At 42.0% G+C, this 142,740-nt stretch overlaps 6 protein-coding genes and 1 long non-coding RNA gene across 18 annotated transcripts; 4 read left to right on the forward strand and 3 right to left on the reverse strand.

The window, feature by feature from the left end:
- The first annotated feature begins 1,583 nt into the window (after positions 1–1,583).
- On the forward strand, positions 1,584–34,631 carry stk32a (serine/threonine kinase 32A). Of its 5 annotated transcripts, none has more exons than XM_029847965.1 (14): positions 2,003–2,483; positions 3,110–3,532; positions 7,481–7,536; positions 8,518–8,669; positions 15,347–15,520; positions 21,998–22,035; positions 25,237–25,326; positions 25,839–25,942; positions 26,446–26,562; positions 27,680–27,805; positions 28,641–28,769; positions 30,634–30,716; positions 31,740–31,804; positions 31,959–34,631. In XM_029847965.1, exons 2-14 carry the CDS (start codon positions 3,481–3,483, stop codon positions 31,973–31,975), a joined length of 1,203 nt encoding a protein of 400 aa, XP_029703825.1. In that variant the 5' UTR covers positions 2,003–2,483; positions 3,110–3,480; the 3' UTR covers positions 31,976–34,631. The 5 variants fall into 5 exon arrangements, with proteins under 5 accessions (XP_029703823.1, XP_029703825.1, XP_029703822.1 ...); XM_029847962.1 differs by lacking the exon at positions 30,634–30,716 and having other exon boundaries at positions 2,009–2,235; positions 2,400–2,483; XM_029847963.1 differs by lacking the exons at positions 2,003–2,483; positions 30,634–30,716 and adding an exon at positions 1,584–1,921.
- A 1,146-nt stretch (positions 34,632–35,777) lies between these two features.
- Positions 35,778–37,891, forward strand: LOC115252588 (uncharacterized). The gene is made up of 2 exons (XR_003890922.1): positions 35,778–35,995; positions 36,172–37,891. It is a non-coding gene; the product is annotated as an uncharacterized lncRNA (long non-coding RNA).
- dpysl3 (dihydropyrimidinase like 3) lies at positions 37,020–57,708 on the reverse strand. 2 transcript variants are annotated; one of them, XM_003970927.3, is made up of 14 exons: positions 57,502–57,708; positions 51,737–51,825; positions 50,568–50,752; positions 48,316–48,480; positions 48,126–48,187; positions 47,233–47,313; positions 45,893–45,961; positions 45,027–45,147; positions 44,304–44,460; positions 43,875–44,016; positions 43,185–43,355; positions 41,085–41,264; positions 40,167–40,320; positions 37,020–38,522 (listed from the first exon to the last, which is right to left on the reverse strand). In XM_003970927.3, exons 1-14 carry the CDS (start codon positions 57,538–57,540, stop codon positions 38,428–38,430), a joined length of 1,710 nt encoding a protein of 569 aa, XP_003970976.2. In that variant the 5' UTR covers positions 57,541–57,708; the 3' UTR covers positions 37,020–38,427. The 2 variants fall into 2 exon arrangements, with proteins under 2 accessions (XP_003970976.2, XP_011609576.2); XM_011611274.2 differs by having other exon boundaries at positions 40,149–40,320; positions 57,502–57,707.
- A 5,216-nt stretch (positions 57,709–62,924) lies between these two features.
- On the reverse strand, positions 62,925–81,340 carry jakmip2 (janus kinase and microtubule interacting protein 2). Of its 2 annotated transcripts, XM_003970925.3 has the most exons (24): positions 81,182–81,338; positions 75,547–75,796; positions 74,455–74,709; positions 73,688–73,930; positions 73,331–73,540; positions 72,948–73,046; positions 72,713–72,859; positions 72,479–72,619; positions 72,094–72,150; positions 71,693–71,815; positions 71,480–71,608; positions 71,040–71,123; positions 70,659–70,721; positions 70,324–70,422; positions 69,851–69,952; positions 68,942–68,995; positions 68,790–68,855; positions 68,571–68,639; positions 67,268–67,345; positions 67,086–67,136; positions 66,807–66,959; positions 66,651–66,716; positions 66,313–66,389; positions 65,309–65,445 (listed from the first exon to the last, which is right to left on the reverse strand). In XM_003970925.3, the coding sequence occupies exons 2-23, from the start codon at positions 75,673–75,675 to the stop codon at positions 66,339–66,341; spliced, it is 2,469 nt and encodes an 822-aa protein (XP_003970974.1). In that variant the 5' UTR covers positions 75,676–75,796; positions 81,182–81,338; the 3' UTR covers positions 65,309–65,445; positions 66,313–66,338. The 2 variants fall into 2 exon arrangements, with proteins under 2 accessions (XP_011609575.2, XP_003970974.1); XM_011611273.2 differs by lacking the exon at positions 66,313–66,389 and having other exon boundaries at positions 62,925–65,445; positions 81,182–81,340.
- Positions 81,341–83,773: 2,433 nt separating this feature from the next.
- LOC101079838 (sodium- and chloride-dependent GABA transporter 2-like) lies at positions 83,774–90,036 on the forward strand. Of its 2 annotated transcripts, XM_029848357.1 has the most exons (15): positions 83,774–84,196; positions 84,268–84,402; positions 84,587–84,727; positions 85,005–85,089; positions 85,307–85,439; positions 86,465–86,599; positions 86,710–86,813; positions 86,903–87,027; positions 87,476–87,588; positions 87,671–87,808; positions 87,884–87,986; positions 88,061–88,161; positions 88,241–88,305; positions 88,485–88,513; positions 89,308–90,036. In XM_029848357.1, the coding sequence occupies exons 1-15, from the start codon at positions 83,992–83,994 to the stop codon at positions 89,337–89,339; spliced, it is 1,644 nt and encodes a 547-aa protein (XP_029704217.1). In that variant the 5' UTR covers positions 83,774–83,991; the 3' UTR covers positions 89,340–90,036. The 2 variants fall into 2 exon arrangements, with proteins under 2 accessions (XP_029704217.1, XP_011609618.2); XM_011611316.2 differs by lacking the exon at positions 88,241–88,305 and having other exon boundaries at positions 88,343–88,513.
- Positions 90,037–90,208: 172 nt separating this feature from the next.
- On the reverse strand, positions 90,209–102,533 carry LOC101075755 (procollagen-proline, 2-oxoglutarate 4-dioxygenase (proline 4-hydroxylase), alpha polypeptide 2). Of its 5 annotated transcripts, XM_011611271.2 has the most exons (17): positions 102,384–102,533; positions 101,331–101,396; positions 98,502–98,607; positions 97,625–97,721; positions 97,361–97,512; positions 96,479–96,616; positions 96,129–96,368; positions 95,552–95,748; positions 95,188–95,364; positions 95,049–95,119; positions 94,825–94,924; positions 94,625–94,678; positions 93,650–93,709; positions 93,516–93,581; positions 91,602–91,670; positions 90,979–91,075; positions 90,209–90,867 (listed from the first exon to the last, which is right to left on the reverse strand). In XM_011611271.2, the coding sequence occupies exons 3-17, from the start codon at positions 98,587–98,589 to the stop codon at positions 90,797–90,799; spliced, it is 1,677 nt and encodes a 558-aa protein (XP_011609573.2). In that variant the 5' UTR covers positions 98,590–98,607; positions 101,331–101,396; positions 102,384–102,533; the 3' UTR covers positions 90,209–90,796. The 5 variants fall into 5 exon arrangements, 4 of the variants coding, with proteins under 4 accessions (XP_011609573.2, XP_003970973.2, XP_011609574.2 ...); XM_003970924.3 differs by lacking the exon at positions 93,650–93,709; XM_011611272.2 differs by lacking the exon at positions 93,516–93,581.
- An 11,516-nt stretch (positions 102,534–114,049) lies between these two features.
- Positions 114,050–142,067, forward strand: pdlim4 (PDZ and LIM domain 4). The gene is made up of 7 exons (XM_003970942.3): positions 114,050–114,282; positions 120,787–120,938; positions 127,960–128,041; positions 135,269–135,528; positions 136,149–136,306; positions 138,824–138,962; positions 140,091–142,067. The coding sequence occupies exons 1-7, from the start codon at positions 114,181–114,183 to the stop codon at positions 140,293–140,295; spliced, it is 1,098 nt and encodes a 365-aa protein (XP_003970991.2). The 5' UTR covers positions 114,050–114,180; the 3' UTR covers positions 140,296–142,067.
- Positions 142,068–142,740: the final 673 nt, after the last annotated feature.

The following is a 142,740-nucleotide window of genomic DNA, read 5'->3' on the forward strand; positions in this document are numbered from 1 at the left end:
TTGGACTTTAAAAAAAGGTATATTAACACATATACATTCAAAATATGTATTGCTGTTAAACAGAGCACCAGTCTGATCATCAGGCACAGGTAAAGTCATTTGGCTGATAGTCATCCTGACATGATGCCATCAGACATCAGGTGAGCATGGCTGAACGGTTTGAAATATTCTGTATAGCCCATAGCTGGAAAAATTCAACCCCATTTATGCAACTAAATATTTATCTAAGAAACATTGCAGTTTTTTGTTGGTAAGGATAAAACACATTTGTGACATTTGGAGATCTAATTTCAAAACACATTTTGGATTTTCCTTTTTTGTGGAATGCTTGGATTTAGCAGAAAAAAAGTGTAGTAAATTTTGAAGAAAACATTAGCTTCCACTCGATACAGGAACTGCGTGTTACTTGTACCCCAGCTTTTTAAAATGAATTATATCCCTTCGCAGGCCTTTCCTTTAAACGTAATATTCTGATTTCCCCACTAGATGGCAGTATTTTCATTTTAACCAATGTATATGACCAGCATTTTTTAAGCGCAGCATCTTGAAGAATTACAAGGGTCCCCATGATATTCACTTCCTTTCAAGTTAAACATGACGTCATACGACAAACCATATAAAATGTTACACTTTTCATGCACTGAAGTAGCAAAAATTGCCTCAAAGAGATTGATGCTTCTCCTTAAAGTCAACACTGATAAATGAAATATCGACTTCCTGCATCAGTTCAATACATTGAAAAACAAAATAGCAAATTAGGAAGCACTACAGGGTGCTGTCCTCCTTTTAAATGCTGTTTGTGGCCTCTTTGTGTGCGCGTGATAGTCTGTCTTCCGCCCCGTGTATTAAGATGGATGGCCCACATCAAGTGTCTTGTCACTGAGGAGGGGCCAAAAAAAAAAAGCTGGGGAATATTTGCAATGTGTGCCGTAAGCATATGTGGTCCCAGGGTTCTGAGGCTGGTTTGACCTTGACCTGGCAGGGGACCCGCCTGACGGATGACCACCGACATTAATGCATGAATGGATGAGACTGCAGGAATCTGACCCAAAAGCACCAGTGCGGCAAACACACGTCATTTATTCTTGATTAATTTGTCAATATGGTGGGACGTCACATGTCCATTTGAGGGAGATCTCACTGCATTTTCGGATGAGATTTTCACTGTTGACATTTTAATGTCACCCACTTTAAGTGAACATACTTTTCATTTAAATAGAGGACACATCATGACCGTCAACACTTCGCCTTCAGGCGCATTTAACCACCCTCAAAAAGTCCAAAAGGACCGTAGGAGGCGCTGTAACCATGTAACTAACCAAGCAAGCCTGACATTGTAGAGGCAAAATGTCATATGACATTTTTAAACCAGAATTTAAAGCGGAAACTGCTGGGGGGAAAGAGCAAAGGTGTTCGAACATTCCGTAAAAATGTTAGTCCTGAAGGACCGTTCTATATATGAAGCTATTCTCCGTGTGATGCCCCTAAATCCCAGCCGCCAATCTATGGAATAGCCCAATGAATTCAACCAGCAGCAGCAGCAGCTCAATGTGCCCAGACTGTGAAACGTGCCTCTCCAGACGCGCACGCCTGTTCCCAGTCTCATTTACACACGGGCGGTGATGTGGAGGTCAACTGCTCAGCGCAGAACACCTTCTCTACTCCCTCGACCCATTTTTACTTCACTTTTCTTCCTTTTCCCCTCCTCTCCTCTAAAAATGAAGGTTATCGTCTTGCGCTCCTCCGGCGCACCGGTCACGTTCCGCTGAGAGGGTCTTTTTTTCCCCCTCCGGGTGGCGGCGGGTGTCCCGGTGCCGCGTCGTCTGCGCGCCGCGCACCTTGAGGTGCACTGTTGCTCAGGCGTTATTTCACACGTCTCTACAAGAGAATAAACTGGAATTACGACCAAGCGGAGGGGCAGGTAGGTGCCTGCAGCAGCTGTGCGCGGATACTGTGGAGTGTTAGGGTGCGTGCCTTGAGGGTACTGGGGAGGGGGGCGTGGGTAGTGGGCAGTGGGTACTTTCTATTCATTATGTTTCTGCTGTTCGATCTGATCTGCACTCCGAGCACAACGTCCTCTGCGGGGGGATCGGCACTGCGGCTTCCCGCACTAGTTTTGGTTTATTTTATCTATATAGAGGGGGTATTTAGGTGGTGCGGCGACCTAAAGACAAAGGCTGGTTGGATTCAAGAGAGGCTTTCCCTCCTGAATGAATGTTGGCAGCCTCAAGTCAGGTCAGTTTCGTTCTCCTCTAAACGGGACAGGCTGTCATTGAGCATAAAATGCTGCCATGGCAACCGGATCACGGATGCGGTTATGGTCAAAACCCGAAATAAACTGAACTTTGATAGAGTTAATCTTAAAGACTGAGATCACTAGTGCAGGATCTGCTTGGCAGGACTCTGCTTCCGTAAACAGGATGCAATTTTATTTTCAAGCGGAACAAAATCAAGATGTGTTACTAACACATACACGGAACACGGTAGGTCATATGGAACATAAATAATACAATTGAGTTAAATTAGATTTAAAGTTTGGAAGGCATGTACAGTGGATAGATATTGTAAACAATGTTGTAAAAGCCACAACTGTGTGGAATAACAGGAAATAAGCTGGACGTAGGTCACGAACACTCTGCACTAGTCGATATCTAATTAATGGTGATAATATCTCATGTCCTTAAGAGGGCAGACTGAGGACTTCCATTAACGGCAAAATAGAGAAATCTACAAATCAAAACCCCTCAGAGATGGTTCTCTGACTTGGGGGGGGGGGGGGGGGGGGGGGGGGGGGGGGGGGGGGGGGATAATAGCCTCATTTTGCATGGTTTATGCACTTATTTTCCAAAGAAACTCGGTGATTTGAGACAGATGAAGGGAGGGCTGAGTGAACTGAGGGAAGGCTACAGTAATGAACATCATTTCCCTAACTAATACATTCTTACTCTTGTCACACACTCTCCTGTCGGATTTAATTTCCAGTCTTCCTTTCAATATTTCATATAATATATTTCATTCTTGTGCTTTCCTTTCCATCCTTCTTCCATCCCTCCCCCTGTCCCTCCCACACTCTGCTGGTGGTGTCGTGTTTTCCTGCCTCCCCACAAAGGTTGGAGTCTCAGCCCAAGGAGGGTCACATCCACACGTGCATCGCTCACCCTCCGTCCGTCTGCCCATCCCCGGCTAAACAGCCGTCAGGACGAATAGGAAGCTTTATTGGTGGACCCTGTTAAGTGTTAAGTGCTCCCTCAAGCCCTCCACTCTGTGTGTGCACTGATGTGTGGTTGTGTTAAGGCAGGGAACTAGGGAGGGTGGGGGCACCGAGTCGTCCGACACGTGAGACTAAGTGTATGGGTGTGTGTGAGAGTGTGTGGGTCAGGGAGGGGGGGGGTTAATGTCATTCAGGATACGAGTGTGCCTCAGATGCTGAGCTGAGCCAAGGAGGAGAGCAAACCAAGAGGACCTGCAAGAGGAGCAGCCATGGGGCTCGGACAGTCCAGCAAGGCGCCGGCCGCTGATGACACGGGTGAGGGTGAGTTGAGAAGCAGCTTCCTCTTCACGCACCATAAGGTAAAGCAGGGGTGGTGGGTTAAATGGAGGGTGGAAAAAAGTTGGGGAGCCTTGATTTTGTCATCACTGGTTAATTATTAGCTGCAGCAAAAGCGCGCCGCCAACCTGAGACTGATTTAATGCTGATTAGGTCTGTTTCCGGTCCCCTCAGCAACAGAGGAGATCCCTTCGCTGCAGCCACCTCTCAGTCTCCTGATAGTCACCTTCCAGTCGAAAGGAAAACGCGACAATACTCTCTTAAATCACTCTGGACCGAGTGCCATCAAAGTCTGAAGTTATTATGTTGATTGGCGAAGCTCATGTTCTGCATTTCTCCCTGTTTTCTTCCTGACGGGGTAGACAATACAGTGCAAACCCTATTGATCCTCGCCAGCCTCTGAAATTAATTTTACCTTGGCTGCACCCCAAAAACTTTACACGAGTCAGTGATTCACTCGCAGCTGCATTCCCCCCCCCCCGCCTTGCAGTGCAAACTTTATAACACCAAACCCAACTAACAGGCCAAATTCTATTTATTTTTATGAGTATCACGGTTGATTTGTGCGTCTACGGAGGGAATTTCATTATCATTGTTCAAGTGAAAACTATTTTTCACAGGCTGTGACAAATCAGTACATCACAGCCTAATGAATCTCATATCTACGGCTCTTTCTCCCTCACTCGCGGCAAACTCTATCAAAGAGGACATCATTATTCATGGTTAACCTTGCTGCAGAGTCATTTGAATGCCGATCTGGGAATGCCACTCATCACAAAGCTTCTCTGAACTCTGACTTAATGCAACAGCGCACCTTTTCCCGACTTCGGCGTGTCACAGGAGCAGTGTTTGATTTCACCTGAGGCGGAAGAATAATAAAGGCCCTGTAGTGCCAAATGGCAAAAGCCCCGATGGCTGGAAACAAAGTAATCCCCTTGCTGATGGAAGTTGCGTCACCGCCACAGTGGGTAGGATTCTTCATTTCTCAAGGATTGGTTTACTGCGCGTTGAGGGGGCATCACACACCTGAGCAGCAATAAAGATGCAAATGAAGCTTTGACCTTCTACTTCAGGAATAGTAAAGGCCAGAATTTGTTTAATACTAACCAACAGAAACGCTTGACATTTGAAATCTGATTATTGACCCTCAGAAGTTCCTGTGCAGCCAAAAAAAAAAGGAGAAATATGTTTTTAAAAATTGCTAAGTTGTCTAAAGATCACTTTTTTGGCTCACAAGTTTTCAAATGTTCATGCTCGAATAATTCAACACTAAAAGGCAGAAGGAAAGGAAGTATGGTAGAATCTACAATGACTCACCACTGAAATGGTTAGACTACGGTATATTTTGCATTTTCATACCAGGTGATATACAGAGGTGTGTGTGTGCGTGTGTGTGTGTGTGTGTGTGTGTGTGCGTACGAACCCTGTCAAGACATGTTTCGCCCCTCTGAGAATGACGTGTGCCTCACATGTGCTCCTCATGTGCCACATACGCGTTTCCTCTTGCAGCCTCAGGTTATTGGACAAGCCCTGTTTACTACAGACCGAGCTTCATTCGCATGACAGTTGCACGTGGACCCTTGGGTTCTGTTACAGTTGTCAGAGTAACAGAGAGAGCGCTGATGCTCCCTTGCTGACGTCTCCATAAGTGATTTACAGGCTGTCAGAATAAAAAAGACACGTCAAAATGTCATTCTGTCTTCAACATGGAGGAATCCTATAAGACAGAACTTGAAATATGAATGAAGGCGTGTTAAGGTTTTCCACTTTTGTGCCTTTAGAAAGAATTTGGTGAAGGGAAAGGGGACTTCTTGCAGCAGCATGGGCTCCACAGGGGAAACACCCCTCTCTCCCTGATTTTGGCTTTGCATAAATAATGTATGTATTCACAGAATCAGGTAACGCTGACAATCTCATCATCAGAAAAAGTCAGTTAGGAAGAGAAAGGAAAGTCAATGCGGGGGTGCCTAAAACCCAAAGGACAGGAAAAAGTGTGATGCTTTTATAAAGAAGTCCAAGCTTTCATAAAAAGATGGATTAGATGTAAGCTTCTGACAAAAAGTCCATACATTCCACTTGAGGGATTTAGTTTCTATCAGCAAGTAATCTTTGTTGAAGGAAGGTAGAAGGTAGAAGAAGGATCTCAGAGGCACAACCGAGATGAAAAGAGGATGGCTATCAAAAATTGTAGAGAGAAGAAAAACATGTGAAATGTACATGATTCTTCCAAAAAAATAGCCTCCACACAATGCTCAGCTGCATCAGGAATCTGCCAGACTTTTAAAATGTGAATGGCATCTATTTGGTTGTATGTCTAAATTGTAAAAGAATGCAATCGTGGCTTAGAATGACCGAAGAGAGGGGCTGTTAGGAAACAATGAGACATTGTTGACCTTCTTTTCTTGATTAACTTTGTTGACAGTGTCCATTATACCTGTACAAAGAAATTGCAACCTCCTTAGCACAGAGGTCCAATCTAACTCCTCTGAGGACTCCTCCTCTTGCAGATATCCATAAAATGCCACACAGGACGAATAAGGACTGTGATTATGATGGCTGCCATCTGGAAATAAGCTCCAGAGTATATGTGAGCTCAATAGAGGTGCAGTCTCAATTTTCACGAACCTCGATCAAATGCGTGTTGACACTTAAGAGGACTTTTTACAGTGGCGGAGACGCTTCAAACAGGACAGTTCATTCGGAGACTCCGTCTGAACAAGCGTGGTCACTTTAAGTCCAAACTGATTAGCGCCTGTCAGTCAAACTCTAATGAAGTTGATTTCCTCATTGACTGTGGAAATGCCGCGGGTGCGTCAATTCCACTCGCGTGCTGATTCGAATCATTCCACGCTCTGTTACTCATGTGTCAATCATTTAATGTGGCGCATTAAACCGTTCAAGGCCCTGCTGGTAAAATATCTCAGTCCATTCCTCCCCCGCTTTCTCCACTTTCTGCCAAAGCCAAAGAAGTATGAAAAGAATGGGGGGTAAAAAAACAACAACAACAATTAGGGCTCTGGAGGAAAATGCAAAGGTCACTCTAGAGTCTGCGTGTGTCTGTGTGTCGCCGGCGAGTCTACAGGCTTGCTAGCGTGGCCCAGATAAGGTTGTATGAACACTCCAACTGAGACATGGTGAGAGGTGCCGGTGATATGTGACTAACGCGGCGTAACATTACCTGTCACATCCAATATATCTGGCAGAATCGGCCGACGGGCTGCTGTGCAGGAAACAGGTGATGTTTTCGGGAGGATGTACTGTAATTCTTAGCAAAGGACAGAAACTAGGTGTGTAGGTCCACACACGTGTACCTGTGTGAGGCAGCTGTTCCAGCCTCAGGGGACACAACAAAGAGGGACAAAAAACAGGTTCTGTCCTGGTTGCCATATAAAGGAACAAACAGGCCCATCCAGTTCATAGCAGGGATAAATGATGGTGGAGAGTGAGACAGGATAGTCTGCTCTGGTTTGTAGATGTGTTTGTGAGGCTGTGGGGAACATTTGAGGTTTAGAGGGGAGAGATTTAGAAATCTGGAGCTGCAATGCTACTGTAAAAATAAGCTAAAATAAAAATAAGCTTCTGTTCCATGGAAAACCATAAAGGATGATCATGAGGGGCCTTTTTATGTTGAAGGTTATTTCAATTCATTGCTATTTAATGCCAGAGACCGACAAAGGCCCCAGAGGTCTCCATTTCAGCATGACTGTATTGTGAATTGATTGAGCTGAAAGGAAAACCTCAGAGTGAACCGACTCTAAACCCACACAGTTTTTTGCCCATTTAGAAAAATTGAATTACCTACTTTTCATTGCAATGTATTTAAATCCAAAATACCTGGGGTTTATCATTAGCTAGCAGTTACAGTTAACTGTTTTCATTGTGTGTGCCATTTCATATCTCTTACTGGGGGGTTTCTGCTCTGCTTTCTCATAGTGACTTTTGACCACTTCCAGATCCTGAGAGCAATAGGAAAAGGAAGCTTTGGAAAAGTAAGTTGGCTTTTACCATTTATTTTCTTTTCAGGCAGGAAAACTGAAGGATACCTGGGGAGTTGACTCATTTGATCCCAAACATGAATAATAATAGCATCTTTTAGAATTACAATATAAACAAATAGAACATTTTCTATACTGTGTTGTCCCTGTCAGTAGTGCCACTACTGGTTTAATTTCCTGGCCAGACAACAGCTCACAGAAATAAATCCGAGGAGGTAGATGTCACGTTGTCATGGCTTTAAGCCATACGGAGCAGAGTAATTCGCTCGAGGCTTATGGTACACATGAGATACAGCTCAAATGTGCTCTTGTGTGTGCACAGGCCCACAAAAGCATCCTCCCTATCTCCAACTGCAGATAAGCAGTCTAATCACAGTAGATGGCAAGCTGTTCAATGTAAGTAGCAATGCGATCAGGGTTTGGCTGATTAACTGTGCCGGCTGGTGGACAGATCACTCTGGCAGATAGCAGTAATCACTAACTTATTGGTGCACGCCACACAGACAAGCATAAGTACAAATAAATTATGGCTATCACTCAGCGGTTTATTGAGGCAGTGTCAAGGAGTCCCTTCCTGTCTGATGCCTAATTGGAATGACACTTACTCAGAAGGCAGCAGGTAGCATTTTCTGTTTCTGGTGGTGTCAAAGGAGACACATTTCATAAGCTCTATCAGTTCAAATGATTGCTTACATGATTCCCAGTGTTAAAATATATTTTATGCCGGTGTAGAAAGTTTAATATATGAAAAGAGGATTAAATAAGTGATCACCAGGATTAAACAATAATCCTGGAGCAAAATGAGCGACAAACAATAAAGCATTAGTCACTGGTGACTGATATTAAAAGGCTCGGTTGCAAAAAGATTTTGTTAATCATGCACTTGGCTGACCAATGACAACAAGCGGGCAGGAAAACGTGAGGAAAGCACAATCGCAGCACTAAGTGTTCATTTGTTTTTTGTTATTTTACCAGGTGTGTATCGTACAGAAGAAGGACACGAAGAAGATGTACGCCATGAAGTACATGAACAAGTTGAAATGCGTGGAGCGGAACGAAGTGAGGAATGTCCTAAAAGAGCTGCAGATCATGCAGAACCTCGAGCACCCCTTCCTCGTCAACTTCTGGTGAGCCTCCTCAGCAATGCTCATTTAGTTTTGTTGACCACGTCAGTTAAGCATGTCACCCTGAACCATCTTCTTCCTCCTTGTTTCACCTGGGATTTCAAACGCTGGACAAGTTGGAGTGTTCTTGGTTGCATTTTAGATTTCACATAGTGCAAAAATATTCTCTGTGGGTGACAAATGCAGAGTGCTGGCAGGCCACTCTGACTAAACAACTGTCTTAAGATGTGCAGGGAAGCACTTTGGCATTGTCTCGCTGAAATGTGGCTTTCCCCGATAAGGGAACATGCCGAAATGTGTTGATGCTTTTACAAACATGCAGGTTAACAAGCCCGTGGTTCCTGACACACACCCGCAGCCTCACAAACCAATTTTAAAAGCCCGGGAAGGTTTTATTTATTTGTTGCAACAAGAACGAGACTCCATCCACGACACCACCTCCTGAGAAGTCGCTGAAATGAAAATACAATTTATTCACTGATCCAAGCTTCACGTTGTACGAAGCCTGCCCGGCAGATTCTCTTTGTCGCCGCACAGTTAAGGGAACCGGGGGGAAGGTTTTCCCTCTGTGCATACAGAATCAGATGCGCGAGGCTCGTTTTCAGCAACTCATTTATCACATTTCAAAGGCCGATTTTGAACACCAGGAGTCAGACTCCTGGCGACTTGCTAAGTTTGTCTGACAGATGACATTAATCCTTGATAAGGACTCCCACTCTGCTGCGTGTGACAGGAAGCCACCCCCGGACTACAGTTGAGCAGAAAGGCAGAGAGGAGGTGTCTTAAAAAAGAATGGCAAAGTGGCGTTTGATTCACAGGTTCATGTCAGATGGAGGATTTCTGGGTCATTTTTCACCATTTACCATTTGGCTGGCTTCCTTTCAATCCTTTTTATTCTGTCTTTAGTCCTAAAACAAAACTCATTTAAATTTGAGATCATTTGGATTGAAAATGAATAGTTGTTGTCTTTTAATCCAGATAAGATTATACCCATTTAGAGTGATGGGAGGTTGGACAGCGAGAAAAAGAATGATCAAGGAGGTAGAGAAGGAAAGCAGCAGATGGAGGGCAGGGTATGGACCTAAGACAAACAGCAGCAGAGCTTGCTTTTTTGCATGCTGTGCTGGACAAAAAAAAATGGTCGTGAGTTAATGGGTTTGGCAGCGTAAACTCCCCCTGGATGAGGAAGATTTCCTCCTGAGATGTGCTTGAATCAGCGCTGTGCTGTCTCTCTGTCTCGCTGTGGTTAGACAGTAGCACGACTGTCCTAAGGTAGACACTCAAGGTCAGTCAGAGAGATTAGCAGGCATATGAAGTGCAACCAGCCAACTCTACAGGAAAAAAAATGCTTAAAGAGGTTTCCTCTGTCATCTAGCCCGTCCTCTCATCTTTCTCCTCTGGCTTCTCTTCAGTCACCTTGGCATCCCTTTGTCTCCTTGTTTTCTTCCTTGTCTCCTATTTCCTCCTCATTACTTCCTTTCTATTTTGGTCACCCAAAAAAAATTATTTTGACCCCCCAAAAAAACCTTTAAACAACTTAATTATTTCTTAATTTCCCCATCAGAACCTCAGAATTTATAGAATCCTAAAGTCTGGCACACAAGCTCCAATTGCCATATTGATGTGCCAGCAGCGGTAAGGCAGCCCGGCGCGTCTGTGCAGTGTAAGGAGAGCTTTCACTGGCAACATCACAGCTTTGATTTAAAGGCCATGGTCACACCATCAAAGATGGGAAGAAAAAGGAGTCAGGCGCCAAACTGTGGCAGCATATTTGTTGTGCTAGCAGAGTTAACTTTTGGATCTACTAACTGGAGCTGGACTAATTAGAGCGTGCGCAGTTACCCAAATCAGACATTATCAGTGAAATATTATTAGATAAATGAAGCTTTGATCATCCTTTATCATTTTTGGATTTTTTTCCCGCAGGTTCCCCTCATTAGGTTGATTTAGACTCTAACTTACTCTTACAGTAGGTGTTGACTGTGGGAGGATTGTGGGAGTTAACAGTGTGAGTGCGTGAGTGTCCGATGATGGACTGTCATCCTGACCTGGGTTTACGCCTGGCTCTTATTCAGTGATTGCTGGGACAGATTCCAGCAACCCCCATGACTCAGTTTTCACAGTTAACACAAACTGGATGGAAGGATGGATGGATGGATGGATGGATGGATGGATGGATGGATGGATGGATGGATGGATGGATGGATGGATGGATGGATGGATTTTTTAGTAGTTCCAGTTTAATATTCATTGTTAATATTGGAAAGCATCTTGGACTTGTTTAACTAATATCTGCATCAATAATTACTGATCATCAACCAAATTAAGAACAGAGAGGCTGATTTCGTAATGTTTGATGAGGAACAAAAACCCAGCAGGCTATTGTTATTACTTATGATGTTCAGAATGTTGTTTACCTATTTTACTGGACACATTTTGAAACCGTAATTTCCAAAATTTCCTTTTAAACAAACAGTAGTTTCTGAAGGAATTGACAATGTTCCGCACTATTCTGCATGGCTTCAGATTCAGTCCATTTGGCTTCAAAACATCTGTTCTGTTCTGTGTGACCCCTGAAACCCAGCTTGATATATAAAGCTTTCATTCTAAAAAGAAAAAAAAAATTGTGTAACTGTCAAGCCGAGAAATGCTCAAAGGATCAAAGTGCCGCTTTCTTTAGCGAGGCCCCTATTTGTTCAGTTATTACCTAACTTTGCTGATGGGTTTAGCTTTTACAAACATTAATGCATCAATGTGCAGTTTCATGCAGATTACAATGCCCCCCCCCCCCCCCCCCCCCCCCCCAGGGTCGAGTATGCCTGATATGTAGCAATACACCAGCACTTCACATTTTAAATGAATGTCCAGCCTTGGAAAAACTACAGTCCCTCTAAGCAATTCTAAGATCCACTTACACTTAGAAGCAACGTCATTGTGTAGCAGAAAAATTGGCTTTTCAAACCTGCGTTTTGTGCGCCTGAAAGCAGCGTGTCAGCATGGGAAGCACTGGGTCTAATGTCAGGGTGACCGGGTGAAATGTTATAATCAAGGGAGGTGAGAATAAGAAAACTCTTCAAGTACGATTAAGTTATTCAAGCGATTAATGGTTAAAGTAAGACCGCACTGAAGAGAAGTCATTTTGTTCACTTTTTGTAAGAAAGGGATGTTCTTATTTCTGCATGAAAGCGCATCGCTGCTTTACAGTATGTGGTCAGGGTCCATTAGACACAGAGTAAACGGAGCTGTCAGTCAAAAGAGTTGTGGGGAGATGAAGTGGAAGGAAGGTCAGAGGGCTGCAGGCATCGATCCAGCATGTCACACTCGGAGCGGCTGGCTGAGAGGGCTTTGCTCACGTCACGTTTCTGCATGCACACTCACGACGGAGAGCTCCTGCATTTGGCCAACCACATCTTGATGCACATGCACATTATTTGCAAGACTCTCTGATATTGATTCCCCCTCCGCCTTTCAGGTGTAATTATTAACCGAGAGTGAGACAGGTTATTTTATTTGCCTCATTAAAAGTGTGAGTTGCGTTTTGCAGGGAGGTCTTGGGGAGTCCAGTTTAAAGTAATTTAATTTCAGGGTAAAACAAATAAACTCCTTTTAAAAGGGAGGACATCTAGGAGAATCGAAATGCAATTCAAAATTTTAAATCTTTTCTTTTGACTAAATTATTATACTATCCCATTAGTCTGACTCCTCAACCAAAGAAGAATTGCAATAAAAGTTTTTAGTTTAGTTTTTATCGGCTTAAGTCCTAGGAGCACCGATAGCAACAACCAAAACACCAAATTCCAACCAGACCCAACCGTTTTTGAAATATGGGTGAGGTGACACTTCATGCTAAATGCAGAAATAAATCCATGTTTTGAAACTGTTTTTGGCCGTTAGCTCTACTTCCTCTGTGGTCGGTTTCCACGAAATGTTGCTGGTTTGCAGGGCATGCAGGGTTATGAGCACTTAAAGGGACCATTATATGTGCAGACTTTTAGATGATGTAATCTGCATATTGGAGCTCTTATAGCCTGTAGCTTTTCCTATAGAGATGTTAGTCTTGTAAATGTTTAACCCAAAAGAAGAGGAACCTCTGAGGCCTCTTAGGTCTTTGTTACTGAATGTATGGGTCGTATTGTGTTGCAAAAGCCAAACAAATGTCCTACAAATGTTACACACAGATGAGAGCAGGGATAAAATCTTCATTTTTGTTCACCGTCTAAGCCCCCTGTAGTTTCTCTATGCTTCCATTATTCAAGCGACCGTGGGCGCCTGCGCCTCTCAAAGCTCCATCCAGGATGCTCTCCCATCGGGCCGCATGCCTGGAGGCCACTGAAGAGGTCACATTGAAATGGATGTGGTGCGGGGCATCGTAGCACGGAAAAGCAGAATTAAATAAGGAGAAGAGGGGCAAAAAAAGCAAGAGAGCAAAGAGAAAAGAAGCAAGAGAGCAAAAAGCCAAATGCTCTGCTTTTAGGTTATTATTTTAAATTGTAACCTGTTAAAACATTAAACATGAGCCAAAGCAATTGTAAAAGGGTGGCCAAAGCTATCAATTTCATGCTCTTTTTAGCACACCGTTATAAAAAAGTTCAAATGAAACCGACTTTGTGATATTTCATTAATCGTGTGTTGTCAGATTAATGCTAATAATTGGGTAATTTTTGTGACCCGCCATATAATGTAACGGTGAAGAACGACTTTATGAGTGCTGTGGTGGCAGCAGGCCACAGGAGACTGCATTTATATTCAAACACTTGTAGCCACGTCAGAGAGCAAAACAGAGAAAAGCCCATTCAGAGGGAGTGTTACAGGGGACCAACTTACACTGTAATAGATCTGGGACGTCGCTAAAATGGCCTAAAATATAATGTTAATTTAGCAAAAGGTGAGACGGTTTATAGAAAGGGTAGTAGTCATAATACCTTGATATACGTCACGCAAGAAATGATTGAAGCATCAATAGATCATCTAGAGGAGTTTAGATTCGGAACTAGATTCTGTGAGTATATGTCTGTCTGCCTGTCTGCCTGCCTGCCTGCCTGCCTGTCTGCCTGCCTGCCTGCCTGCCTGTCTGCCTGCCTGCCTGCCTGCCTGCCTGCCTGCCTGCCTGCCTGCCTGCCTGCCTGCCTGTCTGCCTGCCTGCCTGCCTGTCTGTCCACCTCGGTTAGCTTTAAAGCAGTCCAGGGAGAGATTGCATGGCAGTCTTATTTACTTGTGAGAGGGAACGGCTCCCCAGCGTGATGATGCTCTTTCAGTCCCTACCACCTTTCTGATGGACTTGTGGGATGGAAAACACGGAAATCTCAGTCAAGCGTGAGAGCTATTTTTCCACTTGATTAAACTGGGTTCGTAGGAGGTTTTTGTGTGCAATCGATCCGCCTAATGGATTTGCTGCTCCTCGCTGTGCCAAAGTCCACAATAAATATTTGTTCTATTCATCGCATGTGAAAATTTTACATAGCAGAATCTTAGATTGCACTTTGAAATGTCTTTGAAACAGACGTAAAAAAAGTTGCAGTTCACCCAAAGCTGGAGGACTTCTTTCTTTAAGGCTTTGCGTGTCTTTGTTTCCTGCCTCCACTCAATTCCTTAGCTTCTCCGTCTCCTCGAGCATCTCCCACAGCTTCTTTTGTTGTTGTCGGTGGTAAACTCACTGTGGCTCTTCAGCCTCCCGGTGTTGACAGAGATGAGAAATCTGCTCTATGAAGCCCTCATGTTTGTCTAAGAGCTGCTGCCTTGTACATTCGGCCATGGAACAAGACTTCTCTGTTATAAATGTGCAGCCCCCCCAGACCTTTTCTTGAAATGTCTTCTTTGTCTTCTTTGAGTTGCACTCTCATCAACTTTCCTCTGTCCGAGCTCCTCAGCGAACCTTCCTGCCTCCTTAGAGAACTGCCTAAGAGTTCTTTAATAGTGAGCTGCTGCCTCATGGAGTCTTTGATAGAGAGCTCTTCATTAATCTGTTTAATCATTTCAGAGAGCTCTTTCTGTCAGTGCTACAGATTTTACACACGCAACAGTAGACATTGTCTTTTCATGGCCCCCCACCCTCATTTTTAGCCAAGAGCTCTTTAAATGCCTGCCTTTTTTCAGCTTATAGAGCTTCTTTTCTTTATGCTTCATTGTTCGGCTTATTTTATTCCCTCTTGTACCTCCTTCATCTTATGTGACTGAGTCTTTAAAATCTAACCCTTAAAAATTGTTATCAGGAGAATCTTTATTCCAGAGAAGGGAATGTACTACATAGTAAAAAAAACAAAAACATTAAAATGTAATGAAGCCAATATTATTTTTAACCCTTTAGCTGATTTTACATGTCTTAAAAATAGAATTACATTCATGTCAAAACAAAATATTAAGATAATGTTAAAAATACAGCTGTTATCACTTAATATAAGTTTACACTGAATGTGATGTGAATGTCCTATATTTTGGAAGGTTAAACTTCCTGGTGTAGGATTTTTAAATAAATACAGAGCAATGTTGGATGCAGTAATTTCTAAACATCATTTTTGCGTCTCCTTAGAGACAAAGCAAAGGTCTGCGAAGCCGACTGTCTGAGGTCTATTTAGAGGAGGAAAATAAGGCTGATACGATTTAATGTGCATTAACCCATTTTCCTTTAATCCAAATCTACTCGTCTTCCCTCTGGAACTCTTCACCACTGCCTTCCTCTGCAGGTATTCCTTCCAGGATGAGGAAGACATGTTTATGGTGGTGGACTTGCTCTTAGGAGGAGACCTGCGCTATCACCTCCAACAGAACGTCCACTTTTCAGAGAGCACTGTCAAACTCTACGTCTGTGAACTGGCCCTGGCCCTGGGTTACCTCCGCAGCAAGCACATTATTCACCGGTAAGCTTTCTTTCCACTTATTTTGCTTCCTCTAATCAGGTTTTCACATTAGTTAATTTCCTGTTATATTTAGTAAGCACCGGGTTTAATTACAACCCGCCAACTTGTCCTTTCCTCCTTAGCTGTCTGTGGAATTTTATAACACGGCTGCTCCTACACAGTGCAGAGGTTCGAGCCGTCTTGACACAGGGGTCACACCTGACACAACAGTTTACATTGTGCTGCAGACGCTAGCTGTTGTGAAATGCGGCGTTTTTGCTGCGTTGGTGTCACATTTAATTAATTGAAGTGTTTTTCGGCAGCAAAGACTGCATCAGTGTCAGCAACCACACTTGGCCCCAGTTCATATGGCGTTAGCCCAACATCAAAAGTGTGTTGGAGGCGACTCATGAGCCTAAAGGTATCTTGTCATGGCAAAAATGTATATAATAGAGTGAGTGAAAGCTTTACAATGTTCCCAAATGATGTGCCGAAAGCACATTTCTCTGAAGGTCACCAATGACGGCTAAAAGTCTTGCAGCAATACATGCATTTTAGATGCATACAATTCTGGACGGAGTTACAATAGATGCGATATAGCGCCTGTTGGCTTCAATATATGAGGCTTTGTAGTACCCACAATGACTCCACTACTCACCTTAGACCTTCAATCGGCCGATCGAGCCAAACAGATTATGACTAATTGTGAACACCGCTGCAACAGAGAGCAGCCGTTCGTCAACACCTACACATAATGTGCAGACCACCAGCTTTTCCCCATGGAAAAAAAGCATGGAAGCTCTAATCATGATGGATTATTAGTTTTCTTATTTATTCCATCCTTAAAGGAATATGAATATTTAAATCGTTAATTCTGTCTCAGTGCTCGAGAGGACAGACTTGCATCCTGATGCGCAGGTGTTGGGGACGTTTGTGTTGATGGAATCAAGATCTTTTCAATCTGCATTTATTATCTCCAGAGATGCTAAAAGTAACCGTCGGCTCATCTGTATGGAAATTGAATATATACCTTCCTCCCTCAGATGTGGACTTGATTACTTTTGAACAAGTGACGTGCTGAAGTTTTCCGCATTTGCATACCTCATCGATGCAGCATCTACAAAGTAGTCTATAGTTTAAATCTTGGGACATTAAACCTCTTCACTTTCATACAATTGCCAGCCATTAATGCAGCACATCGGCATCTGGAGAATATCACAATATATATGAATTATTTTACGTGTGTCCTTTTTAGGTATTCATATTTTTGATATTGTCGGTTTTTGTCATCGTGAGTTGAAGCTCAAGGGCATTATTGCTAGTCTGAAGCACTTCAGAGTTAGCCTGTGTTTTTAACCTTATGCTCTCCGAGGTCTTTGAATTATTAACAACAGAATACATTTCAATTAAGTGACATCTCCAGAGACTTAGTTGCCTCTAAACAAGTGGAGAGATGCATGGCAAGTGTGTGACAACACATTACATGTGTGCTGGGTATAGAAAGACACAGAATAAATTTGTGATAGAGAGAGAGACAGAGAGGGAGAGAGAGAGAGAGATAACTTCACCATTTGAGCACAGCAACAGTCTCTGAGGCAAAACCCTCAGGTGGATTTTGGTGACTGGAAAGCGTCAGCAGTTGATCTTAACAAGGTCTCACCTTTCCATTTTGGAAAGATCTACATCATTGTCGAATGTCATTCTTCTAAAATGATTTATTCCATTAGGTTGGCTGTTAAAGATGAGCTGCATCTTCCTGTGAATGTAAAGAAGCTAAATATGTGCAGCGCAGTCCCTGACAGATGCATTATTTACCGTGTGAAATGAGCTCAGTGCTCAGGTGCAACTGCAGCAACAGAGCGCGAGCCTACGCGCATCAAACAGTCTGCCACAGTCGGAAAATACATTAATGAGGCTTAAAACCTTGTTAGTGTTGTTATTTTAAAAAGGACCCATTGTTCATGCCCAGATTCCTCATTAAAAGCTGCGAATTTAGATTCGGCAGGATCCTGTGGCAAGCTATCTTCATTTTCCCCTCATCTTGTCTCCATTTTCCCCATTGTGCTGCCGCCTCAACAGTACGCTCATCAGCGCAGATATCTCCCTTTCTCTTGTGCTTGGTCTGGCTTTTATTCAGATGATTTTACATCAACTCTGGCTTTTAATTCAAACTATTCATTTGATAATGTAGTCTTTGTTTAATCGCAGCGGGGGGGCTCACAAATTGTGATTCTCTCAGATATTTCTGAAAATAAGATGGCAGACGAGGTGGGGGCAGATTCCAGTAATGGCGTGCATTTGCGATGACTTCAAGTAAAGTATTCTTTATTCATGGAGTGTGTTAAAGTTTCATTTCCTAGAAGAAGAGGGGGGATTGAAGAACCAGGAGAGAGGAGAGGGAGGGAATATTCTACCCAGACATTTCATAAATACAGATTAAGGTGGCAGCTGGTGCCCGTTTTCCACTAAAAAAAAAACGTGAATGGAACATTTGAACGGAGGAAAGCCTCACAAATGGAGATTATGATGGCAATGATGGAAGGTTTCCTTGGGTCATGATAGAAGTTTAATAGCCAGCTTACTCCCAAAATGTGATTTGAAGTGCTTTTTTTATATGGCGGCTATAGCAACCAATTGGGCACATTTTTCAACAGCTGTGGAAGAAACGGTTATAGAGACAGGCAGAAGGGTAGCATTTGTTGCAAAAGTGTATTAAATGTTTTGTGCGTTTTCAATTTTTTTTATGATTGCCACTTGTTAAGATAGAATTGCTCGCTCACTGGCTGCATAACATTCCCAATCGCTTTAAAAATCATCTAAAGTTAAATTGGGAAGTCAGGCCCAACTTTCATTAACCAGACACACTCACTCTGCTGGTAAATAAGGAATGAGCATCTCTCTGGAGTCGTCACCCACATGCACGTGCGCACGTGTGAGCTGATGCAAACTGTACCCTCCTCTTTTTCCCTAAATAAGACATGGATTACTTTGCCAATGAGAGATGCAGCTGGTGACTTAGCTGGGGCCTTTTTGGGGGACCCTGTTTCAGTTCATATTCAAAGGCATTGCTCTTCTGCGGCTACTGTTGGGGGGTGGAGTGGTGGTGGTGGTGGGGTGTTTCTGCGTATCTGCGTGTTTTCTACTGTGACGTTCTTACTTCTTGTTTGGGGCCTGTGATGTATCTGAGCTGTGGGCTTTCTGGGGCTTCCACAGCTTCTCCCCTTTCCTTTCTGAACCAGAGTGGGAGGCAAAATCTCAAACAGCTCCCAGCTTCTTCTTTTTTCCCTTTTCTTTTTCAAACCGAGGAGGAACTTGAGACATGAAAGAGACTGATTAAAGTGGCTGCAAGCAAAGGCCCAGAAAACTAGGAATGACAATTTCACCAAGGCAGCTGCCTGCAGAGGAAATCCATTAAACTAAAAATGTTTTCGCTATCAATCATCGAAACCTGCACTGGGTCAAACCTGCTCCAAAAAAGGTGTATCACTTTAAAATTATGGATCTACTCAAAATCTGATTGAATGCATCTGCAGACATAGCACAGGTGGCACAAAACAAGAAAATACCATCCCCGACTGGCTCATTTCATTAGGTAGAGACAGGAATAGAGTGTATCCATTTGTAAACTAATCAAGATTTTATTGAAAATACGGTTGATATCATTGGGGAAAACAATATCCAAAAATGTAATGCCAGCCTTTGAACATGGATGTATTCTTATGGTTTCCTATAATGGTTGGCTTCGTGGTCACCGGACTTGCGTGGGTTTTTTGTTGCTTCTGTTCTCAGATGTGTTGTCTGCTCCAGTATCACTGCAGTATCACATGGCCAGGTACAGGGTTCATTTATCCACCTAGCCCTGATAGCAGGCTGTAATGAGGCCATTAGATCCTGGTAATAGCTTGTAGGGTCAGTCAACTGAGAGAAAAAGCTGAGAGATCAGCTTACAGTGAGCTCAGGCCTTTCATCAAGCAACCACCATTTACAGAGATGCCCGAAGTACCTTATTTGTTAGTCTTTTGTTCAAATTAAGTTGCATCTCCCTGTTTTTCCAAGTAGTTTTCCACATAATGCACTTTAAAATACATTTTACACAATCCAAAATTTATAAAAGGAACATTCTGAAAACATAGTGACAATCATTAGCATCCTCCTCTTGCCAGAAGCCAAATCCACCCATAAAGAAGTCTTGTTACCTTGTTTTAGCTTTCAAAAACCTGTCAAAAACCTTCATTGTCCTGCAGTGTCACATAGACAGCATGGCCTTTAGATGTTGCTGTCATCCTTTGTTGCTTTTTTTTTTTGAAGAAGCAACATGTCGCCATTCTTTCTTTGAGGAAAATGTCACCTAATTAGGGGTTACATTACTGACCTTTCACCACCTGACCATGAGCACCATAGTCCTAAAACGTGCCCACAGGCTAATGCGCTACAGGGTAAAAGTGCATGTAAGAAATTTAGAAATACAGTCCACCGTGGCCTTTGATATGCTAAATGAAACTGAGGTGCTACAGGGCAGTAGATCCAATTAATAGAAGCATGTGCTCTCTAAAGCTGAAGCTGTACAGTCAGTTGGGTACTGGCAGATATTTTATTTATAAAATAAATATCTAAATAAATGTCTTTTAGGATAGAAAAAACTGTGTTTTTTCTCCATTTGGTCAAAGTAAATGCCATAAGCTGTATTAAAATCAGACCACCATCTCATCTAATAAACACATATTCATGCTGTCATGTCAATTTCATACTGACTGCTGCATGCTTTAGTGATTAAAGATGGGCTGGGTTTTTGTCTCTGAAGTTTCCAGTATATTTAGAGCTGTGGTGCTCTCATGTGCAAGAGCACGATGAACTCTCCCACTCATCCTCTCCAGATAAAAATATGCAGAAAGAAGTGCACTAAAGGTTTGTCATGCAAATACAAAAGGGAAAACATTTGTAATCTAAAATGATATGGTTCAGTCATGGAAAGGCTGGCTATGGCTATTTGCCATGAAAGACCCAAAAAGACGTATAAATGAGAAGAAAAAGTGGAAAGTTTAGGACCTCATTGATACTGTTGCTGTTGACCTCATCTTAATGTGCAAGTGCTGTCGAATAAACACATTCTCACAAATTATGAGAATATTTGGATTATAGACACAGTTCAACAGAGTACGAAGTCACTGTATGAAGAGGTGATGTACAGATCTGAAATCTCAAAAGTTCATCATGATTTTATTTATTATGCTGCGCTACCTCATATCACCACTTGGCGCAGGTCTGAGGACTTCCTAAATTATAGTTATATCTACATTCATGTTATTTGATTGGCCAACCCTTCTAGACGGTCTCTATTTAGAGACAGAGAAACTGGGCTGGAAGGCAGACACTGAACAAATTGCAGTTGTATGTAAAGTTAACAATTAAACATTAGCTGCAAGTAAATAACACCCTTTGACTATAATTGGTCCACATTAAAATAAATTCCATTGACATGAAACAAGACTTTTATCAAAACAGACCACAAATCAGTGCAATCTCTAATAGAAATTGCAATGCACCAGTCTGATTCATACATTTTAACTGATAAGGTACCACATATACTGAATAAAGTGTGTTAATAAAACATTAAATAAATAAAGTAGGTGCCAACTGCAGTCGTCATCCGTGTGAACACCTGAATGATGAGACACCGGCAGAAACCGCGCTCCTGTGGGTAAAAGCCTCCACCTGCACCTGTTCCACATCTCAGGTGTCACAGTTTTATTCCCACAGCTTAACCGGCTGTCCCCACCCCCCCATCACCACTCAATGGCATTAGTTATTCACTTGTTCACTCACACACCGATAACAGAGTGGTGCCCCATTGTGCCATTTCAGAAGGTTTTAATCTAATTTAAGTATAACACGTCCTTTATCATTATCCACTACAGAGGAATGATTCAACAAAACCGTGAGTCAGTCCACTTTGTATTCCACTCCTGGAAAATGCAGGTTTGATGTAACAGAACCTTATGTCATTTGTAATATGATTATTAATAGACGGCATCATTAGGGTGAGTCACTTGAGGTGTGATTGGTCAAACCTATTGTTTTGAGTTTGCTATTATTTATTGGTGTTTTAAATTCCCCCCCTTTTCCTGGCTAATGAAATGACGTTTTATGAATGATAATGAAGTTTTATTACTATGCATGATTTATTGTATGTTGTCACTAGGCAGGCTGTGAAAGGTATGAAGGACAAGGCCAAGGTCAAATGTTTGTTTGGAGCTCATTTAAAAACACACAGAAAGAACATATGATATATCTAAAACTACAGAATGTGGAACAAAGTTATGCTGCAGAATTTAACAATAATTATGTCAAAAGACATCGCAAATTTAACTTTCAAAATATGGACACACACGCTATATTGAAAGTCTGATTTTTTTGTCCCCATTTGTACAAGGTGAGGCGAGTTTTAGGATTTAAGCATAACTGACAGCCTTCCAACTGATGTGTGTGTTCTTTTTCCAGGGACATCAAACCTGACAACATTCTCCTGGATGAGCATGGTAAGATCCAGTCTCTAGCAAGGGAGCGATCCATTTTATAGGAATAATAGTTTTAATTGAACAGCTTAATCCAAATGTCATTTTATTTTTTTGGAAAAAAAATTGTCTGTCCATATCCTGTCTTCATTTGAGTCTCTTCTGCTCCTGTTTTCCTTCATATGTGAAGAGTGGAAGGAAAATATGACACTCGAAGGGGTCAGATGGTGAATTTTCACAGTGGAGTGGGTCAATAAATCAATTTAAAGGGTCGACAGCAGTCAAATCAACCAGATTTGTGGAATTGTTAACTGCAACTTCACTTAAATTCAAATGTTAACATTTTTTTCCCCTCTGTAGTCATGTAGGAAAAAGTGTGTTAGGGATATTCAAATCCTTTCTTCATCCCATTGAGCAAAAAAAAAAAATCCCTTTTGGATAATAGATCAACTCACGTCAGAGATGTTGAAATAATCTTTTCACAAATACAAATCTGCCTGCCAGGGTGCACAGTGTGACATTTTGAGGGAGAAAAGAGTGCGGACACTTATGGACAAACAAGCCCAAGCCTTATCATACTGCAGGGATTCAGTGACGTTCTTCCAAAGAGGCAAATGGAACAGGTGTGAGTCCTGACTGAGGCTCAGCGTTCCAGAGTTGAAGTCAAGGCTGAAGTCAGGGCTGTGCGGCCGGCACCGCTTCTCAAACTAAGAGGCATTTTTGAAAGATTTGACAAAAAAGGAGCAATGTGAAAGACGTGAACACCATTTTGGTTTCTAAAGTGCTTTCAAATGTGCTATTTTATTTTAAAAAAAATCTTCCTTGAGCTTCCTGAAAGCTGGCTAAGAAAAATTGACAAAGAGTGATATGTCCTAGAATGCTATGACCAAATGCAAGAAAGACAGAGATGTCAACATACAAGAAAAAAAGGGGGGGTGGGGGGTGGAAGAGAGTAAACAGCTCTTTTTGATTGATTTCCAGGGCATGTGTTTTTCTTTTTCGGGTTTCTGTTTGTCCCTCCACTCCCAATAAACGTTTATCTTCAGTCTGATCCATTGCTACGCGGACCCGTCTGAAATCCCATTAACCTGTTCCCCGTCTGGTCCCCTGGGACCTGCTTCAAATACAGAAAAACAATTTATTCATGCACGTGTAATGCCGCTTTGATGACAACTCTAGCCCCAGGCTGCAAAGAAAAGCTCCACGAGGAATATTGTCAATGATATCCAGGTCTTAAATGCAGGATCAGAAAACGTCACATGTGTCAAATACAGGAAATGTTCCAACATAATTATATCCTACATTATAGGCGATACTTTAATGCCTCATGTATAGGATCACAACCGTACAGCAACAGAGAGGCAGAAGCTGCAGAAAACAATGACAAATTAAAAATAGAAAAGTGATGCAGCTACGTGACATAACCCCGGGATCAGACCTCGACAGTTGTGGAGGTAATCCCAGTAAAACACATTAGATAACTAAGCCAGCAGAAAAACTTACTGAACAACAGTTCAGCCACATTCAGAGCCAGGAGAAACACTCTGAATGCACAGAAACATTTGGATATTGTTTTAAAAGGGATTTAAACAAAAAAAAATCCCTTTTAATGTGTGCAAATCTGAAGAGATTAATTTAGAGTAGAAGTCTGAAAGGCAGAACACAAGTGATGTGCAAATACTAAAAACTTCAAAAATAATAGTTCAAAGCATCAGGAAGCCCATGGTAAACTATAACTGGATATTAATTATCCTTCTTCAGTGATTTGTAATTCACTACATCCAAACGCTGATTGCTTGATTTGATTTCTTCAACAATTAGACCTCTGCTGGCCGGAAATGATACTTTCTAACAATGATGAGCTTTTTTAAAAAAATAAAAAAATGATTAATTCTTATGATTGACTCTTTTCCTACAGATTTTTAAGATTTTCATGTGTTATTTTCTTTCTATTTTATTAACAACTGACAGATAACAGACAAAGACTAACGTAATATTTATAACTTAAAGTACTGAGAATAAAAACCATGACACTGGCCTGACCTTGACCCTGATATCACAGCTTCCAATGGGAAAATATTGAGTATCTAATTCATTTAAAGTACAATGAAAGGAAATTTTAAGTTGAAATACAATATTTTGAGGTTGAATAAAACCAAGTGGCACATCCTAAATATTTCCTCTGCAAATCTGAGACCTATGAAGGGGGGGGGGGGGGAGTATAGGACAGACATGAGACACTATTAAATATGACAACAACAGGGAAGGCCACTCTGGAGGAAGCTCCAGCTGCAGCACTTTATCCACCTGACCTCTCTTCAACTCATCACTTCATCACATTTACTATGCCTTTAAAAAAAAGCATGGGGGCAACACAAAAGGATTTATGGGGGGGGGGATGAAGAGAGCAGAGGAGGCCATATGAGGCAACAACAGCAGAGAGAGAGTGGATGAGATGTGAGGTGGAGACACACAGAAGAGGTGTGATAATGCAGGGTGATAAAAGCATGAGGGAGAATGTGGGCAGTGTGTGTGTGTGTGTGTATGTGTGTGTGTGTGTGTGTGTGTGTGTGTGTGTGTGTGTGTGTGTGTGTGTGCGGTTTTGTTATCTGAGGCCATCTTTGTTGCAAACACCGAACTAGAACTCCTGCCTGCTTATTACTCCCAGACAATTATCAATGTGTGCTTCTGCGCAGGCGTGATAAAATATTCTGCTTTATAGAAACCAGCATAGCGGTGCAGCTCATGTATACTGCAGGACGTCTGTTCATCTGAACAATCGCTCTGCAGCAAAAAAAAAACCTGGCTCCATCTTTCTCAATCACTATGTGCGCGTGCAAAGGCGCAGCTTATTAGCGAGCGCTCGGTGTGCGTGACAAAAGACTGGGCCGTCTTGCAGCACAGGGAGACACAGGTCAGTAATTTGACTTTGGGAGCCACTGAAGTTGCCACCATTTTATGCTTCATAAAAACAGCTGCAGTTCATTTGCATAAGATGCATCTGATTAATATTAATATTAAAGCGCCGTGGTCACAAATTTGTATCAAGGGCAAACAAAAGTCAGCAGGGTTGAGGAATTCAACACAGGATCACATCTATTTGTATGGTGTAATGAATTTAATCCTAATAAGGAGATCACCAATCTTAGCTCTGAGCTTAACATTTAGAGCATATTATAAAAAAAAATTATATATGGATATATTAATGTAAACTCTCTCCAACAGGACATGTCCATCTAACAGACTTCAACATTGCAGCAATAGTGAAAGAAGACTTAAAAGCAACATCCATCGCTGGGACCAAGCCATATATGGGTAAGGACAGTCAAATTGGACCGGAAAAAATCTACAGTTTGATAAAAATTACAGGTTTTGTTTGGGGTTTTTTTCTGTTGAACTTTAATGTCCCGAACAAACATGCGTCTCCACTGCGGCTGTCCTCTACATGACTCTTTAAGTCTGGACATACTGGGGTTGATTCAGCTGCTGGGACATCAGATGGTTGCTAACAGGATGAGAGGGTTATGACGAGGACACGCAGCCTCCTTTGGCTCCAGGGGGAGGTGGTAGGGCAACGGTGCTAGCGCATGAAGGATTGATTTAATTGGGAGTGGGAGAATCTGAGGGCTCATAGCAAAGCCTTACACTCTTGTTTGTAGTCTGAGAAGAGGACATCACTGTGCTGGAAGGGGGGGAGTGGCGTTGTCATGGGAATAACTGACAGGAATGTAAGACTGAAGATGATTCACTCCACTTGTCAGTGGATTTAAAGTTATATTTCATGCATAATGTAGCCCAGACATTGCCACATGTTTTGTGTCCACCAGCTCCAGAGCTTTTTCAGACCTTTGAGGGCTCCCACCCTGGCTACTCCTTTTCTGTTGACTGGTGGTCACTGGGTATCACAGCCTATGAACTTCTGAGAGGACAGGTGAGATCATGCATACACACTCCACATGCCAATTTACAGTGAGTCGTGACAGACTCTACAGGCAGAACGCCAAGACAATTAAAGATCATTTCATTTGATCTTATAATTTGATTTTTATTTCATTTGGAGCTCATTGGATTTGAAGTATCTACGAATTGACTGATATGTGAGTTATAAGTGCCAGTAATAACAAGAGGGCATCCAAACCTGTTGCAACGAGTTATTCGGTCTACACAGAGTGAAAGTGATTGATTGAAAAAACATGTCAACAGAGTGTTTTCTAACTCACATCAATCTGTCACCACAAGCGTTGAAGTTGATTTATTAGAAAACGGCACTTTGCATCATTACTGGTCCCGATCAGTGCAGGAAATGGGTTCACAGAAAGTGAACAAGGGGAGAGGAGAGTGAAAGAGTGAATGTCGCAACAGAAAATCAAAGAAACTCCTCTGGCAGTCATAGAGGCTATACCCCCCCCCCCCCCCCCCCCCCCTTCTCTTCAGAGGCCATATGTGATGAGATCCAGTACTCCAGCAAATGAGATCGTTCAGATCTTCCACAAGGTCCATCCGAGCTACCCAGCAGCCTGGTCTTTAGAGATGAAATCACTACTGAGAAAGGTAAGGCTGTGCACGCATAACTCACACCATAACCGGAGTCTTATCCAACCTTTTCCATCCTTTCAAAACCTTTTATCACCACGATATAAAGCCTCTGCAATTGCAAGGTTCAATGACTGTTCTTTGAAATATGTGCAAACACAACAACAGCAGTAAATCATTTCTCCAGCTGTCAATACACTTGGACAGAGCTGAGCTTTTTTTTTTTTTTTTTTCTAATTTAAATGCTGTATCATGCCACATTTTGCAGACAAAACCACACAAAAGACACACAAATTATGTTGTAGCTGTATTTGGGGGTCTTTTGCTGGTCTTTTGCAGCTTGTATTTCTATCTGTTCATTAGCACATATTGTGCCTTCCAATGTCCAGTGCAGGACCAGAATTCTAATCAAGCAGATGCAGCATTCAGAAAACGTCAGTGGCACGTCTCTAGACTGAGTCTTAAAGTTAAGCAAATGTTCCCTCTCAAACTGTGCAAACGGAGGAGCGTTCGATAGGAAAAAATGAATATTCATCAACCGTGCTTTGTAATAGTAAAAATGTACATTATATATCGTTTAATATATACATACTGAATAGGATTACAGTGTGAAAAATCTGCTCACGAGACTATTACAAATCTGCTCTGTTTTCTGTAATTAAGATGATGATAATACCGGCAACACGTAAACTGTTGGCATTTGGGGCTCTTCTTGGCAGAGATCCACTGCAGTCAAACTGTTGCACTGCTGCGTGCTCAGACTCCTCGGGCCTCATTGGCATTCCAGTTGCATAAATGTGTGTATGAGGGAGTGAAAAGGGGAGCGCGACCGCAAGGGGTGTGTATGACTGATGGAGACAGGGCATGAGAGGAAAGGAAGAAATGCCAAAAGTGAGAACGTGATGCAAACACAGACAATACACAAATCTCCTAATGACCATTTACTGTATCTCATTTAGATTTCCTCTGTCACTTATCATCCCCTAATCCCCTAATCCTTTCTGGTCCCCTAATACCTTCCACTCCCCTCCCCTCTGAGCGTGAATCCTCATTTTTAGACAGATATGTTCTTCGAGGACTTTTTCCCCTTGGCCAAGTGCTCCTAATCTCACTCTAATTTTTCTCTCTCCTTCAGTTGCTGTGCATAGACGTCCAGAAGAGAATTTCCTGTCTGGCAGAGCTGCAGGAACTGGACTACATGTCAGATGTCAACTGGGACACCGTGCTGAACAAACAGCTGCCTCCAGGCTTTATTCCCAATGCAAGTATATGAAATTGCAGCTCTGCTCCACTAATCTACAGCACACTAGATTGCTAATATAATCTGGCCAATCTCGGCAAATCAGATGAGTCAAAGCAATCAGTCATTTTTTTTAACCTAAAGGTGACACAACTTCAACTAGTGTATTCTGAAATACCCACTCTTTATCTAACATTTTACTAGAAGAGATGGAGGCGTCACCCCCTGATGGGCTGAGCCGGAACCCTGACTGTGCACAAAGTAGACTGTGCGTTCTTTTAAGGCTTACTGAAAGGCGGGAAAGGAAGCCTCTGCGTGTCTGCCTGCAAATCTATGTAGTTTCATTGTGAGATGCACAGAGACAGAGAGCACGTTCATATGAAAAGATCACAATAACAAACAGCCGCTGGGCTCCCATGCTGAATTGATGCATGCTCCCTTGTTACTGGATGGCCCTAACATCTCTCTTAGCATTTCAAATGTACAGCCAGTGCGGCATTTTACAGGAAGACTTAGAATATCTGAATATGAGTGAGGCACAGCAGTCAGGCTAGCACAGCAGAGGTACCATTTGCAGATCAATTGGGTATTGACAGTGTCAGTCTAATTTAAAGCCAATTACCTGTCCTTTGTTCCTCATGAACGCGCCGAAGGCTCAGTTCTGGTGTTTGATGTTATCTGAAAATTGGGATTACAAAATTAGAAAAATATTACTGGCTACTGTTTAGTAAGAAGACCACAATTTTAATGCGGTCCCCTATAAAATATGCTTTTATCAAGCACGAACACGCTGAATGACTAAATGACAACATAATTGGGTTTAACTGTATGCTGATGTCTGTTCATGTCGGTGCAGAGACGGAGGCTAAACTGTGACCCTACGTTTGAGCTTGAGGAAATGATACTGGAGTCTAAACCACTGCACAAGAAGAAAAAAAGGCTTGCTAGGAAAACAAAAGACCAAGGATCTGATGGCTCCCCGCAGGTTTGGCTTTAAATTGAAAGTAGTTAATGTTGAAGGCACGTTTCAGAGGAAAAAGGGACCAGCAAACCTGCCTCATGCTTGTTTTGCAGGTCTTTCACTCAGATGGTTCAGCTGTTTATTTCTGGTTGACTGTACAACGAAGGGGGGAAAAGAGAGACATTCATGTGATAATTTTATGCAAAATGCACAGTTATGCTGTAATGAGTTAATTATGCACGGTGAATTAGGACCTAATTAGAGCAGTCATTTTTCTGTCAAGGCGTAGCGCATGTAGCTTAAAAGCGTTGCACATATGTTTGCACGCCTGGGTTAATATGCCATTTTACAAGGGCTATAAACAAAACCATTATTTAATATCTGATGTGCAAATATTATACATCTATCTTGACCTGATTTTAATCAAATCTTCCACTTCCAATTCAGAGTTGCAGGATTTTTGTTTGTTATGTCACACAATAATGGATAGAATTGTCATTGTTCCCACTACATATTCAGGACAGAGTTAAGTAGTTGAGAGCAAATCAAACTTTTCAGCCATATTTGTTGCAATACTTTGACATACAGTGCTGTATATGGAGTGTCTCTACTGTAGTGAATGCTTCCCTTCTTTCCTCTTGTGTCTATGCACCATCTATTCAAATCCACCTGTGATGGATGTGTAAGCAGAACAGAGATTGGATGCTTGATATTCATGTCCGTCAGATGCTCTGTCTTGCCTTCAGGCTGCTCTGCGTTCCTCTTATACATTCCTGCTCTATTCATTCCCCTCTTATTTTTGCCACAAGCCTTATTTCTCCCTTATCTCTGGACTGCTTCCACTTTGAACACCCATCCACTCCCATACAGCACCCACCCCTGCGTCATTCCCCCGTTATCCACTTTTATCTCCCCTCCTCCTTTTCTTCTGCATCGTTCATAATGTAGCGTAAAATCAGCTCAATTAAGGCAGTATTAGGAAGTAAATGCGATTTAAGCTTTGAGAATAATACAAATTGTCCACCGATATCATGCAAATAGACTATTATTAATTACTAGCATATAATTTGAGTTTATTATTTCGTATGTGCACTGTAAGAAATAATCACATTTGCAAGTCCCATTCTCTAAAACTGCCACACAGAAATTTGTGAACAGATCAACAATAAGGACAACCCCTATTTTATCATTTCCAGATATCATTGCAGATAAGATAAGCACAAAATTTGGACAGGGGGCCTTCTCAGTGGGCCTGCTCATAGACTCTGAACTCAGAACTGAGTAGTTTTGAAGACAGCGTTCCCCACAGAACCTCCAGTACAGTCCAGGCGCTGCGCTAATCTGTTCCTTGTTTTGCTAGAACATTGCTCCAAGGTTCAAGTTGATACAAGTTGTTGCCACAGAATGTATGAAGTATTGAAGGTGAAAGTCCCGTGGCAGCAACATAGAGACGTACCTCCGTCACCAAACGAGAAGGTGCAAAGCTACAACAATGTCAGGTTCAATGCATATTAAGGACTTTAAGTACTGAAGTAATTAAGGCAAATGTTCCTGCTGATTATGAAGGCATGGAGGGAGCACGGGTTCTTTGGAAGGTTATGCCGAACTTTCCTGGTTCAAACTTGTGAAGGACAGGGGAAAAAATAATCAGGGTGTGTTGACAGATTGTAGTGAATTTCAGAAACGAGATAAAGTATATCGAGGTAATTTTTAAAGTCCTGTACGTCTGAGAATACATCACAGTGACAACAGTGGGCTGATGGAACATCATCTTTTCCAAGCGCCATTCCCCTCCTGCATATCTATCACCAGAGTTTGACAGATCGCGCCATCTGTATAGTGCGCCATTTGTCTCTCACAGCCTGTTTGTTTATTTTGTGCTTTTCAGTTTGCATCATCTCCACAAAGGGTACAGCCTGTTCTCCAAGTCTCTGTGAGGGTTTTCGCATGGGACACACTGATATCTCTTCTGTGCGTATATGAGAAAACAACTTTTAAGTGGGAGATACTAATATGAAAGTATTTATATTGTTTGAACAAAATGCAGTGTGAATTCTAGATCAGTGGTTCATAACTGGTCCAGTTTCATGGCCCCAAACTGGGGAATATTTTCAGGGAACTCAGATTTGGTTTGAGCCTGAAATAGTAGAGATGGACCAAGTGTGCCAAGACAAAAACAAGTAAAATGATAAACCAAAATGACCAGAAGGTGACGAGGCTATAGAGAGAAGTATAACTTTTTACTCTTAACTAGCTGCTGCATTTTAATTTAAATTATAAAAGGTGCAGGATTTTTAAAACAAAACAAAACCATGCTTTTGTTCAGGCAACGCCCTGCGATCATCTGAAAATGGATTCCTGACCCACACATGGTCGGCAAGCCACCAGTTGAGACTCACTGCTCCAGCATACGTATCACCAGACTAAAATTCTGTCCTGCACCAATGACTTGAACTCCTTCCTGCTGTGTGTTTTGCTCCATTAGTCCAGACTTCCTGTTGGCTTGATTGGTTCTTACTGGCATCTTTTATCAAGAAGATTTTATCTATGCACTCGTTTGCACAAGCTTTTCCTACATTTCTGCTGTTTACTGCGGTGACTGGTGCTACAGACAAAATCAGAAAAAAGACAGAATTTGATGACAAATAACCAAGTCCTTCCTACCAATTGTGGAAGAGTAGACTGTAATCATGATAGTGGATACCTGTGATTTATACTCTCACAGCTCCAGAGGAGAGTAAAGAAGAACACATCTGCTTGATCTTTCCACAACAGTGCTTTGAGAGCAGACTGACATGACTGGAGCAGGATGTTCTCACACGATTAAGTGGGCCCAATATGCATGAGTACAAGGGGCAGGGGGACGATGCGTCCTCTAATTTAATGATATCAAGGTCTTGTGGAGTCATAGAAAAAGAAAGAAGCCTCCTTATCAAATTTTCTGCATCGTCATTGTTCTCACCACTGTTAATGCCGCACTTTGCTGCTCTCCAGAATGGTCAGTTACAGCAGAGGTTGGATAATGTCCAAAGAGACTTCATCGTCTTCAACCGAGAAAGGTATGGACCCTCGAGCTTGCCCATTATTACTGCCTCATTATGTATTGGATATGCTACCCCACAAAAGTCTGACTTTTGGTTTCACAAGCCTGACAAAGATGTATCTCGTGAATCAGTTCTTGTGAATTTTGCATTTTGTTCCTTCGCTCAACAGATCGAAAAAAACTGTAACAGACTCTTCTGAGCTGTCCATCAGTGAGAAGAATAAGGCCATAGAGGATGGGCAGAACAACAATGTGGAACCAGCCATCTACGTGTCAGGATAGAGCTCACATCTCTTCTAACCCCTCCAGCACTTGCACCAACCTAGAGCATGTAGATCAGCTTCCTACACCGAGACAACTATGGTACTGGTCTTTCAGCACAGACCCATCCAATTTCTGATGCTTTCACAACTTCATCAGCTGCACAAACACTGAGGAATCCACTTATGAGCCATTTCACCCACCAATAAAGGGACTTGGATCAGTGGACGAAGATTAGTGCCACCATCATGGAGATTTGTTTTCCTTCCCCAACACCAAGAATAATTACTCTAAGCAGAGTGTCACAGTTGCCCTGCTCTCTTTAATCACCCTGGTGCTCTAATGTCTGACCAGCAACATGCTAAGGTGAAAAGGACAATGAGAAGGAATGACACATCTGCTCTGGGAGCTCATCATCCATCTCTGATGTCTTTGATGGGATGCCCAGATTTTTTTTCCTCTTTAATTTTGCATTTCCTGTTACTTAAATATAGCACATGTTCTCTGGAACAGGAGAAGAGAGTTTGGAGTCGAACTGGGCGCCAAATGAACACGAGGCTTCTCCCAATGTGATCAAAATTTTACCATCAGGCCGCTCTCAAGAATTTAATGTGGTTTGATGCTATGTCCTACAAATAAACTCAATTTATCCCAAAGGTGTCGAGATTTTCCACATTTGCTGGAAATTTTCTATGGAATGCTTATCATGAAATTAAGTGTTTCTGTCTAGTAAAGCAGTAGAGGGTGTTTAATAGGTAAAAAACTAGAGAAATTGTAGCAGTAGGTCTCCCAAACCTAAACCAACTCATCCGCAGGGAGGTTTGTTTTGAGCAGTTTAGAAACACTGACTTTTCGCTGATGCCTCTCCTCTATGTTTCTGCTCTCTCTAGCCTGTAAAAATAGCAGTTAAACAGTTGGGGATAAAATGTGTTTATGCTTGTATTGGAGGAGACCAGACCATACCAGAATCCCACCAATCTATATAAAATTAAATGGCACATGGAAAATGTTCATGATATGAGTAGTCCTCCAAGATGAGACTATTCCCTGAGTCTAAATGCTAAAGCCAAAGATGGTGGTAGGGCCACAACATCTGTTGAAATGTCACTGAAACACTCACTTAACCACCTATATTAACTGTAGCAAACACATTAAGAGGAAAGACGCTGATGTCAGTTCTCAGTCACCCAGGTCATAGTGGCTGAAGTGCTTTAATCTAGCAGGAAACTGCCAACTGGAATTCCAATGCCTTGGATTGAAGCACTTTGGCTACACACAGAGGAGCAAAAAAAGGGGGGAAAAAAACAAACTGTGAAGCTGTGGGGAAATATGTATTCCTTTAGGGATGGTTTTATACATTAGGCTGAGTCCTAAAAGATCTGTTCTTCATTAATTGTCTGTATTGTCTCCTTTCTTGTTCAATTATCTTTTAATTTCCTTCCCATTTGTCTCGGGTACAAGAACTTTCATACTGCATGTGCCTCCTGATGAGCGTGTACATTTCTATTGTCATTTAACTGGTTCAATAGAATTGTTTTCAGCAGTAGATGGGTAGGGTGGGGGGGTCTTTTCACCAGCTGTAAAGAATAGACAGTGAGTCACACTTTTCACATTTAGAGTTGCTGCCATTATTACGCAATACAGCAACCTGTTAGGTAAAATCCATCATTTCCATGAAGCATCAATTTAAAACCTTGTCACAATATCACACCTACCCTTTGTCATTTCTAGCTCAGTTATCGTCTTTTAGCATCTTATCCAAATGCACAAAACCCTCTGTGTGCACAGTTATTTTTGATTTTTTTAAATTATATATACTAATTCTCTTTATAATCTCCAATTAATGCACAAAGACTTCTGTGTGTTCCGTTTTATTTTGGATAGGCTTAGGCACAAAACATCATATATATAATAAGTAAGATCAGTTCAGGTAAAACTTGGACACGTGATAGTGAATAGAGGACACTGTTGATGGATCCATTTGGAAATTCTGTTGTTTGCTTTTTGTGCATCCAGATGAGACGTGCAAGCTGTGACCAAACATGGATATGAGCCACAAATGAGAACAGACTGACTATCGACAATACAATTTCAAGCCTCTTATGAGTGGAATCATATATAAAAACAATCTCACCATATTCATTTCCTTGCTGTTTGCACTTTTCAATTGAACACAATGTTTTCACGTCGTGTTGCTGTCATTGATGTAATTTGCAGATCCCAAAATGGTCTCTTCTCCGAGTTGTAATATGTAGTGGGATAGTTAAGCGGATGGTATATTGTCAGTAAATTATGTTTGTAAGTGTTAATTTTAAAAAAATGTTAAATTGTTTCAAGTTGTAGTCATCTAAAGTAGCACATTTCACCCCTCACAAAAGTGGGCACACACAGTAATATACATTGCAATGTTTTTTGAGCCAGGTATTAAGTTTTAAAAAGAAAAATCATCAACTATCCCACACCTGTGAATATCATTCTTCTAAAGATTCTGTCTTTCTGTCACTGTGATTTTGCTGTATTCAAATGTCAGTTGCAAGTTATTAAGGTGTGCCTTAAATAATGACTTTCAGTTTCCAGACCAATCTGACTCCACTTGTGCTTGATTTAGCAGGTGTAATTACTGAAAAATAACAACTCCAAAAAACAGAAAGAAGGGGAAAAAGTGATAATTGTCCTGACTAGACCTACTCTGCCCCCAACTGATAACCTATAGGGATCATAAATACGGTTTAATACTGCCCTCTAGTGTTACTACAGGTCATTTATTTTAAGAAGGCAAAAAATATCTTAAGTCAAGAATGAATAGTTGTAGCTGTGGCGTGTAAGAGTGTTGACAAGCATTTAAATTATTTATTTTTTTCTATACTATAAAAGCTGAAAAATGGCAGGACCAAAAATTCTGGAAAATTATGGCATTACTTTCCTTTTGAATGACTCCTGCTTCCCTATTAACCATACACACACATACACACATTGAGAGCCTACAACCCACCTCTTCCTGTAGGTCATCTAGAGGGTATGGCTCCCTCTGTGGCTGGCTGTGGGCTGAGCTGACATAGCACATTTCCATCTTCATAGCTGAACAGAGGAGAAATCCCAGCAATTAACACGCCCACAATCCATCTTGACTCACCAGGGACAAAAATTATTACATCAAAGTAAATACTGCCTGCTCAGTGCATAACAATAAAAATACAATTTTCTGAAGTTAGAAATAGTTCTGAAAACTTGGTTTGGTAAATTTGACACCAGCTTTCATACACAACTTCTGTCCCATCTGAGAGTAAGTCAATTTAGGAGTAAGAGCAGCCTATATCTTTTACAGTCAAATACAACTAGAAAAGCATCATCTTTGTTAAAGTGTGGGCTTTAAAAAACAAACAAACTCTAATTTAAATATCTTATGCATGACAGATAACCTCAGAACACTGAATTAAAAAATATTTTGTTATTGATACATTTTTTATGATGTTCTCCCTGCAGCATGCATCTTCTTCCCTCCATGAAACATTTAAATTTTTGCAGTCTTGCAAAAGGACGATTAAATATTTACGAACTTACTAAATTTGCTATGGTTGAGCAGCAACAAGGGTTACAAGGGACTGTAACAAATTCAGACTAGATCTTAGAATGGATGCATTTCCATTCCAAACCACAAGAGGCGCTCTAGCTTTTTGCAGAGAGCGCATCTGTCCTCTCCACCAATCAGCTGTCGCGCAGCGCTCGACACTATCCAACATGGCGGCGCCCTGAGGAGGCGTTGTTTTGTTTGTTTTTTAAAAAAAAAAAAAAAAGACTTGACAAAATGACAAAACTAAATACTGAATAATAAATGTTTCTGAAGAATATGTCATGCAACTATCACGTGGAAAACAACGTAGGTTTTAGAAAGAGAATCACAAATATGAGAGAAATATTTCGCCGCACACGAAATAATCACATACAGGTATTTAGATTTTTTTTTGTTGCGGATAACGTGAACACTAAAACATGAGATGAAACACACGTAACGCTATTCTTTTATTTTAGTTTTAAATAGATGTAAATTTAATTTGCTTTACTGTTGGCTGTAAGACATGAGCTGCTTATTTTATAAATCTACTGTATCTTCTTTTGATTTAGCTGTAAGTGGAAATATCAGTAACACTCGTCACAGTGCAGAGCATCAGTGACAACAGAAATTAAACACACCAGGATTTCAGTAAGTAATGAACACATTTTTAGGTGATTAGAAATATTTAGGTTTTACTATAATTTAAGAATATCTAGGTCCGATTTGCAACAGTCTTTTCGACAAACGTCGATTATTGAAAGGACCAAGCCACGCAATGTTCGCTGCCTCATTTAAATAAAACGGCGTTCACGTCAAAGTTTAGATCTTAATCTTTAAAATATGCATGCGACCTTTTCAATTAGACCATTTGCGCCACATGGCAGAAAGTTGACAGCTAACGCCATCCAGAAGACTACAATTGTTTGGTTAAAGCAGGAAACTGGGCTTTATTTGAATCTTTAGAAACATCTGCTCAGTCGACTATTTCGTCGCACCTCCAGCATGCTGGGTTTCAAAAGAATATCGTATAGAATAAACCATTCGCCTTTAAATTAATATTAAAATGTTCCTGAGTTGAGTGAGAGTGAAATTACCGAAAGGACTTTAAGTAAGTGAAGAAGCTCATTTTGCGTGTTAAAACACGACGGATTTCTCATACAAGACAATGCTCGAGGTGATGAGAAGCATTTGACGGAATATAATTTAAATATTTAAAATACCTCACAACCTGGAGAGATCCAGGTTTACTCTGTGTAAATTTGCACAATGCGCCCCCAGTGGTCGCTGGGTAGATCGCATCTTTTTAAAAAAGACTGACGAAATGACACCTTTGAAATAGATATGATGCTGTTGAATTAGGCCACTAAGAAGAAACATTACACTTTTCGTAAGAAATAAATAGATTTCAGACTTTCAGTTGCAACTCACGTTTATTCAGGAAACATACCTCCACAGCAAACCTTTTTTGACCTGTCATCTGGGTTTTGGTACAACAGTACAAAAGAAATTACATAAAATAATAATAAAAATGTTGTCAACATAAATACAGCAAACTCCGCGGCAACATTAGCCTGAGCTTTTCTTAGTGCAGTGTGCCTTGTTAGAAAACCGCATACAAAGGAGTAGTTAAACCCCCCTAATCGGATCCAGAGAACAGATGAACTGAATAAGACACATTTTTAGGCTGATGCTGAATTAGAATTGTGGGAATTGTATTGGACGGATGTGGTTGTTTTGTTAAATGGGAGTCCACTTGGTGAGTAATGAACTCCAGATGTTAAGTTCCAGTTGTCTTCGAGCAGGTTTTAATTTGGCAGATCATCGCATCTGTTTTGGTGTTTTATTTTTGGTCCCAAGGGACAAATTAAATTTATGTTCCTGATGAACATTTCTGCCATTATCTTCTTAAAAAAAACTTTCAGAATGACAGCAGCAGGCAACATACTATAGAAATGTATGCAAAGGACAGTTAATTACACCCTTTTGTCTAGAATTGGATGTAGTGCGGTAGTAATAATAATACTAATAGTAGTAATAATAATAATAATTAACATTTCTATCTTTTCCCTTTTGTAACACTGCCATTACAAAACCATTTCCTGTCTCTGATCTTTTCAAAACACCAATATTTTCAGAATCAAACAATGACTGGGGTGGTATTTCTCCAGCACCTTAGATGAAGGGGTTGTGAAAGGATCACGGATCAAGTCACCTGTACTAATGTGGCCCATGCAGCTCCAGGTCCAACAGCACTCCTTCTCTAAGATGTGAGAAATACCTTTGACTTGGTCTAAACAGGCTGCAACATTATTCACAAAACTACAATACATTACCGTACATACAATGCCACCTAGAGTTATTCAATGGTACTAGTCTGGGATCTACTGTGTCGTGTTATGTTTCGCTGTCTATGGAGAACACAGGCTACAGAAAAGGGGGTGACAATGAATTCAGGATGAACAAACTACAGCATTGGTCTGAGAAATGCATCATCCATTTTCAGGACATCGTCTGGCTCTTTGTGTTGTGTGTTGTCTGACATTTGCTGGCCACCTTGTTGTGGCGTGAGGGTCACATTGTTTGAGTGTATTGTGCTTTGAAAGCAGCACAAAACCTCTTCAGTGGCCACAAAAAGAAGCAGGAAAATGGATGTTGTTCTCATCAGAACATGGTAGCATTGCAACGGGTAAGGCATGATGATTTTCTGTTTGTTTTTTTTTTGTTTTTTTTGTGGATAAAATTCTAATTGCATCACTTCCTCCCTTTCACCTTTAATCCTGCAATCATACTACTGTCCCTTTATGGACCGCTTGTCCTTTTGCTCTTTAACTGAGGGATGTGATGTTGGAACGACCACCAGGGGGCACCACGATACGTCGGCCAGCGGGTCTAATGGGGACGTCCTCTGGAGTGGGGGGGCCTGGATATGGATGAAACAGGAGAAAAATTAGGAAAAGGGATTGGTACACAAAAAATAAATATATTAGGAGAGAAGTAAGAAACAGAGGGAAGTAAATCAATATTACTGTGAGACAATAAACCCTGTCTCCTCCAGCCAATGTTCTGTGGTATAAGGTGATTAAACTTTTTAAACTACTACTACTTTATAAAGTATCACATCTATGCATTACACAGCAGAGGTTGACACCTTGACTCTCCCTCTAGTCTTGAAATTATGTGTATAATATCACATTTAGTTGTCTTGCGTATATTTCTGGGCTTCATTTCTAGGCTGTCAGAGCATGACGAGAGAGAGCAATGTCAGATGACATTCTGTATTTAAGTAAACACTCCAAGAAAACAAGTGAATTAACCCTGCAGATGGTGAAGATAATATTCTGACTCACTCCAAGACGCAGAGGACAGTTTAAAAAAAAACAAAGCCTGCAAAAACAGCATCACAACCTCTGATTTCACACACTCAAATGTGGAAATTCTTTCCAGCCGAGGTCACCTTTCTAGATTTTTTTCATTTGCAAGGTTATCATGCAGCAACCAGGGCAAATCAAATTGCTCAACAATGTGGAAATTTAAGAACACATCATGTAACGTCAAAGGCATGTTACTGTGGCCCCGTCCAGGTTGGAAAGTGCCACTGATTTAGGGCCACACGCGAACCCATTTAGGTTCACATTGGAGCAACATCTGCGGTTTGTGTCCTGCCCAGAACGTAAAGGGATAATCCAGTGTTGATCATTAATATGTCACTCAGCAGTTCTGCAGTATGGAGCAGATGTTGCATATGTCATGATCTTTCGCATTAGATAGGCATCTTAATAGACCGTATCCGGATGCCTGGAATGTCCCGGGCTGTATATCTTGGGCCTCGAGCCAAACCTCATATCCACAAGTGTAACACCAGGGGAACCTAATTTCCGACTGTATCTCGATAATGACAAAGAAGCTGCAGTTTCAGAGGTTACGCAGCGTTCACCAGCGTATTTTCAAGGATTTGATTTGAGAGGTCTGAGACACTGTAAAGTTTCAGTCTGTTCCAAGTTGCATTTTACTTAAAATAAGTGAGTAATTAAAGGAACAGCTCATGCTCCAAAGCCCCAAGCTTAATCATTTCACTCTGTGGATTCAAAAACTTCTAGAACATAGTTTAGTTGAGTTTTCCACAGTCAGAACTGTTATAAAATCTACCTAGAAATGTAGGGAAATATTACATGTAAAGTTAAAAAAAAATGTAAGCATTACTCTTTAAAAAAATCAATAACATAATAAATAATTTGATTCGCCATGGATGAATGGGCATAAATGTAAATACTCAGGTTATGAAAGCACCCACACATTAATGCATTGTGAAACTTTCGTTACCCTTCACAGACATAAAGCTCAACATCACGGGTTGTGAATGCATCATTCCAAAAGCAGCGTGCTAAACATCACATGAATTCGGTCCCACACAGCAGCAAGTACAAGTTTCTGAAGGGAGGGAGGGACGGAGGCGAGATGTGTTGGCTGAGGGGTGATCTTTGAAATGTCTGCACAGCGTAAATCACTTCACAGTAAACAGGACGGCACAGTAAAAAGCTGGGCTCACCGCATGGTGCAGGGTTACCTGCTAGGCTAAATGCAGACTGGTGCAGGTTTCTGACGGGCTGTTTGGTGGGAGAGGTGCGCGCTGAGGCAGAGGGGGTCCCACCACGGGACATGGAGAACTCAGACACCGGGCCATCATACATTCCCCTGGGTACGGCCTTCAGCACAGCCAGCTGTGGTGAGAGTGGAATAATGTTTTTTTTTAAAAAAAAAAACAAGAGGAACACACTGATAAACACAGAGAAAAGGCACCAAAGGACCAAATTTTATATCTCAGCAAATGTGACTGTACTGTACAGTACAGTGTGTCCGTGGTGAGACCCTGTGGAATCGCGGAAAGTCCGAGTTAAAAAGAGACATCTGTGACTGGAGAAAGCATAACAGCGACTGCTACCAAGATAAACAACCCACTGTTTCTATAGCACCGTATTCACACCACCAGCCAGCTGCAAAGTAGGAAATGGTTGAACAATGAGATTTTTTGGCTGCTAAATACAGCAGGTTCATTTAACAACTTGATTCATGACTGCGACTAGCAGCCGTATGCTTTCAGTTTATGAGTGCCTGTTCAAAAGCCACTGAGGGTAAATCACATTTGAGGGTAACAAATGTCCATTAACACTCACAATATATGTGCAAAGGTTCTTTTTGCAATTATTTTTGCAGTTAAGGTGTTAGTGAACATTGAATAAGGCACAAACCAGCCAAGCTACAGTATTTTCCCACCATAACACCATTATAGTTTTCAACAGACCTTCAATCTTTGCTAATTTCTTCATTACATCTGTGAAATCTATTGGGAATCCAAAACCTTTTTAAAGAGATCTATTTCGACCACCTGGACTTTCAAAACACTCTTTTCAGGGAACAGGTTGAAACTAAAGCACTAAGTCGATGCTAGATTTAAAAAAAGAACTTTTCAATAAAATGTATTTACCTGCTTTCTGGCTTTAACACGCTTGTAGGCAAAGTCTGGAAAGGCGGAGCAGGGAATGAAGCGACCCACGCCGGAGGTGACGTGCAGGTTCCCGTCCTCAAGAATGATTTTCCCCTGGCAAATCACAACTAATGGGGCTCCTCGCAGCTCCATGCCCTCAAAAATGTTATACTCCGCAGCCTGAAAGTCAAGAAAAAGGAATACACACACGGAACGTTGAGATTTTCAAACAGCTAACAACAGGGGGCGCTGTTGCAAACTGGATTAGCAGACACGAAGCAAGGTCTTCATCATTCACCACCTCGTTCCTTACACGTCTATCTGGCATGTACAAACAGCTGCCGTAACCCATCTGGAGCTCAACGTGTCATTCCCTCACACTTACTCTGTTATCCCTCCTTTCATTTGCTACATGGTTCATTTCACACTGATCTTTCCATATGTCTGTATCATTTATCCTGTGCTCTGTGTCTGTTATCCATCCCCTCTTTCCCGACTTGCTTGATTTATGCAGTCTGTTCTATTTATTTTCATCTTCTTCCAACTCCTCTAGTGCTAACTTTTTTCCGCTTCCATGTCTGCAATCTGGGATTACCCCCTCCCATCATTCCATTCTTGCTCATTTCCTCCGAAGGGTCCTGTTTTCTGCCGCTGTCCAAAAATCAAGGCAGAACAGCATGCCAAATGTGAAGTCACATCTTAAACCCACAGTTTGTAATTCCATGTGCAACCCAAAGAGAACCAGAGCGGATTTGATTTGACAGAAAACAAGGATTCGTCAAAATGTGCAAAACATGTTGCACCGCTTTTACTTTAGGACGGACAAACGTCAGGAGGGTGACATCATTATGCAACCACCCATGCATCCTCAGTGGATCTATTCCACATTTGGAGAGAGAAAACATGTTATTAATCGAGCTGTCTTTCCATTACTCCATTTGGAGATTAAATGACTTCCTTTCCAAGATTCTAAAACTAACATGGACATTTTCTAATGAGTTCTTATCTCATACAATATTTCTGTACAAGCAGGATTTATGTGTGGCTGATTAAACCCCAACTGCTTACGCAGGCACATCCCGCTTTGAGTGTTCTGTTTTACCTGTTTGGATGCTTGTGACGTGTGTCAGTTGCAATTTATGTATGCGCACGGTCAGATAAAAACGCATTTGAGCGAGTGAGAATCTGTGTGAGTGGGTTTGGTGGTCAGAGAGCCTCTCTGAAACATCTGCAATCAGATAATGCTGCAGTTTCACATGTTTGGAATGTGATGTGTTCCTGTGTTTAACCATAAACACATGAGAACAAATGAGCTACAGTTTCAGAATGTTTGAAAGTGCGATTTAAGAAACTTGCTGAACCACATGATTCTACTTTAGAACCTAAATGAAGGAAATCGGGTAGTAAAACAGTAGTTAGAACCAAGACGACTCTCTAAGCAAGACAAATCCACTTTCATTAATAGACACCATAAAACAAGATAATGTTGGAATGTGTGGAGATCATAGTGTAACATCCTTGTTCTAGATCTTTGGTAGTACCAGGCATGTAATTTACTTTGCTTGTACTTTAAAAAGATATTTTTAAGTAAACCTTGATCTTATTTTTAGTTTAAGCTATAATGACCTGACAAGATGTTTCTTTTTTACTGACTGAGGCTGATTCATTTAGTAGTAACTGAAAGTGTAATGATATTATATCTTTTTTAAAACCTGAGATCCATTTAGAAGCCCTTACATTACGCTCAAAGTAACAAAATACACTAAAACTGCATCCAAGCCACTCAGTTAGGATCTTTTACTCCGGTTAGAGTCCCAGTGAAAGTGCTGGATTACAGCGACAGGCTGAGAAAATTGCGTCCATATACTCAGCTTCAGGGGGCATATTTTGTTTCCCACAAAATGGAATGGCTTGGGGAAAAAAGCAGTTTGAGAAGAGCTGATTTTGACTGTAATCTTTACAGATGTTCTGTATCTGTGAGTATTAGGAAGGCAACCCCAACCCCAATCCCTGCTACTAAAGGTCTAACCAATTGTAACTTAAGTGAATCTGGCTCATGAGTAACAGGTACAAACCCCCACCGGTGCTCAAAGTACGTACCGAATTGTGCGTCTTAGCAGTGATGGTGCGGATGGAATCTGTGTCCCAGATGACCAGATCAGCATCGGAGCCGATGGCGATCCGACCCTTGCGAGGATACAGGTTCAGGATTTTGGCAGCGTTGGTGCTGGTGACGGCCACGAACATGTTTTCGTCCATCTTCCCTGTAGTCTGAAATGCAAACTTGTGTCTCTTTGCTGCAGTTGTAAATGAGCTAAGATTAAATAACATGAGCAAGCTTTTAAGAGAATGTAGAGTTCAAAGTCCTGTGCTAAGAGAGAAGAGCTAGCAGCTTAGCATAAATGCTACACTACATTTGGTCTGTACCAGCACTAAAAAGGCACAAAAGTAATCCACTTAGAGTCATTTTTCAGAAATCTGCACATTTATAGAAATCACAGCACTACAGAACTGTGCAAGTAGAATGCTGATGTAGTAATAATGACAGAGGAGATAGAAAAAGAAGGTAGTTTGTTCAGTTCTGGGGTGAATGAAAGGGCAGACCTAAAAATAGAAAGGCGAAAGATAAAGGCAGTGACAGAAAGACAGCAGCAAAAAAAAGCTGCAGAGGAGTGAGAAAGCGGGATGAATTAATAACGAACGAAGGCAATGTCAGAAAAAGAAAGTTGGATAAAAGAGAAAAAAAGAGAGACTTTCACTGGATTTGGATGGTTTTATTGCCATACTAACCACAGCTTTATCCCAGATGAGGGACATCCTCTCCTCCACTCCGTTCACACCTTCTGGGATCTGAGTGAAGTCATCCTTGCCGATAGCCTTCTGGGACACGCTGAAGGTGCAGTGGGCACTGCCCGCCACGCTCAAGTCTCCACTACAGCGTTGACCAACATGACAGAAAAGATTTTCATATTTGACAGTTGGATCGTTAGCAGGAATTCATTAAAAAAAAAATCCTGGATGCGGATTGCTGAGAGAAAGGCCAACGCTGGAAATGGGACTGACTGCTGTCTCATCCAAATTCTGCATCTGATTGTATTTTCTGAGCATTCAGCCTGTGCTTTGTTAGAATTCTTCTTTTGAATGTAGCACCTCTGAATATTGGACTGGTTGAGGGGAAATACCCATAACGTGCGGAAAGGTTTATGCTTTGATACGTACCTGGCCAACAGAGTGCTCAAATAATCTGGGGTGGTGGGATCAGGGCTGAGAGGAGGGGACGTAACAAAGGAAGCTGCCTTGGCCCAATTCTTGCTCCAATAATGTGTCCCATCAGTCCCCAGACTGGCTGCGATTGGCTCCCCAAACACAACATTCCCTTGGAAACGATTAAAAACAGATTATTTGATACATTTCTGTGTGATTAAAAACAAAAAGTGCACCCATCAGGACTGATTAATTTGTCAGTAGTTCCATCTCGCTAAAAGCTTTGCCGATTTGTCTGAGTGTTTGCAGAAAAGGGGCTACACCTCATCTCTGGCAGTGAAAGGTGTTGCTCTGGCCAGGGTGAAACCTGTTCCTCCGCGCACGACCGCCTCAATCAATAACACGTGTTCGCTCTTCTGTTTCTCTCATGCTTTGCCGTTTGATTTCGTTCCCACTTTAAATGTAAAAACCTTGGCAATGTATTCAAACAAAGAGGTCAAGCATTGAATTCCCTTTGACAGGAATGTTAGGCCAATCCCCCCCCCCCCCGTGCTTGTTTCTTCAGTTTACCAAATATTTCTGTAGCTCAAATCAATCAAAGGGGCTTTCCCTTTCAAAAAGTGTACTTTAAAAAAGTATGTGCACATCAGCAGCTTGAGAAAATGGAGACGAATGAGTGAAATTCAAAAAGCAGACACACTGGACGGTTAGACGAAACACTGAATATGTTGTTTTTACCCCTTTTTCGGGCCTGTGAGATGATGTCAGCAGCGCTCTTGCTCATGACCCGGGTTACGTAGAGCGGGCAGTTGGTTTGGCTGGCGATGGTGATGGCACGGAACACTGCCTCCGCCTCCAGCTGCAGACCGAAGGAACCAGACACTGAGGTTACCATGGAGCTGGTTGTTTCCCATTAGGGTTTACTCAAATAAAGTCAACCGCGACAAATTATGTAGTTCTACTTATAAAACAGTTCACCAAAATGACAAGTGGAAGCGTATAATTTTGAAAAGTCATAATCTTCTCTGTTACTATTAAAGTAAATTTATGAGATGAACACACCAAAAATATCAAATAAGTGGCCCGGTGGGATGGAAAGAGTCATTTACCCATTTTTCCCAAGAAAACAATATTTCATGGCTGATCTTTCAGTGTGATTCCCGAACTTTGTTTAAATATTAGTTAAACTTCTAAAGGAGCCGCCAGCGGGAAAGCTATTGGCGATTTTTCCTCAGGCTGAATCTGGATCGAATAACAAATAAATGAAAACCAAACAGCCACCAGACCTGCTAATCCCACTTGGCTGCGCAGCTCAATGAAACAATTTTACCAAACTGACAATTCTTCAGACTCTTTCTAAATTAATAGCACGCAGTGTGGTGGGACGACTCAGAGTGGAAAATCCCAGTCAAGCTCAAGACACACAAGGCCCCGAGGCGGCCGCGTGGCTTTCATTTGGCTGTTTGCTGAAGAAACACTAGCAGCAAAATGTGAGGAAATTAGAAACTCTTCCCTGGCCTTAAGAAAATAATGAATAAACACATGAGGAGGCCACACAAAGACACAGTGGGTTGTCTGTTCCATGTGCTTTTAAGTGTGTTTACCTCTTCTGGCCTGCTCAGGACATGCCCCTCTGGTCCAGTGATACCCATCTGTAGCATGCGCGCCTGCTCCTGTGAAACAAACACATAGTTCATCAATGTTTGAAGTACATAACACTCAAAAACATGGTCATATAGCAGAATTCTAAAACGATATCTGTACAGTATCAATATTGTAGAAGCATTGTGTAAGGGATGTATTAAAAAAAATAAACTATCTTGGAAAGTTATTTATTATCAAAGATAAATGTAAAAGCTAGTGTTTAACTTTCACATGCACAAAACGTCATGTGCAATATGAAAAAGCCCCTTTTTTAGCCATATATGTTGTTCTGGAGTTTATTTTGTCTGATCAATAGAATGAATGAAAACAATAAACTAATTTGCTCTGCAAGCGTCTCACTAAATAAAGTAATTGAGTCTGTTAGGATTTGACCAAACTGAATTGAGGAAAACATTGTCCTGGATCATTAGAGGGAAAAAATGTCAGTTAAATCTGAGACCACCCAACACCAGACAATGAGTAATGCACGATTCTGGTGGCACTGAGGAGGAAAACTGCTGATTTTTTTGGATAGACTGATGAGAGGATGAGTGAATCCCAGTTTTCCCTGTTCTGGACACCATCTGTACATGTCTCCATCTACTTCAGCTTCTTCCTGGTGGCAGGTGGGAATAGGTGGGAATTTTGTACATACCATCTTTTTACTCATTAAAAAAAGAACGTTCAACAGAATCCTTCATTCATTATTAACTTTCTCCAAAGCAGCAGTTAGCAGCTATAAGCAGAATGTTGGCCCTGATTTCTGTCCTTATCTGAGAAGGGTTTTTTTCCCCCTTACAACAGTAATAACACAAACACAGGTCCAAACCCCCCCATTACCAACAGTGAAATCAGGACGCAACATAATCTGACAGTTTGGATGTTTTTTTGGCTTCACGGTTGATGGAAATCAGACTCCCTCACAGCTCTACTGTAAGAATGAACAGGAAAACTGGGAGTTGTGATGAGTCAGATCAGCAAACCGACGGACACACATGACAGAATCCAGGCACGGTCTGCAGCACTGACTAAAACCCCACTCAATTCAACAACTTTGGCCCCATAGTCACAAAAAACTAGCTACAATACAACACACACCTCAACATACAGGAAACATATTTCCCCTCTTATCAGTGACAGTGTGTTTAGTCTCCTGGTACAGAGCGATCCAGCGATAAAGCTCAACCAGAAGGAGGGAATGAGGAAAATCAAAAATGAATCTGCGCTGGACACAGGGCAAGGGTTTTGTGTAAAATTAGGACAGAAAAAGAGATGCGATCTGTCTGCCTTTGCTTGTTACCTCGGCGATGATCTCGCCGTTCTCAGCGTGGACCTGAGCGATGCCGCCCCTCTCTGCCAGGAAGGTGAAGATCTCGTAGAGCTGCAGGAGGAAGACGGTAAAACTGTAAAAACGACACTGGTTCCAATTTCATGTACATCCCACGAGGCTGAGCATCCCCTCTGAAACGATGGGGTCACCCTCAAAGCCACAGCTTTAGTAGGAGGCCGCAATTTACGTAATGTTCAACACGGCGAGCTGCGATTATTGTGTGTGTGGTCTCCAGAAATGGTTGAACTTATGTGGGATGAGCTGCAGTTGTTGTTTTGGTTGCTGTGCCACGGTTCCATAGTCAGCTGCATGAGATCAGTTCTACAAGCTGGATGACTTCAATTACCTCATGCTAGCCAGTGAATGAGCAAATTAGCCATGGCTGCATGAGAAACACCAAGGGTCCAGACTCACACACTCTGGACAAGAGTGGACTTTCTCAATACTTTCTATATAGTATGAACAGGGCACGCTACAGAAAGGAAATATAAAAGTTGGGAAGTAGCAGTGTTTGTGTAGATACTGTCAGAGCTCAGAGAGGTTTACATTGTTGATGTGTTCATTGTTGTTACACTGTTTACATCGTTAACTGATGCGGTCGGGTTTTCCAAATCTGTCTTAAATGAGGCACAAACTCAGCCAAAGGCTTTTTGATCATCAGAACGATCCACTAATGCCAGCATCGGATATGAAACAGCTTTCAGATGCAGTTTCATTGCGCGGAGTCATTGAAGGATTTTTTTTATGGCACATCTGTGAAGTTCAACATCAGCAAGGACATAAAAACGTGTCGACCGTCCATATGGCATCGCTTCTTTACCGGTCCAAACACTTAAGATTGTCCTAAATTAAAGTTATTTTACCTCACTATTGCTCATCTGGTAGTAATCTTTGTAAGCCATGTACACCTGGAATGAGTTCACACCTGTAACAAAAGAGTGGAAAATTAAAAAAAGAAGAAAATCCTCCATCAATAATCATTCCCCCAGATAATAGATATTATGTTGACATGTCTTAAAGGTGCCAAAGATCCTAAAAGGGCATATATTTTACCTTTCTCCTTGATGAGCGCATCCACCTCCTGCTTGACGCTGTCGTTCCAGTGGGTGACGTCCACGTGGAGCGAGTAGTCGCAGCAAGCCTTCTCGTCAGCCCACTGTCGCCACTGGTCAAAGGACTCCATCAGACTGCTGCCAGGCTCTGAGATCACATGGTCCACTGCAGGACACGGAATGAGGATAAAGTGTATTCAGTGTCATGTCCCCCTGATGAGCAACACAGGGGCTCCCCAAGGAACTGTGCTCTCCCCCTTTCTGTTCACCACCTACACGGCTGACTTCCAGTACCACTCTGAGACATGTCACCTCCAGAAGTACTCAGATGACACGGTCATAGTCGGATGTGTGGAGAATGGACAGGAGGATGAATACAGGGACCTTGTGGAGAGTTTTGTTAGGTGGAGCAGGGAGAACCTTCTGCAGCTCAACATGACCAAGACGAAGGAGATGGTGGTGGATTTCAGTAAAAGCAAGTCCCCTCCCTCCCCAGTCTGCATTAGTGGGAAAGATGTGGAAATAGTCCCATCCTACAGGTTCCTGGGTGTTCAACTGGACAATAAACTGGAGTGGTCCACAAACACCGATGCTGTCTACAAGAAGGCCATGAGCAGACTCTATTTCCTCAGGAGACTCAGGTCCTTCAGTGTTTGCAGCAGGATGCTCCACATGTTCTACCAGTCTGTCATGGCTAGCACCATCTTCTTTGCTGCAGTGTGCTGGGGTGCAGGCATTAAAGCAAAGGATGGCAACAGACTCAACAAACTCATTAAAAAGGCAGGGTCTGTTGTTGGCTGTAGACTGGCAAACTTGGTCGATGTGGTGAGGGACAGGATGGTGTTGAAATTGCGGACAATCATGGACAATCCCTCCCACCCCCTCCATAACACAGTGGACAAACTGAGAAGCAGCTTCAGCAGCAGACTCCTGCAGCCTCGCTGCTCTAAGGAAACGGGACAGGAAGTCATTCCTGCCGTCCACCATTAAACTCTATAATTCATCCAAACCCACTCAACAAAAATAATTGTCTAATGTTTATGTTGTAATTTTATTTCTATTTATTCCATATTTATGTATATATGCTTATAATGCTTATAATATGTATATGTTATATATATATATATATATATATGCTTTATATATGCTTATAACGTTCTAATCTTATTTGTTTATATTTATTCTATTTCTATACTTTGTAAATACAAAACCTAGACTACAGTTATATTAATCCACGTTAGGCTGCTACAATTCAATTTCCCTACGGGGATGAATAAAGTACATCTTGAATCTTGAATGTCAGGATTCCTCTCCCAGCTTTGCTGTTTGCTTCGTCTATTGTTTGTCTTGCGTAATCAGCTGTCTGTCTCCTGCAGTGCTTTGCCAGTGGAGTCGGACCTGTCAGCTTTTGTTTTGATCACTTTTGTCAGGGTGTCCAAATTTAGAGACCATCCCTTTTCTAAATATTTGCAGCTTTTTGGTAGCAACAGTCAGTTGCCTTAAGAAATTTTGGAACAATGTGGCTAAATTTTAGCTCAACCTTTCGTGTAATTATTTAAGTAAATGCTATCATCTTTTAACCGTTCCATGCCAACCAAAAACACATACATATTTTCCTGCAGGACAATAAACCCGCTGCAGGCTCACTACCCAACTGGCTTCTTTATCTAGTTAAGGATGACTAAATCTGCTTATCTACATGTTAATAGGAGATTAAAGGGAAAAGCAGGAAACAGCTGTTTATATTGTTATCCGATGTTCCTGTTTGTGACAGACATAACGTCATCTCTACGATCTGAGATGAACAGAAGCAGAATTAAAGATATTGTTGTCTGTGTTTCCACTTTCTCCCTGACGCTTCACCCACTTGTCTGTAATCCCTGGATGAATGAGGTTGATGGCTGCAGCTTATTACAGGATCAGGCCTACAAACACTTGCAGACACACAGTAGTCAGCTCAACAGTCATTAACAAGGTTGTCTCTACCAGCTGTTTAAGGTAGATGTGAGAAATAGGACACCCTTGTTCTTTTCTGAGGACAGAGTTTCATTTATGAACCCCCCTCCCCCTTCCCCCCAGCTGCTGATGCCGATTGTCTTTTGTCTGGCTCTGTAAAAAAGAAAGTGCCCCCCAAAGCTAAAGAAAAGCCCCCCAAAACTAGCTTAACTCCCATTCCTCTCGCTCTTGTCCTACATCTACCCTTCCCCCCTCCTTAGCTGTAGTGTCTGACTGTGCCTCTCTGGCAGCTCTCACCGATCATGGTTGTCCCCCCGGCCAGAGCAGCCTTGGAACCCTGGGCAAAGTCGTCCACTGTCGTGGTGCCGCGATAGGGCATCTGGAAGTGGGTGTGGATGTCGATACCACCGGGGATGACCATTTTCCCATTGGCCTCGATGATCTTCACCCCACCGGGGACGATCAGGTTGTCTCCGATTTGCCTGTCATAATTGCACGATGCTGTAAGTCCCTCATCAGAAAATAATTTAAAGCCAACTGTCAAGGTAACTTCATAGCATACAGATGACATGACTGCCCTCTGGTGGTGGGCAGCAGTAAAGGAATAAGTCTTTCCTGCAGCATTTTTTTAGGAAAGTTAAAACATTAGGATATTCTGTGTTCTGCCTTTTATCAATTATGCATTGCAGTCTTTTAGTCCAGCTTGACAGCGTCGCCGTGTCAGCACATCTGGCATCCGTCCCTGCTCAGACTTTAGAGAACGAGGACAGACACACAGAGGACAGTGTCTGTGCAACTTTGTAAGCAGGCTCATGGTTCAGCAGGCATCTGGGTGTTTATTATGCAACACCAGGCTTACTGTGGGTGTCTGTCCCTTAGATGCCTCAGCAAGGGACTGGGAGGACAAAAGGCCCATAACTGGTCAATGAAATGGGAGCTGAACAAGGAGCAAAAGAGAATAGCGGAGAGGACAGATTCATTAAGGGAAAGAGAGGGAGGAACTGGACCGGAGAGGTGTTGAAACGCTCACACAATCAAGTGAACTGCAGAATATTTCTGAAGAGGGGCGTAAATGTTCCACTTTATTTAGACCGGGTTTTATCTCCTAAGGCCACTCAATCTGATCCAGAGATGCTAATCCCTTTAAACGCATTATCATTGAGACATCCTCAAACTGCTCGGACTACAGCCAAGGCTTTACGCTTATGACTGTGTGACGCACTGGGACTGAAGTTATTGCACACATTCAGGAGAAGATGGGCATGTCAAAGCCCTAAACTGATTTTTTGGGTTTGATGCATGTGTTCAAGCTGAAATCGATTGGGCAAACTATAACATTAGAAGCCACACGGAAGGCTCCTCTATGGCTTTGTGGGAACTGCAAGCAAAATAGAGAGTTTTAGCGTAAACAACAGCGAATGAAAGTTGGGAGTTAAGAGAAACGGAGGAAGCCAGTGGGGACTTACTTAATGAGGCCATCCTCCATGTAGATATCAGCATGGAAGGATTGGTCATCGTTCACGATCCTCCCGCCTTTGATCAGCAGCCTGTCGCTCTGTTGAGAGAATGCCAAAGTGGGGGTCCGGGGATTAGAAGGGGGAGACATAACACTGTAATTCAATACAAAGCAACAACCCCAGTCTGCAATTCAAAGAGAGCACAAAAAGCAGCACAGTGAGCAAATTAATGGACGCTAATTGCTTTTAACGTAAAAATGTTATGAATGTCCTTTTATTGGGCTGGTTGTGGCCTTATCAGCTTAGATTTGATAGATTAAAGCTGCTGGACTTAATCAGATTTAAACCGAGACCAATGTTGCTCATCATCGTTTCATCTGCCTTTTAGCTGATAACAGCTTCACTGGAAAACACAAATGCAAATTTCAGATGACCTCTCCAGGACCTCGCACCACCAGTTTCACCTGAGAAAGGGTCCCACCGCCTGCAGTCCTGCTTTGAACAAAGCGTTACAGGCAGAGGACAACATTTATGTTGCACTTGTGTTGAACTTCCGAAGCCCAACCGAGAAGGTTTGACTCATCACCTCATGGTCCAAAAAAACTGATCCAGTCCACATTTGTGAGGACAGCAACTAACCCTAACCCTGCTCAAGGCAGAACTGAAGCTCCTTTAATGGACAACACATGGATTAATATTTCAGCCATGTTTATCCAGATTTTGTTACGCAACACCCGCGGATGTTGTTTTTCCAGCTTAATCTATTTATCCAACATACCTAATAACAATTAATGGTCATTTTCAAGATATTTTTAGCCTGCATGACAGATGAATCCTTGCACAGTCTCACTTTAGGGCCCTAGAAGTCTAACTGAACATCTCTTAATATGGTTTGATGCGGTCGTATTTGTTTCGCCAGACACCAAAAGTGGCTGAGAACAGCCTGTGGCCATGATGACAGGTTGACTGCAGGGGCTACAGGAGACCGATGAATGAGTGGAAGTTGTTGGGGAAAATAACTGAAACTGGTGATGAATCTATTGGACAAATGCTGGAGAATTGGTTGAAAATGGTGGATCCCTTGGAGCTATTCATACAAAGTCGTGTTTAAGTTGAATGTTTTGACGGATAGACTGGAACCTCCATTTTTTTTCCCATTAGCCCATATGCACCCACATGTTTCATCATCATAACCAACTGCAGCTGCAAACTAGTGAAAATAAAAAGCTGTTCTTTTACGCGACATGACACATGCTCAGTATGTAGTGAGATCATAACATGCATCTGTGTGTGTGTGTGTGTGTGTCTGTGGGATGGTGAGTGGTGTGAAGCCGATCCTTCTCAAGACACCACACCCTGCAGCAAGAACACAGCCTTCAGTATCTGAAAGTCATGAAGCTGCCCTGAAACTGTCACTCATTACCTCTAATTTGGAGTTTGTGTCGCATGTTTTATTGACATTTGATTGAAGAAGTCAAACACAGACATTGGCACAACATGCAAATTATAATAATCTGCTGGCGATAGCTTTCATTTTTTATTCCAACAGCAATCAGTCTGCTGATTTCAACATGGCTCAGTCAGCCCTGCTGTACATCAAGTAACGCGCTCAGAGTGGAAAGTCCGCTCTGATTACGCACGATGTTAACAAGTTCTCGTCAACTTTTCGCCATTACGAGCATCGTCAGGCAGGGCAAATCTGTCAAATCACGTCCCCGACACGCAGCCTTTCACCTCCGTAGGTGTAACTGTCCGGCCTCTGTCAGACACAGTGTCTGACCAAGGGGTTTTGGTCATTAGCGCTTGATAATCTCACATCATAAATCTACATGCAGACCGAGTGTTTACAGTGGCTTTTTGCTGGAAACTATGACAGCCTGCCACATCTGTTAGCGCTTGTGGCATTCGACCATGAGCGCCGTCATACTTAGATCATTTAATAGAAACAATTGACAATTGCTGCTTCCAAAACCTTGCCGCAGTTACATAGCCTACGTTATTTTGTGCTCATTTTTTCCTATAGGAGGCCTGCTATGCTATTACAATTAAGACGCGCGACATGAGGGAAAACGTATATTTTTCTCCAACCACAGCAAGGAATCAAGCTCGCACATTTTCCCCTCTGAATTCTCCTGTGCGACAGTGACACTGATTAATTGAAACCATCTGTGCTTTCACGCAGTCACGGGAATAATGCAACCCACTTGGTTGAAACATTAAAAACACAGCAAACAAACCAGTACAACAGTTCTACATAGGTGTAAACAATGGAAACGCTCCTGTATATATAGTGAGATATATGACCCGAACAGTAATCGTCATTGTGCACGTGTGAGTGTGACCTGGTCCAAATCTCTGGCTCTGTGGAAATACTAGAGGATTTGGTGTTACTCGCCAACTCTAAGTCCCTGATGACGGGATTTCTTCAGAATGAGGGTTGAATATTTGGGACAGTAGAAGATGGATTAACGCATCAATCAAATCACGGGTGGCAGTGGCTTAGAAAAGATCTGGAGATCTGGTGCATTTAAAAGGCCCTGGAGAGATTGGATCTTCTTTTTCTGCTGTATCTTCCTTCAAATGAAGACCTCTTCTGTTGATTTTACACCGAGGGTGTCAGAAAAGGGAACACTAGGCGACTGAAGTTCTACAAGGGACTAAAAAAAACTAAGGGACTAAAAATACAGCAAAGGAAGCTGTCACTTTCTGTCCACAAGCCAGCAGCAATCAAAAATAGACTCCAGGATGTTGTTCTTACTATACCGATGTGGGCTGACATCCTTTTTCCACTCCCGACAGATTGGAGGGAGTTTATAAGATGGGATGCAAATCACAAGAGTTGGAATGCTTGTCCAGGTCAAAGGAGGCAGAGAGGACATCAGAAGGGACCCTTGTTTGCGTGTGGAAAGCAGTGAGGGAATGGGCAGAGGACCAGTAGTAGAAGAAACTCATCCTGAATGTGCACCCAGGCCTCTGATTCAGCCCTGTTGCCTAGCGATGACAAATATTTACTTGCTACTAAAACTGCTTGGGATTTGTTTTTTTCTTGCTCTCACATTAAAACAATAAGACTTATCAATCTAAATAATTCACAGAGGCCCCTGCCACTAGGAAAAACAAATAAAATCTAAACCCAATAAGGATCTGATTGAGCCAGACAGGTTCTCTCTGTGAAGTAAGCCCGACCACTGACTGTGATTGAGGAGAACACTGCGAGCTGTTTGGGTTTCTCCCACTTTGCGTGCCCGGTGAACGGGTTCCATTTCCCGGGCAGAGCAGACATCTGTCAGCCTTGGTTCATGCCCACAGATGTCTCTATTCCAGCTGGATGGGATTATGGATGACACGCAACAGCCTGGACAACCTCCACACAGGCTGCTGAGTAGGTACGAAGGAAGGAAAAGAGCCACACCTAGAAATCTGACAGCACCACTCTGGTGGTGAGCTGGAATATGCAAACATGGAAATACAGTAGGAAACATCTGGGCTGGAGGAATACAATCAGGGTCATTCTGTCTCTCTGGTCGGGTTTATTCTCGGGATCTCATGGCATCGCTGGAGGGTTGTTTGTGGATTCAGACAGGAAAATGTCAGGATGGCTGCAATTTCAATTGATAAGTGGAAGGGTATTGATTTTTAGAGAGGAGCAGCCACACAGCAGCTGGGGGATAGAGGAAGCTGGACCATTTCTGTGAGCACTTCTGAAAACTGGATTAGCACCAAGATAAACACCAGAGATCAAAATGTTTAGTACAGGAATGCAGGACTGACTGAAGTAATAGTACACTGCCTCAAATGTGTGTTACTACAGTCCTTTAGGGCATTCGCAAATCTTTTAGATTGAGTTTTAATCGTATACATAAGCCAGGGTGAGACTGGTATAGAGAAATTCACCTGCTTTTTCATGGCCTTGCGTGTTTCAGTATTAGTTTATGTGTTCTTAAAGGTCATTAAAGAAATAAAAAAAAAGGGTTCTGAGCTCATACTTACGAAATATTCTCATTAGATGGAGGCTCTGCACAGTTGCTGACTGTTGGAACCAAAGCATGCGCTCCCATGTCAGAGCCAATTTGTTGACCCATCTTTCTACACTGACCTCCTCTCGACCATCGCTCAATAAAAAAAGACATGTGACCTCCTCCTGCAGCTGCCCGATGCTTGCTGGAGGGCTCTATTGCTCGATCCAGAGGACAGTAAGGGAATGTTTTGGAAATAAATGGATTTATTCACCAATTGGGCCTGACATTGGAGATACTGACAAGCAAAAAACAGAATAAAGATTTCTAACAGAGGAACTGAAGGTAACCGCGAGATTACGTGCACAGCAGGCCTCGATGAACTTTTTGAAATGGTTGAATGCTCAACAGGATTCAATCCACACACAAAGAACTACACATGTCCTGCCTCTATGATCACATGACATCCCCTTTTTCACCTGACAATACCCTCAAATGGAGAAATGTAATGGGAGGCAGGTCGGTTTGGTGCTCTGGGTTTGTTTTTTCAGGACTGTAACAAATGAAACAATTACCTTCTATTGCTTTGAAGGCCAGCAAACCCAACATTTTTTTCCAATGTGTGATAAGGCTTGGCAAGTCTGTTGCCATAGCGCCAACAGATTTTTGTTTTCAAATATTGGCACTTCGCCATAAACCTGCGTCTCGTGTCACTAAAAAACTATTCATCCAGACTTGCTATGAGGAGAAATGCTCTCAAGGTGGGTGGTAAAATTAAAAATTCCATCCCTTCAACGTCAAAGAAAAATGGGACTTCAGCACATGAAACAGACCACCGTGCCCACAGTATGGACCAAGACCAGGAAGGCCCCCCCCCCCCCCACACCAAATCTCCCCACTGGTGATGTGACATCAGTTGAGGAGACAAAACAAAGGCTGAGGCCTGAATGCAGCACAGCCCCATCAGCAGGCCGCGCTACAGCGACAAACGCTGAGGCTGGGAGAGGTTGAACTCAGCTGTAACACACTGGTGACCAGCTTGTTGAGACCATGACACCAACCTTGATGCTCTGACAAGAGCTGGAAGCTTCCTCCCTCTCTTGGACCCCAAGTCCCCTTCATTCCCATCAAAAATAGGCGTGTTATCCTCCCCCCCACCCTCCTTGTCCTCCCCTCATTCTCCTCTGCACCATTCACTATAGCCTGTTCTCATTGTAAATGGGGGACGCATCTGGTCAAAAGAAGAACATTAAAAATAGATATTAACTGACCCCCCTCACACAGCAACCTGAAATAATAGGGGGGAATGAACACAAGAAAGGTAAACATGCTTAATCCTTTTCTGAAAATATTTTGTCCAAATCTAAACACAATTTAAGAGGACTTAATATTCTCCCTCCGACATCCATGCAGTAGTATGATCCTATGTGCAGAAACCTTGTTCTAAAACATCTAATCCCATAGTTACGCCCTGCAGACAAGAGCCTTTGTAGAGATTTTTTTTTATGGGCGAGCCGGCTGTACCAGCACGGAGCCCTTCAACAAAGAGGATGCGGGACACCTTTAAGAAAACGCCTCATCTCTCTGCCTGCCTGTCGCTATGGTAGCAGGTCATAGCGCTGCCCCGGCGGCTTCCTGCAGTCAAGTCTGACAATGGAAGGGGGAAAAAATCTCAGCCCTGAGACGCGCTGGCGGCCGCGTAAATATCCGAGGGATCCGTTGCGCAGTGAAAATACTCGTGCACAGATTTGCAACACCAGCCATCAAAGTTCCTACAGCCGCCGAAACATGCATAATCCCTCTTTTTTAAAAACTCACTGTGATCTTAGGGATGTTCTTTTTTCCTTGGTAAGACATGTTCGTTTTTCTGTTTTTCCTTAGAGTCGCGTTGTGTCAAAATCGTGTCCCCTCTGTACGGATGCTGTAGCGGCCCTCGCCTGGATGGAAGCTTCAGGGAATGGTCGCCCCTCTGTCAGTGCGATGTAAAGTGCTTCGCCGAGTGCTAATAGGAGCGGAGCGTCTGTGGTTCAGCCAGGCGGCCCCTCCCTCAATAAGCTCTACTAGAAAGCTGCTGTTCCCCAAACAGTCCATCAGAGGGCGCGGTGGAGAAGCCGGTGACAGCACTGCAGCCAACTGAACGTCACACCTCCTCAGTTCGTTTTAAACCCGTAGAATGGGCCTTATTATGGTCTCAAAATGACTTTAGGTTCAAGGGTTGTCCTGTCATATGGTTCGGAATATTACCATATCTGAAACAAGCACCAGAATGCATTGCTTTTGCATTTGACATTGACTATATTTATTTCAAATTATTATTTTAAGTATTCATTTTATGTTCTTTTAATTATATGAAAACAATAACATTTCATTGACTTTACAGAATGCAGAGTAAATTAAAGAGATATTATATTTTAAATGTTCATCATTTAAAGTAATGAATAATTTCAATCCGTGAGGAAACACGCAACATACAACAATCTTGTACTAAAACAACAAAATGTCTGTGTGTGTGTGTGTGTGTGTGTGTGTGTGTGTGTGTGTGTGTGTGTGTTTGCATGTGCGCGCAAGGCCTGCAAAAAAAAATGTCCAATGTAGTAGATATGTACTCGTTATGACAACCCCCTGTCTCTCTGTCTCTTTTCATGTCCCCACCCATCCATGTGTCTCTTTTGTTTGGGCCTAAAGAGGAACCCCCCCCCCCCCCACCACCACCACCACCACCTCCCATACAGAAAAGTGACGCCCACTTAAAACACACATACACACGCACACACACCACCATCACCAACACAACCACACCTTTTCTGATTTATATTCTGTCATTATATCTGTCAATCTATGTTTATTCAGAAGTGCTTTGTCAGCGTGTGATGAGTCTTTATGTGCCCCTCATTTACGCATAAAAAGCTCAATCACATCCCACAAATGTTAAATGATATACTGATGGGGCCAGGACACAGTGCCTTTATGCTGACATGTCCTCTCATGGCAGGGTGTCAGAAAAGCAATAGGCTACCTCAGCATCTGAAGGCCTCGGAGCCTGAGTCAACAACCAACTTCAAGTCTGGAGGGCGGTTACCTCTGCAGAGCACATTAACCAGCTGACAGTGACGGGCAGACCTGATTCAGACAGATCGGGGATGCAGAAAAGACTGCCAGGTCATCAAAGCTGCATCTCCTTGTGTATCCTTTGCACTTCTGTGGGGGTATTATTATTTTATTTATTTCAATTTCTTATTGCTTTCTAAACCTTGATCACAAGGTTTGTGTTTCAGAAGATATTTTTTCTCCATCTTCCCACACTGCCGACCCTGCTGCCTGCTAACAAAGGGGGGGTCTTCTCTGGACATCTGGCTGACTGACCTCCCTCCCCATTTAACTCCATTAGAGTGGCTGATTGTACTCATTAGTGCACCAGACAGGAGGAAGCTAAAATCTATATATGATTACTAGTATTTCCTGTTACAGCAGCTTCATTTGATTTCACTATGCACAAAATATGACTGACTCTCTTTCTCTTTAAAATGTCTAAGACAGTCAGATTTCTTTTTAACTTACTGTTGTTAAGTGTCAGGATTTATGAAACAGGCCTCTGTGTTCTTTAATATCCTCAGACAGGTTAGAAATGCAACGCTAAAGATGCCCAAACATGATGTCTGAGATGACAGTCATCACTCACAGGCTCACGGACGGAAGCTGTGAAACTGGCACATAAAGTTGATGACAAGCCGAGTTTCATCATATAGTGACTCAGAATCACTAAAGTGTCTATTCTGCACATTTTTTATTAAATATAAATTAATTTAATCACATATCTAAATTTTCCCATGGAAGGATGGATGTTTTCTTTAAATAGCCGTGTCTATTTAAAAAAAAAAAAAAACGATGTCAGTTAGGTAGCGTATATGTTGCTAAACTGCTGTATCTTGGCTGAGTTGTGCAGGTTCACCAGCACAGAAATAATCAAGTCTGTCGCTTGAAGGGATGAAACTTGTGGTTGGTTCACTACATTATAGCGTTCTTTCAATGGCTGGATACTCAAGACAAAGCTTTCAGAACATTCCATATTCAGTTCATTATTCTATGCTCTTTTCGGATATTGTACAAAAATATGCTTAAATATGTTAAAACAAACTATGCATCACTTCTTTACAGGTAAACCTCCTGAACACATCCTGTCATCCGCACATGCAGGGTTAGGGTGCGTTGAACTTCCTCACCTTTTCGTCTGGCGGGCTCCGCATCACTTCTTCTCCGCCTTGAGTTTCCTCTCGGGGTGACCCTCTCTGTCCCTGCGTGTGTGCGGGACCCTCCGCACCGAGGGACCCGCTGCTGCCGCTCCGCGGGCTCGCCGCCGCCGCCGCCTGGCGCGTCTCTCGTTTCGCCGTTCGCGGCGTGCGGGATCCCCTTTGACCGACGCTCAGGGCGTCAAAATCGAGGGTTTTACTCGCAAAAGCGTCCTCGACGCTGCAAAACAAGCCTCCATATTTCTGCCGAGGCACCTGGTCGGCGGTGCCGGGTCGGGCGAGGTAAACCGGCAGGTCATCCTCTGACAGGTCCCGGTTTTCCCCGCGCTCTGCCATCCTGGAGCCCTGCTGCAAGTGACCGAGAAAGACCGATAAAGTAGTGGTAAAGTGTGTGTGCCTTCCCTGTGCGTGCGTGTATGTGTGTGTGCACTAACCCGTCTCTGAAGCATCCTTAAATTACCTGAAGGCTCTTAAATTCGCTCTGAAATTAGGCTGAAATGACACATTTTGCTTGTGATCCAAGTAAATTTCGACCAGTTTTAGATGAACACAAACCCTTTAAACAAAATTCCTTTCACCAAAAGGATCTACATGATCTTTAAATTAATTCCATATATGCCTTTCACCACATGGATTATTTGAATTTGAAGCAATCCAACCTTGGGAAGGTCAAACTTCAGTTTTGAACGGATCTCTGGGTGCCGCCACTGTCCTTTCAGCCCAGTTTGATTCATCCCACAGCTGTGTTCAGGGCTCCCAGTCTAAAGTTATTTCAAGCTGCTGTTTCTCATCAACACCTCAGGGATAACTTCTCCCGGCAGCAGAAATGAGACAGGACCATGTCAGCAGAGGGACACAGGGTTCGGGCACCCTTCTATACAGCATGATTCAGCCGAGGACAACAAAGACAAACTGGGGTCAACGCTGTCAATCAACTCCCGTTGCATAATGACCTTGTGTTAGGATGAGCACAATTGTGAAAGGCGACAAACTAATACTTCCTGGTCCTTTTCAGTCCAAGAAAATCTGTCCTCCTACCTAAGTCAGTGGCGACAGCTGATTTTCATCTTACTTGACCCAGTGATTGGGTCACTGACGTCAAGCCAGCACAAGCCTGCAGAGCAAACTCCCTCACTCTAACCAAAATCATTGGTTATTTCAAGAGGCTGGACAAATGTGCAGCCCTTGAACCTTTGATCGTCTGCTCCTCTGCAGCGGCTCAGATTCAAATCCTCCAAACCATTAAAACAAAAATATTTAGTTTTGTTGTAATACAAAGGTTGGAAAAAAAACCTCTGCTGCTTATGAAAACAGTGACCACAGATTTTAATGAGGCTTTTAAACCAAAGATTCCAACTTCATGTTGCAAAAGGGCGGAAGGCAGGTTGTGGATTGAACATCCCTCCATCAACCATCGCTCGTGGTCGCAACTGGCCTCAACGCGCGTCCAGTCAGGCATGACGGAATAACACCAGACCCACCCCGAGAGCTCGACTGGGGGTTTGGCAATGAAGGCCAAGCAGCAAGAGAGAGATCTCCGAAGAAGTGGGTAAGTGGGCCAGCGCACAACAGGCAAGTCAGTAAGAGTTAATTCAAACTGTAACAGATCTGAGCAAGCGCAAATTTGCACCTTGATTAATCACTTTAACTTTACTTTGAAATATTCTATCCAAGAGAAAGCATGTAGAGTACATTATTTAGATTAGGTTAAAGACTCAGTGTGCAGTAGGAAGATTAAATTGAGTGCAATAGCAAAGGTTTAAAATGAACTGTAAGGAGGAGCTCCATCCATCCACCCATCATTCACTCCTCCATCCATCCATCCACCCATCATTCACTCCTCCATCCATCCATCCACCCATCATTCACTCCTCCATCCATCCATCCATCCATCCATCCATCCATCCATGCCTGAGGAACAGAAGCCATGCCCTACAGCCCAGACCTGGAAACAGAGGAAGCCTGAAACCAGTGCTTGCGTTTTCCTCATCTATCATCTAGTTTTCATTGTTTTTTTGCTAATATTAACGCCCCCAAAACACACCCGCCCCCCCAACTTAAAACTTTACTTGCAGCATGAGTCAACAGTTGAGTTTGGCAGTGTGCACCGAGTGACCAAAGGGGAAAAAACAAGTCATCGCCACGCTGATGTAATCTCTGCTAACCGATTTAGAACACAATAAATCCTCCCCCGAGAACATTTAATACGGAACTGCCATATGGCAAATGTGTGAGATCCTTAAATCATTTGTTGGCATGTTGTGCAAAACCGTTTCAATAGTGAAAAAGTGAATTCAAGCTCTCAGGAAGCCAGCAAGTGTGTGGGCCAGTCTCCATAAAGTCAGCGTTGCTAGGCAGAAAAACAGACCGCATCTGCCTGGGAATGACTGGCTGTTGATCAGCTGCAGAAATAAACACAACAGCCTGAAGATGGTATTGTCAAACATTTTAGAGAAATGTCCTTCATATTGCAGAGTGATAGCAGGCTAATTTAGAGCTCCTGTCACCCAGTATCATCTAGCCGAAAACAGCAGAAAATCTTCGATGACATAAGTGTAACGTACAACCACAAGTGTTTTTATACTACCGCTCCACCTCTGCGGTGTCTGGTTTTGGCTAAATTAATGTAGCATGATGTTAACTGGAAATGGAGAACGTTATCCTGGACTAACTGTCGTAAAAACACACCAAGCGGGGAAAAACCCCAGATTTTACAAGCTTCTGTGACAAGCTGACAGCATCACCGCTCAATTGAAGCTTTTCCACATAAAACAAACTGAGTGAAGCCGTAACAACATGTCGGCAATCTAAGAAAGCTCCAAAACCAGCGGTGGCTGCCATCTTAGTTCCTTTTCTGAAATGAAGGGAAACTCGATTAGTCAGAAAAAACAGTGAAATATTTATGACAGGAGGCCTTGAAATGCTCAGCTGTAAAATAAAATGACTTCCAAGTGTGCAAAGAAATGTTCAAAGATGACAAAGGTTGCTCTACCATAAAAGGTCATGATTTATATTTTATTTTTACAACATTGCATTTTTGTTTTTTTTTACACTTTGATCATTTAGACATAATGTTTATTCTAAGTAGCAGGAGGGTTTTAAATTCTCACTGGAAGACAGACAAAATAAAGATTTTAAAAAAATCTGTGAAATAAAAAAAAATCAAATATTATACATACACTATTAGAGTACAGGTAATAGTTTGGAAATAAAAAGGTGTGTGTGTGTGTGTGGGGGGGGGGGGGGGGTATGCATTTAAGGCAACTGCTTGTGAGCCGAGTTTGCACAAAAATAGTCCGAGACATTCCCCTTGGTGACGTGGGTGAAGTGGGTCCGTCTGTAGGTTAGTCATGGTGGTCATCAGAGGAAGGCAAATGGACTTTTACCAGGTTCTGAGAGACGTTTCACTGCGAGGAAGCTCCTTGTTTCTAAAGTTTGATGAATATCCAAAGAGTAGTTTCCAGTTACTAACCTGAGTGAGGATGCCACATAGGAGAAGGCTCCCAAAAGATGGTGGCATCCTGTCTGCAGGGCCAGAAAGGTCAAAGGGGGTTGAGCCAATTAGGATAGACTTCTCACCCCTCACTTATGAGATATAGGTGTGTACACACCTAAAAGGTCAGAAATAGTTTGTAATTGGGTCAAACTGGATTAAAAACTGACTTTTCCCCAACTCCTTCCATGCAAATAATTACAGGGTGGATCAGCAATTCTTGGGATCAAATCAACGCTCAATCAACAGGTGAAACACTCCATCGGAGCTGAGGAAACTTTCGGGCCAAGACGAAAAACGTCAGGAACTGACAAGAAGTCCGGTTGCCTTTGAGTTCAGCACGTATAATGGAGTGGATCATTGCTACCATCTGTGTAACCAGACGCCCTGATGCCACAGACAGAGGAGGTGCACTACGATAACAGATATTCCAGCTCAGGTAAACCAGGAACACCTGGTCATAAATGTTGCAGGATGGAGACATGTGGAGCAGGTGTAGTGTTGCAGTCACTTTCTTCCTGTTTTATTCTGGAGAAGTTTTAAAGTTCACAATCATTTGAAGAATGGTTGGAATGTCTGAGGTAAGGGAAAATTACAGAAGACAAAAAGGAAGTGAAAGTATATTTTCCATATGAAATAAAACCCATTTGGCTTTCCTCCATTTGCTAGGGAAAATAAATAACCTGGATTTGAATCTTTAAATATGCCAGTTTCTTAAAACGTCATTTGAAAATGAGCTGAAAGTTTTTTAGGTAACATCAGCACCACCTTCTGGTCATCCAGAGGAACTACTTTAGGAGAAACAATGCAGTCGGGGGTGAGGAAATTTATCCACTTTCAAATTCCCTTTTCCGGTATAGTCTTAAGGAAATAAAGTTCCTCTTCGCAGCTGTCACCACAATACAACAGAGCAATTCATATCCGTGGAGTCACTTACAAACTGCCGAGTACATTAACTGTTCGAGCTGCTTTCGAGGACAGACAACGTGAAATAATTTAGACACATGTACATATCGACAAATGCATATATTACAGTAAAGGACGGGCATCTCAGCGGAAACCTAGGGACACAGTATCGGAGTGGTTGAAGCTGTAAAAAAAATGGAAAGTAACCAGAGTAAAGCTCTTCTAATCTGCTGGTTTTAAGACAAATTAAGAAAATGTTCTGACAATCTATTGGCTCTTTTTGTTGGGATCCATGTGAAGTGGGATCACGTTGTCTTTCTCGTCTACAGATCTTCACTCCAGTCTGTGTCCAGTGACGATGTGTCGACCTGAGTGTCCTCGACACGCCACACCGCTCCCCCCCCTTCTCCGGGGTGCAAACTCATCTACGCAAAGTGCTTCTGTCCAGGTGGACCTCCGTCCAAGCGGGATCCCCAAGCAGTCTATGAGAACAGTTCTTGCGGGGGGGGGGGGGGGGGGGGGGGGCAGTACAGTCAGCGGCACGCCACGGCCAACGTTTTTACCCAAAACCCTGAGATGGTTCTCTCTTGTTTGTGAAGAGTGTCCTTCCAGGAGTTAAAAACAAAACAAAACAGTGGGGCATAAAATGAAAAGGTCTGGGGGGGGTTGTTTGTCATATTGTCTGTTTACATCCACACCACTGTAGAAATGACCCTGCATGGCAGAGAAAATCCCCCAGGCTTTGGTCTGAATTTGTCAAAGCTTGTGTGTGTACATGTGTCTGCATGCATGTCTGTAAACTGAATATGCATACTCGTCTGTGTGTGTATCTACTACTCTTCTTGGAGCGGTCTCGAGAGACACTGAACGCTCTGACAAATGTGTATATATACTATATATTATCCTGGGCAACATCCTGAGAATACCCCCACCATGATTTAAAAAAATGAAATAAAAAAATCCCCCAAATAAAAACAGCTGAAGTGTAAAAGTCCATAACCAACACACGACACATCCACCTGTACTGACGGCCACTGCCACGCACGATGGGTCACACTTGTCCAGGAAATAAATAACACTGCAGCCATGAAGAAGATGTCCACGATGACACACCGTCTAAGAGAGACAGGGGAAGAAGACAAAAAAATGACACACTGATCTTCTATATATGAGCTGCAAAGAGTGAATTGTTGGTCTACTTTCAGGATGAAGCAGGGGACAACAAAAAGCTCATCACAATTATCTTTTAAAACCAACACAACACAGTGAAATTAACTTCCTTTAGCTCAAGTACATTAAAAAAATAATTGAAAAAAAAAAAAACCTGGAAAACCAGGTCGACTCTTTGATAAAAACAATGATAGAAAAAACCCCAACGTAGGACAGATGACAGCAGAAGTCCAAGACATGTGGTAATGTTGATGGTATTCTTTGAATTCTGCTGATGTCTGCTACCAAAAGTGTTTCAGTAAGTAAAAATGAAGGAAAAATGCATTATGATGTCGATCGAATGTCAAAAATGATTACGATGACAGCTAATAGAGTAGGAGGAATTAAAGTGATGTGGGATGAAGAACAAGTGGACCAGGCTCAAATAAAGTGTTTATTATGCAGATGTCAACTGTATTATCAAACAACGGCCAATTATAATCTAAGCCAAAAACTGACTGATTTGTCTTTTTTTATGATAAAGTTGGACAGTAAACTTGCGTTGACGTCAGTGTTTAGGTCTCCCCCTAGTGGTGGACTAAAGTAAAGCCACCTCGATCAAAAGCATGAGCAAATACAAAAAAAGGTCGTCAATCATGTTTGATTTAGGTGTAATTGCAAATTAGTCATCATCTGGTGCTATCAAGCACATCTCAACCTGAAGAAGTGGAGACAGCCATCTTTATTCATTTCAGCATTAAAGCAGTTATTTGACTGAGGTCCACAAGAGAGAGACGACAGCAGCTTCTCACGTTTGAAGCCCGCAAGACTCACCTCGGCCACAGGACGTGCCAAATACTTCAAGGCCAAAGGATAAAGGCAAGAGAAAAGAACAAGAACAGAAACAAAAACTGGAGACAAGGAAAAAAAAGGGTAGGAACACAGAAAGTGAGAGAATTAGAGGACCACTCGGGAGATGTTAGTGACAAGCAGAGACAGAAACAGGTTCAGTCTACAGAGACACTGGAAAACACAACACTGTTTATTTATCCATCTAAGCAGACTTCATGCTGACACAAACCTAATATAGCTGCGAGGAAGGTGAGTTTTACACTACGTTCACCCCATTTCACTTTTATTAACGTGCACGTTTGTTATCTTTACACACCAACCTTTTCCTCCAAGTCTTTAATCTGCCTTCTCTGGATCTCTGTCTTGTCTTCAAGGTCACGAATTCTCTGTGAAAACAGAAAAAAATGGAGAAGAGTGTGATCTTTTTCTGTACAAAGAGGCCGAATGAGCCTCCGGATGCATTTTGCAGGGATTACCTGGTGAGCCTGGTGCAGCAGTTCCATCCTCTCCTGGAGGATCTGGCAGTCGTACTCGCGACTCTTCCTCAGCATCTGCCTCCTCAGCTTCTCCACCGCCGTCCGCAGCTCATCCTTCTGCAGCTCATCCAGAGGTTCGCCATATTTTATCACCTGAAGGAAGGCTTTTCCTTAAACCTCAGTTAAGTGATACTGTTTCTACACACATTTCACCGATGGTCTGATAAATGATGATTATTTTAAACAGAAGGAATTGAAACAAGTTAAGGCTGCAATCACCTTGTCCTGCTGCAGCGCATTGTATAAAGTTGCTTCCAATTCCTGGATTTGCTGTCAACGGTAAAAGAGAAGGTTGCAATTACGGCATCATTGCACTTTAAAACATTGTTTTATTGATTTGATGTGTGAGATATCGCAATAGTAAAGGAAACCTGGCCTGTAAACTGCGAACATTCCCTTACCATGTACGCCTGGTCCAGCGCCTGTTTCCTGTAGTCCAGCTCTTCCTCTAGATATCCTTTCTGTTTGCAGAACATCTCCTACAGACATCGAAACAAAAAAAAGGTAAGACAAGAAACAAATGAATTTCTGAATAAACTGGTCATAACTTGTGTTCTAATCTTCACCTAACTCACCTAAACAAACACAGCTTCCCTAGGTTAAGAGCACACCAAAAATGATATGATTTCATGTTTTTATTAAACACAACCTGTAAATCCTCAAGTACAAGGTGGGAAATATATTGAAGTTTTGGATTTCATTAACCGTTTGACTTTGCTTTGGGAGTGCTGATCTCAACCAGATGAGACCTGCTTCACGCTCAGGAGGAATTTTGGACCGCTCCTCTTTACGAAACTGTTTCGGTTCATTCGTTTTCTCAGGAGGACCGCTGTGTTTCACGCTCCTGACGCCAGGCCACAGCATCGAGGTCGGGACTCTGGGCCACTCCAAAAGGCGTATTTTCTTTTGTTGAAGCATTTCTGTTGCTTTACATCTTCGGGTCAGTGTCCTGTTGCAACGTCCATCCTCAGTTGAGCTTCATTTGATGCGTTTATGGTTTTCCTGCAAAATGTCCCGATGAACGTGGGAATGAATTGTTCCGTCAGTGATGGCAGTAATGCTGTGAGACATCCAGGTGCACACAAGCTTCAAACATGCAGCAATGGTTTTTTTTGTGGCTTCCTCTGTGGCGTCCACCTGGAAACTCCATTCTTCTTAAATGTTTTACTGGTAGATTTCTCAAATGAAGTGTGAGCATGTGGCAGTAACTTCTGTGAATCCTCAGCTGATCTTCTGCTCAGTGCTCTTGCAGCCATCTTCACAGGATGACCAAGCCGAGGGGCAGTAGCAACAACGCTGAACTTTCATTGGTAGACGATCTGTCTTACCACGGACATCGGGGCTTTTAAAGCTAGTATTACCGTAACCCTTTCTAGCTTCATGCAAGTCGACAACATGTAGGCCTTCTGAGGGCTCTTTGGCGAGAGGCATGGTTCACATAAGGCTTCTTCAGAACAGCAAACTCAACTGTCTTTTTTTTTTTTAACAGGACAGATCAGCTGTAACCAACACCTCCAATCTCCACACGTTGATTCGACCCCAGAGTGGCTGGCTTCTGGCTCCAATCAGTTCTTGGAGAAGTCCTCTGGTGTTCACATACTTTTTCCACCATGCACTCAAATGTTGGGTTCAATAAACAGGAAAATGGAGAATTTTACAAGGTAGCTTTTTTTCCCTCCGTTTTTAGGGATTTTTGTGTCTCACCATCTCTATCTCAAGGTCCATCATCTTCTGGTGCAGCGCAGCCTCTGTTCCCTCTATCTGCTGGATCCACTAGAGGGTGACAAACAGCAAAACATGGCGCTAACCAAAAACTCCACTGGACACTAATTTACGGGAAATGTTTATCCTAATGCTTATCCCAATGTTGCACAATTCCTTGATGATTAACAGTTTTGAGAGTTTACAAGCTCCTGCATTCACCTTTTCTGCTAAAGACAAAACCGTGCTGGCTTGAATGATGGCCACCTGCTCCTCATTTCGTAAGTTCTGGCCAGAGAGAAAGAACGAAAGAAAGAAATGACTTAATAATATGCCCGTTTCTTGCACGTAGTTTTGAATTTTGCGTGGATTACCCCATTGTCTCCCAGGATATCGAGCAGCTTGATCAGATCTGGTATGCAAACATCCTGCAAAGACAAAAAAAACAAAACACATTTAGGACTTATGCACAACTACGGTACAATGTGACTTTCAAGGACAGAATGATAAATGGACAGTTATCAAAAGTATCCAAGGCATGAAGGTGAAATGGTGGCAAGGAATTTGAAGAAGTCTTTTTTGAATATTACTACAATTGCAGACTAAAATCTTTATAGCAATGCTAGTTAAAAAGGTGGTGATAATCGTTTCCAGGATAATTTGTGCCTCGTTTAGTGTGAATGAAGTTATGATCTTGAGAAAAACATAACATCTGACTGCATTAGTTTGTTTAATGGCCATATACAATACTTCTCATTGCACACTGACACTTCTAAAACCTTGAGGTTATTCTAGGTTGTGAAATGATTTATTGTTGCTTTAGCAAATCATGTTCTTCTCACATTTGACTTTTCAAAGGAATCTCACACATACTCCCCAGGGACTTAATCATCTGTGCCCGATTGCGATGTCACATAACAATCCCTGGAAGGGTCACTCAAATCATGTCACACCCTGTTCCTGCTTTTATCTGCAATATATCAGTGAATGGCCTCGAGCTAAGGCAGCTAAGCACTACTGTGGGAAGAACTTACGCACATCTGTCAAGAAAATTTAAGGGAAGACCTCAGAAAAAGAACAAACAATATAATAAATTTCTGATTTATATGTTTAATCATTCAGGATTTTTGCCTTCATTTTCAAGAAAGTTTGGAATCTTTAAAGCTCTAAGTGAGCTTGAAATAATAAAATTGTCTTTTGAAAGATGAGTAGGTTACAGAAAACAAAACATGACAGTTGAAATGGGAACTCTAAAATTCGAAGCTCTTATCGTTTTGTCTTACCTTGACACCCTCCTTCATACAATAGATCTGCAGGGCACTAACTCCATCAGAGAACGGATGCATCCTCAGATGGTTGAAGGGAGGAGACCTCCTCTCTCGCTCCTGTGTCGACGGAAAATATCAAATAAGCCTTGGTCATGTAAAGAATCTGATGAGAGCTGTTAAGTCTCACAGAGCTCAGCTCTGTCCTCACATGCACTGCTAAATAAGGTGGGATATTTTCCTATGTAACTGGCTTTTGCTTTTACACTTCTTTTCCATCTTTCACCTCAATATATTTTACTTCTGCAACTTTCCAAAGGGACTTTCTGTCTGTATCTTTCCAGTAATAAAAAAAACCTGAAACAATCTGTAGAAAACAAAGGAGCCGGTTCACTGCAGCGGATCAATCAAGGTGTTATTTTTAGAGAATAGCCACAAGAAGGACTCCAAAATATCACTTCTAAATAATAAAGATTTAGAAGGGAACTCACCTCCAGCTCCAATATCCTGAATTCTAATAGTTCATTCTGGTCTCTGGAGTCTTGCAGCTCCTCTTGTAGTTGACTACACTCTGACTCTAACTTTTCCACCTAAAACCCCACAGTGAGTTGTTTTAGTACAGTAATATGATGCAATTTAGGACAGATTCTAACCAAGGAGCATTGCAAATGAACTCTAGGTGAAATGCTTTGACAAAACAGAAGTTGATGCTAATCCTTTTGCAGGACAATGGCTGGGTCTCAAACCCTTGATAGTGAGCTCTGGATAAGCTGAGAACTCCTGCTGCAGTTTTGATAAAAGTCAAATCGATTAGGTTGAGCCAAACCTTCTCTAGAAGAACTTGATTCCTTTGCAAGAACAGCTGCTTCTCCTCCACCCATTTGGAGTCCTGGCAGAGGGTGCAAACAAATGGTGATTTTAGTCGTCATTCCATTCATGCTCACAGTCAGAAGGGTTTCAATAAGTGCACACAGACGGATCAGCTAAAATGAAAACGATCTGACACGTCAAAGACACAATAAGATGCTCATGTGGCAACCCAGACAGTATAGAACATATAGAACAGATATATAACAGACCACATGGTGTGCAAAACAAGAGAAGCCATAAATTTATGAGGCGGAATAAGTTTCCAATTTTCCACGTGAACATTACAAGGCTGGTCAGCTACTGTGCATCCATTCATTTTCACACACCCCCAGCCTACCTGTCCTTTCAGGGTCAGTTCCTTCTGCAAGTCCTCGATTTTGGCTTTATATCTGAAAACATCCGCCTGGAGCTGCTCATGAGCCTGAAATACAAATTCATTTAAAATGTGACTCGCATTCCTGCACAAATGAATCAACTTTCTTGGCGTGAGATATCGAGAGAACCATGGAGATAGCACGATAATGCCAATTAGCTGTGGATGGTATAAAGGGAAACTGTTGATTTGTGTTTACTGGAGATTCAAATAAACCATGCAGTAATTCCTGGAGAAAAAGATCCAAACAAGACCATTGACTAGGTGACTATTTCTGCATCATTAAGAACCCTAATCAGTTATTCTTCAGCGTAAACTAATTTTATTTGCAGCTTGCTGACAAAACTGTCTATTCAAGTCCTTAGATTGCGTTGAAGGAGCTTTAATATGAATTTATTTGGTACCTTTGCCTCCATTTCTGCATCCAGAATGCCGCCCTTCTGCTCCTGCAGCAGGGCGTAGGCCCGCTGTAAGGCCTGATACTCCCTGGTCAGCTGACGGAAGCGCAGCTCCGACTCCTCGTTCGACAGGCCCTTTGTTTGAGGCACAAGTTGAAATCAGCAGTGCTTAAAGCGTACACACGGACATGAATTTTGAGACAGGCTGTGCAGTCTCACCATCTCCAGATCTTCGTCAGGGGTGGCGGGTGTCCGGTCCATACGTAAAGAAGCCACGGAAGAGGTCTCCGAATCCATGGACTCTTCGTCATATCCAAAAAAGGTGTCGACCACGATGTGCCTCTGATGGGTATAAAAAGTGGAATGATCAAGTAGATTAAAAACCACAATGCCCAGGTGGATATCTGTCCTGCGAGACAGTTGGAGTCTGCGTGCCTTTTTTTTAACGCGTTCATAAATGCAACTTTTAAAAACACATCAGTAAGTCATCAGTAAGGTTGAAGAGGAACTCCAGTTCATGCATAAAAACCTTCACAAGTGTCTCAAAAACATGAGATAAAGAGTCCAGTTTACTAGTTTTATGTCACGTCAGCAAGCTAAACCAGAATATCCATTTCCACCTTTATTGGCCTTGAACTTCTTTTATGCCTTTTCTTTCTCAGCAGTTTTTCTCGGTCCTGTAGGAAATAGAAACATAGAACAAACCTCCTGTTAGTGCAATATGTGTTTGTTTTTTTCCCCTTTTACTGGAATTTTGAAATGAAATAAACACGAATTACATCAAGGACTGGAATTGATAGAAAAAAACCTTTGGCTACAACTCTTTGGCCCAGACAGGATGTTTAAAATCACTGCAACCACTAAAGATTGTATTCTCTGATTGATTGTGCATGGTTGAGCCGGTGTGGCAAACTTGTTCTTCACAGTACTCTTAGTGTTTGTGCTGTGACTTCCAGTCAGGATATTCCACGGAGACAAAGCTGACTTTGAGGGAAAGGCATTTACTCTGGCCAGTTCGTCGATGATGCTCTGCTGCTCCAGGACCTGAAGCTTCAGAAAGGCTACTTCCTGTTCGTCGTGCGCCTGATCCAGGTCATTCAAAGACTTCAGTTTCTTGAGCGGCGGATGAGAGCTGATCTTCTCCTTCTGCAACACACCCATAGAGAAAAGTGACCACAACATCAGCCGGTGGTCCAAAAGACAGAAAGACATGTGATGCGCGCGCATCTCCGTGCCGACCATCTCAAGGTTCTCCTTTGCCAGGCCTTTGAGTTTCTCCTCCATCTTCTGGATAGTCTGAGTCAAATCGTCATTCCTTTTATTCAGCATTTTGTTCTTGTCCAGCAGGGGTTTACATTGCTTCTCTGTTTCTCGAATGCGCTTCAGCTGGTGAGGAGGAGGGGAGACGCTCAGTTTAACCTGAAAGCAAAGTATCTAAACATAAACGATGATGAGAGAACTCATTCTGCCACACCAGCTCATTCCTCTCATCCACCAGAAGTGAGTTACGGTCTTCTAATTTGCGTATGGTTGAGTTGAGTTCAGCGATGCGCCGTTGGTTTCTCCTCAGGTCCTGGAACATACAAGGGGACCCAATATTTTAGACTTTCACTTGCACATTCATGATGGAAAAAAAGAGAAAACAGAACTGGTTTCTTTAGACAGAGATGCCTGAAATGACTGATTCTGCAGTCTGACAATAGAACCAGATCATGTGGATGTTCACTGTGATTAAGCCCATTGAAAGACAGCTTTTCTTTTTCTTTTCACTGGTAGTGGTATCTATATTGTTGTTTTATGCAACTTCTGTGCTGCCCCATCATAAAAGCTGACCTAATAGTGGTACTCTCCACTTACGGGACTACCGCAGTGCTCTGCTCCGTCCCCAGCTCTTCCTGGGATCTCTCTTTTGGGGCTGCCCAGACCACAATCGGCCTCCTTGACCAGGTACAACTGTTCATCCAGGGCATCTTTCTGAAGCTGGAGCTTCTGAAGGAAGCCTGTGGTGGACTCCAACTCCTTCTCCAGAGCAAAGATGGTGCGGTCTTTAGATTTGATTTCATCCACCTGTGATGCCAGAGGAAGCAGCATTTAAGAACCTGTTGTCAGGAGTTTATTGACTATGGCCAGCTTGCGTCACCCAGAATTGCTTGAACTTGTTTCATGCTAACTCATGTCGGATATAACATTTTGATGTGAGGGTATATTCCATACCAGTCTGCGGATGTCCCTCTCGCAGTCCCACTTGATCTTGGAGATCTGCTCCTGGTGTTGCTGGTGCTCCACTCGCAGGTCACCAGCCTTCATCTTGTCTGCTTGGATCATATTGCTGAGAGCTTCGTCTGTCTGTTTCTTAGATGTCTTCAGCTCAGCTATCTCCTGCAGGAGCTTCACTCTCTCCTGGTCAAAGAAGCGCCGCGCGTCCTCCTTGGCTTCCAGAGTGAGCGCAGTGCGCACCTACAGGGGTGACAGAGGAGTGTGTGTGTGTGTGTGTGTGTGTGGGGGGCGGGGGTTATAATCAAGACTGACTAAAACTCCTCAGAACTAAGATTATATGGGGAAAGGCTTTGGCAGTCAGGCTTCAGCTTTAAATTAAAACCTTACATCACAGATAAGCTGAAATACTGTACATTACATCATCCAAAGTCCTTGCCTGGGTACAATTCTCATTTGTATACAGTATGAAACATGAATGAGGTGCAGCGTAACAGTAAATGCTAAGTCAAAGGATGCAAATAAAACATTCTATTGTGATAAAGCCATCAATGATGGCAGATATACACCAAAGTCGACCAAAATCTGAAGCATCCATGACATTAACTGCTTTAATTGTTACTATTTGCTGGAATCGCGACCGGCCACTAAACAAATGCACTCTACATCATATGAGGTAAACCCATGGATCTAAAAGTTAATGGTACCAAAATAGGGCTTTTCACCACAAAACAAAAGCTATAGTGCGGCTCAAAAGTTTCAGTCACCTTTTCACCGCTGCCATCTCTCATGGCGCTCAGCGCTGCTTTGAGTCTCTGGTTCTCCTGGTCTTTGATTTTGGCGTGGCGTGCCAGCTCCTGCTCGTGCTGCCGCGTGAGGTTTTCCCTGAGCGCCTGGAGCTCCTTCTGTTTCTCCTCGTGCCACTTTGCCCTCTGCTCGGTCAACATGGCAGTGTGACGGTGCTGCTCCTGCTCTCGCACCCGCTTCACCTCCTGCACCTTGTCGCGCTCCAGCTTGCTTACCTTTGGGGAGCGCGATGCAAGAGAGTGTGAATTTATGCCACACATGTTCCACGTGAGCCTTAAAGGTCAATCTGCCGTCTGCACAAAAACCTAAGACACTATTTCAATTTCAGAACAAACATGATATTGTTCAATGTGAAAAAAAAGTAGTTATTAAATCTGCAGGGTTGCTTTGAGGTAGCCCATTCTTCTAGTTCTGAGACATGCCCTTTGCTGGTGGAATGTTAAGAGAAAGCTATTTTGACTCCACGTGCAGCCAGTATGGAGATTACGAGTCCTGTCGAAACGCCAGCTCACTGGGACAATAACAACGCTCTGACTTGTGCAACGAGGGCACCGCAGGTGATAAAGTTCTGCTGCACGTGGGAAAGTTGAGATGGCTGAGAGTTCCCAGCCAGTAAGAGAAATTAATGCATATTAAGGATGTCACACTGATCTTTCCAGCTGGATGCAAGGGATATTCTCTCTTTTTGAAGTTGCCAACACAAACCCCGGTCACTGGGTGTGATGGAGCGGAGCTGACCATTTTTGGAAAGCTTGTTTTCATATGGGTTTGATCATAGCGGATTTGGACAACCCGCGGCTCCTGCAAATGTGCTGATGTCTGAATGTTTAGAACGAGGCTTAGAGAAACTCAAAGGTGAAAGTCCGGGCATCGGAATAAAAATGTTTCATAAACTGGACCAGTGTCACAGAGCTCTCGTTTGAGTTATGGACCCTCTTTAAATCTGTTTTCCAGGTTAAACTTTGGTTTTCATTCGTACATTCATCAAGATGCTGCATTTGAATAACAATACTTCGAATACTGAAGACAAATGTTTAGATTTCATACAACACCTTGCATTTTTCTTGGTGTAGCTCTATCTGAATGTCAGTCAGCTTGGACCTGAGATCTTCATTGGCTGCCTGCAGGGCAGAGATGAGAGCTTCGGGCTTATCGCCTTTCGTGCGTCCTTTCTTGGCCATTGCGTCAAAAAATTAGTGCTGCTCTTTTAGTGCTCTCATTGAAACAGCACAGAAACTTTCCAAGGCTTCCCTGAGGTTCTCCAGTTCCTCCTCTTCCTCATTCTCTTCTCAGATGGAAAGCCTGTGGGATGAGCAGAGTCGGCACAAATATTTTAGACCACTTAACAAACTTACATAAAAACAAGAAGCTGCACTGACAAACATCATTTCCCTTTTTCTTCTTGCAGAGCTTTTGGACAGAGAGACCTTCTGCTGGGTGCCTCTCAGCTTATAGAATCATCAAGTCGTCGAGGAAATAAAACTTGTTGATGTGTAATCAAATACTTGGTTACAAAAGCTGTCCTACACTGACCTTTTCCTGATGAATACCAGAAAGAAAATGTCACCCCAGGCACCAAGAAGATTCACCAACAAATTCAAATTCTTGACAGACCTTAGCTTTCACACCCTGCTGAGAGTTTCATGAATAGAAGCAATTTTGACTCTTTTTGCTCGGAATGAGGAGTGATAGAATATTGCAGCTCCAAGTCATGCGTGAGCCGAGTTGGCAGTTTGATTGCTGTCATCACGAACTCTTCCAGTCTATGCCAACAAAGATTCAGCAAGTGGCCTGATACGAACCAAAAATATCTGCAATGCTTTGAATAGGGCCAAGCTATGTAATAATCGCACCACATCTGTTTTTCAAAGATGACTAAAAAACAGATGACTTTACAGCGGTCCCACACTCTATCGGTCCTTTAAAGGTTAAAAAACAGTGGGATACGAGTCTGGAATGCTCTCCAAGGGAGCAAACGAGTGAAAGGAACACAGCGGGATTGGAGAGCTCTTTCTGGAAGACTAAATTTCTAACAGCTGCGTGAAAGGCATGAAAACTAACGCATAACGCTTACAGGTTCAGAAGGCGAGCCTGTTACCTGTGAGGATTTGTTTTGTTTCCCAGGATGAGCTGTTTGTTCGACAGTTTCAAACATATTCAACTTTTTCCAAAAACAAGCATGTTTAATTGGAAACCTGATCATAGATCCTAATAAAAATAGACTCCTTGTGTACTTATCGTGGAGGGGGGGGGTGTTTGGGAGATTATTAACTTCACGGCGACCACATTACTTTTGGAGAGTTCAGTTAGTGACGTGCTTGAATGTCTAACAATCTATCATGATCCTGTCAGACCAGTCAGAACATTCCAGCCCCGTCCAGTAACTGAACCCAATCATTCAACACCGATTGGGCACCCGTTACATCCACGTGATTACATAAATCACATAAATAGTAATTGCATGGATTTAAATGTGACTAATGCTTGATGAGCCATTAGTATAATTATGGTCCAGCTAAATAAAACATTACACAAAGACAACTGCTCGTCACCATGACAACTAATTCTGTATTTACCTAAAAACTTGTTGAAGCTTGATGGCACGGAATGGCCCACTATATGAATTCAAACCCAGCTGATTCAATCAGATCGATGCCATATTCAAGTTTAAAAAGGAAATAATCTCCTTGAACATGGCATTCCCAAAGACAAGAGTCATTTTCACACCTTTAACTTTTGACATATTTGTATCAGTCTTTTTAAAAAAAGAAAAAAAACCAACACATTACTGACACTGTTAATGGCTCTACCCTTTGGTCCATTCATGAGCTTTAAGTTTCAAGAATGAAAGGGATTTACGTATGAGGCACATGAACGCACGAGAAAACCTCAACTTCACCTAAATAAAACAAATTTGAAATGACCCCAACAGAAACCAAAACAATATACAGCTTCCAACTCCTGAGCTTTGAAACTTGACCATAAAACTTCACAAAGCCTTTTCAAAAGACGCTTAAGTGTGAATATGATTAATGTTAATGTCCCTTAAAACATAGAGCATCAATCACTCCCCAGACCTCAGCTCGTGTTATGCAAGCCTTGACATCTTGACTATGACAAATTGAGGCGGCAAAAAAAGGAAGTAATATAAGGTGCCTCATACCTTGCAGAAAATTCCTACTGTCAAAAGAGATCCAGCAGATACACGCAAACATGTCCCAGCAGAAATGCCCCACCGACACAAGTGAAGAGCAATTTATACAGATTAAGACAAGAGTGCAAATGATGTGATGTCATGGAGAACTGGACGCTGTCAATTACTCTAAGAACTTGCAAGCAGGTCCACATGCTGTAATCAGGTTGTCTAACAGGGAAACTCCTGTAGGATAACATCCATTCAAAATCCTCTCTTACATGATTCTGGAATATCGGAAAATGGACTGAACTCTGTCCAATAGCATCCAATAATGGATCCAAATTATCCCTGACTGAAAGTGCTGTGTCCAGTTGCAAGACACAGTTTGATCATTTGAGTATGGTAAAAAAGACCCAAAAAGAAGACATAAATCGTGTTTTTTGTTGTTGTTTTTTTTTTTTTTTTTTAAATGAATGGTTCAATCCTTTGGTCCCTTTAATTTGTTTTTAAGTACAATCTAAAAATATGTAGAGGTGAGAAGATTCTAACCATGAATTGAGATAAAATCATGTGTGTCAAAGGTAGGATTAGACTCACACACACTTTTATACATATAATTCTATATACGTTAAGTATTTTGGTGAGAAATGTAACATGATATGCTTTGGTACATTGTTAGATGACTGACCTGCAGCACTGCTTGTTTCTGCCAAAACAGACAAAAGTTAATCACAGGCAGTTCAGAAGTGAAGCAGGTTAAATTAGAATTTTCCAGTCAGCCTTCAGGAAACAGGCACATTCCGTGAGTGACTGGTTTAATAATCCAAGGTAAGATCTCTGATCGACTGGGTTTCTAAGGTTTTCTTGAAGACCTTTTGCCTTCTCTCCACAAGGCTTCAGAACTGAAGAAGCAGAGACCTTACTTTGGATAGTTATGACCTGGATGAATGAGAATCTACACAGACATCTTGGTTTAATAAAGTCAAATAAAGATAATACATGAATGCTTTTGACCTACTTCTACCTATCATATCTGTTTACATTTGCTTATGTCTATTTGGTAACAGTCCGGGTCTCAACAAAAGGAAGCCCAAAAGTGGATGTAATTCTTTGGTGGACTGAAACACTCACATGCAGACTTTATGTAGTTTATGTAGTGACCTCATTCACTCCATGATATCAGTGGTTCAGTAAATGGCAAAAACATATTCAATTTCAGGACACATACAAAGCATCACTCACAACCCACTACACAACACCCTCGGTGACCCAAAACTGCCCCTCTGTCCAGTCCTCTGCCAGTTTCTGCATTTCCCCCGTCACTTTTTTACTGCTTCTCTGATAAAGCCGAACCATATTTCTAATCTAACTGCCTTGGGTAGAAAGAGCTGGGTACAATTAATATAAGGCTCACATCTGGTTTAGGGTTTGGTTGTGATTCTAATTTAATTTTGAAAGCTTTTTTTTTTCCATAATACATTATGCTCATTTACATGGATGAAAAGTAGCAATGCTTGTGGTCATATCTGAAAGGGTAAACATGCAACAAACAATGTGATCACAGAATGTTTTTGACTGAGGATTTTTATGCAACCAAGTCAGCAAACATTTATCTGACTAAAGCCAGCTAAGTCCAATTCCAAACAGGGATCCGGTTGTGACGTAAGAAGGTTTAAAGTATCACCAGTTTGGCCAGAGTCACAGAGAATTCTGCAGTTTGGACGGGACGGATGTTCCTCTTCGAAATTCATTGGGTCAGAAAAACATCCATCCAATGCGCTCAGCAGAGTTTCTTGCATGCAATTTGAATGATCAACAGGCAAACTGATCAGAAACAAATTGATTATTCTTGGAACATGAGCTATGAATTAATATTAATCTGAAAAGTTCTGATTCAAACTGGGTTTTTTGCTTTTTGGGGTTTTTTTGGGCATTCATAAATAATTAAACGGGCTGCTAAATTACACAGTTTTGTTTTGATCCAATGTGTTTTATATTTTTTCAAGTCAATTTGTGAAGGAAAAAAAAAAAATCACGATTATAAAACCAAAACTATTTCCATGGTAACCTAATATTGTGTTCCCATGTTGCAGCCCAGTCCAGTTTAGCACGGCATGTGACACCTTATTCTGGTTTCCATTATCACTAAGTAGTTGGCCACTGGGTTTAAGGAGAAGAGAACATAACACGGGAAATATATTTCAAGGGCGCCACCGTGCCATCACGTGCTGAGTTTTGTAAAAAGCAAATCCATGGCTTGAAGTTAATCTCGGTGTGAAGCTTTCTCAGAATGGTACTGTCAAACCACTGGGGGGCAAAAACTGATCAGTCACTTTGGAAAACTAACCTCATGAACCTTTAACCTTTGAAAGGTTAGATGAACAATGTTATGAGCAACAGGCCTGTCCAGAGGGGGACTTTTCCCTGTGTTTTCGTCTCAGCGCCTAAAACTGCATCTCTTTCTAACTGCTTCATGTAAATACACCAATGAACTAACCAAATCTCACAGTATTTAGTGAAAACATATTCTGTATTAATACTTTCTTGAAGCATAAGTTTATTTTATATAAGCTAAGGCTGTGCGATTGTGTCGAAATCGTTATCACAATAAAGTTGATGATATTAGAATGTTTTTTTTTAAAAAGACATTTGGGATGGAAATTTTGGCCATGTTACACATTAATTTCCTTGGCATCTAAAGAGATCAAATAGAAAATCAACCTCTAAAGCCAGTTAAATAGTCTGATTGTCTTTAAACAAACAAACAAAAAAAGCCAAAATTGAAGTGAAAATCAAACGTCAATGAATCCGGCAGCCCTACAGTAACATATATAATTTCAAGATCATGTGATGAGGCAATGGCTCCTATTTCAGCTATCTTATCTATCAGCTCGTTTAATTATTTGCACCTACATCTGTGCCTGCTAAACAACATGCAAATTCCTGGCATGGATGGTTTTCGTTAAATCGGGCCAGTGTCACACCCGGGGCCAGTTGCAGGCTGCAGTGCCTCAGTCAAGGCCTACTGTGGGATCCTGCAACATGTCTGCTGCATTCTCACCAGACTAGGGTCTGTCGGGCAGAATAAACGCGGCTGTTGCATACTCTTCACTGCGTAATTGTGCACGGAGGTAGTGCGCACAAGGCTTCACATCAACAGCTGTAAGCTCCACTCCACAACAGGTAGAGCCGGAGCTAGCAGCATTAGCAGCAGCGGGGGTGTGCAGCACACGGCCTTGCACGGCGATGCAGAGCACCAGGCGGCTAGTGCTCCATCCCCGGGCTGGAGGCCGAGCTCCCGCGCTTCCACCGACATGCACGCTCAACCTACACGACCCGCGTTTATTCAGACACGCTCTGCTGGCGTCGTGCCCGACGACCGCATGGGTGTGTGTGGTTTTTGTTTGGTTCCCAAGAATGCGTGAGCTGCCATCGCCGCTGTGCCGATAAAGCGAATGACACCAATAGGGCCGCTAACTCCCACTTCCGACCGGATTCACCCTTTCAAAAAGCAGCGGGGGGTTTTTTCAAGGCAGCTTTCAACGCCTTACCTTGTTAGCATCGAGGCATCCTAATGGACGTTTAACCGTTTCCTTGTCATCTTATTTTTTATTAAACCCAGAGAAGATCGGTTTGATCTCAGCATCAGCAGCAGCCCGGTCGATGAGCAGCGATGGCGGGTGGTGATGATGCTGGGAGCCCCGCCCTCCTCCATATGCAGCCACAATGAGCTCACTGGTTTCCAGCTGAGCCCAGTACTCCAATCAGGTCTTAGTCAAATTAATAGTGTAATTTATAAAGAAATAAATACCTAGGACACATCAACTCTTAGAGGTGGGTTAAGTTTGACGAATTCACCAAAGACCCAGAGTCAAACCCTTCTGAGATCACACTAAATGAATACCAATACTGGCTTTTACCAACGATTTCTAAAACGTTTTCTGACCCCACCACAAACGAAATTCCTCTTTATGTGCAAGGAAAGGACTAAGGACAGAACGCACTGAGAAAATACAAAATATAAAAAAAAAAAAAAAGTCTGCCATCTCGCCATGATTCTACAACCAACAACAATTTTCTTTAAAAAAAAGAAAGAAAGAAGAATTATTATTAATTGGTTTTTTAAAATCTTTTTTTTTGTTTATTTAAATATCTGATAGTAAAAGCATTGTTAACCTTGCTTATCGGTATTGACCAAAATGTTGTCATGGGGCATCCTCTATACATCCTGGTACTCTGTTTAAACAACGTCACTGTGTGTGATATCTCAGAGATAACATCTGCTGCTGCGAATTCGATGGGAAAAATCTCTCTTTAGAGGAACAATCACAGGAAAGTGAACAACAGGATTGATTGTGTTTACCAGGGCTCCACCACCACCAAAACATTAAAAAACAGACGGACAATTTGGCCGGCTGATGATGCTAAACAGATGCAGGATGTGAGAATTTCGGCTGACGCTGGCAACCAGTTTTAACAATGCTTCAAAAAACAAATAATTCACATTTGACACATGCTGTATGAAAAACACATGGAAAAAGAGTAATTGTGTAAAAGAAAAGTATTTGTTATTTCCAAAGAAGCTCCTTATACGTCTTTCTTTTAAACAAGTTAAGTATTTCATCAGATAAACTATATGAAAACTAAACTGCATCCTGTTAGTGATGCCAATTTGCTGTGAAAATTATCTGGCACCATTTGTGGTGAAGCAGAAACAACTCGCTGCAAACAAACTGCCGTCTTATCAGCCGATTCACAGTTACTGGCTACAAAGAGAGTTTCCACCAAAGTTCAAGACTGCTGCCGATTCCACATGATCTGACGTACAAGCGTCAGTCTCACAGTTCTAATAGGGTAACCTCCAACAGCTAAATCTATCCCATACTAGTCTAGTCATACTGAATGTTTAGACAGCAATGTTTCAAGGAAACTTTGTGGAGCCTTTCAGGTACTTTTGTCTGACACCTTGAGGTTGCTGTCATCCTGTTTCTCCCCTCTGATCCAACCTAAATGTTTTTTCTCAGCTTGTCTGCCTTTTGACCTTGGCTACTTGGGTGCGTTATGATAGTAACCCTCTCTTTTCATTTTGAGCTTCACCCGACTTCTTGGCCTTCAAAGCACAGATCAAAATTTTGTCCCCACAGGGAAGATGAGCAGGTTTACAGGCAGAGCAGCATTGCTCAATGAGCTTTGGCTATAGCACAATTAGCTTTTTCAAACAATAAAATGTGTCCTTTTAGTAAATCTGGAGAATGTCCTGCGGCCGCTGTCCAGCCCCAACCACTTGCTGCTCATCCTGTGATGTTCCTGTATTCAGAATGAGTACAGAGATTTGTTATTGTCTTCCTGTGAGAAAGTCCATAATCCTAGAACATAGAGAGTAGCAGCCCACAATGTCTAGTCTGTTTACCACCTTGTGGGGGATGATGTTTGTCACAAGGGAGACATCTTTCTGCTTATTAGTTTAATCTGAAATAAAGAACTTCCTAAACTTGAGCTTATCCAGCTTCAAATCCCTCATGGCAAAGGGTGAGTTTGGGCTTCTGTTCAACCTCATCTGGATTTAAATCCAAAGGTTATCACCTGATTACAAGTAATTGGGATCCCTTCTGTGTATGGGATGTATAACCTCTGTTTAGCAACAACTTACAACTTGTTAATTGCTGTAAAAAGCGCCTTGTGTTATGACTGCAGACTGATGCCATGATATTGTATTTGTTAATTGCTTACAGGTGAAGGCAGAGACCCGTGGAGGGGTCGCAGGGTCCTATCTGAGCATTGGGGGGGCTTCAGTGTCTTGCTCAAGGGTACCTCATCAGTGCCATAAAGGTGTCCCGGCACCTCACCTGCTACTGCTCTCCTTCCACCTTTTGTTCCCAGCAGGGCTTGAACATATAGACCCTGCTTCTCAGTCCAGTCCCCTACTGAATGAGTACACATTTTGTGACTGAGTGTTTTGGAGCTGAGTGATGTTTCACCTAATATCGTTGTGTTAATAATTTATTAAAAATAATATTTACGTGTAGATGTCTAAATCCATCGTCAAGCCACGTGCTTGCCGTATTTCCAGGACATGCACTGCTCTTATTTCTCAGCTGTGCAGATGCCACGCCTCTTTGTGATTAAAAGGCAACGTCGGCGCATTCTGGTTCGTGGAACCTGGAAAAAAACTGAGAAATTCCAAGTTTGACCCGAAACTTAAAAACTATAGTTTGTAGATTAAGGTGTAACTTAGACTTGGATTTATTTCGTGCACTCATCAGCCCGCGTACTGAGGGTGAAAGGATTTATATTTGTGTGGTTTTGTGTGCAGTTTGAGGGGTTTCTTTGCGGACTAAATGACAACCGCACTAATGAAGTGATGGAAACTGAAAACATAGAAAGTAATGAAAAGTCTCCAGACAGCTGGACAGTTTCTGCTCCAGGGGGATATTCAGATATGCCTCAACAGTCAGAGCGGGGCTACTGGGGGACCAAAGCTGAATTCATCCTGACCGTCATGGGAGCGATCATCGGACCTGGAAACGTGTGGAGGTTCCCCTACCTCTGCTACAAAAACGGCGGGGGTGAGCGGATGGAACTACTGTTCCCCACGACAAGAAAACAGAAAAACTGAGATAATCTCGTTTTTTTGCAGGTGTTTTCTTCATCCCATACATTTTGTTCATGTTTACGTGCGGAGTTCCCTTGTTCTTCCTTGAGACTTCGGTGGGACAGTATACAAACCAGGGAGGAATCACATGCTGGAGAAAGATATGCCCGCTTTTCCAAGGTTTTATTATCATTTTAAAAAGAGGAATAATGTTATGTCTTTAATATTTAGGCTCCAAATGTTTTCCTGAAATGGTTCATCGTATTTAGCCGAGCGTAATTGACTCTCCGTGCGTAATTACGCACAATCAGAAAAATAACTTAAGGCTTGACGTTCGTTTTCCTCCCCCCAAATTTTCTTTTAGGCGTGGGATATGCTAGCCACTTAATCATCGCCTTCAGTGGGACTTCATATATCATCATAATAGCTTGGGCCTTCTTTTACTTATTCTCATCCTTCAGTGCTGATTTGCCGTGGACCACGTGTGGAAATTACTGGAATACAGGTATGTTGTCCTGTTGTATCAGGAAATCTGGAAAAGTTATGAAAGATTACCCAGTACCCTAATAAAATAATGGTGTATTTATATGAATACATGCTTATGTATTATAATACATAAGCCCTCACAACGCAATCACAATGGTTTAATGAGAATCTGTTAATAAAGGCATGTAATAGATTAATAGCATTAACGAAAATAAATAATGTCTGTATACAATAACAATTTTTTTTGCAAAGTATACGGCAAGAATAAAAATTCTGATCTATATGATTTGTAACAGACGCATGCTTGGACCTCACTAATCCAAATCAGAGCCTTTCCAGGACAACCATCAACACAACTCTTCCTGTTGTGGAATTTTGGCAGTAAGCAGACAGACAACTTGAACATTTTTAACAGAATGCAACTTTTCCTCTCGTAAACCCTTTCCCTCTCCTTTCCGACTTGTGCCTCACTATAATTAGCCCACTTTTAAATTTCTCCTCATCTTGCCATTTTCCTGCTCCTGCTCTTAGTTCCCTTCCTTCCACCTGAAACTCACCTTTCCTCTCCCCATTGCTATTGGTTGCTTCTTCTCTCCAGAAACCGTGTTTTAAAGGTCTCTAAAGGTATAGAAGACATGGGCAGCTTGAGATGGGAGTTGGTTTTGTGTTTAATCCTGACCTGGGTCATCTGCTACTTCTGCGTATGGAAAGGCATCAAGTCAACAGGAAAGGTGCTGCTCAGTTTATTAAACATCTTTTTAAAATGTTTTATGGAAGTACAGATATTTCCCTGAAACGGCTGCTTATGCACATGCTAGCTAGAATGATCAAAGAGGCTGTCATAGTGTTGATCACTCAACTTTTTTTTTGATGACTCAACTCTGTAAGTTAAATGTTGTGTCACTCAGCTTAGGTGGGGGTCGTGAATAAAGTTAATGAAAGAGTTGCTGTCCCTGTAAGCTACTGCAGCAGACTTCTTTATGGCGTTAAGGACAAAATATATATCGGTTGTTTGGGGATTTTTTTACACTAAAAGCGCAGGGATTTCATGTTCTATGAGGGGCAGATTGGGGTTTATAAAGAGGAACATGACATCCTGTACGGTTGCCTTTATAAAAACCTTTCTGCTATTTTACAATTACTTGTAAATGGTGACACGTTAATACATTTTCCCACCAGTTTCCTTTTTCAGTGATAACATTAATTGTCCATTATAAGAAACAACATCCAACCCAAAACCAGAGCCAAGTAACAGAGTCCTCTGGAACAAACAACTGTGATCAAAATAAAATCATAAGAACATTTGTTCTATTCCTGCAGTTTATGAGAGCGTTGCATTCACTCAATAGTTCTCTCAAGAACAGTGCAATAAAATGGATTGGGAATTCAACATGATCAATAAAGCGATTAATCAATAAAGCCAGATGGATTAATTGTGGCCATCTGTCCTGAGATCTTAAGCGTCCTCCATAAATTGACCTAGAACAACAGAAGCCTTCTATCTGCCTGCCAACTATATGGGGTATGTGGAACCCTGCAGCTCATTTTAGTCTGTGGCTGCAGAATCAGATCTGATGTTCTTGCTGTGAAGCAGCTGTCCAAAGTGCTCAACCAGCAACTGTCATCACCATATGTGGAAATCACCACCCTTCACGCTAAACCAGTGTCCGGCAGAGGGAAACATTATAACTTATTAATCTATTCCAGTCCAAAAGTCATGGTTTAACTATTCCTTTTCTGGTTCTGTTCACGTCAGGCAGCATTCTTCACCGCCACCTTCCCCTTCGCTACGCTGCTAGTTTTGCTCATACGTGGTCTGACCCTGCCTGGGGCGCTAGATGGCATAATTTTCTACCTCTATCCTGATATCTCCCGCCTTTCTGATCCACAGGTAAAAATAAAACAAAAAACATGCATTTATGAATGTCTGACATTGCTCTCATACCCAGAGGCACACACACAAAGACGAACAAACACATTTGGTTTGATTGACCATTTCAGGTGTGGATGGATGCTGGTACTCAGATTTTCTTCTCCTATGCAATTGGTCTTGGATTTCTTACCTCTCTTGGAAGTTACAACACCTATAAAAATGACTGTTACAGGTAAACATTCGATTCTGTGAACATTTCCAAAAGTCTTGCCCATTCACAGCTTTTACGGAGTTATTTATTGATTCCATTGTGCTTTACAGGGACTGTTTCTACCTTTGTTTACTGAACAGCGCCACCAGCATTGTGGCGGGCTTCGCCATTTTTTCTGTACTGGGTTTTATGACCTATGAGCAAGGAGTGGATATTTCCGAGGTAGCTGAATCAGGCAAGTACTACCGAAGAGTGACTGCTAAACTGTCGGGTATCTTGAAGAACTGAGAATCGCTCATCGCCTGAAATTATTTGATGGTTGCTATATCGGTTGGAGAAATGTAATAACTGCCTGTCTAATGCTCAGAAAGCAGGATATAGTATCTGTCTTTGAAGTGGCTGATGAGTTAGGACATCTGGCAGACACATAGCCTTCTGTATTTCACAATATTCAGTCCTTATTTATTGTTATTAGCGTGCTATAACGGCGTTGTGAAGGATTTGAATGATTTACTTAGCATTATAGTAGCTTAATACTTGAGCCCATCTAGCCAATAATGTGGGTGGATTATTCTTGCCCAGAGAGTTTTTCTGATTGTGATCTTTTGGCAATCCAGTGTAATTCTTTTAGGGAAAAAAAATCAACAGAAACCACATTTTTAACAGTGTATTTATGTGCCTAGGGCCGGGGTTGGCGTTCATTGTCTACCCGCGCGCTGTGGCCATGATGCCCATGCCTCATCTGTGGTCGGTGTGCTTCTTCTCCATGGTCATTTTGCTTGGACTGGACAGTCAGGTAGCAGCTAAACCCGGAGGATAGAAAAGACCAAATGAACTCAAAAGCACCGACTCCCTTCAACTTTCCTGTTTCCTTCCAGTTTGTCGGTATGGAATGTTTAATGACATCACTGGTAGACCTGTTCCCGAATTTCTTGCGTAAGGGCTGCAGGCGTGAGCTGCTCCTGTTGGCCATCTGCAGCACCTGCTGCTTGCTGGGACTCTCGCTGGTTACTGAGGTTTGCGCAGCACACTTTTTTCACTCTTTGCCACCATGTTTCATAGTCATGTTCATGTTCATGTCTTCTTTATAGGGAGGGATGTACTTGCTGCAGCTGTTGGACCATCATGTCTGCAGTGGAACCACTTTACTCCTCCTCTCCCTCTGCCAGTCAGTCAGCATCGGCTGGGTGTACGGTTAGTGAATTAGAAAAAATGTTTTTGAGGTCTACTTGAGGCTGGGTGTCTTGCCGACTGTCTGGTTCCCATAGGTTCTGAGCGTTTCTACAAAAACATCACAGACATGATTGGATATCGTCCAAATCCATTCATGAAGTACTGCTGGACATACATCACCCCCTTCATCTGTTTCGTAAGCATCCTCTCTGAAATGTCTTTGTCCGTATGATGATCATCTGTTGCTAACAAAGAGATTGTCGCACCACATTCAGCTCGTTGCTAAGCAAGAACTGTGCCAATCCCCGCCCAGCGGATCTAATTTCTCTGCTACTTTTAGGTAATGTATTCACAAATGCAAATATTTGCTTTCACAGGGAACGTTCATCTTCTCTATTGTCAAATACACCCCGCTGAGGTTCAATGACACCTATGTTTATCCACTCTGGGCTAACATCTTGGGCTGGTTCATCGCCACCATCTCCCTCTCGCTAATCCCTCTGTTTGTGTTGTATAAAGTGGCCCGAGGAGAAGGCACGCTACGGCAGGTGAGCCAGACCTTCACATCAGCACAGCCGAAACAAGTGCCTGAAAAAAGTATTCATCTGAATGACGGCTTTTAACTAACAGTTGCTGGATATTGTTGCCCAACATGTCAGACTGTCACAAGGGTCAGACAAGATTCATGAAAGTGCTCTATTGTTCAGGGGAATGACAGCTGAATGCATTTAATGTGTCCTCATATGACCGTCTTTGATTACAAGTATGTGTATGGTTTAGCTGAGGCCAAGAGCAGTAATATATTGAAACAAATCATTCCTGGCATCACTGACAGGAGTTTTTGGAAACTAATCTATTGTAACTTTCAAGTGAGGCACAGAGTGATAAATTTAAGGACTGAGCTCTAAAGGCAAGAGCTGTGTTGAAACCTGTGCCTAATCAGGAACTAGTCATCACATACAGTATATCATATGTTAATGTTTCCTGCTAGTCATGTCATCTCGTTTAAGAATGAGCCAAGGCCAAGTTCAGCTCAAACAATCCTACATGTCGTTTTTTGGGATAACTCAGTGGATTGAATTGGTTATGTCAGGAAAAAAAATGGCCTGTGTCAATAAATGTCAAGTCAATAAATGAGTCCCAACATTATCTTCAGTTACCCCAGTGCTATTATGCTGGGAAAAGTACCCAGGGATCTAAACACAACTGTCCCTTTCCTTATTAACTAATAAAAAAAAGACCCTTCTTGTGACATATAAAAGCTCTACCCCTGCCTACCAGAGTATAAAGATTTCCAAAGTGTGGGTTACACCTCTGTATTTCCTCTCTCTCCCCCACTTAGCGATTCCTGTCTCTATGCCAGCCGGAGGATGAACTGCCTCTGAAACAAGAATGTCTGTCCATGCCAGGAACCATTGGCACCACCGGCAACATAGAGCTCAACCCTTTGTCCCACGCTGGGGAGCGTAATCAGTGAAGACATGTGGACACGTGGTTCCTGTGAGGGGCATTTTGGTATTTTACAGCGCATAATTGACAGTAGTTATATTCTTCAGGGATTAATGATTTCTGAACTACTAAATGGGTGAAATTAGCAAGGTTTTACATTTTATATGATATAAAAGTTATATATTGTATTTTAGAGCATTTATTAAAGCATTTTTTGTATCATGTTTATGTGTACCAATGATCACTATTGAAATAATTATGTACACCTTTACCAGGCACAGAATAATGTGCCATAATCTTCTTAGATGCTTTCATTGTTGAATAATGATACTCCGATGGACAGTATTCCTGATTCAAGAATGTAAATTACATCCACAAATGTTTCCTGCCCAAATTATTTTTTTTATACCTATTTGTGCCTGTTGGAACTTTGATTTTGTACCTCATGTACTCTGTGAACTTGTGCCATTGTTGTATCGCTTACTAACATGTACTATGGTTTTGTTTTTTATTATTTTTTTTACTTTATTGACTGTGAAGGCTGGTTTACATACTGCTCGATTTCCTTCACGCTCCGTTTCATAACCGAGGAACAAAACTAAATGTTCTGGGACTTAAATAAAGCTGCAGACAGCTCCAGAAAATCTCTCAATGAAGCTCCAGTGTTGAACACCTGCTCATCACACCCACAGTTCCCCACAACAGACAGAAGAATCACTTTCTAAATCCCATTTCCTTCCTCTCAGGTTGTACCAAGACAGTCAATTTGTAGTAAATCAAGACACGAAACATTGCAGGTCATAAAAGAAGCTGTTTATTGCTCTTTGCTTATGAGCAATCATGTAAGAAGAGCACGCAATAATTTAAATGCCACATAAATACATTCGTAAAAAATCTATCGTGGACATAAAAGTGTTTCTTGGCAAGGGCAAAAAATTACGTTATGACCACACAAGGAGTGCAGGGCTTTAAATGTAAACACAGATAAAGCTAGGCGGAATGGAGACATGTTAGAGCTACAAAGCAAGTTTTAAGATGCTTTTACTGATTACATAAGCTGGGCTTGAAACCTGTATGAGAGGTGATGCTAACATTAGCAGGCTTCCACAACATTGGGAGCACACATATTAAGAACTACCTAAACGTTGCATTTTCACATTAAATTATTCCTTTTGTTGGAGTGTCCACATTGTTCCGTGTCTTCAGGTGATAACAGACTGTGCAGAGCTGTTGCACAGTTTTCATGTCAGACGTAGAGACAGGAAGAGTGTTTCTAAATGAGTGTGAGTTGGAACACCCCCAGAGGGAAGGCACTGCTGAGGGTGACGTTAAAGTAAGATGTAGTCTAGTGTGTAGTGAGAATTTTTATGTCTTTGTGTAATTCAATCCACTTCTGTCAAACCGCAGGGTCTCCTGAATTCTTGACCTCGCTCATGAATCCACTTGTTCGACACTGACAAGGCAGAATAAAAGTCCATTATACCCAAACAAATGACATTTAAATGATTATTATATACATTTAAACAGGTATTTGTATATTAAATGTGTTACATGCTTCACTCACCCCATTTATTTCCTACTAGGACAGGACAGGCTGCATGTCTGGTCCTATAGTCCCCCTCCCCACTCTTGAACAGATTGTACCAGAACACTGCTGTCCCCTTTGGTGAAAGAAAAACATTAAAACTGACTAACACAATAAAACTGATGTGCTAATCTCTCATGAAGTAATTACACAACATTTAGTTGTTACATTCAGGACAATGCATATTAAAAATGATGGAAGAGATGGAATCCCAACATCTCCTGTAGGAGCAGCGCCACCAGAGTTTAAGCTTTATTAGATTGTTGGCTATTTACCATTTTGCCTTATAAAGGGATAAATTAGGTGCTGATGTGCAGACATGCAACATTAAGATATAAATTTAGCTTATAAAGTAATGATGTAAGTGATGCAACAGTTTGGTGGGAATGTTTGGTTCCTCTTATTCACGTGGATGTTCCTTTGAGACGCACCTAAAACCTGCATGATTGTATATTTAATATAGCTCAGTATTGAGCCGAGGCCCTGAACCTAACAGGGGAAGGGATGCACTCGTCACCTTCCTGTAACCTCAAAAGACGCCTAGCAGCATATTCAGAAAATGCTTCACATAATGTGGTTTCAATTGTTGGGTCCTCGTTCACCTTTCTGGGCCAGATCGCTGCTCCAAAGTCAGGGAAGACCGTAGCGCCTCCTGCTTCCACGTCACTCATCTGCAAAAAGACCGCCTGGAATCAGACTTCCTCAAATAGGAAAATAAAAAAATAAATAAACTGCTTCAACATATGCATTTGTTTCCCACTTAAAATTATTATTGAAGGGTAAAATCTTATATGTACCATATATATGGGAACCCTGTCTTCGTAATTGTTCATGCATATATACAGACAGATGCAAAGTAAATGAAAGAAAATAAGGAAATATTTTCTACTTCACTACTGTTTAAAGAATAAGATAATATCATTCAAAAAAAAAAAAAAGGTTCTGGAGAAGTCTTGAAAGTAGCAAGATCCCCAGTGTTCATACGAGAAAGATGGAAGATAGAACAAAAGAATGTTTCTCTTTTAAATTTCAGCCTTGAAATCTAAATCTCACGTTTCTTACAGGCCATTCAGCTTTGTAAAGCGAGTAGCGTGATTCTGAATGTGTCATATGTTGCAAGATATTGAACAAACAAAATAAATGCATAAACAACACTCCACAGCAACATCTGAGCAGGTTAGCCCTTCATGAACAGATTGAGAAGTATCTCTCAGAACTCCAGCTTTTTATCAACACATATACATTCCACCAACTATATTCTGTAGAGAGCTTAATTATCCAGCCTCTAGAACTGGTATAACTGGTCAATACATAGAGGCACCAAATTGAGCAGCAAAACAAGTTATTTTGAACACAGTAGGCATGACTGATTATCTCTTCAATGGGGTATTTAAGACAACAAATGTGAGCGATTTTGTTCTCAAATTTGACTTGTTAAAAACAGGAAATAGGGCGAGCATAAGGATCTGTTCATGTTTTACGACGGCCAGATTTTGATGATTGTTGTGGTTGTGAGCTGGTCCAAAATCACAGCTGTTGTGGGGTGTTCCTCATCATTTTTGCAGACCTGACATGAATTCCCATTCACGACAAGTCCTGACCCCTGTGGCCTCTTTCAGCCGGATAATGAACCCTGGCACATGTTGGAACTGTTCAGGGATGGTTTGAGGAGAGTGAAAAGGATGTTAAGGTGCTGACTCTGATTCCAAATTCCCTACATCCTTTCAAGTATCTCTGCGATGTTTTGGACAACCAAGACTGGAAAGCTGTGCTGCTAACACACTCCTGGTTCTAGACTGGACACCTTCTGGGCTCCGGTACGGGTCATGCCTCCAGCAGTCAAAGCTGGACAGCACAATAAAGCTTCTCACACAAATCCCGGGACAGGTCACGGGCTTGTGTTCACTACAGCCGTGTAGATGATGCGTTAAATGCAGAGGTCATTTTTGGGGCTGTTGCTGATTTAAAATTTAAACGGGAATTTCAGTTAAAAAGTTGTCGGACTGAGTTTCTGTGTGCTGTAAATTTAAATTCTACATCTTCCGATACATCTCAATAAAAAAGGTTGATCAGAATCTAATCTTAAAAATCCTTACATTTATGTAACAATATATCAATTAAAAAGAGTTTTGGCTCGAATTCTTTATTCCATTTTCTCATAAATGTCCCAGTGTTAGCAGAGATTCTCTAAAGACCTGTTTTTACATCAGCGTGTTAATGGGAGACAGGCAACACAACTCTCCACAACATGTACTAGAACTGATTGACAAACCAAAAAAAGAATTCTTAGGTTACTGATCATTATTTGTTTAGTCATAAAGTGACTGAACTGTCATTAGTTTAGAAATCTTGTCATATCTACATCTAGCACCATACTCGCCAAGAGATGGCCTTCTGCAAGTCAATCAATCCAAGTCCAAGATTGAACCAGAGCTTATGTATGATCCCATGAAGCTGCAACCAAAGGATGGTGCACGGGTGTCAGCCTTCCTCGGCAACTGGATGCGCATACTCACGTAGTTCAAAAAGGTTGCCACGCGATTTCCAGTGCCTAACCTTTTGAACGCATCAGGTTCATCTTTCTACAAAGATAAAATCCAAAAGTGAAAATAAATGATTAACACCTGTTCGTCCGTTCGCCCGTACTTACATAGTTTAGGAATGTAGCAAGTCTATTTCCATCGACCTTGAGGTTGCTGTCAAAAGGGCGCTGCAACAGATGTTCAAAACATTCAACCCATTTCCATAAAGATGCGGGAGTCTGCCATAAAGTGCACTTACACTCCAATCCTCTAAAAGGGATACCTCTTAAAAAGGGTTGTTAGGTTAGAAGTGCATGAAAAACAAAGGAACGTGTACAGAGAATGAGATTTACCAAAGTGCAACCGTTGAACCGAGCCATCCAAGCTGGAACTGGAAATTTAACGCTCGATGGAGGACAGGATGTTTCTCTACAGATCCCACAAGCAGATGTTGGCAAAACATGACCGTAATAACATTTTCTAATATTGTGGGATTTGATGACTAAGCTGGGTAAATCTAACAGCAGATTCTTTCAAAAATGGCCTAATTTCTTTTGTAATTTCAAGACCAGGACATTTACAATGCAACAAATACTGAATTTGTCACGTGAGAAAAACAAGACAATATGTCCCATTAACTTTGATTTGTCTCACTTCCTTTTTTATGAAGTGCTTTACGGCTGTTCTCTGATTTTATCTCTACCCACAGCCGAAGCTGTCAAATATCATTAAGGGTAACGTGAAAGACGACGATTATTGAGAAATTTGCAGTGCCTCTAACAGCCAAATAAAGCCAGATTCCTGCATTTTTATTAGGTTTCTTTTTTATTAGGTATTCTATTCATTTTCTACGAATCAAGCTCTATTTCTGTGTAAATGAGATCTGACAGATGGTCTTCAGACACAGAAGAGGGCAGATAAATATGCCGTTTTCTAAAACAAAGTCAGATCAATCCTAGTGACCAACAGTCGATAGATAGTCCATTGAGAACTGTTGAAGGGGACAGCTGTGGCAGGGCTATTTGCACTAAAACGTTATAAAATGAGAAACCTTGAGCAATGCTGCTGCGAGCCTCAGATACGCTGCAGTCTAAACAACTCACCCTTGAAAAGTCAAAATGTGGCTCATACTGTCCTCCCACTCCATAGTTAGCAACCTGCATCAAATATAGGCAAAGGCTATTTAGACATACAGCATGCATCACTAGGGTTGATATAATTTGTGCCTATTCTTAAAATGCAACTGACAAACACATGAATTCCACTGAAACTCAGAATATCGGACACATTATTACTACATTACCTGTAGTAGCTCGGCAGTTTTTACGGTAAGGCCTGTGAGATCTTCTATTCTCTGGTTGACTCGAGCAATGATGGGATCTTCCTCCCCTTCTAGCCATGCACTGAGGAATAGCATCGTGCACCAGCATAAACGAATGAGCACTCAGCAAATGGAAATATTTCACCAACGTAAGGACAAAGAAAACCCTCCTGATTGTGTTCCATTTTTAAATCTGCCTTCGTTACCTTTTTGAGACTCTGTAGCTGGCTGTGGTCAGGACTCCACTTTTAGGATCACGGACCGTAGCTCTGGCGAGCTACAAGAACAAAAGCATGGGCCTGTAAATCTCTGAATTAGAGCAATTTTTTTTTTGCAATGTCTCACCTTGGGTTTAGCCAGCTCTTTGATTTTCTCAATCTCTTCATTGGACAGGAAGTCCAGGTAGCGCACAATGTTCGGGCTGTCCCATTCATCCTCCTCTTTAATGGGCTTCAGCAGCAGGTGAGGGTTCCTGTTGCCATCCTGGTAACGGCAGAAGAGACGGCTACGCCTTGCTTCATTCTGGGAACAAAAATTTAAAAGAAAATCAAAAATTCTAAAAAGTGTGTATGATAAGCACAATTATGCTTTATCTAAAATGAAGAATGATGCAAAACCTTGTTCTGACACATTTAATCAAACGGCACTTTTAAATAAGACACGTTCCACTGAATGCACAATCTTTTCATTACAGCTGAAAGTGCCTCACCATCTGCAGCCCCTCTCCTCTGCACAGGGCCTCATAAGCCTCCCTCTCGGGTAAATGGTCTTTAGGTCGGCTGTATGTTCCGAGCTGGATGGGTTCTTCAGAGGCAGGCTCATAGTCTTGGTTCAGTTCACTAAGCTGCTTGCGAAGTAGGTTCTCGTAGTAACGGAGATTGCCTCCTGCCCTCTCGTGGCTGGAGTCTGTCAGTGCAGGGAACGATTCTATTTTAGTGGCATTACTCAGCTGACTGACTGCCAGATGCCTGATGTTAACATACCGAATGTGTCAATGTTCAAAAAGTGTTTTTTGTTCGCTTTTTTTAACAGATAACATGTAAGAATTCATTTATTCCCCCCCCCATTTTCATTCAGCATATATGGCCCATTCATTTCACGTGAAGGAGAAACAAGGATTTAAGATGTGGCTTGGTGCTTCCAGCAGAGTCCTTGATGCAGAAACTAAAATTAAAACCACAAATTTTAACCTTTGAAGGCTACACCCTGCTGTTCTGGTAAACCCAATTATACAGTTAGCAAAGTGAGGGAGGAGAATGCAATAGCACGTCCATGCTGTTACCTACCAATAACCAACAGGCGGCGTGTGAGCTCGACAGCTCGGGGGAGGTCTCCCATCTGGTAGACGGAGTAGCTGAGGTAGTCCAAAATATCCACCTTGGAGACTACGGCTTCCTCCCCAGCGTCCAGCTGCTTCAGGGCCTGCTGCATCCACAGCACGGCATGATAATAGTCAGCTTCGTTGTATGCCGTCTTTCCCATGTCGAAACAGTCGTCCACAGTCAGAAGAGCGCTGGAGTGCATCCCTATAAAGCCCAGTAATACCAAAAAGAACAGTTAGTCTTTATTAGTTTTGTATTATTTTGATGACATGCCAGTTGTTGATATTTTATGATAAATACACTCTTGGTTTTACCTGGCAGCTTTCCTCTGGCGAAGGCCTCAGAATCCAGTTGATACGTGTCCTGAAGACGCATCAGTGCCTTTGCAGCACCGGTGGCATCTTCCTCATCTGGGAAGTACTGTCGGTGTGTGGATATGTTGGAAATGAACCCTAGAGGCAGGAAATAAATAACCCCAGAAGTCAATGAAGACCTCAACAATTCACGAATAAAACACAAGGTGGTTAGCTAAACTAGCTTCATTTTATTTCCTTGTCTTGACAATTTCCAGAGAATTGCTTTGATTACAGAAGATAAACAATCACCCTTCAGGAAAACATTTATCAAAAATCAGGCCACGTATACAGGAAGCCTGACAATACTAAAAAATGGAAAAGTCAGGCTTTATTTATTTAGTGTTTCCATGTTTAGTTTTCATCCAGTTTCTGCTGCATATACAGAGCGCCTTGAATCATTCCCACTACATATTTTACACTATGATAAGATCCTATGGTATGAGCAGTTTGCACAACACACCAGATCCAAGCACAGTCTTTCCTAAAGATGCCTGATAAGAAACAACCGCTTCTGAGAAGAGAAGAGCAGCAGAAATTTCCACTCGGCTTCAACATGAGGAACATTAAAAAGTCAAATTTTAGTCATTCTATTTTTGCTATGCCATTTATGCAGTTATCTAAATAGGATATAAAGAAAAAAGGGGGACTTGGGTGGGTTTCCTGACTCCCGACCTACAGTATATAAATACAGATTCAGTTAGGAATATCTGTAATACAGATGAGGCAGCCAACCTGCAAAGCTCTTTTTAAATAGATTACACTGACTAACTGATGAATGACACATATCCCTTTGACCTCTGATTCATCCCGTCTTTGCTTGATTCCCCTTCTCTTCCCTACCATCAGAGGGATTCTGCAGCACCAGGCTCTCCAGTTCAGTCCACTCTGTGTTGAGCCTCTTCATCAGCTTGTAGGCATTTACTGGGTGACCCAAGTAGCCTTCCGGGTCAGAGGTGGACACTCTGGTTAGAGCATCGAGTTTGTTCGCCCAGCTGAAAGATGGGGATAAAAACGAGGCTACTACAGCTTCCACGCATACCCCTTTAGTAATAACACTCCTATAAGGTGAAATGCACAGTCTTGAGTTAGTGTCCCTGAACGCACCTCTTGACAGCAGCAAGCTTTGACTCCTCTGCTTTAATGTACTCTCTCAGAGACTGGACCAGCTCTTTTTCTGTGTAGATGAGATCCGTCAGATGGCCTGCGGACACAGATGAAGGCAGATAAATATAGGAGAAAAAATGAAATAAAGAAATAAAAATGCACAGGGTGAATTTGAAATTCCTCTGTATTTATTGTAATAGTGTAGCTTACATTCTCCCCAATTCTAAATTTCAATATGGGTGATGAAAATGATCTCTACTCTTTATTGCAACTGGATTAAAGCAAGCCTTGTAAAGGTTAATACTGGTAACCTTTTAACTGTAAACCTACACCAAGCCCAAAATAACGACTAAAAATAACTACGCAGCCACAAAATACGGGACTCAAACCTCTAAAACAGCTGAAATGACAGTGGGGTGCTCATCCAGAAGGCTGTGATGGGAAAGCTGGGCTAAAAAAGCATCATTAAAAAGCCACAGAAAGGGCCAGTGGGGATTCACCTAGTTTGTTTAGGAGGAATGTGTCTTTTTTCATAAAACCTTCCCAAAAGCAGTAAATGGAGAGAATGTATTGTATCTCACAGATTAAAATGATGCAGACAATTTATCAGGGGAACTATTCTATGATATTAGATGAAATAACATGTCAGAAAACACTGATTCAGGGAGTTTCAAAAGATGCACATTTGATGCTTATTTTATGTATCTGATTAATTTCAATAGTAGAATCAAACAAAGTGAATTTGCTGAAACAGCACATTCAAATGATGGATGATTCTAGTCATACTACCACCCTGATTGCATTTTCCCCCCACTAATTGAAGTCTGGGTCCAGAAGCTCTTGTGTTTGATTAGATTAAACCTCCATTTGAACCTACTTATGGAAGTGAAGACCTCAGCCTGTGTCATCTGGCCGCAGCAGTGCAGCAGCAGCACCCAGAGGATGGAAGGCAGGAAAGTCCTCATTGTGTCACTCTCAGTAACCTGTAAGATTAAAAGGGAATTCACCATGTCGAAAGAGATTTACGCTAACAGAAGCTGAATCTCACCAGTGTCTGAGCAGAACATTTCAAAGCCCCAGAATTTAGTAAACAGAACATCCTATATATTTAAAACAGGCAACACCCCCCCCTTTCACCCGAGCTTATTTCCTTGGCATATGTTACTTTCTTTCCACCACATTTACCTTTTGTTCTTTAAAAAGCAGTATCACTGAGAGCCAAGCAGCACAAGCTGTGTGTGTAACAGTGTTGTGTTACAGAGCAACACAATGGACCTGTTATGTAGAGAATCACAGCGTCCTGCAGTGGAGACCAGCTTTGTTGGCTCTGCTTATGTGAAAAATTACACTTTTCCCCTCCTGGGCAACATCTAATTCCATTTTAACACATCACTCCTCTGCAGCTGATTTGTCTGTTGCATGTTAAAATCTGACGTATTTAGAAGACCACAAATGCTTCTGCAGAAGCTAAAAACTCAAGCTTGTCTATTTAGGGTGAAATCTGGCACATTTCTGACAAATGACTCTTGTAATGAGGCAAACAGGAGACGATGGCACCATATGGTAGAAACAAACAAGCCGGGGTCATTAGTTAAAAGCTCTAAGAGCCGGTAAAAGAGGTCAGGAGAATTAGAATTGTGTTCCTATGATTTTGTGAGAGAGTCGACACAGTTTTCTAAATTCCAATTTTAGTAGTTTAAACTAACTGCAGCTCTTTTATGCTGCAGACGGAGACAGAAGAGAACTACTAAGAACTACCTTATTACAACGCAGGAGAGCTGCAGAGCTGTTCAAACTTGTTTCCAAACATGCCTACAAATCACATGGACACAGAAATGCAGAATATTTCATCTAAAGCAACGCACCAGTTTGGGTAAAAAGGGCTCAATGAAGCGTCCTATGAACATTAGTTGGGTTTTTCACAACAAGGCGCCTCACATTGGACTATTAACATCGCCAAATACCAGAGAAAATATAACAAGTACTGAATAATTTTCCAAACGGTGACATGATTATAAAGGCTAAACACACACTTGTTATGCATGCATGATCAATGGGGTATTTGCCTTGGCTGCACACATTAGTGTGGCCGACGGTGATTCAGCTGCGCGGCAAAACCCAGCGTTTTACATTTTCCTGCTATTTTATCTAATGTCAGTATATTTGGAGAACTTTGTCTACTCATGCCCTGGTTGTAAGACCACATTATTTCAACACGACTAAAGCTCGAGAACAAATCCCGGTTTATTAAAGATCACTTCCTAAAACCAAAGCCGTGGAACTACAAATGAGAGGACTTAATCTCTCGCCTTGTAATCTGCAGCCTCTGTGATTACAGAGCCCAAAGGTGGCCACTTCCTGCAGGTTTAAACACCTGAGTCACAATTCATGGAAGTTCTGCTGTGTTTCATGGCACAGGTTCATCAGTGCTGGCCCCTGCCTTTATTTCTGATGCGTTCATACTGTTACTTTGAGGCTCAGCATGGGAAGAAATACGGCGCCGTTTCTTGTGCACAGAATATTCAAACTGAGACGACGAGTCCCCGAGGAGACTTTCCACTATGCCGCGGAATAGGACGGATTCGATTTGCCAAATTTTCTGATTCCACCTGGGGGGGAATTGCCGTTCTCTTCACACAACTCAATAGCAGATTTTATACGGATTTGGCGGGATAACACATTAAAAGCCCTCCACCACGGAGTTGGAATCAGGACACAATGTAATGGAGCAGATGCTTCTGAGGACCAAATATTTACTTGGACGTTCACAGTTTAGCACCAATTGTGAGCCAGCTCTTCCTCTGGATCTTGGGTGGTCCAGCAGCTGTTTACACAGCAAAACAAGCATTAAAGCTCTCATTTTTAAAAACATTCAAATTAAAAAAAAATCTTAAATTGAATGACTGCATCAGAAACGTGAGATTCCAGACACTCAACACACACAGCAGTTGTTCAAGATTGATGCAGAAATTGTGACATACTTTGGGAGTTTGAGGGATACAAATGTAAAAATTCTTAATATTTCGAACACCGGTGTGACAAAGCAGGATTGAGTGACGCTAATGTGCATGTCCATGCGCGTGTCCAGTTATAAACAGGTTCAATCTCAGCCTTTCATTTCAGCCAACACTTTACATTTGCTAAAAACGAGAGCCACCTCTTCCACTTTCAGTGAAAGTTCCCCTTTCCACTTCATTTTTCTTTTACTTCCTCCCTCCAGATCCATTTATACTTGTCATGCTCCCCCCCCCCCCCCCCCCCCCCTCAAACTCACCTTTGCATACCAAGACAAATTTGCTGTGCTGAGTGCAGCCGTTGTGGAGTAAATGTGTACCTCTGAGACGACGCTTACAGGCCTAATGTTAAACCGCACACTAACAGGACGGGTAGGCTGTTGTTTACATAGGTAAGCATAAAGGGATTTGTATGTTTTAACTGTGTGTCTTAACTTTCCAGAGGACATCTTGTAAATCACAAAACTGTATAACACACGCGCAGTGTGTTATCCATCAAAATTACTGAGGAAGCTGCAGCAGAACTGAAACTCAGAGGGGAGAATTCAACAGACTCACATTGCTGCCACGTTCACTCACTTTTCACCATCGAATATGAATCATCAGGCTATTCCTGGACATGCACCATAAATCAGGATTAGAGGCAGATGATCCTAATGCACATTTCCTTTGAAGCTTTTCTTTTTTATTACCTCCTTGGTCTGTTTTCCAGCCTTTCTGTTGGTTGGTTAGCAGCAGCAGCAACAACACAAAGTCTCCTGGGTGGATTCAGAAAGAAAGAGTTAAATGTTGCAGCCTGTAAATACTGTTAATCATCCTTGACATACTCTCACTTTTTAAGGGAAAAAAAACCCCCCAAGAATTGAGTAATTCAAGATTCCTAACTGCAGCTCTGCTCTTATCACCGGGGGCCTGAACTTGGCGCCCAAGTCAAACAAGGCTTCCTTCCATAGATTTAAGCTGTTCCCATAACAGCAGTGGTTTGAGATTACAGCCGCAACACGGTTCAGCCGCCACGTTGGGATGCTCATCCACGTTCCTAAACTGGCTGCCAACATTTGGGAAGGATGACAGTTAAATTATTACGCAACCCTGCCAAAATTGTGATCATTCATCTCTTCTGACCTCCATCTGCTCGTTTCAACATGTGTCCCCATAATCAATGTGGATGACTCACTAATGGATTGGTTTTTTTTTTAATTATTATGATTAGAAATAACTGTCTTGCTGATGGTTTCGAGCCGCTCCGTTCGAACAAGTTCGCCTGACGTCACTCGTCTCTCTAGAAATTTCGCAGCGCATGAACTCAGTCTCCGGTGAACATCTTCTACTTTTACCGCGTTATCTTTTATTTTATTGCGTCGGCACAAGCTACAAAAACATATTCTTTTCTAATTTAAGCAGAATGTGAGCATTTCTGGCGCACTGCCTGGAACTCGAGGAACTTTCTCCCGTTATGTTCAAACTTGTTCCTCTTGGCTGCACGATGTTACGACACTATTTTCTCGCAATGTCTAACAATTCAAAACGAATTTAAAAAAACAAACAAAACCAAAACAAAAAAAGCCCACTTAGTTCTTTAAAGTAGGCAGCCGAAAACACGCTTGTCTCACAACACAGCGCCCGGATCAGCTTTTTGACAACCGTCCCATCATGTTCGAGACACCGCCGCCATTCACTGACGTCCGGGGGAGGCGAACGGCGTTTTCTCGGGCGTTTAAATGTGAAATTTGATGTCGTCTTACCTCGTTTACCCCGGGTTTAGGGACAGCGGCCAGCGTTAGGTGTATGGGCACGTCTTTAGTCTTATGGTGGGGTTAGGAGAAGGACAAGGAGGGGGGATTTCGACGCTGCCACGTACAGAGCCTACAGGAGGGCGTACCTTAATACTTCAACTAGAAACGCAAGCACATTCGTTTTGGAGCGCACGTATCATTTATCATGTTTTGAGATAATTAACCTTCAGTGTTATTCGTAGTTAAGCTAAAAAGGGAACATCCGCATCAATGGTAGAATATTTTAGTTAAAGTAATCGTTTTAGCCATTTCTAAGTTTTGTACGTTTTATCATTATTGTAATGTGATTTTCTTTTCTGTGAATAGGATAAAACAGAGGTAGACGAAAACACGTTATTACAGTCTCGTATCATTGTTTACTCCTTTTCCAATGGTAAAATCTGGAGAATCATTGAAAATAATAATTGAAAAGCGTGATTTAGTTTCGGAAACTGATAATCTGTGGCGCGTTCTCGGCTCCCGCTCCTCTGGGGTGTTTACGGTAATGTGGTCCATGCAGGCCGTCACGTTGCCACTGAGACGCGTGTTTGGAGGATGGATTCACCGGCGTTTGGAGCCAAAAGAACCAGACTTTACACATGATTTTTCAATCATCGGCTCTTCTTGAAGTTTCTGTGCTATTCTTGTCCCTGCAGTCTGTTGTGTTAGGTGGAAGCTGGGGAAAAAATTAAACATAGTCATTAAGGCACCAAACACACGCCATTCAAACTTAAATACTGTAAAAATATAACAAACTAGAATTTCCACTGTTTTTATGTAATGACAAATCAACAAAAGGGATGCAGACACACATGATGCAATACTTATGTGACTGCAGTGCATGGATTTAACTTCATATACACTATGGGAGGGGGCCATTTGATAACCAAGACTTTGGCCAGTTATACTATACGTTTAACATTTTCCTCTTCAAATGTATCTTTTTATGATTGACAATAATCAGATATGTATATATTTTTAAGCCAGTGTTTTATGTAGCGTCGACAGATGAATAGACCATTAAAACTTCAGAGGCTTCAGAAATGACTGAAACTAAAAGGAGATTATTTTAAAATTCTCTCAAATTGACACAAACTGTTTCATCTTATATGGCGTCTGATACAATCACAATTGTCTCCAGGCGCTTTACAGAAACCTGGGGCCTGACCCCACAAGCAACATTGCCAAGAAAAAATACTTAGATATATATATATAGATAGATAGATAGATAGATAGATAGATAGATAGATAGATAGATAGATAGATAGATAGATAGATAGACAGACAGACAGACAGACATACAGACAGACAGACAGACAGACAGATAGATGAAATTAAAAAAATTGAAATGAAAATTACAGGTCAAAACCAAGAGACTAATTGTGAAAACAGTAACAGTGTTTTTTTTTTATTCTAGGAGGACTTGATAGACTGATTACAACTTTGTAATGAACTTGCAGCGTAATCGAGGAGTAATATACCTGCAATGTTCAAATATGTCTGCTAGAGGGCACACTTTCCCGCGCTCAGCACCGACTGGTTAATACCTGTATATGGGCGTCGCTCACGAGTGTCCACTAGATGTCTGAAAAGATTAACAAACGGATCTCACCCTATTTCTGCTTTAGTTAGTGGGCGGTACTGTATTCCAAATGCACATTTTCACGTTAATCACTTTTTGCATTAAGCGTTTGTTAGCGTTTGTTTATGTGTGCCATATTTGATCAATGAAATCATCTTTCCTATTCAAATACCAGTGTTGCAGAATGATAATAAATTCCAATGATGCCTTTTCCCCTTAGCTAATCACAAAACTATGTTGCAAGCCATGCAATCATAGTTGGGTAACAACATACCAAACATCAAGTAATTTTATACCTGTGTGCATGTTTTTTTTATTTGTTATTTTTTTGAAAGGCTGCACTTATTCAATAAGTACAATACAGAACTGGATGTGTGGGATGTCACACAGCATGACGCACAGAAACCAGACAGAGAGCAGAATTGGAATGCATAACAAATGAGATAACAGAATGCGTCTTCCATCTTTCTTTGGTAGCATTGCAGAGACTGCTTTTTTGGTTAAAGTGCTCAAAATATGTTTTGGCTTTTTCTAAACTCACCCGGAACAGTGGCATCATGTTTGGGTGGGTGAAACACAATTTCTGACTGGCTAGATTAAGAAAAGCCATACATCTCCTTCGGGTGCTACAGTTTTCCAGATGTTTGAACCACTTCCTTACATTAAACCTCATCCGGTGCCAAGCTTGCTCTTTCCTTCCAGTGGAAAGGTTGTAAGGTCAAACATGCTGCCTTGTTTTGTGGAATTAATTTACAGAGAGCACATACAACAGGACAAAAGATACAGTAGTACAGGTATGCTCTTCTCTTTGCTGCTTCTCCTCCCTTCAACCCTCCTACTGGTGCACAAGTGATTGAGTGAACACACACTGCAGGTTTGGGGTTTCAGCCATCGTACCATTTAATTTTACCCCATTGGGAGTACAAACAACTCAGAGAGGCAGAAAAAACAATTCCCTGTGTGTGTGTGTGTGTGTGTGTGTGTGTGTGTGTGTGTGTGTGTGTGTGTGTGTGTGTGTTTCTGGACCAATGACTCCCACCAGGTAATGGGACAGAAAGCAGATGTTAAAGGAGATCCTGCTGAGTAATCTTCTACCCAGATGAGCTTATCTATAAAGTAACAATCCTCCTCCCTCATTATATATCCCATCACTGCCTAAAACAAGACTATTGCCATTGATGGTTAAGTTGGTAATGGATGTGTGGCGTGGCTCCACCTGTCTCGGCCCACTGGTTAAATGCACCACCCAGTCAGAGAGCAATATAATACAATCATTTCAACATATGTAACATTAAATGAAGAACAGGTGACATTTGTTTGGCAGAACACAAATTGATTATAACAGATCCTCAGTGCCAAGATATGTCAAGCTGTTAGCTTAATGAAGGAGCAATTCAGTGATTAGGTTAAATGGACCTATTACTTTTGGCTATAAAGGATTAATACTGGTTATAGTGGAGTCTTTAAGACTGACATTTTAGCGTACAACCACATTAAACCTGAATGTCATTTCCAAGTTATGGAGTCAGTTTAACTCAGACATTTCTGTTGTATGAGCACACTTGTATGTCTGGTGAATAATGATATCGGGAGGCTGCTACACCTGGGGGATCAGGTTCCAGCGCCTGTCTGTCAACACAGAAGAAACCATTCCCTCAGGACTGCGCAGACACACCACATGCATGTCCAGTGCTGTTTCAGCGTAATCCTTCACATTTCTTTCTGGGTGCCTGGAATCTTAACTGCGTGTTGTTGGACACTGAATACCTTTTAGAGTTTGCAGGAATGCATTATGGGAGTTGGCTTGAGTGGTGCCTTTTTGGCTGTGTTGCTCACAGTGCATGATGTAACTTTCTCCTCCTACTTAATGGGTTCAGCTACTGGGGGACGTAGCTAATATTGGATTTTAAATCCAGGTTTTTTATCATACGGTTTGATCCAGACCCATGACCTACTTCAGACCATTACATTATACTTTTTTATTGTGAACTGGCACTAAAATTTATTTAATCTAACCACATAATGATGTAAATTCTAGAATAAGAATAGATTTACTGGCAGTTGTCATACAGTTACAATTTTGTCCATTTATTTAAAAAAAAGAAAAATAAATTTTGAATACTTTACATGTCAGCACAAGTATGGATTATTGCTACTGAGTCAGGTCAGCTGCTGGGCTTTTGTTCTTGGAATCCTGTATTCATGGAATTGTACCCAAACCAGAAAAGAAATTTAATATACTAATTATAAAAACCACTTAATGCGTCCACACGAGCACTTAACTGCATCTTACTCCCGCCTGCTGCTGCCAAATCTCTGTTTATTCTCTTTCTTTCTCCTCGTGTCGTATGCGCAAGTGCATTTGTGGGTGATTTTGAGGACACGTACCCATTTGCCAACAACTCATTTTCTCTTGTCACTTAAAGGGCTTCTAACTGTTCAGGGCAGATGTGAGTTTCAGCTTCACTAATACTGACTAATATTGAGGACCTTCCAGGACTTTCCAGGTGTGCATTGCTTGTTTTTCCAGGAAGAATGAATTCCCTTCCAAGACACTTTTTTGGGAGAGGGCTATATATACATATATTCTATTCTCCTCTTTCTGCCCCCCCCCCCCCCCCCCCACCTTTCACCACTTTTCTAACCAGCTTCTTTTTTAACCTTCAGCAGAAGGTTAGCAGAGGTTTCTCCCTGTGAAATGGGTTTTTTTCCTGCCACAGTTGCTTGTTGGGAGTCTGGCTCTGGGTTTATTTAAAGTGCCTATTTTGACAATTTTGATTGTAACAGAAGCTGATTGAATTGATGAACTGGATTGCAGCACCCCTCTCCTGACTGGGTACAAGAACTAAAACAGGACCCAGGAGGCCTTGAGGGAGGCTGAGAGCATCTTGTGGTACAGAGGGGCCTGTGGTGGGATTTTTGTTGGACCACAGATGAGTTGCAAACATCTCCCCTTGTCTGCTTCAGTTCCCACACCAATAAAGGGAAGGAGAGATGACTGAGCCTGACTTTCCTCGCGACACAGCCGATGGTGATGGCTGTTTTGGTGCTCCATTTTTTTTTTCATTTTCAGGTAAAAAACGCTTCTCTCCCCTTTCCACACATTTAATTATTGCTCATGAATATAACACCAGGCCAGTAAAGTCATGAGAACAGACCACAAAACGAAGCTCACCTTGGCAGTCGAATGTTTTCCAGTAAGAAATTAGGTCAAACAGTCTTTACTATGTAAATTGTGAGCCCATAGCATCTACAAAAGCATGATTTAGCATGACTTCGCTTTTGTAGGACTGCTGTCGGCTGTCAGACCACATTGCCATGGCGTCGAGAGCACTTTGTTCTTATTTGAAGAGGGCGGTTGACTATGGTAACGGCACCGGGAGCCACAGGAAAAATAAGCTCCCTCCCCTCGGGCATGTGCGCAAACCATTAAGAAACTGGGTAAGGAGAAAGATGAGGACCCCCCCGGTCTCCTACTCATTTCATACTGACTCAGGCAAAAAAAAGCCGCACAGGTCTCAGTACCAGCAGAAGGTAAAAGGAAGTACAGTCTGGGATGTGGGCAGAAAGGGATAAAAAAGAAGAAGTGGAAACTGCGCCAATCAGATATAAAGTGAAGATTCAGCCAGTTTAACTGAGTCAGTCTGAAACAAAACTTAAAAAGTTGCTATTTGGACTTTTGCAGAGCAGACATGATGTCACTCAAAATTCCAATCTGAAAAAGCCAATGGCCAAAAATAGTACACCTGCAGTAGTGGGGTGGATCAGAGAATAAATTACCCCAGCCGGGTTCATCTCACACTGGCTGACTCGCAGAAGTTTAACCAGCAAGAGGTTTTGGACCCTTTTGTCCTCATGGTTCTGTTACACTTGTTGTGTAGCACCTTGTTAATATGACATTTCTATGTTTAATGGTCTTCAGGAAGTGAAGTCACATGGAGGTGACCTGAATTTGGGAAGTTTAGAAGCATGTCGGCATAATGAAACCTTGTTGTTTCTCTTGGACGGCTGGAATTCACCACAAAACCCAAACTTGGCTGACCCATTTAAACTCCGGACCGTCTTATACAACTGAACAAAATCGTATTAACTGTTCATCAGGGTCAGAATTTCAACTACTATGACTGTCTAATATCTAAATTTACAATTTTTAAATAACAGATTGCTATGTTGTTTCCACTGATATTCACTTTAAATTCAGCCATGTGTTTACATGTATTAAGTCAATGGAGGAGTAAAAGAAAGTGAGGTGAAATAAGAAGAATAGCGTTTTGGATGTCTCAATTTGGCCCCAACGGAGAAACAAATCAGCCAGACCCCCAAATCCATGATAAATAGTTTCACGGTGGGATAAACTCTGACACTGGTCTGATTGTAAAAGAGAGGCAACTCACTTTCGTCTGGAAGTCATCATCCAAAGACTTTTAGAGTGTTCCCTTGTTTATTTCCCTGAAAGCCACTGAATTCCCTGAAGCTCCCTGACAGGTCGTAAACAGGTTCCGAGACCTTTTTTTTTTTTTTTTTTTTTGCAGGGATATGCCAAACAATACACACTTAACCAAGCATGTCTATGTTTCTGAAGGCTCCATCCTGAAAAACTGAAGCTTTGGACTCAGAAAATGTCACATAACAATACACAATTACACACATTGACATATTATAGTGTTTGAGATGCTACCGGTTAACTGCGCACTGGTTTAGTTCAGCTAATCCTTTCAGGAAGACAGGTAAACAAATGTCCCGAGGAATGAAATGAAACAAAAGCCAGGCGCAGGGTCATTTCCTGCCACTGTGAATGGGTGGCTGTGTAGGTTTGTGTGAGCGGACGGGGGTGAACCTTTTATTTTTCTTTCTCACAAGTACTGTTTGACATTCCTGCACAGGGATTGACTAACATATAAAGGATGGATGTAAAACCAGAAAGGAAATAACGGGGCGGGGGGGAGATGGAAATTAAATGTTCACGCACCTTTTTAAAACCTCTTATTTGAATTTTGTAAGCATGGATGTTTGTTCTTCTTGGAAAAAAATTAAAAAGGCGTTTGGCCTGAACAATATGTTGGGTTTAATTGGCTGTACTTGGGCATTCCGGATAGCAGATGTGCACCAGTAGCTGTAAATCATTCCACGGTTCCCATGTTCTGGCGTCCTCGCAGGGAAACAACTCAATCCTCTCCTGCGGCCTCTGAGGACCTGTTAGTCTCACTGTTGCACATTTAAAAGCTGATTAAGTACTTAGGTTCTACACCCCATAAAAGGAAACTTCAAAAGGTCAGTTCCATACCAGCTAACGTTCGCCCCTATATATTCCTCAAAGTTTAAAAATACACTTTAATTCAGTTCAAATTAAGGTTAAACATGCGTCCAGAAACAGCCAAGCAACAACGAGAAACCAGAAACAAGCAAAAATGATTAGACGGACATTAAAGACTATTACCCAAAAAATTACAGTTTAAAAATTCTTAGAAATTTGAATCACAGCTTCCATGTCAGCCCACTTGGGGCTTCCCCTTTGCTGTAATATGGGTGTAATCCTTTAGTTCTGCTTCACAGAACTGGCTTCTTGTTCAAGTCCTTGCAGTCAAAACAATGTGTTTGTGGTTTGTGCTAACTGGATGAAAGAAAAAGCTGCAGCAGCACAGACTTTTCCAGCAAAGATCCTCCTGGCCACCAGGTGATCCTTGGCACTTGCTCTTAAGGCAACAAAAAAGTGGTACTTTCACAAGGACACAATAATCCTGATGATACAGTGCACAACCACAACGTTAGCTTAGTGCTCCTGCATTCCCATAACCAGATAAAAAGTGTAATGACAGAGTGTTGATCTTAATAAATACCTTAATACCGCTTCACCACTAAGGATAACAAATAGCTGACATTGTGGAAAATATTTCTTGTTGAGTGAAAGCAATGGTTGAGTACATATAATTAAAAAAGAAAATTCCTAAAATACAATGCCATTAAGCATAAATGCAATTGAAAATTGAAAAATCACACAATTTCAGACCACAAACATTTTATAATTACTGGTTTTCCCGCCTTCCCTTTGAACAACATATTCCTCTGCATTTCCGCCCCCTTCTGGATAAAATCCTGAGTCTTGGAGCAGCTGGACGGCCTTTTCGTTTGAGCATAAACACATGTTGCTTTGGAGCAGTTGCTTTTGGCCTCCCGACTGTTGTGCTGTGTCATAAGGTCACATTGAGGGTTTCCTCTGCTAGGGCCAGGTCGTGCCCTCAGGCTCTGTCAGCGAGCACCACAGACAGGACTGGGGACAAGAGTAGAGTCACCCACCCATTGTGTTTGACTTTTTGCCAAGAACACACACAACACTCATTTCTTAGGCACAGAATGGCTCATAGCGATTACCCTGGTATTCCACCGTGGTCCCCCCCCACAGAATTCCCCCGAAAGACGCCATTATCTCCAAATCCACAGAGCTCGTGCAGACTGGAAATTCATTCTGTTTACGGCTCCTCCAGCCAGGTTGTAATTGGCTGGAGTTGTTTACAGAGGAATCCGAACGTGTTCCGTACATCATTCCCTGCACTGTTTCCATGTCTTGAAACATAGAAAACAAACATAACACAAACAGATCCTCCACGCAGAAACGGTCAGCTTAGCAAAAACAAGGCTAATAGTATGTTTAGGACACGTATAACCTTCTCCTTATAATAGCCGTGCATCTAGAATGTAGTGTAGCAGCATGACAGGAGGGTAAAAGGTGCCTCTCCCGTATTGATCCAGACAAACATCAATACTCAGGACACACACCTCCAGCTGTGGAAAATCAATATGTGCTGGGTCAGAGTACGGCTGTAGTGTAACATGGCAGTCCTCCTTTACACTCACACTGTTTGCCTTAATGGCTAGAGGCCTCAGCAGCACTTTGTTAGATATTCAGTGTACGGGCAGTGTCTCTAAGGGCCACCAGGAACTCATATGAAATCATCTGATAGGGAGGGAGTACATGATCACAGTATGCTTGTGGCTAGAGTGCATAAATATTCATCCATGTGGAAGGGTTAAGTATTGTGGATTGTTGAATTATTGTCAAACGAGGAGAACACATGGTTTTGAGATAAAGATGGCATTAGACAGGAGGTTTTCCCTCCGGTATCAGTTGTTCTCAATTATTTACAATCACATCAATGTTCTCATGGTGGCTCCTAAATCTGAAAGGCTCTTAAGAGAACTGAGCTTATGGTGGTCCCCCTCTACGGCGCTCTGAAATCATCTGTTTTTTATTTCTGATTCAGCAATATCACAACCGCATACATTAAACATCATGGCTCCTTTACAAATATTTGCTTCCCCGCGAGGGGTGCAGCGGCGGTGCGATTGTTTCCAGTCGGTGCCATTATGAAAGCGTTTACGGCTCTGGGGTCGGAAAATGACCCGATGTTGTACGACGTAGAAAACAAAGAAACAAAGAATCAACTCTTGTCAACGTGAGTAAAGGCAAAGCCTCCAACTTTTCAGAATAGTGAAAAGCAGCCGGAGCAAGAAAGAAGAGAAACGATTTATCACCTTTAAAGGTTTCACAGAAGAATAGTTTAGAACTTCCTTTATAAACAAAGGAAAGCTGCATTACTGGTATTATATTCTGATTTTGCCCTGAAGTGCTTTTCAAATGCTGTGTTTATACAGCCAAATGAGTTGATTAAGCACATCGTTTTTGTCCCAGTAAACAGCTCGAATGGGCAGGGACTCACTTCATAGGACAGGGAGACAATACACCCCCTTTAAAGACCAATGTCCTCTGTACAGATACTGAAATAGCTCAACACATGCATCCCGATTAATAGATGAAAACAGTTGTCTCATTTGGGATGTGAACATAAACGTAATGGAAAATCCATGAGTACAGATGAGGTTATTATTAGGCGTGGGTTGTTTTTTTTTGTAAGTAAAAGAGCAGAATGAGTCAACTGCTTGTATATCTGAGGTGACATCATTCTCCCAGACAGCCGATATATGCCAGCCTTGTCAGACAGCGTGTGATTACAACCCCACGTTACCTGCTGTCTCACCTGCTTCGCTCAGGTTCTTCCTGTCTGTGCATCAAAATAAAAGGCCGATCACGGATTTGTTGGAATTTAACTGGGTGTTTTCGCTGATGGCGTGCGGACTGACAGTGATCTATGGGACAAGAACACAGGGATGGAAGCGCTCTGTAGTTTGACACAGATTTACGGGAAGCAGGCTTTGAAGACACATATCCCAAGTGTCACCCGGGTCTCCTGCTCAATAAATCTCCACTGCTGGCTGCCCTTTAATACTTTCTTGGCCTTGGGTTAGTCATCCTTTGAAGGTTTTACGCTGTTAGGTGCAAAAAAGACATCTGTAAATACTGTTCGTCCACACTTTCAGGATCTCAATTTTCATACCAAGCAAATGACTTCATTTTCTGTTGAAATGCTCTGTCCCAGCTTTTAATTAACCATATTAATTATTTCTCAATATTAGCCCAGGAGTTTTTTGCAATGTTCAGTCCAAGTGACACCTGATGTTACTGGTGCTACACTGACAGGTTAAGAGCTGACTCAGATCTCTCAGACAGAGCAGATGACTGCAGATGACTTGGAGACAAATTCATAGGAGTGTCTGTGAGATAATTCTCTGGCACTCCGGCCCGGTGACTCACGCTGTAATTGGCCGGAGGAGTGAAAATTGGACGGAGAACGGAGGAGGAGAGCGGGCAAGCGGGTAAGCCATTGATAAACAGAAGAGAGGAGAGGTCTTTCCTGCCATGTGAAGGTACGAATAACAAGAGCTTCTGACTACTGTTGTGGATGACACAGACCTTGAGGAGGGAGTCATGGACTGCCTTTAAATTTAAGTTTATGTCAAGATTAGCACAAGCTGAGGCATAATTCTAGTCTTTACCTTGTTTATTACCTTTAATGCCTTCTTTATCATGCTGACACTGTTAGCATGATGATCTAACCTGACCATGTTTTGGGGCAGCATGACATGTAGTATATACTTTATTTACTATTTATGATGATCATAATGCCACAATCCTAATTTGATTAATGTCCAGTTATTGTGAAATTCATACCATTCACATGAACTAGTGCAGGCTTTATAGCAAGTGGCAGAAATTAGCACAAGTATACCTGATAGGTAGCAACTTAGCCCTGGTCCAGGAGTGCGTTATAAGAGAGCTTCAAATATAAATTTTGTTTATTAGTGTGCTGTGTCGACTTTTACGTCCAAATTTAAGACAAAAAGAAGCTCCTGACTGCCATTTAAAACAGATGTTTTTATCATCCAATGGTTCTCCAGATGAATACTTTGATGTTCTAAACTTATAGTTATACAGCTCTGGAGACCCAACAGAGATTCGTTTTGCAACCATAAACATATGAGGCTACATGTTTGAAAGAACTATAGTCATTTTTTCCCCCTGGAAAGAGCAGCCAATGGTCAGTAAAGAGCACATATTTGGCAGATAGACACTGATCCAGAAATCTTGCATTAAATGTGAGATATCTCACCTACCTTTGAGTCTGTTTTAGTGTCTTATTTGTCACATTTCATAGAAACATGTGTACAAACAACCGAAACATAGCATTGTAGACTGGTCACAGGGAGCTATTCATCCATGGGGCATCTTGGAGTCTCCATTTAACTTTGTGCTGTTGGGGGACACCAGACCTGGAGAAAAAAAATCCACTTTGAAGGCGAAAGGTGACGCGGAAAGGACCTGAGCCTTGAACTGATCCATAAGTTCCTCATCAACCTCAAAATGATCAATAACACAAACAGCAAATATATTTGATTCTTTCAATCCATTTTGTTAATTTTGTAACAATTAAATTTAATCCCATAACTCCTTCCTGATACAGTTTTTATTCTCGACTGAAAGGAGGGATGTGAATACTTTCCGCACCACAGTTGATGTCAGGACACCGCGGGTCTCCCCCAGCGCAGCGCCGTCCCCTCCCACTGCGCCCAGGCAGCACAGACCGGTCGAATGTGGGCGGCACAGACCGTCACATCTACGTCAGAGGCGGTTTCGTTATTTAAACTTGATTCGAGAGCGAGAGGAAAGTTTAGTCAGACGGGACAGCGTTGCCTAGCAGCTGGCCAAGGGACTCCGGCTACTTTACGCTGCTTTATTTTCCTGCTCGCACCGAAGAACGCGCAGACTCTCGAGGTGCTCTGCTGCCGGTCCATATGCCAAACATGTCGCAGACCGTTACACTAAAGGGACCCTCTCCTTGGGGGTTCCGGCTGGTGGGAGGACGCGATTTCAGCACCCCGTTAACCATCTCCAGGGTAGGTAATGATCGTGACTCTATTGCTTTGTGCGTAAAGTGGAACAGTACTGGCAGCAACTGGTGCGCACAGAGACGAATGTCGGCAATATCTGGCTAATTAACTGATCTAAAGGGTCGAATATAGTTTATTAACCAGTTAACTATTTTAACGGGAGCCTTGCTGTAAAACTGGCAAATTAAGTGAGCTGTGGAAATTGACAAGACACATATTTTTCTAATTTTAATTTTAATAGATGTGATATTTTAGAAAAGTCCGCGTTTCATAATTGCTTTCATGTGGCAGATTTAGAACAAATGTTGAAATGATACTGTCATATATTACTGGTTTCAATATTCACAAATCTCTGAACTTTTTTGACCTTGGGAATATGGGTCAAAAGTCAGTTTGCTGGCTGTGGATCCTGGCAGTAGCCGAGAGTTGATCCTGGCCAGAGTAAACAGAGTCCGGTGCTGCTGCAGGGCTTAGGGAAGAAATGCATTGGAAAACGGGTGTGTTGGTGCATGTGGTTGGGTGGGGGGGGTGGGGGGGGGGTTGGTGAACGGGAGGATGGCGGGTGGTGGTGCTGACATTTGTTTTTAATCAGCGCTCACTGGCTGCTGAGGGATTCCAGGTGTTGTGCTCAGCTGTATCATCAGCCCCCAAACGGACCCTTTAACTACAGCGCCGCAGCGCTTTAAACTGGTGCTGTAATTCTCAGATTTACAGCAAGTGATCAGCAACTTTCAGAAATGCAGACAGACCCCCGGAAGGTCACCTGAAGTTCTCCCTGAACCTACGGCTATGGCCATAAAAGGAGCTGGGATGCAATGGAAAGACGCTGGGTTTCAGTGTTTGCAAAAACTGACCTCTTTATCTGCAAACTGTGTCAATCAGTGTTCAGAAAAGGCCAAAAAAAATCAGATTTTCTCTACTTCTTTATACCTTCCTGCTGAACACACAGCATTTTGCCAAGTTATATTCCAAAATGGAACAACATAAACAACAATCAGAGTTCTTGTTGAATTTAAGATTGCTGTGGCTTCACAGTGTGCACAACGCATTTAAATATTTACTGTCCTAACTGTGCCAACGTCAAGTTTATAACAAGTTTAAAAAACACCAGTTTATAACAATGAAACTCTGGGAGGATGACATCAGCAAATGTAATCACAGGTTACAGACAGATACGGCTCCCAGTAAAAAAAAGGCAATGAAAGCAAACGGTTGCGAGCGTGCCGCCTGCCTGGGGGAAGATGGGCGTGCTTTGTCTGATAAACGCGAGCTTGAGAATCAGCGGAGGAAGCAGATGTGAGACATAAGCATATTCAGAAAACTATGTCATGTCAGAAGCATAAATACAAACACTCTCTTGGCAGTGAGACTGAGCATTGCCCTGCCTCTTTTTTGTGTGTGGGTCTTTGTAACTGCCACCGCATATGATTTCATTGTCCAAACAAGTCATCGTGTGCTGAAGCATCCGCTGACATGACACAACACACAAGCACGCTCTGTCATCAACAGTTCGGGTAATGTTTGTGGTTTCCAAAATGGATTTTGATCCTCCAAACATCAGCAAATAGAGAGCAGCGAGCTATTTAGATGCTGACTGGGATGTATGGTCGAATTCATTGGCGCTGAAAGGTTGCGGTACCTTCCAAACGTTGCTATTCGTCATGTGGTTGCAGCATTCATGCACTGCATTAAGTGTGCAAGTGAACAATTATATTAAGACGTATGGTGACAGGAAGACATAAATAAAGGGGAAGAGGTTAGTTATATTTGATCTTTTCTACTGCCATGTACAGATTTGGCTCGCTCTTTCTAACGAGTCATGGAAAGACACGACTTCCAGGCTTCTTTGTTTCAACACCTGCACACTGTCCAGGCCTTTTGAATCATAAACCTCTTCTGAATGACTGACAGATGACCCGCCCTCTTTTCTCCCAGTCTTTTGGATATATAAAAGAGTTGACACGGGACACCTGCATTTTGAGGCAGAGAAAGTTGTAAATGCCAGCAAACGAGTTCCAGAGGCAGCCGCTGCCTCTTTGCTTATGGCGATAATGACCGTGGATAAGCCTTTTAATCTGCTACCAGCCTGCAGTTGATGGTGTGTCAACTTGACGGTGACTTGTTGCTCTGATGGTGCGTGCGTGTGGAATAAAACACGTAACTGCATGCATGTATCTGCAGAAGCATGTCGAGGGGGCTTGTTGAATATGGCAGCTGTGCTATAAGGCCTTTTATAGACCCGTGTCAAAATGTGCAGACGAAAGGTGATGTGGGACACTTGTCATCCCTGCCAGTTGGCGGACAGACATCTTGTGGACAGGAATTCACATCCTAGTGTCAACTAATTAATGGCCTGTGCGCTGCCCAGAAACAGTGTCCAGCCTCCTTGCTGGCAACTTCACACCGTCTGTCCTGCTGTGTACTCTGTCTTCATGATCCATGATGGCAAATGGTCCGCTCCCACACAGTTGTACATTTTAGTGGATTTGGGATTGCACAGGCTGAAATCGTATTGCTGAACGCTTTTTGAACAAGTTTCAAACCACACAGTTTTTTTTGTGTGTGTCAGGCATTAGATCTAAAAACAGCAATTAAGAAAAATAATTCAAAGTTTTCCATCTTTTTACTCAACATTTACTTCCAACAAAGCTGTGAAGTTAAACTACATTTTGTTACTAATTTCCCAAGAACGTCATCACCATATCCAAAATCCTGCCCTCCTTGACATATACACAAAGATTTACATGATCATATGCATGGTATATTTAAGGGATTTTCAGTCTCTGTAATTATTCCTGTCTGCAGGGACAATGTGAGATAAAGATGAAGAAAGAGACACAGATGAGGAAGACTCTGCACAGTGTATGGAAACTTTTTCAGGAGTTGCAAAACTCGTCCAGCTCGAAGTTTAATGTGTGTTTATCATTGGAGCATGAAATAAGAGCAAACATAACTGAGATTGCATCAGCGCTCCAACATCCAACGTACTGAGTGTCCTTTGTACCCTTTAATCCGAGAGTGTAGGGCTGTCCACCACATACCGGAGACAGACATGTGACCTGAAGTCTTATGGGTTGTTTCTATGGCACCAACAGCTATAATAGTCAGCTTTAAGCTACTCTCTGGCAGCTCCTTTTCTCTAGGCTAAAATTATGCTATGCTGTAAGTTACATCTCTAGGACAAACTGAGCAAAGGATAACAGATGGTACTTTAAAAGAATTTCCTGTTGTCACCAAGGTTGTGGAGTTGCTCACAGAAGGGCCAGTAAAACAATGCAAGTCCTTGAGGTTTGGCTGAGCTTTTTAAAAGGAAACACAATTTATTAGATCTATTTAAAAGTGACTCTATGATGATTCTTGCACAGTAGAATTACGGTCTCCGGACAGAAGAGTCTGTAAATGACAGAATTGTATTCCTAAAATTGATTTATTGCATTCAAATCTCTGTGTGAAACTGTAGAAACTCCACATTCTTAATGTTCTTGCATTTTTCGGTCATGAGTTTCCTGTTGTTGACATGCAATGCATCGCCCACGTTTGCTTGATTTGTCATATTTTCTGCAAATTTGGTTAAACAAGAATCTGTTATTGTGCAATATAACCAAACCCTGCTGGAAAGAATTTCAGAAAGCCAAATCATTCAGAATTAGACCAAAAAAATTGATTGGAATGGATTTTTACCATCTTTAGATGACGAATGTTGAACACTTCCACTTCCTTTATTCCTCATGTTAAAGATGCACAAATGCATTTAAGAATGCAATCAACTTTCACACGACACTCCCATTTCCTCATGTTCTCATGTACCCTCACATATTTCACCATCGGCTACAGAAATCCTGATTGGCCTTGGCAAGATCAGTCTTTTTGTTTCATTGTGATAATCCCAGACCGAACCTCACACCCAGGGCTTTGTAACGGATGTCCGTCACCAAGGTCATAACCATGGTTCCTATCACACGTCCAACAAGCAAACACATGTTGCCAGGAATTAGTCTCTTTGTTGCCAGGACTCAACACTTCCACCCTGCAGAGAAAATCTCCATTTGCAATTCAGTCATGAGGAAAGACTTTGGAAAGTGACAAACTCTTCTTTAATCATATTTAATACTTTAAACAGGAGGTGGGGACATCTTGATGTTTACATGACTCATTCCTGTAGTTTCTCTCTATCTGAATGTCAAAATGTCATCATTAAAATGACTTAAACATAGAAAACAGACAACTTAATGTGCCTCCATTCTAACAGGGGAACATGCAGCACAATGACACAGAATGTTATCCTGTATTTTCAAAATGATGTTTTTCCACTTTAAGGATTTAAAGCTAGAGCAGCTGCAATCAAACAGCCAACAGTGATGGCATGACGGCAAACTCTGGTTTTTCTCAAACAGTTCATACACACTTACTTTCAAACTAATTTTGTGACTTTCTCACTCAGTTGAGATAAACAACAACAAACCTAAACGTAGCTACAGTGAAACCACAAGTTCCTGGTCTTCAGGACACCCCACGACGACCGTGTGTGACATGCGGTTGGCTTTATTCCAACCACACTATCTGTAAGCATTTAGCCATGCATGAAAAGCCGCTTATGGAAAAGGATGCAACTGTTTATGATCTTGGAGAGGCAGTGGGGTTGTTTTCCCTGTTGTTTTCCACCATCACCATCAAATCTAACATGATGATACGATGCAGCATCTGAGCAATCGTTAGCAAAGATTAGGTAATATTGATCATAATTTCATATCTGTCTCTTAAGTAGTGTATTGTAACATAAAAGATTATTTTATAATCAGTGTAATACTGATATAATGGACTTGATTCATTGGTTGTTTCGGTTCATTTATCAGTTTGAAACAGTTTCCCAGAAGTCACTGTCACATCTTTACAGACATTTTCCGCAATGTCTTTGACCTCTCAGCAGGCAGAGGCTGTAAATTGAAAATTCCACAGCTCGACTCAGCTCTTAGCGCCTGATGGGGCGTGAACTTTTCTGCTCTTTAAAATGCTCCTTCCAGTCTGTGAGGTGGCTCATCTTGAAGGTCCATGACTTCCATCTGTAGATGTTCATATTCATGATCCAGGCTTTTTGTCAACTTGGATTTTGATATTTAATATGTGCAAATGATGTGATTCCAGGTCGCCCATTGTCCCTATCACCATAAATTTTAATGTGCAGCTGTCAAGAAAGAGGCACGACCGGAAGGAGCTCCAAACGAGGTGTCCACAGAGAAATGTGCTTGACAGCACAAATCAGCAGTTTTTGACGTAGAAACACTTCATGAAAGGGAAACCCATCCATAAATTTTATGTTCCTGTATCCTGTTTTTTAGGCTTATCTTCTTTTGAAGTCTTGGTTAAAAATAAAGGTATACAAAGTGTCAGCCTCGAAGCAGTCATATTAAAGAGTTTAGATTTTTACAATTACTGTATGATGATCAAACTCTTAAATGAACAAACAAGCCTCTAAAGATTACAGCTCTTTAATTAAACAAGAACATCCCAGAATATTGCTAATAACAATTGTGCTGTGCTGCTTAAACTGTCATCACTTTCAACAGACAGAATACTTTTGGCATAAATGTTAGTGCAGAGCACAGAAGAAGACCGGAGACATGATGATAGCTGTCCTCTTTACTTCATCGCGAGCCTCAAACCAAAAAAAACTTTTCCCTGCAACATGCTGCCACATCAATGCCTTGCAGTCATTTCCTTTGATGAATGAATGAAAATTTCATCAGGTTTTGCTTATAAAAGCACATCCACACTGCCAGGGGCAGGCTGAGGAATAACAGGGACATTGTACGTGCATAGTCAAGGAAAATTGTTATCATATGTTACTTAGTGTGTTTTTAAAGGTAACGCACGCCCGGTGGGACAACACCGCTCCTCCTTCCTCCTCTCTCCTCATCACCCCAGTGCCTCCCTGTGGGGCTCAGATGTCTGCAGACGAGCGTGCTTCTGGAGTGAGTGATTGCAGAGCGGAACCTGCTCCGTCTTGGAGAGGATAGTCTCTGTAATAGGGGAGACGTCCAAGTGGAGGATAAAAAGACCAAAAAAATGTGTATCAGTGGTACGCAAGGGTCATGGCTCCATTGCAAAAAACTGCCCCAACCATTTGCCAAAATCCGATCGTGCAATTACTGATGAGCCGTATAATTATTCCGTTGAACACATTCTGGTTTGTTTCAAATATTTTGCGCCCTTTACAAAGTTCTTCCTGGCCCCTCACTTCCAACTCTCGTTGTGGGCTTTTGAAAATGTAAACTGTGTCGTCTGCCCAAAAGCAATGTTGCATCAATCGGCTGACAGCTGCTTTTGTTGAATTTGGCCTCTGTGGTGACACTCTTAACCTAATGCCTTTTTTCCCCTCCTTTTTCTCTTCCTTCCTCACTGGCAGTTTGACACCAGTTATAACAACTCTTTCTTTCTTTTTTTTTCTTTCCCCCGTGGCTGTGTATGGATTTTCTGTGTGTATGTGTGTGTGTGAATGAACATTACCTGCAGGTAACACCAGGCAGCAAAGCCGCCCAAGGTGACCTTTGTCCAGGGGACATCATCTTGGCCATCAATGGTGACAGCACAGAGCTCATGACGCACATGGAGGCTCAGAACAGGATCAAAACCTGCACTCAGCAGCTCACGCTCATCGTCACAAGGTATGAAACCACAAAGTTTTTTTAAAAAAGCACCCCTTTCAATATGCCAAAAATATGCCAAAACAGTTTAAGATTGTAGGGTTATGTGGTTATTGGAAGTGCTTTCTTTCGTTCATATCAGGCCATATCAGGGCTGGGTTTGTGCGCAACTACGAGTATTTAAAATTCAAACTCATGAATTCTTTTTTCTAAAAAAAAAAACCCACCTATTTCTTTTATAACTGGATGTTTTTAACTGCCTCATCACATGATGTTGTAATTGCTGGTGAGTCTGTTCATTGTGGCATGGTGGAGTCACAGGGACCGATGACAGGTTTACATGGCTAAAATGATTGAATCTGTACGTACGAGGCTTGCATGTGTATTTTGACCTTTACAAATAGGCTTTAATGGTTTATATTTTACCAGTTTATGAAGTGGAAAATTATCAGCCTTTGCATGGCATATTATTTTAAGTATTTGAGGATGGATGATTTGGCCTTTGCTCAGGGGTTTCTATCAACACAGCAGAGCGGAAATCTGCCCTCTAAGCAGTTAATAACAAATGGAGACAGCGGGGGGAGAACAGGGGAGATAACCGAGGAAAAAATATCTTCAGTTGCTTCCCCACATTTTATTTGATGGATGCCACAGTACTGGAAAGTGTAGAAGAGTCCTGGCGAGCTCTGAAGAACACTGTGTGGTTTCAGGCTCAGTAACATCTGCCAACTGGTGCTGCAATAGTCTCCTTATAGGGCAGAAGACAGCTCGTTCTCGCTCCTGTAATGGTTCTGAGGATGTAATTGACTTGTGGAAGGAGCGTAAATAAGAATGATTCTCGGCAGCAGCTGGATGTGTCCGAAAAATGCAGAGTCACGCAGATTCAAGAGCCACAGATCCACACAGATGTTCAGAATTCATCAAGAATACATCCTGTTGAGTAAACCAGGGATTTATTTTACATTTACGGCATCAAACACAAATTGCTTTAGACATGGGGTTCTCCATTTTATCAGTTCTTGACCATGTTGCAATCTGAGATAAGTTATTTAGGGTTACACCCAGATGGAGAACTAATTTGTCTTTACACATTTTCCATGTTTCAGGCAAACATATTTAATTCTTTGGACATTTCAAGCACAATTTGAGTGGTGCTGAGTGACGCTTGTCAGCAAGAAAAAGTGAATTCAATGAAACTTACTTTGGCTGTTTAGATATTTCCTGACTGTTCCATCCTTACCAAACTCAAATTAATCTCTGGGCCAACTGTAAATAGTTTTCCTGAGTGAATTACTTTTGCATGATGTCAATACAGATATTGTGGAGTCACTCATGCCTCTTCACTGGCTGAAGATGATTCTTTTAAATTATAACCACATGTAAACCATCTGACAGACTTATGCTATTCATCAGGCCTCCTCGGTTACATTTAAACCAATGAGATAACAACACGGCAGTGGCAGAGGAAGGACGGCTGCTGGTATGCGACCTTTCCACACGGCATTGGGTTAATCATAGTGTGAACTGCCCTTCTGCTGGACAGAGGGATGGTGCCATGTCTGAGAGATAGGCATGCCCAGTTGGCTTCAGAGAAGAGAAAAGACCTGTCCGGAAAGCACAGCAACGCAGAAAATGGCAACAAAAACAGACATTTAAAACCCAGAGGTAACATTTAAGCAAAACAAGCTGAGAAATGGCTAACAGAAGGTGGGAAAACAATGGTGGGCAGGTATCAAAATGACAAAAGAAATGGAAAGTGAAGCCAGTAGAAGTTGTGAATCATGGGGTTCTAGCAGCCAACTTTTTTATCCTTATTGCATTGCTGGAAGATTACGTTCACAGACCACAGACAGTTTGGTGTTTCAAATGTTTAAAATGAAATAGTCATGAAACCCAAACTGACTCACTGAAAAATAATATAATATTTCAGTTCTGAGCCCGCAGAAATACTCCACTCGGTCACAGCAGGAGACACGGGAGACCTGTAATTTAATGTTGCTGCAGATGGACAAATATATGAGTCTGCACAACTGTTATGAACCAAAATTATAGTACAAACGCATCTGAGCTTAAAGGCTTGAGGTCTTATGCAAAACAAGCATGATTCTGTAGTGTTTTTGACCTTGTTTCATGTTTCCTCTAAAGACCAGCAAAGGACTTGTGGTCAACATCCCAAATCTAATGAAGTCTAATGTCATTTATGCATCCAAAATATTTTTTGGCAGCATTTCAAGCCAAATCTCCCTTACACAGAATTGTGTTTATATGCACCCAAATATTGGATTTCTCTCAAAATGGCTACCATGTGGAATAGTGACCAAACAAGGTAAGATGGTTTATGCTAGTTTGCATAAGTGCTAATATGCATTGTAATCTGGTTCCACTGTCAAAACATTTGCATGACAAGCATCAACAGTGCTTCCTCACTGCTCTGTCTTGCATGTTTTAAATCTTCAATGCTTTGGAGAGCTCTAAATATACTAATCGAAAAGACCATAAAATATCTTGATCAAACTACAGCTTTGGTGTCAATATATCTTTAAAATAGAGACTTGGATTTTCCCTTTTCAAATGTGGAGTCGTTTTTTTTAAAACTATGTTTCCATCTTTTTACCACATGCATGAACTAATGCAGAAATGTAAGTATGATGGATTCATGGCTTTACATTTTAGAGAACAAAGCAGTGCACTGGCAGGATGACAAATGAAAGAAAATTAAGAAGGGTTAGGGTTAGAAATAGTCAGCAGAAGAAAAAAGGTCACCGCTTCGCTGCGGCTTTTTTTCCCCCCCTCCAAAACCTCCCTGTACTGATGCGGGTGTGTCAACACGCCACTGAAGTGGAACATCCCTCTGTCTGGCAAGAACTTGTATCTGAGTGTGATTTCAGTGTGATACAGTTTTTGATCCAACTGTGGAGGAAACCATTTATCCTTGCTTGCATCTTCTCTTCCATGTTATTCTCTTTATTTGCATTCTTTGACCTCTTCAACCCTTAAACTCCCCCACTGCCGATGCTCAGGCTCCGCTTTTCCAAACATAAAACCCACTCAAGCATTTTCTTCCTTTTATATCCCTCTTTCTTCTCTCTTCCGCAAGCAGTTTCATTCCTTCTTCCAGAGCTTATTGGCATAAACCATGTGGTTGCAGGCCTGAGAGAAAGATGATGGTGGTTGGAACGTGTTTCCAACACTGGCCGGGCTTTTCGGAAAGAGTCCTGCTGGGGTGGCAAGTTGAATCTGCTGAGACATGAGTTGTGATGCTTGAGCTGTGTCAGAGCTCATCACTGTGCGAAGCTCTTCAACTGGAAAAGTGTGCTCTGTTAGAACATACTGGTGTCCCGTTTTATTTCTTTTTTCCTATGACTGGGAAGAAATGATGCCAAGTTGGAAGAAAAGTGGAGTTCAGATGGATTGTCGGTTAAAAAGACAGCTTCCTGAGAATAATATTTGTACATTAAAATATCTGAATGCGAATACACATTTGAATATAAAACCAGACACTGTGAAGTATTTTCCAAATCTAGCTTTGATTTAGGTATGCTGTGGTCGTGATGACAATCAACATTGGTAAAAAGCTTTCAGAGAGGCAAGACAAGTCTTTCCATTTCTCCGGGTCCAGAGTGTGACAGCTGTGTCAGCAGGTAAAGCCCAGGCCATCGTCAACCGCTTCCATGTCAGCTCTTCCAGATGGAGATGTGACCTTACCTGTCTAGAAGGCAAACTGACACTCACCATATTTGACCCGAGGCCTCCTCAGCACGCTTGAGATTCCCTAGAAAGATGTTTTAGAGACAACCGGGCTAAAGGCCCAGATGATCTCTGCTGACTCCTCTGAATCCAGAAGCAGCAGCTCCAGTTCAAGCACCTCCTGGATGTCTAATCTCATCATCAAATCTCAAATCCCAGGATCCCTGTGGTCAGCTGCCAAATGTACAAAGCCCTGTACTTCTTTAACCTCCTCCTGTGAGTGGTGAATCCATTGGTGGATGGAGCAGAGCCCCATGTACTGGAACAAGGCAACCAAGTGGCCTCAAATAGGGCCCTTTCCCAGGCATGGCTCCAGTGTAGGGCCCTGTTAAACAATCAGAGGATGAAAAAATAATTTGTAATGTATTGTAGGGAATTCTCATTATCAGGACTAGTATTGTTGCTGAACAATGTTTAGCATGATAATGTGACTATCCCTCTTCACAACCATAGAAAGTGCACAGGCTGTATGTCCAAACATCAGGACCCTGCTGAGGAGAATTACAGAGTAACATGTTGGGGAAGAGTCATCTATGAAACTTTATTAAAAGGACTTTACCCTTGCTTTCTCACTGTGAGCCAGAGGAATTAGGAATCAGTCTACATGAGCCCAAAGAAACACAGGCCTCCACCTGAGACAAACATAGAAAGCGGCTTCCAAAGTACCCAACGCAAACACAACTTTTTTACCAAATCCCTTCCACCCTCTGCTCCTTAATCCATTCATTTCATCTTTTCTCTCAGGCTCTTCCACGGGCTCTTTTTTGTGGCTGTTTTTAACTGAACATCAATGGTCTTTGAGAGGCTGCAATGTCGAAAAGGAGGGAGGAGGTATGAACCTCCCACTGTTTCCCCTCCTGTCCACTGATCTTGTCATTATCCAGATTTTTCCAAGTGACCCTCTTTCATTCTGTTGATGAGACCTCCATAACTCTTCTTAAAAAGGTGATTATCTTCCCCTACTCTCCGAGGAGACATCTTTTCAACTCCTCTCACATTACAAATAGCATTGGAATGATGCTTTCTGGGACGTGAGATAAATTTGCACTATTTTTGAGTGATTTCAGCAGGCTGGACCAATGAAGTTAAAAGACCTGAAGTGACCCCGAGAAATATTCTGTGATCAGATCATTTTAATATGAGAGCCCCTGGTTTTGAAGGCATTCGTCTCCTGCTTTGCTATGAACATGGCGACCCAGAGCAGCCAAAGTCAACTCATTCACTGCTGCATGAACCAAATCTCCTTATTCAGGAAATGAAACCTGACAGCGGGAGGTCAGGCTCAGGGAGTCATATGACCAAAATTGAGAAATAAAAATGGTAGTAAGGATTAACCAAGACACCCAAATCATATATTCATTTATTTTGTGTCGAAGAGACTGAAATGTTACTTGAGTATTCCCCAAGGATTCATTGCTCATTTTTTTGTTGATTGGGAGTTTTTCCTGGATGAAAAAAGAGACATTTCCACTAAAGGCTGTGTGTCTGTAGGTATTTGACCAAATTAAAAAATAGGCAGTTTGAAGAAAAGATCTCAACCTGATATTGAAGTTGCTCATTTGAACTTCCTTATTCCCCAAAAGAGATCTGGCTTTCATTTTTGTTTGCTGGCATTTATTCCTGGGTAGATGTTATTATAGGAGGATCAGCAATAGTCCAAGATGCAGCCATGTTCTACTTTTCTCAGAATAATGGCAATTTATCAGTAGGGTTTTATTTTTTTCCAAATATCTTTGTGAATTCTGGTGTGCCCTGATCTATAAGTGGCTATTCCTGACCAAATGTGAATAAAAATATCCATAGCCAACTAATTATACTAGAACACATTACTCACTGCATGGATATTCACTGAAGACATGTTCCAATTGGATGATAAATTATGTTGCTTAGCACTATCCACATAGAAAATAAAGAGCAGTGGGGAAGATTTAAAGACAAATCCTTCAACAGGTTGATGGCTGTGTGGTAGCACTGTCTGATGTGGACAGCAGCATCCTGATCCCTCACAGATGGCCCTGATTCAGTGCTGGGGGTTAGAAACACAAACCCCATGTAGCTCAGTTATTTTGCAGGGGCAGCCTGTTATGTGGGGTTTGAGGTATTCCTGAAGAGTGTCATTCCTAAAGAGATTTACTATGATGTCCTCTTTTGCACTGACCTGCGGGATAATGAGTTCAGCAGCCCAACGCTGCTGGTCTGTCTCTCTCACTTTTTCCAAACGGCTCTCTGACCTCATTATTATGGACGGATGGTAAATTTCATGTTTTTGTCTTGCACACTTTAAATGTCAACTAGAACAGTCCACTTCAGACGGGACGGTCGCATATTTCAATAATCTGATTGTGTGGTTACCATCGAAACCAAACAGTCTGAAAACATGATTTTTTTTTCTGTGAGAGGGCCACTGCGTAGATTTACTATCGCTTTTCCACCAGACATTTGGCACCTCATAAGAGGGTCCTTGATAGCAACACCTCGTTGGTTCATATCTGAAGCGTAGGTTCAGCTCAGCCTGATGACCTCACCCCCTTTAGACGGCTCTCTATGGGCCACACTTGCTTAAATGGGTTCAAAGTGGGGCACAGAGGGTGGAAGGACAAAGACTTGCATGGGAATTTCTCATCTTACTCTTCTGGAAGTTGAAAGCTTTCCCACATAGCGGCCAACACCATGGCAACAAAAAACTGCAAAGGAATCAAGGAATTCCCCTCTGATGTGGTTAATTTATGCAAACTGCCACCAAAGTGTAAAGTCTGAGAGTAAAAGAGGAATCCAAGTGAAGCCACGCTTGGTTTTGCTATAGCATATCGCTTACACAGGCTAATAATTCACATGAAGCCCTGCTATTGCAGGATCAGTGGGGCACTCAACAGTGTGGTAACCAATGTTATTTTTCATCATTACTGCTAGTCAGTAACTCAGTTAGTGCAACTGGAATCAATTACTGATACTTTAAACAGAAGGCGGATACCAGCAATTCAGTGACCACTGTAAAGAATACATATAAGATAATGGATTTTCCAACTGGATAGTTTATACAGTGGATTTATGATGTGATGATGACTTTATCTGCATCTTTGTTATGGCAGACCGTAATCCTATTCCTACTGTGAAAACCACACATGCACACAAACATGTACACAGCGCTACTGAATGCAAAATAGGATTTGTTCCCAGCTGCCAGGTGAGTAAACACAGACAAGAAGTGAGACTTTAGCGTAGACTTGATTGCACTACTCAAAAGCTTTATATTTCCCATGAACTAACATCCCGTCATGGGAATATTGTCTTTCAGAACGGGGACAGGAGACAGAGTGTGGTCGCCAACGCTTAGCGAAAATGGCAAGACAAGTCCTTACACGGAGCCTGACTCACAGGTAACCGCAGATTACTCTGGATTTACAGGGGCTCAGGTCAAAAGGGTGTCATCACACTTCAATTTACCCACCTACAGTGGAGGTAATGACAGCAGATTTAATGTTAAGATTTAGAAAATAGTCTTTTGATTAACACTGTGATAACTAATTAGTGTTTAGCTGGGACAATATTTGGTGAGGTAGGTATGATATGGTTATATTAAGCTTTGGGAGCTCTTAAGTTAGATTTATCAACAACGTAGCACAAGACGGTTCCACGGCACCTCGAAAATACAGTTTGCAGGGTGTGACAGGCAAGTCGGTTTATATCCGACTCAGCATCCATGGTAACAGGAAAACACTCTATTCTGCATGTATGATAACACTCACATGATTTGTAGTGAGATAATGTGTGCAGTCCGCTGGAATATTTTGCAATAATATCTTGATTGTTCTCCAGTCATACGTTGCTGCCAAATGTAGCAGATGAGCCTTCCTGACTTTTCCAGCGCTGGAAAGTCAACACTTTTTTTGTGTGCGGAGAGAATGGGAGTTGTGTGTGCAGGGTGAATATCGAGACTTTATGAGGGACAATGAGCCTATTGTGGCTCAGACGTGTGAGTGTCCATTTGTCAGTACTGTATTGTGATAGTTCATAGGATTTCAGACTGACGAGCGTCTCACCGTCTTTAATGTGGAGGGCCATCTTTGTCTAAAAGGGCTGATAAGGAAACAAAGAAGTAAAATGTATCTGTCCACCCATCAGTGGGCGTTTCACACTTTATAGTAGCGTATTGTATTCTGTGTCTAAGGCAAAAGTGAAAGAATCCTTTGCTGATTCATTAGGGGATTATCTTTCTGTATTTTCGGTAAACACAAGGCCAAGTGCACACATCACCAATATTCAACTACAGTGTCTTTAGTTGGAAAATACTGGGACAGATGGTGTGTGTACATAAATGTTCTGTGAGATGGAATGCAAGCGCTCCGTGCCACCATGAGCCAAAAGTCATTAAAACATTTTTATGTTCTCAGTTCCTCCCAGACTTTCTCTCACCGCTGGCAAATTTGCTCTTTAGATTTATTAGCGATCCACAAAGACTCAGACCCAACAGCTTTTTAGGGCGCTGTTTCATGCTCGTGGCCTCTGATGCCGGTTCAGCATGTTGAACTGACAAAAACAACCCCACATCTTTATTAAGCCAAGCAACACAACATCTTTTCCTTCTTACATTTACTAAGAGTTTGTCCCATTTAGGTAGGACAGTGAAGATCATATGGAATTTAGAGCGTGCAGAATATCAAACTTCAAAAACGCGGCACCAGCAGAACCAGAGGAAACATTAGCTACAAATGTTTAGGCAAACATAATCATATCTGACAGAGGGCCTTTGTGAGTGGGTAATCTGAGTGTCAAAGGAACGTCTGGTCTGCTCCTTTCTGTCAGAGTCTCCCATTTGCCACTCTGTGTCTTTGTAACATCTTATCCAATCTTTCTAGCCGCTCACTAAAATGGTCTCTGGCGTCTAGTTTAATAAAGAGGCCCTGGACAGCTGGGAACTGCCAATCGAGCGCGGTTGAAGTGGATGCTTCTGAGCATCAAAGGAAGTAACATCCGTTCCATGGGGTCGCATTAAAGATCCATGACTTACTGTGTCTTTGTTTCCTGCAGTATTCAGATATCACCGGCGGGGGTACTTTGTCACATCACAATGCTCACAGAAACACAGAAGCTGTGAGTCTGTGTCACTTTGGCGAGATTTCCGTAACAATGATCTAGTTCAGTAAAACGTAATCTGGTATTTATGTCAGCAAATTTTGGCCTGTAACTTAAAAGGTTTGATATTGAGGCAGCCATTTTGTGGCTATTGTGAGTGTTTTTAAATACACTTATGCATCATGTCTTTCCGCTGATATCCTGAAAGGACGCAGTCTTAAAGACTAGCATTGTCCAATTATAAAAACAGGCTGCACTAGGGGATGGTGGGACCCAACAGCATGTATTTATGTACAAGACAAACCTGCTGAAAAATGGTCACACACTTTCCAGTCCAGTGAGTCTGTGGTATTTAGCATCACAGACTTTCGCCATTAACTGAAAATATTGCATCAATACAGAGGAAGGGCACAGCTTGTTTTTGTTCTCAGGAACTCCACGTAACACCTCCAAAATAATTAAGAAACCAGTGACGACATCCGGGATGTTCCATATTAAATATGGAACATGTGCTTTTTTTTTCTTTTTTTTTTTATAAAAAGACAATCGTGGACTCCTGGAAATTTCAGTCTCACTTGTGGGAATTAGCCGCAGAGCAGGAAGCCACAGATGGAACCTACTGTATGAGGTGTTTCCTTTCAACGTGGGTAACACAGGAGGCCAGAGAAGTTATGAGCACATACTCCATTGTGGATATAAGTAAGTACATGAATGTTCCATCAGCTTGGGGAATTCTTCAGAATTTTACTTTCCAAAAGTCTGTACTCTTTACAAGGCTGTCAACGGACTTGTTTCACATAACTTCCAGAAATAGAAATGATTTGGTTGGCAGGAATGAGATAATGATAAGGTGAAAAGTCAAATGTGAATTGTGTAGATTTGAGAAATGCGCCAAAGTGTAGGCTTGGAAAGACAAACGAGTTGTAATTAGATCTTTCACACAGCATCCAGATTAGAAGCAAATACTTTGTACTGTAAGGGGATCTCCAGGCTTTATCCAGGAAATAAAGTCCTCTGTGTCAGTACACACATTATTAGTTATTGAGACTCTTTCAGTGACTTGCATCTTTGGAATTCACCCCTCTGTAAAACAAAACTGAAAATGATGTTGACATTTTTCATGAAACCATGCATCAGCATGGTAAAAATAAAATTCAGAGGAAACATCCCCCTTTGCCTTACGAATCTCAACATACTGTACATGTGTCATTCCTACTAATAGAACTTTTTTCCCTGCAGTATTGCAATACCACTGATGACTGACACGGGCTCCCAAAATGCCTTTCCTAAATTACAGCTTCAGAAAGGTGGGAATAGCCTATGGTCAATGTTCAAGAGAAAATAATATTCTTGGCAGCAATATCTGAATGTCATTGATGAAGGCTACCCCATCATTACCATGAAAACTTCTGGTTCGTGATGTACGTCATAGAAGTTTCCAAACTAAAGCCCAGGAGCTAGCAGCTGTACAAGCTAATGACAACATGATGTGACGGATAATGTCCTTGTATGATCAAATAATCGTCATTCCTTCAATGGTTGGAATTATAATGGTCAAGAAACAGTTGCTTCTAATCACATTAGGGACATCCACTGTTTGAATAATGTAACATTTAAAAGATTATTTGAGCTCATAATTTGCACATTTACCCGGTCAGTCATTTGGAATTCCTGGTAAAAAAAACATAAACCTTTAAATCGCTGCCCTTTGACCCTCCTTACTTGTTTTTTTGTGTTCACTAATCAGCCTGTGATCCTCAGAAATGTCCAACGAGGCCTCTGAACATTTCTTCATCACCCTGCTATGCTAAGCTGTCAGTCTATGGGGTCAGTAGGAGCAGTTTGGGGTAAAAAGATCCTCAGGGAATGCAGCCATCCAGGCTCATTCAGATCGACTGGATAAGAAGGTTTATGGTTATTGCCATGCCCATAATTCTATCCTTTGTCTGGCCCTGGGTTGCAGGAATAGTGAACGCTTTCAAGTTGAATCCATATACGTGATCTTAACTCCCTTAACCTGCTGTATATCACCCTACCTGATTTTTGAGGGGAAATGGGAGAAAACAGAGGTAGCTGTCAGCCATTTGCTGTCTTGACTTTTGTGTTGCCTCAGGTATTTATACATACACAAATCCAACTGTTATTTTGAAAATCTCTGTAATTGTGCAGTTGAAACTCTATCATCCAACGCTGATTACTGAGATCAACCCTGTGTCAGGGCCACCTTGCAATATTTGAGGTAGGAGGGGGGCTTTCAGATGCGATTATGCTCTGATCTGCTTTGCAAGAAGAAAACTCTCAGAGGGAATGTCAGCTTGTGTGGCTAGGTTAAATACCTTAGTTCTTAAAACAAGTACCAGATGCCTGATGACTAAAATCCATAATTTGGCTCTTCCGGGTGGGATGTGAGGTTTCATCTCACTCTATATTATCAAACAGCACAAATAAAATTCAGAGGTTAACATGCTGCTGTATTACATCTGGTCTTGTACAAATGTCATTTTGCAAACTTATTAATTTTGTTATGCTCTATCCATAAAAATGCTTATTTCTACAGCCATAACTGGCTAGATTGTTTTAAGTACTGTAAATTTACCTCATCATTACTGTTATTGGAAGAAGATCTTTATGGAATTTATCACATATTCAACTAAGTCTTGAGCTCTTCAAAACATCTCCTTCCCCCAGGCAGGCTCACGGCCAGAAGCCCTAAAAATGTAAACATTTTCCTCTTTCCATCCCCCCCAAACCCTCACACCTCCTCTGTGGCCCAGCTGTCTGTCCTCCTTAGCCAGACAGCCACAGTGAGACCCAAACAGCTTCAAAAGGCTAGTTTGTGTTTGGTTACTAGTGCAGAGAGCCGTGTGAAAAGCTTCATTTCAAAGGATTAAAACCTGTGGTGGTGGAGGAGATGGCGCTGGCGGTGCAGAGGTCTCAGTCTGATTTAAAGGCAGACATATGATTTCACTTAATGCCCTCTACCCTTAACCCCTAAACCCCTCGGTGACCAAACTGTGGGTTGGGGGCTGAGATTCCAGAGGTGGAACTTCACCCTGAAGCCCTTATTCATCAAGATAACTTTTAGTCAAGTTGATGGATGGGAGAACTTGAATGTGCTGCAGTTAAAGGGCAGAGCATATAAAACAACCTCAAGCACAGTTAAACGGACATGCATGCAAACTTTCCTTTCTGCCTTTTCTCGTTGGTCCCTTTCTTTGTGTCCTTGCCATTTTAATTCTCCGATACACGGCCAGTCATCCTGAACCTTTAGCCATGCTTGGTTACAACTGTGAAAAGCTCAGTGGAGTCAGTTGGTAGACTGAATTTTCAGGTTGTCATTTAGAAGGTGCATTTAAAAAGAAAAAAAAGTTACTTTGTTAATATTTTGTCCCAAAATTTGGGGAAACTGAAATGCTGAATGAGATAATAAGGCCAGTGTGCAAGTTTCCAAAAGAATGATTCAATCAAGACATTGCTTTGAGCTATCTTTAAACATGGAATAATGACCAACAAGTGCATCATTCATTCAGACTATAGGCCGTTATAGGCCTTAAATGTTACCAAACTGGCTTTTTTTTCTTTTTAACAACTGCTGCCAGATGTGATGTCTTGCACAGAAAGCACAAATGTATCTGTGGAGCAGACATGCATGCTCAGGGAAATAAAGCAATAACCATGAAAGTTTCTGCTGAAGGTGATGATTTTAAAAAAAGAGTGAATAATTGTGATTCTGCTCCACTTTACAATATTTCCAGATGCACCAACACTTTGACAGCTTTCATGAATAACACCTTCTGAGTTCTTCTTGTGCTCTCCAAGCCCAAACAGATCAAGTGGCATCTCTTGAAATGGTTTATGAGTTTTCACAAAGCTCCTCTGGGACCACAAATGCCTGTATGCAACTTTTGTTTCACACATGTAGTGATACTTCCAAAGCCTGTAAACAGACTTTGATAAAGCACTCAACTATTCCAACATTTGCGCCAGTGGTTCCCAGCCAACATGTTCCGCAGCATGCACACGATTACACTTTTTATTCTCTTATGGACGTTTGCATGTATTAAGAAGGGATTAATGTGTTTGCTGTCATGTCACTGCAGGTGTGTCTCTCCGAGAATATGCCCCAAGAGGGCTTTATAACCTTTATACTCTGAATAGAGACATTAATAAGTGTGTAGTGAGTGAATAATTGTGTCTTTTAGAAAGTAATAAAGGCATGTAGGGGCAGTGATGTGCATGTCTGTGTACTGCTTTTGAATGGATGCTCAGAAAATAGGACTAATCAAGCAGCTACAGGTTTGAGTAGGTCCTTAAAAAAATACAGTACTTCGAGGGAGGCCGCTTCACTTCATCACCATCACCTTAGCCTCAAATAAATGTTAAAACATCCCATCAAACATACAGATTTAGTGGAATAACAAATAGGGCTTGACCTGGCCTCAGTCAGACTGCTGTTCTCCAGACTGTAACCATGAATCACATCAATCAGCAGGGCTCCGAGGGCCCCCGGAACCATCCATCTTGACTGCGGGATCATTTTAGGGCACAGTCAAAGGAGGTGGTTGAGTCTCTTTAATCCCACCTGTCTTAATCACTTAAGGTGGGACAATGACAAAGCTGAAGGGCTGTAAAATGCTGATTAAAGAAAACCAAAATATCTGTTTGGGTCACCGCTTGTGTGGTCTCACCAGGGACTGAGCTCCCTGCTGAAATGACAGGGGTGCTGTCGACCACCTCATGAGGCTGGGATGTTTTAACTGACCCCATAACTCGGACAGCAATCCAGAAGGTCACAGATGGCAGGCTGGCTCATAAACCGCATGCCTCGCGTCCTGCAGCATAAATAAGTAACAAGTTAACTCTTAAACAAGTCATCTCAGCTCAAATATTTACAGTCTAGAGTTATGATGATGTGCAGCCATGTTTAGTTGTTCTGAAGTGGTGGCCAGCTGACATTTAAATTCAGAGCCCTAGAACATTATCAGTGGCGGTGACATCATCAATAGCTATGCAATTAAGCTCAGTCTCAGCAGGAAGGACGAACTTGGCTGACGGTGGGTATTATCACCGAGTCACGCTGATAGCTGGGGTAAACATGGCCCCATGGGGTTGCCGTGGAGCTGGAGGGCATTGACCCCAGCACAAGCATGCCTGCTGATTTTTATAGTGTGTGTCATTGCATGCGCGCCACACTAGCGCAGCAGATTCCTCTGAATAAGCTCCAGAAGAAAATGGCGTGGCAGCCATTTACATCAAAGCAATATTAATTTGATCTTTTGCAGCCACCCTGCCCTGTCAGGCTCAATCTGTACAAGATGCAGAAACTGAAAAAAAAGAAAAAAAAAAACCTATGCGTTTATATATTCTGCAGTCTATTTGTATTGTCTGAAACATCTGAAGGAAATCTATGACAAGCCTGGTTACAATGGAGGGAAAAGGCAGACAGAAATGTGGAAACGTATGTTTCTGATCTTGCACTGTAAAGGTATTTCGGAGGAACCTAAATTATACCCACCTTTCTCTGTGTTTAGAGTTTCCGTCCCATCACCAGTGGTTACAGCAGCCGCAAATCCTCATACACTCCGGAGCCCCAGCTGCCGCCCCCTCCACAACCCACTCACCTGAACAATGGGCACCCAAAACCCAACAACGGCCACAGCTATGGGTATGGGAATGGAACCGGACACTCTCAGTACAACAACCCAGCAGGGCTTTATGCTCACAACGGCAGTAACGGGGACAGATCCCTGCCAAGCAAGATGGGAAGCCTTAGCATCAGTGCTACACACAGGTGAGGGTGGGACTTTCTATTTGATATTTAACATTTTAAAAACATCTTTTAAGTCATTTCCTTTTCCTTTTTTTGGTGATATTTCTTAATATTCATAGTGAACAGGTGATGAGACTGAACTTTTTAGCACCGGTAAGACCTGATTTCAGGAAAGATACTCAAAAATAAGATTGAACAAACATTTCAGATGGCTGTAACTACAGCAGAAAGATGTGTCAGGGCCTTGAAAAGCCATATATAGGACATGTCCCCCTGGTGCAGCCTTCCCAGGACAGGTCTGTTAATCCGGGTGAGGCAAATACAAAATACAGATGGCTCATTTCCTGTCACATTTTATTCTGCTCAATTGACTTTTGAGCTCATTAAGCCTCCCCTGACCTTCTTGTCAGCAGCCGTGCTCCTCTTCCAGAGGACTGACCGTATCAGATGGATGAACCGTCAGAACTTGATGGGTGGATGAACATGCGTAACCATGTTCATGGAGCTCTTATTAGGTTTCCTGCCTTGACTGTAGTGCTCCCTTCTCGCTCTCTGCAGCCTCTGAAGGGAAAGCGATGTCTACATGTGTGTGGGATGTATCATAAAATATAGTTGAGATGTTCTGTCCGTTGCCTCTCCAGCCCAGAGCCACCGCTGCACTCCCCCGTGGGCCGTAATGGCTTTGATACGAAGTCAGACGTCTACAAGATGCTGCAGGACTATGTGGAACCGGTTTCTGAACCCAAGCAGTCTGGCTCTTTCAAGTATCTCCAGGAGATCCTGCAGGCTGAGGATGGAGGTATGGGTTTGCTTTTAAGTTTACAGTAAATATATGAACAGAATAGGTGCAATTACTTTTTTTAAACCAAAAGCAAAAACTGTTTTATAGCGACAAGCTCAAGAATCATTTCTGAAAAATAGTTAAAGTTCTTATTCAAATCTTAAGCCTGACAGCTACGTAATAAGATTATACTATTAAGCTGCACTCATAACTGGCCATTTATTGTTACTTTGGTCTACTATAAAAGACAAAACTATATCTTATTACATTATAGAGAACAGTCATTTATCCCTTTTATTCGAGTAAAGGAAGGAACAATGTCAGGGGTATCGCTAAAATCGCCGCACAGGCTGTTTCTTTTTTGAGCTTCCACATTTAACTGGAATAGTTTTCCATTTATAGAAAGAGACAGTGACTTTAGAGAAGAGAGAGAAAAGAACGAGAGCGGAGAGCAAAGATTACTTTAAATAGCTGACACTGGAGGACTGAGGGAGGGAAGATTTGGTCAAGCAATTTACTGCAAAACAACCCCGCTCAAGATAGTAAAGTGAGAAATACGGTTTTCCTGTCTGCCATCTGACTGCTAGGCATTCCAGCATTCAAGGAGGACGGTCACGTGATCCTGACAGAGACGAGTAAATGTACCTGAATGTAAGAAAAAGTGAAAAGATTTTAATTTGTAGCCAATCTTTACCACATTTTGGTGCGATTAATTGAGAGTGGTAGGTAATGTATGGGTCAAGCACACGTTACTATGGACACAGTGAAGATGGAGACACCTATGATGGGGGGCTGATCAGCAGGATAAGCCTTGAGAGATGCTTCACTGTGACAGTTGGGTTTATTGTCAAATGAACCTGTTCTTAGTGTCCTCAATTATGGTCCAGCTAAACCTTGCTCCTTTGATTGATCTATGATACACAGAAAGTTCAGCACTCACGTCCGAGTCAGATCTTCCTTTTTTTTTACATGTATGGTTTCTCTCAAAGCACCACAGTTGTTCCTTTTTTGAAGGTGAACACCCCTGTGGAGGCCATGTTGACGTTCAGGGCCTTTTAGAGTTAAAGCAAACAAGGGTGTCAGTTTACCCAGAATTCCACAGATTCTGGCATTATTGGATGGAGGAAGGGTTAAGCTGTTTGCAGCAGGTTAAGTGATGCAGTATGTCCAGTATGTCAGGAGAGCTTTCCCACTTTGACAGAGGATTTTAAATTAGGTGTTTTTTTCATTTATTGTAAAGTCATTTGCTCCGTTGCCGTAGTGATACTAACCTTTTACATTTTTAACTGAAAAGGTACAGTACGAAAATAATTTTCTCAGACATTCATTAGCAAAAAATGCTTAGAATTCATTTGAACTTTAACATAAACTATTACTTAGTGGATTCACAAATATTAGTTCCCTAACTTTATTCTGTTTTATGAAATGTATAGGAAGAGTCCAATCCTGGGATGTTTGAGGCTGAGACAACAGTGAATGTGGAGACATCAACCCACTTTTAGTGAGGGAGGCTGGGAAACGTGTGCCGGATGTCAACTAATCAGACTGCTGTTATTAGCTGTTTCTGGCTGCCTCGTGGTCTGTGTAGCATCTGCTGGCACGTCATCAGTGGGGGGAAGCGGATTCACTGCTGTGCTAATCAAGATACTAACCCCAGTTTCACAGTTTACAGGTGAAGTTGATCACTGAACAGCTGGCAGCACTTTCACCACCAGGATCACGAACACGAGCCTTTGATGATTGCCTTTTTAAGCTCTGTTGAAGGAAATAAAAGAGGTTAAGATCCCATTAGGATATGTGTCACAGGAGGAAGTACTCTAGGGTTCCTAGAACTATTTGTTCTACCTTCTTGGCATGATTCTGCTGCAGGAAATAACAGCAGTTGTGGTTATGCTGTAGGAATATTGGTTTTATGGGCTAATTTACTTCAGGGTAGGGGCTAAACTGCTAACATAGCAGCTACAAGTGCGCATTTATTGGCTGAACACGTCACGCAAACGTGGCACCTGCCGTTTTGCAGCAGGCCCCGACAAAAGCAGACTTTGTGGCAGAAACCCAGCGCAGTCTTGGTCAGACTCCAAAACATTCAGTGTCTGTTATCAGCAAACCCAGAACGCACAACCCACTGCGTCCTTCATGGTGCACTCTTTTTAATTCATGCAGGATGTTGCAATATAACTGCACTTTCATCTCTTTATGGTATTTATAGACAATTAAAACAATGGATCGTTTACTTGTAATGCTTAAGGGACTTAAAGCCGCTGTCACGATGTGTTATAAGCCATGCTCTAGAGGTAAGGCAGCTCCACAAAGTGAGATGGACGGCTGTTTATGTCCATCATTAGTGCTGATAAATATGGTTTAATCTTTGCATAAATCAGCCTACAACAGACCTGACAGCCACAATCTTGTCCTCCTACCAGGAACCCAAAGGGAGTTTCCTGCAGAGTCCAACTACAGCTCATAAATCTGTGGCTTTTCTTGTGGTTTTCAGTATTCCCGGCCTTTATTCTGTGGTTATTTGGTTTTTTCTAGGTGTGTCCCCAACCGAGAGAATGAGAAACCTCAAGTCTCCGATCAGGTCTCCGTTGCCCAAGCTGGGGAGCCCCATCCCCACCAACGTGCCTGGACTTCAAAAACTACCCCAGTGCACACGCTGCTGTAATGGCATCGTGTAAGTATCGCAACGGTCATTGCTTTTGTCAAATGTAGCGCTGTGAACACGTCAAGTTTTTCTGTTTGAATATATTTGATCAATGCCTGCTCTGTCAGGCCTACCTGCATCAACAGGACTGTTAGCTCAGAAAAGTTCCCTGTTTATCCTTTTAATGATTAGACTAAGCCATCCTCCACACCCTCTCCCTCACTTTTTCACCTCTGCACATACAAATAGAGGTACTTGCACACAAACACATCCAGTTCTGTGCCAAAGTAGCTGCATTCACTGGTAATCCCCCCTGGAAAACAGCTGCAGGTACATGCTGATGTCATCGGCTTACTGGTTAACAAGAGTGCATTGTAGGGGCTTTCACGGCCACAGTAAGGCTGCTGTGACCTCAGAGCATTGAGAAATAAATATAGGGCATCGTGTCAAGAGTTTATGCTGCAGGGCATTGCGGTTAGACAAGGAGAAGTGCTTAAAAATGGAAGCAGAGTTCTGATTGAATGGCCTCTGGCCTCAATTCCCCATCCAGAAAAGAAAAGACAAATCTTTATTTGGAGCAACGAATGAGCAACGCCCTTTAACAACTGCTGAGTGAAGCAGTGAAATTCCACTATTTACTGGACTGTATATTATTCACTTCCTTGGGTAAGAGCATATCGCTGTGTATAACCTTCAATGTGCATGTCAAATCGAAATATCTTGTAAAGCTGCTATTTAGTGTCCTTTCTGTGAAGCTTTATTGCACCGATAATGGAGGTTAACTGTATAAAATTGCGTGACAGAAGTTGACCTTTGGCGAGTGTTGCTTGATGCTTGTAGAGTCCTGCAGTCGGAAGATTTTCCCAGCATGCATTCTTTTCATCCTGCCCTTTTTTGCTTCTCACGGGTGGGCTCTGCTGTATTTATTCCACTCTATTGATTGCCATGTGTTGTTTTAGTGCACTGTAAATTAAAGTCTGAAACGCTAACTCAGACTAAGCGTGCGGCAGAGAATTCAGAGGACACCGCTCATCGCTCAGGCCGTCTCCCTCAATAAACTTTTTATTAAATGGAGATGCCTCCCTCTCAATCCTGAGAAGAGGAGGCTTTAATGTCCTGAAAACAAATCCAATTAATCACGCTCATCTCTCCTTTCAGTGGCACCATCGTGAAGGCGAGGGACAAGCTCTACCACCCCGACTGCTTCATGTGCGATGACTGCGGCATCAACCTGAAACAGAGGGGCTACTTCTTCATTGAGGACAATCTTTACTGTGAGACCCACGCCAAGGCGCGGGTCCAGCCTCCGGAGGGCTACGACGTGGTCGCCGTCTACCCCAACTCCAAGGTGGAAATCGTCTGAGCCAGACGAAGGTTGCTGTGGTGTAATATAAGAGGGGGAGAGGGTTTATTAAATATTCTGGCCTACATTTATCAGGTTCCTGTCAAGTAAGAAAGCTGCCATTGGATTTTATTCTTTTTCTGGCCAAGTTCTGTAAAATCACTTCGAGTAATCTGAGATCAGCCTTTCTACACTGACAGACGTGATAAATGCTGCATTGAGCATACTGAAACCCGATGACAGAGCAATGCTGGGATCCTGAAACTCACCCATTAAGCAGAAATTGGACGCCAAGCTCCAGGCCTCACCTTTCAGAGTGACGACGTATATATCAGCTAAGGTCACATTGAAACATAATCATAGCTCACAATTTACTGTGATCATAAAAACAAGGTATTTATGCAGTTTTTACCTTTAGTCAAAACAGCAGTCTCCAGATATCGGCTTCACTAACGACCAGCACACGAGTTTACCACTAGCATGATATCCAGTGTCTTATTGCAACCTTCACTAAAGCCTTAAGTATAGAACATATATGTGTGTGTGAAGGAGAACCATGGGGGAGTTTTTATTGACTCCCACTTCGAGGAGATTCATTTTGCAAGTATCCATTAAGGCTACATGCGGCTTCCCGTGCGGCACAGCGTGCTATACAGCGTGTTTGGCAGATATCTTCCAAGTATTATGGTATTTTGTTGAAGTTTAGTGGTGCCGGGGTTTAACAATCATTGTGTTTCATTTTTAACTGTTACATTTATACGCAGGTGAATCTCTTTTTTTCCTCCAGGCACAGGATACAATTATTCATTTTTAGAAGATCTTGACCCAGGTTTAACCTGCTGTAAATGCCTCCATGTGCAGCTATCCCAGCACCACCTTCCCCAATGTAAACAAAAGCCCGGCTGCAGACATTCTGGAGACAGGTTCTGAGAGGGTTTTCAGTCCGACAGAATCAGTTTAAATAACCAGCGTGTTCGAAACTGTTCGTTTACAGCAAATTCCAATAGGTGAAATCTTATGGTGGGGTAACAGCAAAGTTGGAATGATGCTCTCCAGCACCACACTGGGAATGGAATTTCAACTCTTGCTAATGTTCACACCAAAGACTTGCAGTTCGTGAAACAAGAGGACAGAGTTCACCAGGTCTGTTTATTAAAAACACTCCATTTCGACGCCATGACAGCTCTCAGAATCAGCCGTGTTCATACGAGACAGAAGACACATACCAAAGAACACTCACAGATTCATAAACCTGCAGCATGTGGGAGCAATATTCACTTTGCTTTTTTGGACCTACAACATAGATGCAATTCCTCTTTGGGACAGTCAGAACTTGAAAGAATGCACAGTTGTATTCCACTCCTGCTATCATTTCCAACTGTTGGCCACAAATGGGTTCGTAAAGCAAATGAAAAGCACGGTTAAGTTTCCTTAGAGAAACGGGAAGGGGGGGGGGGGCAAGTTGGAAAAGAGTTATAATTTTTGACAAAACTATGCTTTGATTGTTGCAGTGCTCATCATTTCCACCTAGAAATCAGCAGAGAGGGCTCGCGATCAGAAGTTGTCTTGTAAATTTTTGTGAATTGACGTTGCCACCGCGTCGCTCCTTGTCGTTGTACATATTTGTTCCATCATCCCCGTCAGTGAATGTGCCTCCCTTTACTCAGTGATTTTTCTTTAACCAAAATCATCCTGTGTTTTTTAACTTATTGCTCTGTGCTGAAGCTTCTCACAGTATTTTCTTTCTACTGTTTAGAATCTAAATGGAATAAAAAACCATTGCATTAACAAAACGCACTCGTGTCTGGTGTTAACTGACGTGTGTGAACGGAGATGGACGAGCTGCAGATGTGAAACCACAAGGGGGACGAGTTTATCTCCATTTATCCCCCCACCCAACATGGTTTTTCACAAGGACCACCAGAATGCCATATGTGTGCGCTGCCACCTAAATCACCAGACAGGCATCGCACGATGGGCCCTAAATCTCAGCATTAAATGGTCAGACACCGAAGCGGGAGACAGGTTTTCATATTACTGCATGTCATACAAATGATGGCCCACGAGAACAAGTCAATTTGTGAAGTTTATATCTGCAGCCACCTCACTGGAAGGAGGCCTCTCGCACATACATCTGCTTCTGTTTATTAGACTGGAACATTTTGTATCTGCAGACAGCAGTTTGAGTCTACTTTTGGGTAAAAGTTGAATTCTGAAAGTGTTGCTGAGACGCATGGTTCAGTCTGTATAGTGCCTTTTGTTTAGTACCCAGACAAGTCAGTATCAGCAGTTTGGGACAGACAGGTGAAGCGTTTCAAGGAAGGAATCAAAGTTTTTTTATTTAGAAATTATTAAAAAAAAAAAAAACAAACCTATAAATTGCCACACATGATTAAATTTAAAAAGGCATTTCCACTCATTTCTAATTTCAAACACCCAGCGTGAAAGCATTCCTTTTAACATGAG

Source organism: Takifugu rubripes, chromosome 15 (assembly GCF_901000725.2).
Source record: "Takifugu rubripes chromosome 15, fTakRub1.2, whole genome shotgun sequence".
Lineage (NCBI taxonomy): Eukaryota > Metazoa > Chordata > Actinopteri > Tetraodontiformes > Tetraodontidae > Takifugu > Takifugu rubripes.

Coding starts and splice junctions, on each gene's coding strand:
- stk32a (XM_029847963.1), top strand. CDS start 3,481: ATGGGGCTCGGACAGTCCAGCAAGGCGCCGGCCGCTGATGACACGGGT. Junction 15,521..21,997: donor AGCAAGCACATTATTCACCG/GTAAGCTTTCTT, acceptor TTCTTTTTCCAG/GGACATCAAACCTGACAACA. Junction 26,563..27,679: donor TGAAATCACTACTGAGAAAG/GTAAGGCTGTGC, acceptor TCTCTCCTTCAG/TTGCTGTGCATAGACGTCCA.
- dpysl3 (XM_011611274.2), bottom strand. CDS start 57,540: ATGTCTTACCAAGGAAAAAAGAACATCCCTAAGATCACA. Junction 48,481..50,567: donor CGGGGGGACAACCATGATCG/GTGAGAGCTGCC, acceptor CGTGTCCTGCAG/TGGACCATGTGATCTCAGAG. Junction 48,188..48,315: donor TGCGCTCATCAAGGAGAAAG/GTAAAATATATG, acceptor CTTTTGTTACAG/GTGTGAACTCATTCCAGGTG.
- jakmip2 (XM_011611273.2), bottom strand. CDS start 75,675: ATGGCCAAGAAAGGACGCACGAAAGGCGATAAGCCCGAAGCTCTCATC. Junction 72,151..72,478: donor TCATCGACGAACTGGCCAGA/GTAAATGCCTTT, acceptor TATTTCCTACAG/GACCGAGAAAAACTGCTGAG. Junction 68,996..69,850: donor GTATGAAGGAGGGTGTCAAG/GTAAGACAAAAC, acceptor TTGTCTTTGCAG/GATGTTTGCATACCAGATCT.
- LOC101079838 (XM_011611316.2), top strand. CDS start 83,992: ATGGAAACTGAAAACATAGAAAGTAATGAAAAGTCTCCAGACAGCTGG. Junction 84,197..84,267: donor CTGCTACAAAAACGGCGGGG/GTGAGCGGATGG, acceptor GTTTTTTTGCAG/GTGTTTTCTTCATCCCATAC. Junction 87,589..87,670: donor TGCTTGGACTGGACAGTCAG/GTAGCAGCTAAA, acceptor GTTTCCTTCCAG/TTTGTCGGTATGGAATGTTT.
- LOC101075755 (XM_011611271.2), bottom strand. CDS start 98,589: ATGAGGACTTTCCTGCCTTCCATCCTCTGGGTGCTGCTGCTGCACTGC. Junction 95,365..95,551: donor GAGGAGAGGGGCTGCAGATG/GTGAGGCACTTT, acceptor TTTTGTTCCCAG/AATGAAGCAAGGCGTAGCCG. Junction 94,925..95,048: donor AGCTACAGAGTCTCAAAAAG/GTAACGAAGGCA, acceptor GCTATTCCTCAG/TGCATGGCTAGAAGGGGAGG.
- pdlim4 (XM_003970942.3), top strand. CDS start 114,181: ATGCCAAACATGTCGCAGACCGTTACACTAAAGGGACCCTCTCCTTGG. Junction 120,939..127,959: donor CTCACGCTCATCGTCACAAG/GTATGAAACCAC, acceptor ATTGTCTTTCAG/AACGGGGACAGGAGACAGAG. Junction 135,529..136,148: donor AGCATCAGTGCTACACACAG/GTGAGGGTGGGA, acceptor TTGCCTCTCCAG/CCCAGAGCCACCGCTGCACT.